Here is a 144,179-nt window from a genome sequence, read left to right as displayed (position 1 = left end):
AATGTGCTGTGCAATTCTTGTTTTTTTCTGCATTTTGCAAAGTTTATTTAAGAACATGAGAAGAGCCTGATGGATCGGATCAATGGCTCATCAAGCCCAACATCCTGTTCTCACAGTGCCAGATCCCATGCAGTATTTATTGGTTTACACTGCTCCTGGAATCTTTTGATCAGAGATTGGGAACCTGTGGCTCTCCAATTGCTGTTTGACTCCCAACTCTCATCAGCATGGCCAATTGACAGAGGTTGTTGGAGTTGTAGCCAGTCAACATCTGAAAGACCCTGGTTCCTATCTCTGCTTTTGATGAAGAGGAGAACTTCTTTAGATAAATAAATAAAATAGAGGTCATGCAGGTGTTTTGCTTCAATACTCACAACTTCCCAATGCAGGACAGACTGACCACGTACAAACACATCAGAGAAAAGAGGCTGTTTCACCACAACACTCTGGCTGTCTATGGAAATGAGTGGAAAATTTGAGCCTCTTATCTTTACCACCAAAGGTTGTGGAGCAGGGAAGTGCTCAGAAATCTGCAAGAGAAGGCAAGGTGTCATGAGCTTCTGGTATGTATGTGTGTGTGTCTGCCACTTCTACAGACCTTCGTTCCCATTAGGACACGACACAATTTCCATGACTATTACCCTAAAGAATGGTCTCATGAGACAATGTGATTTAGAATGCAGACACTGTGTTCAGGTTCTGCTACCAAAAGAGCTTTTAATGCAAATATATATTCAGCAGATTCCAAGCTTAACAAGCATATAAGATTCTAATACTTAGGCAAGCATATCACTGCATCTAGGCAGCTAATTAGTTAGACTTTGTATGCAACAACAGTAATTGCCTGCTGGCTTTATTTATGCAAATTTGTATTAAGCACTTCTTTTTTTAAGCAAACAAACTTTGGGTTGAATGGCTTAGTTATGTCCTGCACTACATAAGCGGGCAATCCTATCAATATCTTCTCAAAAGAAAGCCTCACTGAGTTCAATGGAGCTTTAATGACTCTCAGTATATCTTTAATTGCAAAATGCGCTGGATTATGGAGAAAGCTAGAGAGTTCCAGAAAAACATCTACTTCTGCTTCATTGACTATGCAAAAGCATTTGACTGTGTCGACCACAGCAAACTATGGCAAGTTCTTAAAGAAATGGGAGTGATCAACTTATCTGTCTCCTGAGAAATCTCTATGTGGGACAAGAAGCTACAGTTAGAACTGGATATGGAACAACTGATTGGTTCAAAAATGGGAAAGGAGTACGACAAGGCTGTATATTGTCTCTCTGCTTATTTAACTTATATGCAGAATTCGTCATGCAAAAGGCTGGACTGGATGAATCCCAAACTGGAATTAAGATTGCTAGAAGAAATATCAACAACCTCAGATATGCTGATGACACAACCTTAATGGCAGAAAGTGAGGAGGAATTAAAGAACCTTTTAATGAGGGTGAAAGAGGAAAGCGCAAAATATGGTCTGAAGCTCAACATCAAAAAAACTAAGATCATGGCCACTGGTCCCATCACCTCCTGGCAAATAGAAGGGGAAGAAATGGAGGCAGTGAGAGATTTTACTTTCTTGGGTTCCATGATCACTGCAGATGGTGACAGCAGTCACAAAATTAAAAGACGCCTGCTTCTTGGGAGAAAAGCAATGACAAACCTAGACAGCATCTTAAAAAGCAGAGACATCACCTTGCCGACAAAGGTCCGTATAGTTTAAGCTATGGTTTTCCCAGTAGTGATGTATGGAAGTGAGAGCTGGACCATAAAGAAGGCTGATCGCCGAAGAATTGATGCTTTTGAATTATGGTGCTGGAGGAGACTCTTGAGAGTCCCATGGACTGCAAGAAGATCAAACCTATCCATTCTGAAGGAAATCAGCCCTGAGTGCTCACTGGAAGGACAGATCCTGAAGCTGAGGCTCCAATACTTTGGCCACCTCATCAGATGAGAAGACTCCCTGGAAAAGACCCTGATGTTGGGAAAGATTGAGGGCACTAGGAGAAGGGGACGACAGAGGATGAGATGGTTGGACAGTGTTCTCGAAGCTACTAACATGAATCTGACCAAACTGCGGGAAGATCAAGTGCTTGATTTGAATGGCCTATTGCCAAAGGAGCATAAAAAGAAAACACACTAACCTTTGTAATTGCACTTGCCAAGTCAGTTGTCACAAGTTGTTTCTGCTGATAAAGGGAATAGTAAAGTGAACCAGCTTTGGATATCTCTAATTAATTTCTGAAACACTCTCATTCAGGGCTAGCAGGCCAACAGGAGAAATCAAAAAGGCCACCCACCAAACAGCAGCTTGAGCGCCCTCTTCCCTTCTCCCATGTTAGAACCATTCACTCTGTCTCTCTTCCTCTCTCCTTTCACTCTGCATACAAAAAGGGCTTGCGTACGTAGTTGTAACCAAATAACTCCAATACTGTATGAGCTAACACACCACTTTGGAGGCTGGATGGGAAACAGCGGAAGGGACACTGTGTTGCCTTGCTTTAAAGCAGGGACAAGGAACCCTGACAAGAGAGTTTGGCTTCTGTGTTGTGCTGTGAGAAAAGGACTTCCTTACTTGCAGTGCAGCACAGAAAAGCTCCCCACTCCCACACTTCCGGTCCGTTGCGCCGGCCAGAGGACGCAGGGACCTCGAGCTCCGAAGTCCCTGGCATCGCGGAGGGGGGGGGATTCCGCGGGGCACGTGGATTCCCCGAAAGAACCCCGGGAAGAGCGTCCCGGGGGCTTAGAGTCCAGCGGAGCTCCGTTTCGCGATTCCTCCGCTGCCCAGAGACCCAGTAGAGTCCCTGAGAGACAGCGGAGTGAAGAGTCGCGGGAGCCATTTTGGACAACATCGTTACCTCCGAAGAAGCGAAGCCTCGAGTCTTCTGCCTGTTAACGGTGGATTTTTCCAAAGAACAACTAAGACTGGAAAAAAGTAAGTGAAATCTCTAATTGGAACTTTGAAACAAATTCGGAAAAATAAATTGGAAAAATAGGAAGAGATTCAAAAAAACGGAAGTCGATCTCTTCCTAATGGGGAATCAAGAGGCGCATTAAATATTCCAAAGCCGAAAGGGAAATTGTCTGATTGTGGAACCCGAGAGAAAGAAAGACTTTGCTAACCCTTCTCGGCCCCCGGAGCCGGCACCCCTTGAGGCTCAGCAAGATTATTAAGGGGGAAAGTGCTTTGACAGTATGTATATTATGTTTTGTTTTGTTTATATTAAAATCAATAAAAATTATTATATAAAAAAGAAAAGCTCCCCCCTCCCCTTGGCCTCTCTATTTCTCCTCTCTCACAGCCCCTTGCATTGGTCTGTCTTCCGCCTCTTGGGCCCTGCCCCCTCCTGCCACTTAATATCTCTCTCTCTCCCTCCCTCCCTCTCCCTCTCCCTCTCCCTCTCCTGTCTCCAAGAGCACCCAACCCTTAACCTCTTTCTCCCCCACCTAACCTCTAGCCCTATCTTTTCTTTCCCTGTCCCATTGCTTAAATTATGAGTGTTATCTCTGTGTGTCAAGTGTGCTCTTCCTATTGGGACCTCTGGCTCCCCTTAGCACTAGCTCTACCTGCTGTTAGCTGCCTTGCCCTCTGCTCTGTCCTTTGCCCCACCGGCCTTAGTGGTCATCGGCTGTTGTCTGTGTCCAAGCACATTTTGTTTGGGGTTTTTTGTTTCACCTGATTGTCATGGGTTCTAGGAGTCCATTGTTGAGGAGACTTGCTGGAACAATCAGGATTTTCCTACTTCGTACGTTTTTTTTGATAAGCCTGGCACTAAACTTCATCCACAAAGCATAGGGAGAAGCAACTTGAGAAATGGCATTTGAACAAATAAAATGAGATTTGAATGAACAACGGTTCTTTTGCACTCTCAAAACCATAATGCCCCTCTCTCAAACAAGATGAGCAAAAGAAAAGGTGTGTGCAAAGGCAAGGAGAAGGAGAAGCGTCTGATTATGAAAGATGAGGGCAGGAATAAGGGACATTGCAAGACATATCTTCAAAGTGACCACAGAAACAATATTACTTTCTTAACAAGACAGTCAATTTCAGAGGGAGAAGCCAGGAAGCAGAAAGCTAATTAGGGGCAATCAGTGATAGGACAGGGGATGAGGAGCAAACCATTTCCATTCATCATGCTATTTTTAGAGAAAGTGTGCTTGAAAATGATCTGGTGAAATTACAATAGAAGGAAGGAGATGCACAGCCAATTATGCATCCTCTGGCTTGACGATGACCTTTTATGTTCTATGAGGCTATGCTGTCCTAGAAATAGAAGCAATCCTCAAAACCAGGAAATGTCCAGTCATCCTGCCCTAAATCTACCATGGATAACCTTGGGACAGTCCTCTATAGCAGGGGAGCTGGTGGTCCTTCAGCTGTTATTGCACTCCAGCCCCATCCAGCATGGGCAACCATCAAGGATGATGGGCAATATAGCCCGGCAGCATGTGGAGGACCATAGGTCCCCCACCTCTACTATAATATAGAAGTTGTAGTTACTGTTCCATTGCTTGGGTGGTTGTTTGCTGCAGTTTCATATCTCCCTGAAGTTTTTCTAAGTGTTAGCTGTAAGCTTTGCATGAGGCTTTTAAATGATGGAGGAAGAACATAATCAAAGCAATCGCTGGAAACAAGCTTGTAATGAAAGTATTTCTCTGGTGCAAACTGGGTTCATTAGCAGAAATTAGCAGTAAAATGCTGGTGAATTTTCAGAAAGTTTACACACACACACACACACACACACACACACACACACACACACATACTGCAAATAGCTGCAGAAATGTCATAAACTGAATTTAAGATTGGAAAAATGAGAAATCAAGAGAAGCCAAAAATGACAGATTCAACCATCCCTACCTAGCTCTACACAAGCACAAGTAATGGAGATGGGGTTGCCCGTTTTTCTCTTGGGCAACAAGCTTAATCTACAGAAATTAGCTTTTAATAGTTATCTCTAGGTTGGTAAAAGCTTTGCCTGGTGCTTCTGTACACTAAGCTACTGTTAAAAGCACAGCCACAGAGGCCAGTGAAAAAAAATTATCAGCCCTTGGTGAAGAGCAGATTCTAGAATGGAAAGGGGCGCTTTTCGTGAGAACATCAATGGATCCATCAGAGGGTGGGGGGGGGCATAAGAGAAGTAAAGGGAGAAAGGGAAACAAGAACATAAGAGACTTGCTGGCCGGTCAGAGCAAAGGTCTGTTTAGGCCAGCATCCTCTTTTCTACAGCAGCCAAACAGATGCCCACAAGCAAGATATGAATCCATCTCCCGTTGTTGCTCCCCTTCATGCTCCTAAAATATAGAATCACCTGTGTGGGGAGTGGAGTTGCAAGGGCTCACAGGTGCACATGTATGGCTAAGAGTAGGTGGTTTTTGGCAGCATTCCGTCTACAGCCACAAAATGTATAGCACCAACACTGTGTCATATAGAAGCACAGAAACCCAAATGTTACGGCCACTTTACCCCTGCTCCTTTGGTAAGGTTGGCACTGCAGCCTCCAGTCAGGGCAGCAATCCCAGCGCTGATGAAATCCTTGCTCAGAGTCAAGTGGAAGTTAGTGCCAGACTGTGGAGTCGCTTGGAAAAGTGTGGTGCTGTGTGGGTTTCCCGGCAGAGAAACCTGAAATGTAGCCTGGTGGGAGATCCAAGGGGGAAATGCAGGACATCTTTGTTAATCCTTTAAAGAGAGTACATCAGCCTTAAAGGGCTCCTTCCCAACTATTTGCAGGAACTCTGTTTGCTGGTTTGAGAATCTTGTATTTCAAAAACCCACTTTATCCCCTTATATACCCAATCAACCACTGCGCTCTGCAGAAGAGGGTCTCCTGCAGATAACTTCAGGATTCTGCATGAATCAGGACTTCAGCATGCTGGTTTCCCCTCCTGTTGTGTATTAGACAGACCCCATCTGTTATCATTTGGATCTACTAAAGACCTTCCTCTTTCAGCAAGCCTTTTAAGTGGAGATCTTATCCCCATCTGTATTGGAACTATTTTAAAACTATTTTTACACGTGGAATTGTCTTTAAATGTTTTATGGTCACCACTGTTTCATTCATGTTTTGATTGTATATTTTATTGCTTTATCCCACCCTGGGATCTTGTGGTGAAGGATGAGTCAGGAAAATACAGAGCTACAGAAATAAAACCAACACTCTAACCCTCAGTCAAGCTCTGTGCTCTTTAGTCTTACAGATGTCATTAGACTTAAGGCCATGGACCCAGATGGGGAGTTTTGGCTAAGGCTGGGCTGATTATCCTCTCACCCAACACACACACACATTCTCTTCCTCTCCCTCTCCCTTTTGTCTACCTTTCCCCTCAACCTACTAGTTTTCTTTTGTTAGGAATTTCTGGTGTTGGGTACCATTCACTCCCCCCACATATCCTGAAATGGTACCTTCCCAAGAGAGCTGTGCCATGTGCTTCTTCTTATAAAGGCAGACCTTGAGAAATAAAACAGGAACAGCAGCAGAAAGGCACACAAGAACTACATCTACGCCTGACTTCCATTGCCACAATCACGAGGCAAGAAAAGAGGTTATAGATATGGGGATTAGTCAGAATTTCATAACGCAACCTGTTCTCCAAAGCCAAGAATAATACTTGCCTGATAAGGAATCAGGAAATACCTATCGTTTACTTTAGGGGAACCTATTAGATCATAATGCATGGTCCCAAATGTTCCAACAGGAACTGCAGCTGCAGAGAAATACAGAGAGATTGTTGAATCACGTGCAAGACCCATGAAAGAGCATGTGGCTATTGGGACCTGAGCCACCTCTTTCATGCTGCTCCTTTAAATTGTAAGGTTAAAACAGACTTGAAAAGTACATTCAGTTCAACCATTTGCCTCAAGCCTAAGAAATAGGGTAGGTTATCAGACAAGGGCAATTGTTGCTTATAATGCTCAATGAGTTAATTGGTGTTCCTGAATACAGACCACTTCCATTGATGGATTGACTTAATAAAACGGTGGCGAATCACTGTGAGATAACCATACCTAATTTAAGGCATAGAACACTTGGAGAGTTACCAGCTGATTTCTTATCTTCTGTTTCCAAACAAGGTTATCTGTTAGCTTCTGCTAGGCTGTTCCACAAAGTCTCCCCAGCAGAAGCAAAGGTTGTTGGAAAAAGACGATGTCATCAGCAACTTACAAGCCAGTGTACTCAGAAGTGACACATTAAGGATGTCAGCCACCAATCGGATGCAGTGATGGATCTGTAAAACAGAGTGATGTAGAGCACACAGTAAAGAATCAAACACACAAAGTCAGGAAGAGAATAATTTGGAATGGAAAGGACTGTTACCAAGTCCTCCTGAAACAAGGTGCTGAGAGACTTCTTGAAGAATCATGTAAAATGCATATTTTGGTATAGAACTGCACAATGAATTAGCTATCCTAGGAATTTCTTATGGATTTTCTGAATTTCACTCAGATCAGGGCTGAATACCTGCAGACACTTCTAGGCTGTAGTGATTTTTGGGTGGGATTCAATCACATATTAGCAAATCCAGGTTGCACAATTATAGTTGAACAGGAGGTTTTGCACAACAACCCCACTTCCCCCCAAACATTGGACTTTTTGCAAGAAAGAAAGTGTTGGGGAAATGCAAAGGGAAAATGTGGAATAACACTTGCTTTGACACAGCATTGTCTAGCTTCCCCACAAACAAATCGCAGCAAATGCTCCTTAAATAGTCAAGGTCATCTAATCTCCCTGCAGACAAATCAGGATCCAAATGTCCTATGTGTCTGCAACACAGAAACTTCTGTGTATATCCTGTAATAGTAAACCCAAAGCAAGGGAGATACACTTTTGTCCCCAAATAGAGAAAACGTAGTGCTGGAGAACTTTGTCAACTTTACTCCACTGTGAGTTGCATGCTCTTGATTAGGAAGAAACTCCTGTGGTTCACATGAACCTACATAATTCACATTTCTCAAACCAACATGCAAACTTAAAGACAGTTATCTTTTGAAATTTGCGCCGAATTTCACGATGCAGTTCTCCAATAAAAAAATTGGTACAAAGATGCATTATTTCAGGGAAATTGAGCACAAAAACACATATATTCGTGAAAAGAATAGTTGCCCAGCTTACCACATCAATCAAAATTGTCCAGACCACAGATTGCATGTTGTTCTCATCTGGTCCAGCCACACTGAGCAAAAGGAATTATTGACAACACTGATTATAAGGATCAATAAGCATGTAGAAATTTCAGTATTCCTATTGCTTTGCAATTCTTATCTCACATTCTAAAGCTTAAACCTAGGTTGGTTTCAAAACAGGGATACAGATATAAAGGAAGAACATGAAAAATTTAGAGAACATATGCTGCTGGCAAATGGCTGGGTATATTCCGCAGGTACAAACACTGAAAAATAATTTTAACTTCAACCTTTGAAAGAGGCCTGATAGTCTTCAAGTTACACATGCAGAAACCCACAACTGAAGACAAAATGCCTGTTTGATGGTAAATTAGCAAAGTTGCGGAGTATAATTAGGTTGCAGCCAAAAATGTTGCCACAAAGTTCAATCAGATTTTATCATCATCAAAATTGCTGCAGTTTTTGCCATTATTCTTCACTTTGGGTTAGACTCATGGGCCAATCCAACAGAGGTGCATTTAAAATCTAGACTGAAACTTATCTGCTTAACCTGGAAAAATGGCACTAACAGCAGGAGCCTGAGCCAGCTATTTATTTCTACTCTTTGGTTTTATCTCAGATTTGTATTTGAAATGTATCCTTCTCTGCTCATGACCTTCTTCAGTTACCAGAGTATGAATTATCTTCCCCATTCACCTCTTTTGCTGTTTGACGTGAATATCATTGATAAAGATCCTTGAAGCTTCAATGATGAATATCTGATTCTTGGAAGAATCCCAGAGTAGTTTGGATACAACATCAATCTTGACTTTCACTTCAGAACTGAAGACGCCACTCTTGGTGCTAAACTCCAAGGAAAAGCAAATAAGCAAATTTTCTCTTTTTTTACAAGGGCTCGGGATGTTGGCAGAACAACAACAACTCTTAATGACTGCATCTGCATTCCTATGAAAGCCATCACCATTGAGTTGGGCTGTTAATAATATTTTTGTTCCTTAGAATTTTATTTCAAAGAAATTCCCAATGTACGTAATCAGATTTGAGTTAGAGCCAAGACTATAGACATTAAGGATTAACAGATTATAGTTCTGGTCTCTGTCATTTTATCATGTTTTAACCATAATTCTGTTCTGTTCCATCTCTGCACTTATATGAATTTATTATTATTATTAATTTAAATCATTTCAAAGTATATTGTAATGTGCATTTTCTCTCAAAGTACGTATGCAAAACACTTATTTTATCTAGAAGATTAGCCTGTAAATGTGTATTTTGATGAGAAACTATGTCACATTATTTGGAGAAGTGCAAAATGTGTTGGACAACTATTTTATTTTCTTCAAAAATAGACCTAATTTTCCAAATGCAGCTAACATATCAAAATAAAACAATAAAAACCAAAACAACCCACAAATTTAATCCCAACACATAATCTGAATTTTAACATACAATTTCCAGCAAACATAACATCTCCAACTTAATTTAAAAATTCAGGTAGGTAGCCGTGTTGGTCTGACGCAGTCGAAATATATTTAAAAATATATTTAAAAATGTCCAGTAGCACCTTAGAGCCCAACTAAGTTTGTTCTTGGTATAAACTTTCATGTGCATGCAAGCTTATACCAAGAACAAACTTAGTTGGTCTCCAAGGTGCTACTGGACTTTAAATTTTATATATATATTTCATTTAAAAATACTAGCAACATAAAACTTAGTCTGCTAAGACTTAGAACCAATGCACACATTCATTCAAGATGTAACGATCCCATTCTGCATAGGAATTCACAGAGATTAATCATCCCTATGGACAATTCATTTGCCCTCTAAAACATATTAAACAGTGGTAACCAACCATTTCACAGGGGCAGCCCATTTTTATATCATACCCTGCAACCCTAAGCACATTTGCCAGACAGTAAGTCCCATTCAGCAAAGTGCAATTTACTTTTCAATAAAGGTACTTTGTCTTGTGCGGCTAATGAGCCAATTTACAAACAAACTATTTGGTTGATGCTTGAAAGGCAGGACGAGAACCAATGGCTGGAAATTGCAAGGAAGCAGATTTTGGTTAAGCGTCATGTGTAACGTTCTAATTGTAAGACCTGTTCAGCTGTCAAACTGAATTCCTTGGGAGGTGGTGGGCCCTTCATCTTCACTGCTGCTTTTAAATCAGAGGCTGGGTGGTCATCTGTCAGGGATGCTCTAGTCTAGTAGTTGTGTCATACATTGCATACCCCATATAAAGCGGAGGGTTGGAGTAGATGACCCGTAAGGCCACTTGCAACTCCATAATTCTATTAAACATTTTTGAACGTTTATCTTGGGATGAACATTTGTTCAGGAACTTTAACTGACATCAGGGCACAATAGTACACATTGTGGATGGAAATGAGCTACTGGGCACAGGTGACAACGGGGCTCTTTGACTTCCTATTGCCAAGGTTCAGGCAAGATTTCTCTTGACAGCAGCCACAGTGTAACTTCATGAAAGGGTATCTATGGACTTCTGCCTGTGCCGTTTTGCAGCTCAAGCCAACTGTTAGAAATGCAAAGGTGTGTTTGATGCTCTTCTGGCTGTCAGCCCAATCTCTTTGGACACTTACCTTTCACCTTTTATGGAAATTTCGACTGGAAGGGAAAGGTGGACCTTGTCACCAGAAGAAAACTTCATCAAAGTTGGAAGAATTGTAATTTTTGTAATGGCCAAGCTGAAAAAAAGCAGGGAGAGTATTGAGAAGAGACAGCCAAGCAGGTCTTTTACTGCAATCTCTCCTCCCCCCAAGCAGACTTCTGGTGAGAACTGAATAGTAATGAAAGAATCATTGGATTCCTTACCAGACTGAAAGACAATCAATGACCCATTGTTGCGTCTAGCAACCACCTTCATCTGTAACTAGCTTGCTTGTAAAGACAGGTCTTGGGGGGGGGTGCCTTGGTACCCCTTGTCTAAAGCAAAGACGATGTTGCTTCCAGATAATCTGTTTATTTATCCTAATTTGTTGGTGGGTAGATATGACAACGCTGAGCATCCATTTTGATTGGTTTGCAGGGAGGTTAGATGACATTGCATCAGGCAAATATTATATCCCATGGTGCATTGCTCTAGAGCAGGTATGGAAAACCTGCAGCTCTCCAGATGTTGCCAGACTACAGCTCCTATAATCCCTGACCATTGACCACAATGGCTGGGACTGATGGGAACTGAAATCCAAGAACATCTGGTGGGCCACAGTTTCCCCACCCCTATTGTAGGGGCACCTGAATATATATATATATAGGCTTTGAGGGCAGAGCATAGCCTATAACATCTGTAAAGATACCGCCCTGGTCTGGGCTATGCATGCCAATCATGATGAGAGCTGTCTGAAGGCAGTGATATACTTACTGCGTTATACTTTGTATCACTTTGAGCATCTCTGTTTCGTCTGCCTTGTTTCTCAAGCTTCCAGTCAGTTTTGTGTCTTCTCTGCCTTTTAAGAGCTCACTTACATCTTTGATTGTCTTCGGCAGTGAGTTTGTTATGTCCAGTGGCAGCAGTTGCTGGATCACCTCTGACAGTAAGCCTTGTATATCTGAAAGTAGGAGGTGGTACACTGACTTCCGCACATACCAACTTTAAGGGAGTCGGAGAACACGGAAGGTCACAAAATGCAAGGGCTGGGGTATCACAACGATCCATCATCACAGTTAAATAACCTGACAAATTCCCAGAGAAAAGGCTGACCATGATTTAAGGCATCTATTACTTTATGATAAATAGAGAATCTTTGCAAAGCAAGGAGATAAAGTGGGAAGGGGGGAACTTTTGTACACGGTGTTATCTCTTCTGCCTGTAAATGCTGGATTCAACTACAAACTTTTAAATTGCAAAAGAAGGTCAGCTGTTGTTGTTTTCTCGACCTGAGCAGGGCTCCTAGCACTGGGGGGTTGGTGGGGAATGGCTTGTGGGAAATTGATGCCATGTTTCAGGGATCCAGAATAAACTGTGAAACCACCAGACGTTTAGGAAAATAGCAACAAAGGAAGTCTTATCACCTACATCTTTTGCCATTTGACTGGCCACTGTTTGCAGCAGAATGCTAGATAAAAATGAACACCTGGTCCAATCCAGAAAGACAATTTGCATGTTTTGATCATTGAATAAAGACTCACCTTGTGCAAGAGGGAGTCTTAAATCAGGAATGGTGAATCTTTCTCAGCCTGAGGGCTGCATTATTGAGGTTATTAATATTGTGCATATGGAAGCAAATTGGATAAATAAAAATTTGCTCTTCTTTGAAATAAAAATTCCCCATTCCAAAAATATGGTTCAAAAGCATTACTTACAGAACTTAACTCCATAAAAACTTAAAAACAACAAAGTTACACTCAATAGTTGCATAATATCATATGCTGATCCCAGCACAGGTAAAATATCTTACTTAGAATAAAAAACCTCTTCCACCCAGAGCTAAAAATCAAAGCTCTGCCTCTCCTCCAAACACCCTCCATTAGCCTGAGGCTGTTTTCCTGGAAAGAAATTAGCAATATTCTCCTCAGCAGTTTCAGAACAAAACTTGCTCCACCCAAGATGAAGCCCTACAAATTACCATAGCATACGCATAGACAGTATACTTTTCATGTGGTTGAAGTTAAACACTTTGTGACTGACTCAGCAGAGATACAGCCTCACTTAATGATCAACTGTTAGTCTGTCTACTCAGCTCCAATTTAGCTTCAGTGGAAATTTCCATGCCATGCATGCATACAGACACATCACAAGAGTTATTTCCCATTTTAATGTGCATTAAACAATTACACTTAACATGCATTCCCTTCTGGGCCAGCTTCCAAGGTCCATATACCAGCATCGGGTGAAAACATAGGTAAAGGTGGGCAGAGCAAGGAATGATTTTTTTAAAATATTTGTTACAGGTAGGTAGCCATGTTGGTCTGACGTAGTCGAAACAAAAAATTTAAAACAATTCCTTCCAGTAGCACCTTAGAGACCAACTAAGTTTGTCATCGGTATGAACTTTCACGTGCATGGTATCTGAAGAAGTGTGCATGCACACGAAAGCTCAAACCTATGACGAACTTAGTTGGTCTCTAAGGTGCTACTGGAAGGAATTTTTTTTAATTTAAAATATTTGTGCAGCTAGGGTCATTTATGCACACTAACATACCCCATCTCTATATTCCATCAGAATTTAAGGACACATTCCAGGCTGAACAAATGACCAGTGGGGGGTGGCCTAGGAGGGTTCTAAGGGCCAGACAGAGGGCTGCATTTGGCCTGGAGGACTGAGGTTCCCCATCCCTGCTTGAAATTGTGGTTTAGGTGACAGAGGAAAGAAACCTCAAAGAGAATAACTGCAAAAGCAATGCCATATCCCTGTTTTCATTCAGTATTTCTGATGGAAGAGTTTATTTCTGGCAGTTAGGGGAGTGTATGCAATGGTAATATGCCATGCTGGTTACTTACAGTCATTAAATGCAGTGTCACTGATACCTGCAGTGATAGATGCATAGACCTCTCTGTTTGCAAATGAACCGACTTGACTCCTCGCGGTTCTGATTAGTCTCACCGTTTTACTAGCTGGTAAATAGCTTCCATTTGCAAACAGGTACTCTCCTCCTCCTTCCCCAACAGCTGGATCGACTATACTGGCTCTGGTTTCGCAGGAAAAGAAGATCAGAACCACATTCCAAAGGCTTTGCATCCTTGGCCCTAACGCATGGGGAAAGAACCTTCACAGAAAGGAAAGCAAAAAAAGAAACAGTGATCAAATAATAATATGTTTTCCGTATCTTAGAATCCCAAGAAATATCAGCACAGAGGCAAAAGGTCCTTCTGCACAGTGATACAGGCTATTTGAAAAGAAAGTCATTGCTTTACTTTACCTATTAAGACTGCATATGCACCATACATTTAAAGCACAGTACTTCCCCCAAAGAATCGTGGGAACTGTAGTTTACCCATCACAATGCTGCAGTTCCCAGCAACATTAACATACTACAGTTATATAACCATGAGCATCCCAGTTTGCTTGTGGGATATTTACATGTCTTCCCTTTCTTTGTCCCATGTCATTTTTCAATGCATTTCCCTGTCACGTTGCAAACTGCAAAAAGACAGATTATTTTCAAAAGTGGATTTGTTTTTTTTTTATAAATACTTTTTATTAAATTTTCCAATTAAAAAAAACAATTCAATTATTTCAATTATATCCAATTATACATATACATATCAATTAAGCCAAATATTATGCCAAGTCCTTAAAACAATTTTTTTTCGACTCCCCATGCTCCAAAGTCCTGGGATTTTAAGCAGCTGTTAACATTGCCATCCTAATCCTATTGTCAAAATCTTGCTGTTATCCATCATAGTCCCAATCTTTTCAATGATCCTTCTAGATGTTTTCCTCTCTCTTTTATCTTTCGTCGCAGCTTCTGAGATAAGCATCAAACAAGATTTAACACTGTCCATTTTTCCTGTGTGGGTTTTTTATCCAGTCCAACCTCCCCATAAATCTCTCTTAGTCCAGTATGCCTTTCTTGCCACGTCAACAGTCCGACACAAACCAGCGCCATTTTAGGAATCTCGGATTCTATGCACTCTTCTTCCAAACTTCTTATAGATTTTGCACGAGTCCAGCTTTTGGCGTGGAACAGCTGTTTCACATTATGTGACTTGCAGCCTTCCTCGTCCTTCAGCTGGTCCCCGCACTCCGAGACTCCCGTTTGGCTGCTACTATCCATCAATTTTCACATACGCCACAACTCAGCGCCATCTTGAGTGCCTCGGGATGTACCTTCTTCTTCCAAACTGATTATGAACTTAGCGAGAGAACAGCTTTTTAGCGAGGGGCCGTAATTGATTTATAGCTTTCCTCACCTTTCTGCTGAACCCTGCAGTCCGAGACTCCGATTAAACCACAATTAGCTCTCAGATTCCAAAGACGCCACAGCTCGTAAATCCCACTCGTCAGCAGCATTCAGGCAGTACTGATAAACGTTCCGGGGAGGAGGGGGGGTTTCCAGTTAAAAAAAACATTTTCTAAAATCATACCAAATGATAATCCTCTATTTAAATAAGATCCAATGCCACACAGTTCATTTCCATTTCTCATTTGTCTAAAATAGTCAGGCAGTCCGTCCAGGAATGTTATATGTACGTCTTAAAATATGAAAATAGAAAGTTCACTTCCCTTTTCGTTCCGCCCCAGTCATTCTTTTCTCTTGATAAAATACTCTCTCGGCTCTTCTCACTCAGAAGCTGATAAAGTCCTGGCAGTATCTTCTTCCCTTTCCTTTGAAGCATGTCCATGGTTTTAAATCTAATTATTCTTCTTAATCATGGCGTTCGTGCTCGCATGGGGGGCCTCCAGGAGTTCCGGCTCCCATGAGTGCTTAGCCCAGTCCCCCCCACCCCTTCAGGAATCGGGGTGGGTTAAGGGGCACCCGCGGGCCAGCGGCCCCCCCCGTCACCCCCGGGGGGGTCAGGGGACTGCCTTACTCCCCTGGCAGCCGCCAAAATTCCTCATGGGAGTCGGGAGCGATGGTACGGGTCAGCCATAACTCCCACGAGCACGAGCGGAAGTCTATTTTCAAAAGTGGATTTGTTGTCATAGGATGGGGCAATAGAACCATTTATTCCGCTTTAAATGCAAATTCCAAAGGTACAGTGTGTTTTTGAATCCCTCCAGCGAAATACTGTCAGTCTGGATGCAGAAGAAGAAGAAGAAGAAGAAGAAGAAGAAGAAGAAGAAGAAGAAGAAGAAGAAGAAGAAGAAGAAGAAGAAGAAGAAGAAGAAGAAGGAGGAGGAGGAGGAGGAGGAGGAGGAGGAGGAGGAGGAGGAAGAAGAAGAAGAAGAAGAAGAAGAAGAAGAAGAAGAAGAAGAAGAAGAAGAAGGAGGAGGAGGAGGAGGAGGAGGAGGAGGAGGAGGAGGAGGAGGAGGAGGAGGAGGAGGAGGAGGAGGGTTTGGATTTGATATCCCGCTTTATCACTACCTGGAGTCTCAAAGCGGCTAACAATCTCCTTTCACCCTGTGAGGTGAGTGGGGCTGAGAGACTTCAAAGAAGTGTGACTAGCCCAAGGTCACCCAGCAGCTGCATGTGGAGGAGCGGAGACGCAAACCCGGTTCCCCAGATTACGAGTCTACCACTCTTAACCACTACACCGCACTGAAAGTAAGAAATAATGTTTTACAAGTTCCTGTTATGCTCCAGTCTAGTTTCCCTTGCTGTGCTTTCTTGTGTCAGTAGTCCGTATCACTGCCTGAATTATCTAGGAGCAATGCACAACCTAAACACTCCTAAATGGCTTCCTCATCCCTCTCCATTTCTTTCCTTGCTCTTCACCAGCCTCCAGAGAAACCCTGTATGTCTCTCAGATCTCAGTGTGAATATTATGGCAACCTGCACCCATGTGGATTCTGAGCACAAATTCAGTCTTATTAGTCATACCACTTACGCATATTTTCCACCACTGAATTAAACGCAAAGAAGCAAGAGTGTACAAAAGGAAAACTCATTTGTAGCACACAGTGATAACAACAATAGTAATAACGTTATTTTTATATCCTGCCTATCTGGCTGGGTTTCCCCAGTCACTCTGGGAGGCTTACAACATATCTAAAATAATAATAAAAACATCAGTCCTTAAAAACGTCCCTAAACAGGGCTGCCTTCAGATGTCTTCTAAAAGTCAGATAGTTGTTTATTTCCTTGATATCTGAAAGGAGGCAATTCCATAGGGCAGGCGCCACTACCTCAAACATGTAGTGTTTGTCTTCAACCTTTTCAGATCTGGTACCCACCTTTAGCCCAAACACGCATTTGGAGACCTACTTCATAACTTTTTACCAAATATTTGTGTGGTGGTAGTACTGGTCTTGCAACTTATCTGAGGTTAGGCTGCTGCTGTACCCGAATTAGTAAGTCCTGACTCACCAGTTCAAGACCAATATTTTAAAGGACAGGTGTCAGCTTCCACATTGTTCTCCGTTTTCTGAGTAGAGAAAACACCAACCACAGTATTTACATTTTAAAGAAATTTTCTTCTAAGTGCCCAATCCCCAAAATAGTCTGTTTCTGTTTTGTTCTTACCCAAAGTGGATGATGTGGCAGGTAGCTTTTACCTAGTAAAGAGTTTCCAGCAACGGCTTCTTAAACTGGCTCCATCCTCTGCTCTCGCTGTTATATACTAATTGAATAATAGCTTAATGAAGGGGTTGTGCACTAAGATGATTGTTTGTGGGAAGCAGACCTATGTTCCTGCCAACCTTCCAAGGTAAATAATTGGGTAAAATACAATATTCTGACTGTGATCAGTAGGTGTTATGTTTGGCTACAGACTTTGAGCCAACTTGGTTATTCAGTTCTCTTGGACTCTGGTGTTGATAAGCAATGCAGTGGGCATTAAAAGAGGCAGGAACAGTGGATGCAAACCACCCAACTTTCTTAATATTTGTTCTTTGCAGATGTCACATAGTGAGAATCAAATGGAACTTGGTTGCCTGAAGAGCTAAGACCATCTAAGCGCCGCCCTGCAGCATTCCCCATGAAAACCCGCTCTTTACCACTGTTCTGATTCAGCATTAAAGAGTGGGTTTTCCTGGGGAAAGTAGGGGGGGTGGAGCTCTCAGACATGGACTGGGAAAGTATGGATACCTGTGCCTGGAACACATGGGGCTAAAGGTAAATGTGGATGAGCCCTAAGACTCATCACTGCCATTGCTTGAGACTTGCTAGATTTTGCTAGTATGAACCATATACATTGACTGTGGACTGGATTGATTCTGCAGGAGCCCAAGGTGGTGTACGTGTGGTTCCTAGGAGATCACCTGTCTAGGCACTGACCAGATCCAGACCTGTTTAACTTCAGACTGTGAATAGATACTGGAACAATGATATTATGAACTTCCTGCAACCAATGGCTGCCTATGATCCTGATTCAACACTGCAGCATAGAACCAGGAGTTCAGAGAGGGTCCTGGTGGAACTTTTGCCATTACAGTGAGTACAGAAATCCACTCCTTAGTCCTGTTGGCCTTATTGCTGGATTCACACACAGTTCTCCTTCTCCTCATGGACAAGCTGGGAGCAGACCAGCCTGTAGTACGCCATTTGTCGGCACTGTTGGGATCAGTAGAACGGAAATAGACCCTACCTGAATAGCTTTTTCAGGCGGAGGTCCTAACATGCCCATTTTTCTTCCATCAGCCCCTTAAAAGACAGCAACTCTTTAAAAACATAATAGATCCAGTTGTAGTTCTCAAATCACCAGCAGATATTTCAAGAAAGAGTCAAATAGACTGAACCTATCCTACATCCCTAACTAGATAGTATAATAAAGGTAAAGATAAAGGGACCTCTGACCATTAGGTCCAGTCGTGACCGACTCTGGGGTTGCGGCGCTCATCTCGCGTTATTGGCCGAGGGAGCCGGCGTACAGCTTCCAGGTCATGTGGCCAGCATGACAAAGCCGCTTCTGGCAAACCAGAGCAGCACATGGAAACGCCGTTTACCTTCCCACTGTAGCGGTTCCTATTTATCTACAGTACTTGCATTTTGGCGTGCTTTCGAACTGCTAGGTTGGCAGGAGCTGGGACCAAGCAACGGGAGCTCACCCCGTCACAGGGATTCGAACCGCCGACCTTCTGATCAGCAAGCCCTAGGCTCAGTGGTTTAACCACAGCACCACCTGGGTCCTGGGATAGTATAATAGAGATCCATAATTACGTGATTGCTGGTCTCTAAGTTTTAGCAACAAGCAACCACAGCAAGTGGGCAAGAAGATGTTGCTGAAGGAGTTATGCTTTTCCTTGAGAGCTGCTTTCACGATGAAAATCCCAAAGTTCCACCACTAAAAAAAGCTTGTGGTACCCATAAAGTGAAATTCACGTTGTATTTCTGTTCTCCTGTTCTTGTGCTTCCAGAAGAGCTGTGCTTCACAAAAGCTTTAACCTTGATTTCAAAATGACAAAACTGAGCTTGTTTATCACCTCCTATTCTTTGCTAACTAATTATTGGCTCTTATGAAGGCTGCCATCTTTAACCCCCCTTACTTAAAGGAGGGATGCTATTCATTTAAAGCATCAGACCATGCAAGAAATGGAAAAACATGGGTTGAGAGGGGAGTGTGCTTGCCAGACATCAGGATGGTCCCTCTCAAAGTGAGATTATATATATATAGACACACACACATACCACATTTCATATCTGTCTCCATGTAAGCATATGCAAACACACAAGGTATGGAAGCAGAGCAGCAGGGAAGAAATTGCTTTACGCCTAGGGGAAGATTTTCAAAGGCATCAAGAGTAGAGAGGGGATTAGGCAAAGCAAAATATGTCACAGAGATTTCGCCTCCCATTTTTGGTCTTTGAAAAAGAAATGTCCCCTGGCTTCACTAAAGGGACGATCAGAAACTCGTTTTATCATAACAGGAAGAACCGCAGCAAATAGTTGAAAGAGATCGTGGAAGGTAGATTCAGCATGAGGCCCAGCTGACTCATAAATGGCGTCACACACATATCTCCAAGGCTGTAGGAGATGCAGGGCAGGAAAAGGCATGATGTGCCTGCCTGCCTGCCTATATAGAGCTGCTGGGGTCAGAGCAAGGTGGGGACATTTTCAAGGGTTTTGATATGGCTTTAAATATATAATGAAGATGGGGCCTACGTCTGCAGGTCAGAGGCATCCGCTGCTATTCTGAGGGCACAACGGTGGAATTGTTTGTCCATTATTTCTGAGGAGATACAGGTGCCTTTTAGACATTCTCCTAGCACCGTGGGAGCTATTTGTGAACAAGCAGCTCCTGAGCATGTTTATATTTATAGAGAGAATATGTCAAAGATATTCTGTGTGGGCCTTTCTTACTTGAAGCAGTGGCCAGTTCCATGGCTGGGTCATTTAGAAGTTTGCCTAGACACACAGGTGCTGAATGCTAGTCAAGGGAGATTGCATTTGGAGACCAACACGGTCTGTTGCTACTCTCTCTCTCTCTCTCTGTGTGTGTGTGCAGTGGGAGGTGGGGAGGGGTGACACGAAACCAGGTCACTTCAGCTTGGAAAGTCTGCTTGACTACTCCTATGGCAAAGTTGTTGTAAGAAACAGCAGCTGTGTGCAAGTAAACAGAGCACTAGGAAGGGGCAGTGGGTTGCATTATGATGAGGTGGTTACCATGGTATTTCAAAGTGGCCAATGAGGTGAAACACAATGAGGATCAGAAAGAAGCCACTCACACTTTTGGGCAGCTGGGTTTTTCAAGCATACCCTATGATATTCCACAGCAGTCGATGAAACGTTGTCACGCCACAAGCAAACTCATTCAGCGCCTGTCCTGTGGAATATAAGTGATACTACCTGTGTCAACTTAAGGGGCACAGGTGGGCGAAGAGGTGATTCTACATAGGCCTGGGCTTCTGTGCATACATGGAAGGATTTCCACAAATCCAACTTCTCCCACCAAATTCAGTGCTATCGAAGGAGAAGCTGCGTGTGCCAAATGTTACTTTTCCCTAAGACTATTATTTGTAAATAGTAAAGGTACAGAAGCCCTGCCTTCTGTGGAGTTTTCAGGCAGCCAATAATATAATGCAGTACATACAAACCTCCAGGTCAAAAGTGAGAGGGGCTTCCTTGTTAAAATCTGGACTATTTTATCTCAGAGGGAAATAAGTGATGAGTGTCTTGTCAGAAGACCTATTCCATGGGTTTGATCAAACATACAATTCACCTTTCAAACTTCTTATCATAGAAACATTAACCCTTCCATATCACAACCTACCTGCAAAATATCCCTTGAGAAAACCAACAGTGCTTTGCTAAAGCACATAATACTGAGCCACCATAAAGACAGGCTGAATCATGATTAACTCAAAAATTCATTTTCTTTCCTCACTCCTTTTTAAATCTGCATTTGTAATCTCATGTAGAGCCTTGATTTCTTTTGTGGCCTCCAGGCTCTGCAGAAATTCTAGTAATTAACAGTAATAATGAATATTTAGCAACCAACAAATGAATGAATATTTAGTCATTAGCAAATACCTACCCAAAAGGCGTTGTTGTGCATTGATGAAAGGTGGATAACAGTTTGTTGATCCTCTGCATTTATTACCAACAAGCAAATCTCAGATTGCAACAAGTGCATTTAAAAATGGTAATGTAGACATCAGTGATGATGCCCTGCTTGGTGCTTTAATTAGGCTGACTGCCTTACATGGGAAAAAGGACCTGGTTATTTTTCAAAAACAGAACACTTTAGGTTGGTGGAATATTTTAATTTTGGGAAAATACCAACCTATTGTTTATTGTTGTTTAAAGCCCTTCTTGAGCATCCCATGAACTGCAAGAAGATCAAACCTATCCATTTTGAAGGAAATCAGCCCCGAGGGCTCATTGGAAGGACAGATCCTGAAGCTGAGGCGCCAATACTTTGGCCACCTCATGAGAAGTGAAGACTCCCTGGAAAAGACCCTGATGTTGGGAAAGATGGAGGGCACAAGGAGAAGGGGATGACAGAGGATGAGATGGTTGGACAGTGTTCTCGAAGCTACGAACATGAGTTTGACCAAACTGCGGGGGGCATTGGAAGACAGGAGTGCCTGGCGTGCTATGGTCCATGGGGTCACGAAGAATCGGACACGACTAAACGACTAAACAACAACAACAAGAGCCCTTCTGAATGAGGTAAAAGAAAAATGAGTCCTGTAGTTAGGGAGGTTCTTAGTTATCGTGGTTCAAGTTATTGTGGTTCAAGACTGGGCAAACTGTGCTCAAAGGATGCTGAAAATTCCAAATCTTTCCTCTAGCTAGTTTCTTTATAGTGAAGTTGTATGGCAGTTCTTTGCAGTTTGCTTATCAATAAGCAAGTTGGGCTAGTCTAGAGTCCAGTTTCTAAAACCATGGCTAACCAGACTCTTTCAGGAAGCTTAATCTGAATCATCTACAGATGTACAGCAGTTAAAAACATGCCTGGAAAATATCTGTGTAATTTAGGGGTGGGGCGGAGGGTGGGAAGCTTGTGATTCACAAAGATAGGCCACAGGCGCCACACTGTGGTAGCAGGGGGGCATAGGAGTTTGTTGGGACGAAACTGTTCTTCTGAATTATTCTATATGTTTGTTTTCTTATATTTATATATAGCTTGAGTAATAGCCCTTCTTCGTTGGTTTTTCTCCCAGCTTTTCTTAGAGACAAGCTAAATTCTATCAACCTTATGGCCTATAGCAAAATTATTTATTTGGGCAATTTAAATACAGTGGCACCTCTGGTTACGAACTTAATTTGTTCCGGAGGTCTGTTCTTAACCTGGTACCACTTTAGCTAATGGGGTCTCCTGCTGCCACCGCACTGCTACCGCACGATTTCTGTTCTCATCTTGAGGCAAAGTTCTTAACCCAAGGTACTACTTCTGGGTGAGCAGAGTCTGTAACCCAAAGTGTTTGTAACCCGAGGTGTTTGTAACCCGAGGTACCACTGTATCTCTACACATGGTTTATAACATAGAACAAAGATGTTTAATTTAAAATCCAGAGAATTTCAACACTCTATAAGAAACAACAACTAAAAAGAACACTCTCTTTAGCAAGAGTGTATATATAAGAACAAATAGCAACTGAACTGTCAGACATGCCAATTGCAAGAAGCCTGCAAACCTGCAGAAATGTGTTTTAGAGGTGCTCACTTTCCCTGAGAATGCCAACTTCTAAAAAATAAAATAAAAAATAGTGTTTGCCTGCATTCTGCATAATACTTGACATTCCTCATTGGATAAATCTTCTACAGCTTTAAAGCTCTTGACAATGTGTAGAAACTGTGTATTTCCAAGGAGAAATTTAAATGAAAAAAATGTAGTTTTGTTTTAAACATGGCTCAGACTTTATATCATCAACTGTGTGAAGGGGACAATGGTCTTGTACTCCTTGCCAGAGCAATGCATTGTATTGGGGGCAGGGCCGGCGCAAGACACTTTGGCACCTGGGGAGGACCCCACAATGACTCCCCCCTCCCCACCAAGGAAGAAGGGGTGAGGGAAGATCTAAATCAGGAACAAGGGGGGGAAGAAAGATTGACATTGGGAATTGATGCCCCTGTGGATTCTGCTGCCTGAGGCAGTAGTTTCACTTTGCCTCATGGGTGGGCCAGACCTGACTGGGGTTCAGCAGGCAATCTGCCAAGAGGCAGTTAATCAGCTGCTGATGCTGAAGAAAGTTGCCATGTTTCAGTAATGGTATTACTTTAGCAAAGGTATTTGTGTAGAGACTTTGCAGCAGCAAAAGCATTAAAATAAATGTAACATCATTAAATTTAAGTGTAACATCAATAAAGCAACAGTAATCCCTATAAACAAGGTATTGTTACATAACCAAATTGCAAATAAACATGCTCTTCTATATTTAAATTTTAAAAAATCACATTTGTTTTGACTTTCAAGCCCTAATCCCCCAGTCTGTCATCCCTGTATCTAGCTATGGTAGGTGATAAAATATGCACAGAAATATGATTTTATTTTATTTTTTTATGTAATGCTGATGGCAGGAAGATAAAAGGAAAAACAAAAGCGGGTATTTTTTAATATATAGTGTATGTTGCAGGGATACTGCCTATAATAAAATAGTGGTGGCAATACTAAACAGCAGCAGACCTTCTGTTGCAATATTGGGGGTTAGTAGGCTACTGGGCCAGTAAGCCCCAGATGGACAATCAATATTCTATATATTGATGTGGGAGGGAGGTGAGGCTCTTGAGTAAACTCTGAGACTGCAGAACTCCACAGCAGTGCGCTAAAGCAAAAATTCTCCAAAATCCTGCCTCACACTCAAACATGAGACCAGGGTTTCCCAAACTTGGGTCTACAGCTGTTGTTGGACCACAACTCCCATCAAATATCGAAAGTCAAATTCCCCTGCCCCTGCACGAGACAGGCAGCCCTTATTAGCAGTCTGGCTGCTACTTTCCATGACCTTTGGCCTTTCAAATGTTGGATTCCCAGCATGGCCCGTGCTACTGTTTCTGATGGGTTATGTTCTACTTCCACTGTCAGAATGCTTCTGAATACCAGTAGCTGGAAACCACAGGAGTGAAGAGCACTATTGTGCTCAGGTCCTGCGTGCAATACTGTGAGTACAGGATGCTTGTCTTGATGGGCCACTGGAGTGATCCAGGAAATGAGAGTTAAAGAATCCGGCAACATGGAGGCCCTGCCCTAGATAGGGTTGCCAGACTCAACAGAGGACAGGACTTCTGTGCCTTTAATTGCCCTGCTCTCTTTTGAGTCTGGAAACCTTAAAGAAAAACCTTTGTTTAATTTCCAAGCAAAGGGTCTGCTGGTTTCTCTTTAAGGTTTCCAGACTCAAAAGAGAGCAGGGCAATTAAAGGCACAGAAGTCCTGTCCTCTATTGAGTCTGGCAACCCTAGCCCTAGAGGCTGCTAAATCTCAGGTTTGGCCCCTGACCTATATTGACCTTCTCTGGCAAACCCATAAATTTTGGTAACAGTGGCACTGACTCTAGCTTCCATCCTGAGCTACAAATTGAACCCTAACCTACTTATCGGCTTCAAGGGGTCAGGAAATATGCAGCCACCCTAGACACTGAGAGAAACAAGTTCAATGGAAGCGTGCACCTTGCATCTTCCCCACCAAACTGTAGCCACATTCTCAAAGTAAGTAAATCACTTCCCAAGTTTGGTGAAGAGCCTTTGGACTTCACTTTCTTTGTGTTTCTTGCTTTGGCCACTGAGGCAACGGCACCATCCAAGTAGCCATGGGATGTAGCACTCTGTACCAAAATGTCTTTTTTCAAAAAAATTCTGTGCCAACTCCCAAGAACTTGGCAATAACCCAAATTATGAAAACTGTGTTAAATTATGCAGATATCTTGCTGGTACTTCTTATTCTTCTTGTGCCCAATATAATATTGTAATATATAATTAGTCAGGTCTTGAAAAATAGCCAGGGAAATCTGCAGTAAAAGGTGCATTTTATTGATGTTAAAGTAAAATATGGCACTCGTTAATGTAAACCACTTACAGTATTGGTTTTTTTAATGCCCTAGGGAGCAATTTAAAACTTTTTAATTAGAAGAAAATTATTCTGCTCTCTGCCTACGAACATAGAATAAATAGTATATGTCACTTAAATATAAGCTAATATTCTTTTGCTTAAATCAGGGGGTGGGAACCAGCAGCCCTTGACAGCCTCCTTAATTGACTTGCAGTGTCCTTTCTTTGTCCTGGTCCCTGCAGAAAAAGAGCCTCCTGTTGGAGTCAATATAAGTTATCTGAGCCTAAGTTTGAGGGTTGTCACAGGCAAGGAGGGAAGGCTTAAACACCCCCCAGCTGCTTGACAGTGGAACCGTCTCCCCCAATAGGTTGTGGACTCTCCTTTCTTGGGAGGTTTTTAAAGCAGAGGTTGGATGACCATCTGCCATAGATGCTTTCGCAGAGATTCATGCATTGCAGGGAGTTGGACTAGATGACCCTCAGGGTCCCTTCCAACTCTACAATTCTATGATTTTATCTCTTGCAACCCTAACCCTGCTGGAAAAAATTGCTGGCTGTGACGGTATGCAGCCTCTCCAGCCACATTGTGCAACAAGTTCAACGTGAGCTTTATCCCAGAAGGCTTGAAAACAGACTTCGGGAAAGGTGCCAATGGAAGGCTGTTTTCAAGCCACATGACTAGAACCTTTTTGGAGAGTGCAGCTGGACAGGGAAAGGTTAAGCATCCTCAGCAGCAGTTTCCCTTGTAGATCACCCACCTCAAGCAGTTAGGCATGTAGTAAAGGCGAAATGCTCGTCTTCCAAGTTTCAATACACTGTGCGAGAGACTGTTTATGTCTGTGCTGGCTCTGATTCTGCCCATTCTTGGCATAGAGCCCCAGGAAGGTCAGCTCTCCGGCTGAAAAGGCTTAAGTGCTCTCATTTTGCCTGCTGCTTTACTCTGGGGTCCAACATTTGATGATTGATTTTCTCATGCTTGCATCTCACTCTTCCAACAGGAAGCATAGAGCAACAAACAACCCACAACATTACACATGGAAGTAAAATAGCACTGAAAACAGTTCTATTTTGTTATTTGGGTTATATGGATAAAAATTGGGTTGTTGTTGTTTTTTAAAAAAACCAAAACTTTGTAACATAACCAGGAACGGAGCAGGAAGTGCCCTATCACACCTTCGAAGGTACTTTTTATGTTCTTGGCTTTGAATCGGGCTGTTGTGTTTCACTTTGGGCCCTATGAAATGTGCTAGATCAGCAAGTGGTCTTCAGCCTTTTCAGATGCAGGACCCACTTTAAACCCAAAGAGGTATTTGGGGATCTGTTCCTTAATCTTATAACATGCAGTGGTGGCTGTGCTCCTCTTGCAATCCACCTTAGGTCAGGCTGTGACCCACCAGCTGAAGACCACATGGAGGGTTCACATGTGTCGTGGTGACTCAACTCTTGAAATGGGCATATGGCTTCACTGCCCTAGAATTCCAATCACTTATGGACATTTTGTGCATTCTATAGATTAGCTGTCAGTTTAAGCAGAATCGTATTCGACATACGGTAACAAAGCAAAGTCTGGCGTGGTAAGGTGAATATAGTCTTTTTATTGACTACTGTGAGTAGAACAAACTAAATACATCTGTAACAGTTTGGGTTCCTTTATACAGTACATTAAATAAGTTATGCACATAAAATAGGTAACAAAAACTCCTAGTATAGAATCAAATGGCAAAAATTAGATAGAAAACAGAATCCAAGGAGTCTTCCTGTAGTAGAATTTCACATACATTTTCAAAAATTGTTTTAAAATCATGAATGGTAGCATTCATTTATGTACACTGGAGTTAGTGTGTTTTCCTCTTAATACATAGCAAGCCATTGTAGTTGCATGGAAAGTTATGGAAGACTGCCTATTTACACACAATTTCAGAATGCCGTCTCACTTTCTCTCTCTCACACACACAAATACAGACACCCCCCCCCCACTTACCTCTTTGGAGCAAATTTTCTTTTCATTTCTCTGCAGAAAATAATGTGGCAAGTGGGGGTTTACAAGCCAATAAGTAATTTCAACACCACAGTTTTAATTATTATTTCCATATTTTCTGCAAAACCAATTTATTATTCCTTGCAGTACAAGAAAAGTTTGAGAATAACAGGGCTGCTTCTTTGACTGCCTTTTTTTCTTTTTTGCATGTGGCAGAGAAAGGTCTGCATCCAACAGAAGTGGCCATTTTTGATAACCTTAAAACCTTGATCCTCTTCACTCATCAATAAAACTGAAGACTTCCCTCTTTGGCACTGCAACACTAAGTGATGTGTCACATGTGGAATTTTTTCCTTTTTTTCTTCAGGCAGTCTAGTATCTGGGAATGTGAATGCATGGAGACGTGTTCTAGAACAGGGGTTCCCAACAAAATTTTCTCGAGGACCCCTCATCGAGCCGCTATTGTGACAAGGACCCCCATTAATTCCTAATCCTAAATCTTAATTAATTAATTCCTAATCCTAAATCTTTGTTTTGCAAAGAGGCAGTGCGCGCCAGGGAGGAGGGAGGGGAATGGAGAAGACAGGGTACCTGCGCAGTAGCGCACAAATGAAGCCAACGCGCGCAAAGCATCTTGGGGAGGTGAGCGTTAGTAGAATGCGCGTGCTGCCTCTTTGCAAAACAGTAGTGTTTGTAAAGCGCCACCTAACGGCATACAGCAGAACTACTGCCTCTATCTAATTCTAGTTTTGCGCTAGACTCTGCTCATGCAGGAAGCGGCCAAAACAAAAAATCTGTTATCATACGAAATATATTTAATATATTTTTTTATTCTAATAGCATCTTGCGGACCCCTCTGGCATAGCTCGCGGACCCCTGGGGGTCCCCGGACCACCTGTTGGGAACCACTGTTCTAGAAGATCAAATATTACCTTTTTAAAAATGGCTACCACAGGATAGCCATTAGAAATAATGCTAAATCACATTTGGGCACCAAATGAACATGTGCTCCTTTATCTTCTCCACTCGCAATTTCATCTCCCACAACAACAATAGTAGCAAAATATAACCTTCAAATGAGGCAAAGTATGCTTCTGCTGCTAAACCTCAAGTGAGTTAGGAAATTAGAGCACAGAGTTGCTTCACATGGTATACTTCTGAATTAATCCAATGTCAACCATATCAGAATGATAACCTTTCAAACACAAAAGCCTTACATAGTCACTTTGCTAAGTGAATGCAGCTTTGGGTATATCTACACCCCCCACCCCAATTTTTGGGGGGCTAGGTGTGTTTAAGTCTTTCCCCAATCCAAATCCTTATCCGCTTGCTCCCCAGGGGAAATGAATAAGGCTTTCCGTGTGGCTGCAATTATTTATTAACATTAATTTACTTTTTAATCTAATTCAACCATCAAGTTAACTTCAGTCTAGTTCAATCATATAATTTAATAGTTAATTTGGCATGCTCAAGATTTAGCATCACAACTTAATGGATTTAAGTTCTTAGTGGATTTGAATTCTTTTCAAGTGTCCTCCCAGTGACATGCTTTCAAATGCCCTGAAGTGAACAGGCAGGTTGCTAAAGATGCAACAGGGAGGCCTCACAACTCAGGAACGTAGCCAAATACGTTGGTAAAGTCGCATTCCTTGGTTTTCAGTGCACAGGATCCCTAACTGGAGGCATCAGTTTAAAGATATATACTGCTTAGAGAAGCAAAAATATCCCGTTGGACTTGGATGTCCGTGAAATCTGTTATTTGCAACTTGAACTTTATTTAACTTAGCTCACATGCACTGAGAGACCAGGTGATAGAAAACCTGTTGGAATAAACCATATTTGGTGGGGGGGGATCCTGTTATTTTATTTATTTATCCTGTTATTTTATTTATTTAATGTATATATGACATCAAAGTTTACAAAATTTATGTATCAATGAATCTCAAACATTTAAAGTCAACAACTTCTCTCTCTCTCTCTCTCTCTCTCTCTGTGTGTGTGTGTGTGTGTGTGTGTGTGTGTCTGTAAGAAAACAATACCTTGGTGTTACGAGACAAAGCAATTGGATCTGGGGGAAAGACCACCAATCCCTTTTGTAAAAATCTTTGGACAAAACATTTCAATCTGTTGCAGCCCATAGACAGGTTCTTAAGCAGCTTGTGCATAACTGTAAGGAATTAAAATGGATCAACAAGTGGGGTGGCTGCTGAGTCATTATATGAAGTAGTTTTAAATCCTCCTTTCAGCAAACAAAAACAGCATCCTTGTGCCTCCGCCCCCCCCCTTTTCCATGTGTCCAAATTGAAAGAGAGGTGGGGGAAACGGAAAGGGGGTGGGGGAATCAATAAATATAGACTTAGATAATGGAAGGAGTGGAAATAGCTAGAACTAATAATCAAGCTCACTTACATCTCATTTCACTTGATTCACTTTTGCCTGAGAAAGAAATTTTCAAATAATGGTCAGATTGCATACCAAAGATGAGAGAAGAGGATGCCCACGCAAGCTCTGCTTTGTGGTAAAATGAACAAGTATCTTGTTAGAACCTCAGGCGAGAGTACAATTTTGAGAAAGTTCAGATAAAATGAAACAATGGGCCAAAGTCCTCAGGATCCCAGGAAGACCCTTCTGAGATCCCACTAAGGAAGGCTAACATGGACTCCTAAAAATGACATTACAATGGCATGGAAAATACCCCAAAACAATGTTAGCCTGAGCACCAATGTGCTGGAGTACAAACCTTCTTCAACATTTTGAGGCATCTGTTTTTCAATGTAGAAAACTAATAAACTGTGTTGAGCGCAATCTTCTCTTTTTTTTAGAGTGCATTAGTGTCTATTGCTGTCACGGAGGCTGGGGTGGAGGATCGAGAAGTGGCGGCCGACGTTTTCTCTAGAGCTGGACTTGCTACCGTATCGACTGCTTTGAGGGCAGCGGCTGCGGCTGCGGATCGGCCTGCTGGTGTAGGGGCTGGTTTGACTTGGCTGTGTAAGCCCTGCCCACAGATTCGGTGGTGCCTCTCCCAATCTTTGTGCTGGCAGAAGGAGCCACAGTAGCGGGCAATGTTGCAGCCGCTACAGGTCTCGCTGGCTTTGCGCCCACAGTTCCAGCAGCTCTGGAAAAGCAAAGAACAAGCGTTTCTCTTATGCACAGCTTCGAACGAGGCTGGTATCCGCCCATCCCGACTGAAGCCATCAGAGGAAGGTAACAAGCGGTACCCCACCCCACAAAGTGGTATTGACCAACATTTCTATAACGGAGAGATTCATAGCAATCCATGCAAGTCCTACCACCCGCACCATTAAGAGAACAGCACCACATCGTGAGAAGCCTACAACAAATTAGCTGCACTATAGGTTTAAATGGGTTAATTTGTAAGAAGGAAGGTTTTTCTGAAAGCCCATCCAGCATGTGGAGGATCTTCCCTAGGCATGGGGGTTCCAACCTGGAAGTTGAGCAGGGCCACACAATAACTTTGCCTGCCACAACTAAGCAACATGGCAGAAAAGCAACTGGGAGAAGGGAGTTCTGCCGTGACAAAGCATCTCCTAAATTGGCTTTCATTCACTTGCATTTCACTGACTGCCAACATCCCGCAAATCCAAAAGATGGCCTCTCCAATATAATTGCTGACACTGTCCTCACTGCAACTGTTCCCAAACTATGGGGGCCAGCAAGGTGTGTGTGCGCGGGGGGGGGGGGGGGGCGCAAATCTCAGAGCCTCATGCAGTCACTGAAAATGACAGTGGAGATTCGATGGCAGCACCAATGAATCCGAATTAGTTGCTTGTTGGAGAGAGGTGTCTCAAAACTCTAATTGACTTTAGATTTTTGCTCCAATCAGATTAGTCAGAATGAAAAACAAGGATCAATCCGGAAAGATTGTATGTCATCTTTAAAGTTCTTGCCTTGGGACTTTTTCCATGATTGCCAGAGATATTCCCTTGGCTTCTCACCTCTGTAGACTCCTCCTGCTCATTGACGACTAGGAAAGCGTCTTCTGTAGCCTGGCGTTTTGCATCGGCAATGGTCTGTTCCATGCGGGCTCTCTCAGATGCAATCATTTCAAATGCCTTCTGCTCTGCCTCTGCTACAGCTTTTTGGACTTCCGACATGGCCTGGCGCTTCACTTCATTCACAGCTTCTTCTGAAGGGAAACAAAAGCCTCATCAAACGGCTTCACATTGGAAGGCAAAGTATATAGCATGGAAGTACCCAGTGGTCATAGGAGTTAAGAAAGTGAAGCTTTTGCATAGCACTTGAGCCTAACACGGCAATACTACTGAAATGATGGTCATACTCTGATTTCTTATGCCCTCTACTGCATCACATAGGAGCACCAGCAGACTTTTTGATCACATTTGTATCCAAAGAGTTCAGCATGCTTTGGGTTACCTTGAGCCTCTGAAACTGAGTAAACTACAAATCTAACTACGGTAAATGCATTGAGATAGTTACCCTTTTAACAAAGGTGGCAGTCCATACAGAAAGTTAGGGATGCTATTTGAGTAAACTAAGCAAGGCAGTAGAAACTCTAGCCTTGAAAATTAATGCAGTCTCTTTTCTTGGTGCCATTTCACTCCTTTACTGTCCTTGACCTCGCTTGTTGGCCCATCCAGCAGTTTAATTCTACTAGCTACAGAGACCCTTGTGATTCTGTTTACGAGCACCCATGATACCACATTAAGGGTGGTTTTGCTGCATCAGCATCATCAACAGAGAATTAAATAGCAGTGTCAGCAAATGAAGCAGAAGCCAATGAAAGAAGGGAGGGAGCAGTAAAGGGAAGCATTAAAAAGAACAGTATCAAACAATGCAAACATATTTGCAGGGAACTCAGAAAGTCGCAGAGAACTCAGGAGGTACTTTTCAACATGCACAAAAATTAACACAGAATGAAGCAAATGGTTTTATCCAGCTTCTACTTAAAGCAAACCTTCAAACATTGTTCAGAACCCCAAGATGAACCCAATTTTAGGTAGTGTTACCCTTTAAAAATTGATAATGAAACACAATGGCCAAAGTCCAATGGAGCTAGGTGTGCTTATGCCCATGAATTTACAGTGTGACCTATGTGTAGAACCTGTATTTCCATAGAGTTTTCCTATGGAACTCTATCTTTTTAACTATTAAAAACATACTAACACAGAGACACTTTTCAATGTTTTTCCCCAGAGAAGAGGAAGTGGAAGATTGTCTACCTTAGAACCCAAACGCTACATAAACAGAGGGATGACATGTCTTTTAGCTTCCGTACTTGACCTTGCCAGTTTTAAAACTGTTTGTAATGCTATATTAAAACAGGGCTTTTTTAAAAGAATGTGAAAATACCATCTTTTCATAATTAGCAGACTGCTGTGGAAACTGCATTTAAAAGTATTCTTGAAACTTTTGCTTGCAATTGTGGTATGTAACAGAAACACTCCTATATTTTTTTTAAGGGATATAGAAAGTATTCCCTTAACATAAAAAGAGATTCCTTTCCCTCTGCCTTCTCCTTTGCCCTATTTTGTCTCAAGGAGCAGGGCAAAATTCCCTTCCTTTTGTTCTGCTATGCCCTCTTCCAGCTTCTGCCAGAAAGGCAAACTGAAAAACCAAGTGAACATTGTCATTGCTAACATTTACCCAGACAACCCCCAGATTAAACATGCAAGGAGCAGTGGCACATTTGAGACTCTCTATCAGCTACCTCTAAGGAAAAGAGGCTCAGACACCCCCTCTCCTTCCCCCTCCCCATCTGGGGAAGGTGCCAGCGCTGCCTGGCTGGCTGGCTGAAATGCCTAGGTCGAATGGACAAGCAGTGATGGGTCCAGATGGGTCCATCTGCTGGAGGCCTTGGTTGGCTCTGGCCATTATCACTCTCTAGGCAGTGAGACAGCAGCCTATTTATGAGGCCTTTCCCCAGCCAACCTGTGGTGCGTAAGGCTTTCCATCTTCGCAAGAATCTCTTGTAACATTCCACAGCTTCTCTGTGTGGCACTTCTCTGAAGGGGGCCTCCTTACTTACCAGCCTTTTTCCATATCTCTTCGGTGACATAACTGGCTGCTCCTGACCTGCTGCTGAACTCCCGCTGAGAATCTGTAGAAGGAAGGGTGGTGTCAACAGTATTAGACACAGAAATATTCTCCCACCCAAACTCTAAGAATTGATAGGCTGCATCTGTTCAGCAAGAAGTAGCATGAAGAGAACAGGGTAGGATTAATTGCTAAAAAACCAAGCCAAGAGACTTCTGCAGTTTAACAGTGTTCACCAAAAGGCAAAATGATAAATGGCCACTCTTAATTTAGTGTCCTGCATAATTTATTGGACAGCGAAGCCAATTTCCATCTTTTAATACTCTGTCATCACAGGCTACACACTTATAAATATATCTTGTCAAGCATCTGCTTTGCCCTACTGTAATGAGCATTAATCCTTGCTAATGGCATCTCACATTTTTACAGTGCGCCTTGTAGTCCCAAGGATTTCAGGCCACTGGAGCACACGCTATATTTTAAGGAGTCGTTTGAGAACAGGAACTCACAAGATACACAGTGCTACACAGAAATCAAGGAAGATTAACACTGAAATGTTTTCCTCCCATGCATTACATTCTCACTGTCTTCAGTTGCATAGTTAGATGAGATGTTGCATACTTTCAGATTGAAAGCAATGCATTTCTGACACCCTGATGTAAGTGTAACCTTATGCGCCAGATGGGGGAAACCAGAGGATACAGCATTTCTCAACCCAGAAGTATGTCTCCATTCTCATCTTGCCCCCTCCCCATAAGTATAGCTCACTTACAGACGTACTGCAGTATTCATTACTGAGTGTGCCTTTGTTGAATTACTTTTTTACTCAGAGGAGACTTTGCTGAAATTAATGAACCTAAGTGAGTCATGACAATGTAAAATGAAAAAGTAGAGGGTAACCAGCGTAAATGAACTTAATAATCAGTCTATATAAGCAACAAAATCTAATAGATGTGTTGCCTAACATTTTATTACCAAAAATGGATATTTTGGTATCAATGGTATAACCCTGAACTAAAAAGACATATACAAATACACAAATTTAGAAAACTGAATACCAAATATAAAAGCTATGTGCTACAATAACTAAAAAAGAAAAATCTATAAACAGAACCTATATCTCCAAAACATATAACCATACAAGAAACTCTTTCTACATCACATGGGTTATACTTCTTCAATGTTATTCTTTATCATAGGATGTCCATCAACCAGATTTTCTGGATGACTGAAATATCAATACCAAACATGTTCGGCTTACAAGCCTCCTTCAGTGGTTTATTTTGTTATGCTGCATCCTTTATGCATGAGCTCAGCCAAATTATGTCCAAGTGTCCCTCTTGCTTGAGTCAAGGTTACAAGCCAATATCTCCACTTGCAATCATCTATGTAAAAGTCCAAGGCACACGACGACTAAATTCTTAGCCAGGGCCATTGCTCTAAGTAAAAGTTGGCGGAAGACAACCCATTACTAGTGCTTTATCCCCTTGTGAGGATCATCTATTTTAAAGTTTTTGGGACTCCCCACAGCATTCACCACTCAAGTGCTATTCCATACTTGGAATCTTCTATCTATATCTGAACAACCTACCTCCACTAAGCCAAGTTTTGACGGGTTATGTAAGAGGTTGTTTATTTTGCAAGCACATTTCCTTGTTCCAGTTGCCATTGGAACTTCTCCAGCCCCCAATCCATAATTAAAGCATTTGAGATGGCAGATAAAGTACCCTGGCCCCAACATTCTGTTTAATGCATGGTTTTGCATGCACCCTCTACTACAAAGTAAAATTCATATACTTTGTTTTGAGGAAGAGATATCGAAATGCCTCTCTTTCATATCATCAGGATATGGTGGAATACAAAAATCATTACTAAGATTTTTTTACTGTTCCCTGCCCACAAGTTCACAATCCAAAAAAGACGGGACACTTAAGGAAAAAAGGATTGGGAAGGAGGGAATATGCTTAGGATTGGAGGGTGGCGGGAGAGAATCACAAAACGGCATGCGACTGAGTATGCTGAGTGGTCACAGAATGGGCGGTGGAGTTTCCACACTGCAACTCTTTTGTTGCAGGCCCACAACTTGTTTATCCACAGAATTTTTATTTTTAAAACTTGTAGCAAAAACCATGGCACTTTCATTTCCATCTGGCGTCAGGAATTAAAGCCAACAGTTGCTGCATCAGTAAGCATTTAGAAGCCTTATGTAGCTGGTTTTGCACAAGCTGTAGCATCATGAAAGCAGCTGGTAGGGGAGAGGTAGGCAGAGGCCACAGAGAAAGAACTGCGGGTGGAGGGGTTGCCATCTTTGGAACTCCTTGGGGAAAATCACCAAAATAAATCTGCTGTAACCTGGAACTGGGTGTGTGCAGCCCAGCTAATTGACAGCTGAATGGGACACAGTTGTGAACAGCCTGAGGATGCTCTGTCCACCTTGGTGCCTGCCCATGAAAGCAAGCCTAGAGGTGAGAGACTAGGGTGATGCCAGCTGGTACCAGGAACCTTCTTTCTTGTGAGATTCCAGGGAGGTTTGTGAGTTTGTTTGGGCCTTGAGTGAGAGCCAGGAGACAGAGATATTGAGTGGGGAAGTGTGTCAAGGAGAAAGAATTTACATGGTCTATATTTATTCGTAACTTGTATTAATTGATTTATTAATCCTGTCTCCCTGCAATAGGCTTGTTTTTGACACTATCCTATCCACCCCAGAATTTCAGGAGATAGTTATCAAGGCAAATCCTCTACCTAGATGCACGCCCCAGGTTAAATATTAATGTGTGACAAGCAATTTCTAATAAGGGAAGTCACTAACAGTATAATGGGAGTCTTAATTGGTTATTTCACTGGAATGTAGTGTGTGGGGGGACAGATTCAGTGAGAAAGACTGCATTGCATTTTTACACTTAAAATGCTAGAAGCAGCAGCAAACGGCAAGGATTTCACAAATAAAAGAAATACATGACTTCTATTTATTCCTCTTTTGTTTCCTTTGCATACAACTCTACTTCAACATCCATTCAGGTTCAAACTTCTGAATATCCAAGGCACACAGCGGCAGGGAAGGCACAGCTTGCTCAATTCCAGATAGTTCTATTTTTGTGCAGAAGTTAACTCAGAAGTAAGGTGCATTGTACTGAATGGGATTTAATTAATTTGTGCATAAGTAATTCGTGTGTTGAAGATTACAGCCTAAGCTGCAAAAGCAAAGGAGCCCGTTGAAAAGAATGGGAACAATCTAATACTTTGGTCTTCTGGCACACTAATAATACACAGCCACTTTCTGAAAACGGCTGTTAAATGTTATTCCACTTCAGAACACATATGGAACATGCAGAGTTCCATAGCTTACCACTGTTAATGGAGTCTGAACTCCCTGGGCTATGTTGCCTCGTGATTAAGTCATTCCCTCCTTTCCGTGGCTCTGTGGTTTCACTGCATCGCCTCTTCCAATAGTTGAGCTCTTCTCTATCAGCCTCCTGACAACGGCGGAGAACGGCCATAGAGCGCCTGGTCTTCTCGACCATTTCCATGATGCAATTCAATGCCTTCCAGAGAGAGGAAAGAACACCGTTTGAAGAAGCTGTTAGAAAATGTATTTCCTCCTGCAACTTTAAGAAAAAGAAACTCAGGGGCAAAACTACAGTATCAAAATTAACAGGGCGAAGGTTTTCTTGGTTTTGCTGCAGTAAATGGTTTCAAACTGTGATGCTGCATGTTGTAGTGATCCCCTTAAAAAAAATCAAGCCCAAACTCTTGCATATATATATAAAAATACAAGTATATTATGGGAAAGCAGGTTGGTCTAGTACAGTCATTGACACACTAGTTTTCTACATAACTGAGTTGTTATTTTTAATGGAAACATTTAAATATGCAATTCATCACATGAAATGGTACAAGCTATGTGATGCTGGTCACATAGCTTGGCTTTTAATTAGCTGCAGGATGCTCTTTTGCATGACTCTCAATCTGTACATTTATTTGTAACAAATTCCACTGGAGATGCCAGGAACGGAATCTGGGACTTCCTGTATGTAAAAAGCATGTGCCCAATTACTGCATTATAGCCCATCTAGGCTAAACAAGTGCATTCTCTCTCTCTCTCTCTCTCTCTCTCTCTCTCTCTCTCTCTCTCTCTCTCTCACACACACACACACACACACACACACACACACACACACAAACAAGCACACACTTGCAGCATGCACACATGCTGTTATATTTCCACTGCTCCATGGCAGAGCACACACTTTACATGCAGAAAGGCCCAGGTACAATCCATAGCATCTCTACTTCCAAGGAGCAGGCAGCAGGAAATGAGAAGGATCTCAGCTGGAGACCCTGCTCCAGACACAATACACAATATTGAGCTAGGTGGATAAACAGCCTGCCCTGGTATTAGGTTTTCTGCAGTCCAGGTTTATTTGGTTCCCTCCCCCCTATTCCAGTCTCTCACATGATCAAGATGCTTCCATTCATCAGCCCATTCTCTCTCTGTTAGGCGATGGTCCACGAGTTCATCCTGATAACCTCCGTTTAACCCTGTAATGCATGGCAAGGAAAATGCTACGTCAGAAAAAGAGCCTTGACAGTTTGATGCGATACAAAGATATGGGTGGGGGAGAGAAGAGCTATTACAGTGGACCCTCCAGATACGAACTTAATTCGTCCTGGGGGTCCGTACTTACCCCGAAAAGTCTGTATCCAGAGGTGCGTGGCGAAACCCGGAAGTATAAACTTCTGGGTTTGCTGCCTTTGTAACTCGAAATTATGTTACCTGAAGGTAACATAACCCGAGGTACCAATGTATTCTATAACAGTGGCCCATGGAAAAAATCCCCTGCCTGGGAGTCAAATTTTGTCTGTAAGACTCTTTCCCCCCCCCCCACCCCCAAAATCCACAGCCATCTATCAATCCAGCTCAATCCTGCTTGGTCACTATCTCCCCTCACCATCACCCACCTATCCAAGTGGGCCCACAGGGGTGAGGAAGAGATAAACATAGCCCAGGCTTCTAAAGCCCCAGAGGGCTACCAGATCAACAAAGGAGCTGTATAGGTTTGTGTGCCTTTGATTTTGCTATGCAAGAACCGAATCTATGGAGATTCAAAAAGCACTGAATTTGTAGCTTTAGTAGCTAAGGGAAATGCGTTTGAAAAATAGATGGGACTCCTTACCTATACCATGCCTATCTCGCAATTCTCTGTGCTCCAATGCCTTGCTTGGGTCTCTGTACAAATGGGACGTTGCAATGTCTTCCAGGGTGTAATGCTGGAGTGGGGGTGGAGTAGGATGAAACTGCCCCGCTGGGTTTATGACGGGCAACATCAAAGCCGGGCTGTGGCGAGGTGCTGGACTAATGGTGCACACCCTCTTGGCAGGAGGCTCTGATGGGAGAGGCTCTCTCTCGAAGCTGTTTTCTTCCCTCCTGTAAGCAAGTCAAGAAAGGAAATTTTCCATTAGTACTAAGATACCAAATGCTGAAAAGGAGAGAGAGTAAGTTTGTGTTGTGCTAGCAGTGAAACCAATAATTAATGGGGAAAGAGATATGTAGACGTGAACTCTGCAAAGAGATCAAGTAGAAAACAATTTGCACATACAGATGGTACACAAGAATCATGCTGCTGGGTCAGTCCAATGGCCTATAGTCCAGTATCTTTTTCACACAGGGAGAAACTAGGTGTGATATGGAACTTGAAATACAAAACCAGGTCAGGGTTTTCAAATAGCAGGTATGCTGATCCACAAACTGAAAGCCACGATGAGTCAAACATTCACAGAGCCAACCTAAAAAAGCCACACGTAGGCAAGTCTTGAACTACCAGATGCCTGAAGAGGTCACAACAAAAGGGACTTTGAATAGAAAGCAGCTTATAAGGCGCCAGGTTGTTAGTTTTATTTAAAATGATAAATTTATCTGTTTTGAAAACAGCTCCTGCTACCTGTCTGGACTGTGCCTCTTTCCGTTTCCATTCACTTCCATCAGCAGCTCTGAAGAGTCACCTGGGGACGCAGTGTTTGTGTTCAGCAAGATGTGCTCATGCTGGGCCAGGTATTGGGAAGGGGTCTGTTTGGCTGCCCGAGCACAATGCAGCAGCTCCCTCTGCAGAAGGGGAAGGTTGGCCTGCAAAACAAAAGTTAGGGTTGCCATTTAGATTTAGCTGCTGGGATACCCTCTTGCTGTTGTCCATCTAATGAGCCATAGGAGCAAGCTACTTGTTAAAACAGGGCTCCTTTGTCACAGAGACACCGCACCCCTACCTAGAATCATTGTGAGCCTCCTCAAGAGCAAATTAAACAAAAGTAGAATTTGCTAGCAATGCCTATATTTGTGATAGGCTGGGCTATATCTTGCAGTACATGATGTTTGATCTTTTATCGTGTTTTTAGTATTCTGTTGGGAGCCACCCAGATTAGCTGGGGAAACCCAGCCAGATGGGCGGGGTATAAATAAAAAAATTATTATTATTATTATTATTATTATTATTATTATTATTATTATTATTCCCATGTCCCAGACATAAATGTCTTCTGGCAGGATGAGCACTCATGCAACTCTACTATGAATAAATGGGAGATTCAGTCCCTTCAAACAGAAGGTGGGGAAAGGGCTGATTCTTTCCTATTCTTGCCAGGTCTCACAAAGTTCAGAATTCAGCTTGGCTCCCCCTTCTGCTTCTCTGTGTACAAGTATCCAAAAAAGAGAGAAGTATCTAGCTATGGTCAAACCTAAGGGAGCAGCTGGGTCAATGGTAAAATAAGGGAAGGAGCGCATGGGCCTGGGACATGCTGTAATGACTGGGGCATGCTGTACAGAACACCCTCCAGAGAAAGCAAGTTTGTAAAAAATTAATAATATCAAAATCAGTTGCTTCCATCACATCAGCTGCTGCAACGCTGCAGGCCAGGAGCAGGTACATGACCCACTTAATGGTCAGAGGTTATGCGGTGGTAGAGAAAGGGGGCTTTTGAGCATTCCTTGGCAACAACTTTTAGCTACACATGACCAAGACTTCCTCTCAAATACAGTGGTACCTCGGGTTAAGAACTTAATTCGTTCTGGAGGTCTGTTCTTAACCTGAGGTACCACTTTAGCTAATGGGGCTCCTGCTGCCGCTGCGCCGCCAAAGCACGATTTCTGTTCTCATCCTGAAGCAAAGTTCTTAACCTGAGGTACAATTTCTGGGTTAGCCGAGTCTGTAACCTGAAGCGTCTGTAACCCGAGGTACCACTGTAGTCAGAATCCTCCTCCTCCTATCAAAAATCATCGCTTCGTGAGTCTTTCTCTAGTGTGGCACACAGAATTTTCTCCTTACTGGCTCACCAGCCAATGCACAGTATCAAGCAATCACCTTCAAGAATGGAATCACAAATGGACGAAGAGGAAAATTGGTAGCCTCCTGGAGTTTGCAGTGAAATTCCTCTATTGTCACGGTAGAATTCTGTAAAGAGAAAGGGGATTGACATGGTTATTGATTCTAATTCAACACTATTTCTACAAGACCTTTTCCCTCTGAGAGTCTGGATTTACATGTACCATGGAAAGAACTAATATTTCTTAGTGTCCCATCCTATCTGATCTGCTTCATCTTACATTTGGCTAAGAACATGAGCTACAAATTCTCACAGATGTAGACATAGGAAGCTGGAGGGCTGACATCCATCAACCACACTACATTGTGATTACTTAAGAAGACAGCTACTCTGGTCTCATAAGCTGCTTCTGCACCATTTCAAAGTTTGACCACAGTCATTAGAAGTTATCTAGAATCGTAGAGTGCTAATGCTGGCTAGTCAACCTCCAAAATTATAAAGTAAATAAATAAAAATCCAAAACAGGAAAAATAGGTGAAATGTCACATGTCAGTTCCTAGCACTTAATCATTTTTGTTGACCATGTATAACCAGGGTATAATTTTATGAAAAGCCTTGCAATGTGAAAACAGAATTCTCCGGATGACACTGGGACAGAATTAAATGAAAGTGCACCCCAGTTGTGTGTATGAGCGTGATATATATGTTACACACAAACACAAATATTTCTCCTTTTAAAAACTGGATTGAACTCAAATCAACAGCACCAGAAAATTATTAATTCACCATGCTGCAATTAATTATGACAAAATGGACACCCCAATTTCTGAAAAGTTATGCAGTGAAGGTTTTTTTTTGGGGGGGAGAATCACACTGCTAGACGGGGGAGCAAATATTGTAAGAGGTCTGGCCATTCACAGAAAGCCTACTGACAAAGTCTGAGCAGGATCAGAAGGGTCTGGAAATCAAGCCTCATGAGGAACGGTTGAAGAAGTTGGGTATATTTGACCTGGAAAAGAGGAGATATGACCGCCTACTTCATATATATAAAGGGCTGTCACACTTGTTTTCTCCTACTCCAGAGGGTAGGACCCAAACCAATGGATTTAAGTTACAAGAAAGGAGATTCTGACCCAACATCAGGAAGAACTTTCTGACAGGAAGAGCTGCTCGACAGCGGAATGAACTCCCTCAGAAGGTGGTGGACTCTTCTTCAATGGAAGTTTCTAAGCAGAGGTTGTATGGCCATCTGTCATGCATTGCACGGGGTGGAGCTAGATGCCCCTCATGCTCCCCTTCCTCCAACTCTATGATTCTGTGATTCCATAACGAAATGCAAAAGCGTCTGCTTTTCTTTTCTTTGCTGCATTTGACTTATTAATACTCACCACTAATGCCAGAACAAGGGTGCGGACTTTCTCCCCAATCTCTGGTGAAATGTCGTTGCCAAACTGCTGGAGGGTGGTCAGGAAGCGTTTGAGTTTGCTGAGCTGACGAGCCCCACAGGTAGCTGGAAGCTGCTGGTTGGTCAGTGAAGATGAAGACGATGAGGCAGGGCCATTGCTGAACCTCTGAGGGGGTGACGGTGCTCCATTCAGCGTCGGTGGAGAATGGTTCATTCCATTGGGTACTACAGTGGGGAGGGGGAAGGCAAAAAGCAATGAATATGTTACTGGTAGTTTTATATTTTGATGTTTAGCCCAAAAATGCTTCTTTTTACATAAATTTATATATCACTTAACTATAAATAGTCTCCAAGTGGTGTACAATAAATAAAATACAGAAAAGGCAAAAACCAGTTATGCTATAAAGTAAATTAAAAGCTGGAATTTAAAAAGTTTTCAGTACGTGCCAGAAGTTCAACAGGGAGGGGGCCTGTCTGGTTTCAACTGGAAGGAAGTTACACAAAATAGGAAATAATGAAATGCAGGCACAATTGCTGAGAACACAATTCAGGCGTCGACATATTTACTTTTGATACTGAGTGGTGGTGTTTAAAAATATTTAATATTTTAGGAAATAACATCTAGTGGGGTTGAGTGGTGGAGTATAAGCTTTGCAGGTTGAAGATTCCTTGTTAATTTCCTGACACCTCTGGTTTTTGTTTTTAAAGGGAGGAGGGTTAGGGAGCTGGTGGTGGGAAAGACTTCTATCCACAGCCCTGGAGAGCTGCTGCCAGTCAGAGGGAGCATTCCTGGGCTAGATGCGCATTCCACCTGACCAGCGTAAGGCAGCTTACATTCCTGGGACCAGAGAGCTCTCTTTCTGTTCCTTGCAGAATGTCTGCATTCTGTACCACCCTGTACAGTACACAATAAAATTCAAGAGACCTAAGAAAACCCTAGCACTCCAGAATCTGAGAATAAATAAAAAGTTAACACACCAGATGTGCTGACAACAGAAAACACAGATGCAAAGAAACTTGATGTTCTTGAGAAATTAAACGTTTTTTAAAATCGCTTCCTAAATTAAAACCCAGCTTAAACATAGACATATTTTTTTAAAAAATCTGCATCTCAAGAAGCTTGCCTGCTAATAAAGCCACAAAAGTGACCAAGCTAATTAGGTACTATCCCAGCCATTCACCTCCCCTGGACTGAAACAACAGTCCCTCACTTCTGTAATGTCTGCATTATAAAGAAAGAACTCGTGGTGGGTTTTTGTTTTTCCCAGAAAGCTGAACAAGCCACAGTCTCTTACATGCTGCTGGGGTAAACGAGACAGGCCGGGGTCCACCAGGGTTGACAGGCGGCAATGGCGGCATGCTGGATGGCGAGGATCTTGACTGTATCTTCACTTCCACAGGGGATCCTGGCATTACTGGCAGCCTCTTCTCACTCGCAACTGAAATGGAAAGTAGAAGAAATAATTTTAACAATCCAATGGAACTTAGCAATTACACGGTGCTTCAGTGTTTGAACCGTGTCACAGACATTATCTGAGTAATCCATACAAGGAATATCAGTATTCTCTCCATGGGGGTGACAGTTAGGTTTGGCTTAAAGCCAATTAGCCAATTTAGTGGCAAAGGTGAGATCTGAAGGGCGGAGGGACTTCCTGGCTTATGAGTGGCTCTTGAAATATCATTTCAAGCTCAATCGTTTCAAATATTAACTAGAGTTTGTCAGTCTCTGAAGACATGACAAGCTCTGGTCAAAAGACAGTGGCAGCTTTGCAGCTCCTCCTTGCAGCCATGCCAGGGACGGGGGACTGTGAAAACATGAGGCCTGTCCCACCTTGTTTATGTCACACTATAAACTATGGTATGGCTCTATTCAAGACCATCTGCTAGTTGGCTACATTCAAACATAACACTTAAACATGGTTTAGCATTATGAGAATGAGCTTATCCTTATTCCTCCCCCCACAACCTAGTTTGCATGCTCCCACTCCCCTCTCCTGCCCAGTGAGGGTATGAGGAGGGGATCAGAAGTTTCCTGGCTTGTTCCACCAATTGTAGAATGCCTGGGATTGGATAACATGGCAAGCTGCATATTATTATTATTATTATTTATTATTATTATACCCTGCCCATCTGGCTGGGTTTCCCCAGCCACTCTGGGCGGCTTATAGGATATCTAAAAACATAACAAAAACATCAAGCGTTAAAAACCTCCCGATATAGGACTGCCTTCAGATGTTGTGTAATTCTTTATCCTTGTGGCCCCAGATGTCATGAGGACATCATGGCTAGGACACCAAAGGAGCGCAGGGATGAGTGAACTGGGGACGGGGGCAGGGCAGGATCCTGCATGGCCACAAAGAACACTTTACAAAAATGGTTTTAGTTCAGAAATTACCAGTATGGTTAAGTAGTGATTAAGAAGTCTACTAAGAAGTCTTAAAAAAATTAATGGGTGGAACGATTTGCAATGCTTAACAATGTGGTCTGGAGCGTCCCCAGATCAAGATGGTGAGCTGCAGTATAGGATAAATGGGGAAGGGAAAGAAGCTAGCTTGCAGGTGGAGTGTAAAAATGCTGAATAATTCCCAACTATGATTCTATGATTCCCTCTGCAACAGTGAAGGACAGAGAAGGAAATACTTCTGACGTAGATAATAAAATAAATAAATGACCCAAGAGTCACAAAACCAGAACTGTGCAGATGCCCAATGGGATTTTTAACCACCAGTATAATAGTTTACTAAAAATAAAAAGGAGCTTTAAATAAATTGCTTTCATCTGTGTATAAAACAACCCGCTGTGGTGCAAAACAACCTGTTGCAAGCATATATTTTTTTATAAATGTTGTGGTACAATATATATGCTCTCCATCTCCTTGAACACCATACGGACCACTTATTAGTTCCTAAATAAAGGGGTGCCTGTCTTATTTGATTATTTCACAAGCAATCTGGGACTACACTGTAGCATGTCTCCATAAACATATTGACAGGTTTCCAACACATCCATCTGTGTCCCATCTCCGCTCGCCTCCCAACCTCTCCTTTTGTTAAGGGAGAGACAACTAGGAAGGGAAGGAACTGACAGTTGTCTTTCACGTTTGTATGTTGTGCACAGAGTGTGAAAGCCCAAAGGGAGCCCTCACTTCAGACCACCTGCTTTTTCAGTGATGGGCGCCAAGAGGCCTGGAAGAGATCTTAGCAGTTAGACACGTTGCAACCTTCAGGACTTGGCATAATGCTGGAATTCAGCACAGCTTACCAGCAGGCATGCTGAAATGCCTACTCAAAAGTTTAAACAGAAAACTCTCAGATTCTCCCTCCTGTTGAGAATTAGCAGTTCCTATGCTTCCATAACCACTGAAATAAGCTTCTGTGCAAGGCTTTGGGAGCTAAGAACAATAAGAGACTTTGAGAAGAACCCAGAATTGGACACAGTAGTAGAATAAACTGCAGGTCCCATTAGTACAAAAAAAAAGCTGTTACTTTCTTTAATATTCTCCAACCCAGCACACTTCATGATTGGTAACATTCAGTTTTGTATTCCATGTGCATCATTAATGAGTTTTCATAAAATCCCACAGACCATGTTTGGATGATCATATTATCAGTTTAATAAGCAGAAATATGTGTGTCTTTTGGATATGCACATAGCCCCTTTGGGCCACTGCTTTGCATGAACAAGCAAACCAAGAAGTATTCTGTTAACCAAAAGTTCTTGTTTCATTCAAACTGGGAAACTATGATTCACAGATCCAGAGCAAGCAAGAAGTTCGCTTAATATCCTAGTTTGTTCCAAAGTTATTATCAGAATGGGAACTCAAAGTAGAAGACCTCCTTGTCAGCATGGGTGCTCATGTGAATGGAAGCACAAAGAGGCTGCATGTGCAACGTAAGACTCATTCATAGCTTGGCTTATTAAGCCCCATATGTATTCATTCAAATACAGTGGTCCCTCGACTTACGAATTACTCAACATCTGTAGGTTTCGACAACAGGACAAATGGCCGCACACTTACAAGTTTTTCTACATCCGAACAGAAACCGTTGGCGGATTTAAATGTGGTTTCCTCGACTTACGATTTTTACATGCGGTTTTCTCAACTTACAAATTTTTCCGAATATTTTTTTTCCTATGGGAAACCGCGTTTCGACTTCCAAACTTTTCGACCTACAAATGTGCATTCGGAACGGATTAAGTTCGTAAGTCGAGGGACCACTGTACTCCCATAATTAATGTTAAGACTTCAGTGCTGTAAGATGTGGTAAGTATAAACTACAGTAGCATTCCCCCCCAAAAAAGAGTTAGATAAATTCATGGAGATTATGCTTATCAGTGGCTAAACAAAAAAGCCATGATTATAAAAGACAATGTGTTGGGGATCCAGGGTTAGTCATGTTTGGCATAGACCATCTGAAAATCAGTGGGACTTAAGTTAGCAATGACTAAAGTAAGTCCATTGATATCATTGGGCATACTCTAGGCATTGCTAAATCTGGAACCGACCCAGTGTCTCTAGGATTACTAGATAGAGGGAGGCAAACATGGTTATTCCATCGTATTTGATTAGTTTCACCAAGGCCATTCTTATCTATCAGTGGTTAAAGTGAAGAATTAATGTAGCAAGAAAAAGTTCATTCTGTAATATTTATTAATAAAATGAACAAAGACACACCTGGCTTATTCAGTCTCCAGAAGTGAAGGATCTATACGCTATCTGTGCCGAGTGCTCTTACAGGTATGACTATATAGTCTCATAATACTTTCTTATTCTGAATAATGGAATTTTCGATGCCCAGTTGCCCAGTACCCTAGTACTCTTTTAGGGTTGAACAAACTTGTGGCACCATCCTATGCACGTATACTTGCTAATATCTGGGAAGCGTGCAGCTTCATTCCAGTAATTCAGTTCTAATTGATGGGATTTCATTTCCCTTCTACTCATAATCTTGGGGAGTTTTTCCTTTTTTGTGGACAGATACGTGCCCATTGGTGTTATAAGATGCAGGTACACACCTGTATATTGTTCACAATACGTGCTGAAAGCAATTGCGCTCTCTGGAAAAGCAGGTGCATGGATAGCTGGCCACTGTCTCAATATGCTTGTTTCTGCAATTCTGTGCATCACTGCCAACATATTCAATGAAACAACTCTTCTTTATAAACAAAGCTTCAGAGGGCAAAAATGTCTACAGTAGGACCTCACCTGAGAATCTATGAGCGAGCAACATGAACAAATGGGCAATAGAAGAAGAAGAGGAGTTTGGATTTTATATCCTGCTTTATCACTACCCGAAGGAGTCTCAAAGCAGCTAACATTCTCCTTTCCCTTCCTCCCCCACAACAAACACTCTGTGAGGAGAGTGGGGCTGAGAGACTTCAAAGAAGTGTGACTAGCCCAAGGCCACCCAGCAGCTGCATGTGGAGGAGCGGGGAAGCGAACTCGGTTCACCAGATTACGAGTCCACCGCTCTTAACCACTAAACCACACTGGCTCTCAATGCAGCTAAGAGTGTTGTATCGCTTTATATAAAGGTCAAGGGTAGCATCTACAGCACTCCTGAGATCGTCACACATTACAATCAGAAAAAAAGCTCTGAAGTCTGTTAAGTGAGCAGAACAGAAGGCCCCAAGCCAAATATAAAGGAACTTCAGGTTTTCGCTGAATTACAATGACATGCCCCCCCCCCCCCCCGCAAAAAGCCACTTCTGTTGGCAATCTGTTCACCCAAGGGGGGAGGTGTTAGTGTGTTAAAACATGTGAAAATCTGAACTAGCACAGGAACCCTTCTGTACACAGTGCTGAGCCGAGCTCTGCTGTCCTTCACCTGAAATCCCCCGTGGAAATCTGAAGCACCTGTTTTTTCAGTCACGCACTGTGCCAGAGTTGGCTGACTCCATGGGGGGGACGGGACCAGAATGGATAACAAGGCAAGAAAACTTGTTTTGGGTTCTCTCCAATGACAGTATTTGTGACAACAGTATCTCATTAAGGTTGTGTCACATAACAGATGCCACACACACACATATGGGGGAAACCATTTATTTACAAAAGCACAAAGAAAGGAGGGCATCCCATATCAACAGCACACTGGCTGCATTAATACAGCAAGCAGATCACAAGGTAGTTTACAGAAATCAAAAAATGCGAAACAACAACAAACAGTAAACCCTAAGCAGTTATTTTTTAAAAAAATCCAGCATTTATTCCTTTAATTAATTGCATCTGGCCTTCCTGCAACATGGGTCTTTAAGAAAGTGGCTAGCAAAGTAATGTACTTGCATGAACAAACACTGGAAAGAAAATGCTGAATTTGTAAATCCCTTTGATGCCTTAAGTTACAAATACATAATGATGGCACTCTCAAACCATATAGATAGTTCCCTAACTGAAAGTAGCTGCTTGCTTGCAACTGCAGACTACCCAAGAGAAACACTATTCAAGAAAGCAAACCAGTTAGTTTCTCCATCTCTTCAATACGTTCTGAAAACACTATTACTGGATCTAACAGCATCAGCTGTACCATCAAGGGCTTAGCATGGCATATGGGGTCTGAGCTGCATATTTCTGTACACATTGCAGCATGCAGAACATTTATTTGCCTGCATAACCACTAATTTAATATATGAAATCTGACAGCAACGCTTCCTGGCAGTGGAAATGGAAGCATGAATGATTGAACTACCACTGAGCTACGATTCTTCCCATCCCTCCTGTTCTTTTCACTGGTTTGTGATATTTAAAGGGCAAGGTCTCTGTGTCCCTCTGCAGTCAGATGTGCAAGCTGCCAATGCAGGGGCACATTGCACATTTGACCATGAGAAGAAAGTACATCCTTTCTTGCAATACACAAAGAGCTTAGCAAATAATGCACATAAGCATTATTAAAGAGAACACACACTGCCCCGTGCTTCCCCTTCAAGCCTCTCTCAAGAAGCCCTGTGCCACTCAAAGCTTCAGAGGCCCACAGGGCTCCACTTGCCCCCAGCAGCCCCATCACAGCAGCGCAGGAGACTTGCCATCTAAAACAACCAACAAATGTGTCGTCGTCGTCATCCCCGGAAGCCTCCATTCTCTTTTCTCCTCTATTTTTCTGCCTCACTAATCCTTAAGCAAGTTGGAGCTATGCAAGAGCAGTGCCGCTGTTTCTTTTCTTTTTCCTTAACTTGCTCTGAAATCTAATTTTCTTCATACAAAGATTACCATAATAAAGGACAAAAGTAGAAAGGACCTAACAGAAGCAGAAGACATCAAGAAGAGGTGGCAGGAATACACAGAGGAATTATCCCAGAAAGATATGGAGGTCTCGTACACCCCAGGTAGTGTGGCTGCTGACCTTGAGCCAGACATCTTGGAGAGTGAAGTCAAAGGGGCCTTAGAAAGCACTGCTAAGGGAGGAAGGGTGGGAGGGGGAGGGGGAGGGGCGAAGGGAAGAAAGGCCTTACTCCTTCTTTGGGGCTACCAGGCTGAACTGCTACAGTGAAGCAACAATGGGAAGGATTCCCTTCTCAGGATCTCAGCTCCTCCTGACTCTAATCTAGGCCCTGTGCATACTTTGTCCCAGTAGCACTTTCTCCTTTGTGCCTCTGTTCTTCTACCTCATATCTTCCTCCCACTCCACCCAAAAAGACCAAAGGTTGTAGAGCACTGAAGGGTCTCTTCACAGCCCTCGAACAATTTTCTTTTTCCCTCACAGAGACAGGACTGCGAGAGGGTTTAAACATCAACATCAACTTATCTGATCAGTGACAGAGGCTTCACTGCTACAAACACACCCACCCCTTTTACATAACACTATCAAAGAAAACGTCGAAGAATTGATGCTTTTGAATTATGGTGCTGGAGGAGACTCTTGAGAGTCCCATGGACTGCAAGAAGATCAAACCTATCCATTCTGAAGGAAATCAGCCCTGAGTGCTCCCTGGAAGGACAGATCGTGAAGCTGAGGCTCCAATACTTTGGCCACCTCATGAGAAGAGAAGAATCCTTGGAAAAGACCCTGATGTTGGGAAAGATGGAGGGCACTAGGAGAAGGGGACGACAGAGGACAAGATGGTTGGACAGTGTTCTCAAAGCTACGAACATGAGTTTGACCAAACTGCGGGAGGCAGTGCAAGACAGGAGTGCCTGGCGTGCTATGGTCCATGGGGTCACGAAGAGTCGGACACGACTAAACGACTAAACAACACAATCAAAGAAAACACTGACCTAGCTAAATATGGGTTGTTGCTTTTCAAAGCTGTCCCCTATCGAAAGAAATTCTACTCTTTGTGGAAGGTGCCATTCAACACCCTATCACCTAGTAAGTCTACCATCTGCTTTTTTCCAGGATTTGTTCTTAGGTTATTGTCACTAGATTGCGACCGGAACTGCATTTTTTCCAGTAGAAAGGGAAGCACAGTCAGTTTGCACTGCCACCTTAAATACGGTAACAGACCATTCTGCCATATGTTCTTGCCTCTATAATAGTGTGTGCATTGGTGGTGGGATTGATTCTGCTTTAGTTTGTTCTGCAATGCTTCCCCAATCCCACCTCATTATTGCTCTCCAGAGGGACTATAGTGAAACCAATGGTACAAAAATGAATCAGAACATTTGTGGTATAAAAAAGCTACAGGATTTCAGCAGGATGATGTGGGATATGCACAGAATGGAAATGAAGCAGCGTGACTGCCCCAAAACGTTTGCAAGTGCAAACAATATTGAAAGAAGGAACATGTGTGATCGTCTCAATTCCATCTTGAGAAAAAATCATGAATGCTCAATAAAAAGGATGTCTGGAAGGGCCCTTAAATACAGTATATGAAAATGTCCATGACCTACTTAGATGATTTCATAGAAAAACATTGTAAGCACCACTTGTATTCTGGGCATGTTTATAAAGAGGTTCCACTGGTCCACATTAAGCATGTTCTATGTTCTCACATTCCTTGCTGCATTGCAATACCAGCATCCCAACCTCTAGCAGGAAGAGGCCATGCTTCCATAATGGAACACATGGATGCTACAGTTTCACTTATGCTGGTCGGTGACTCATTTCCATTAGTATGATCCTGTTTCAAGGCAAAGCAAAACTTACATTCCATAGAACACTCAGTTTTTTATTTTAATTTTATTTTTAAACTGCCTCTATTGTAGATATTGTAATTTGAATTTTTAAAACCGATGTTCCTATTCTAACCCACTTTGCTAACAGTACCACACCTTTATTAAGAAGTAGTTACAGGTGGGTAGCCGTGTTGGTCTGACGCAGTCAAAACAAAATAAAAAAATCCTTCCAGTAGCACCTTAGAGACCAACTAAGCTTGTCATAGGTATGAGCTTCCGTGTGCATGCACACTTCTTCAGTGTATCTGAAGAAGTGTGCATGCACAGGAAAGCTCATACCTATGACAAACTTAGTTGGTCTCTAAGGTGCTACTGGAAGGATTTTATTAAGAAGGTGCACCAAGAACAGAAATCTCCTTTGAAAAAACATCCTAATGCCTCCCATCCAAAGCCACTGTTTCCCCCAAAATGGGTTACAAACCAAAAGATAAATTGAAGACACTCTGATCCAAGTACCAGGTGCCATGGTACAAGGGGGAAAGGGCACTCTGGCCTCATCCATAAGCCAAAATAATGGAGCCACCAATTGCTATTCAAGCAAAAACCACCAGCAAAAGAGGGTCAGCCTAGACCAGGGGTAGGCAACCTAAGGCCTGTGGGCTGGATGCAGCCCAGTTGCCTTCTCAATCCAGCCCGCGGATGGTCCGGGAATCAGCGTGATTTTACATTAGAAAGTGTCCTTTTATTTAAAATGCATCTCTGGGTTATTTGGGGGGCATAGAAATTCATTCATTCCCCCCCCCCAAATAGTCTGGTCCACAACATGGTCTGAGGGATGGTGGACCGGCCCACTGGCCTAGACTGAACTAGACATTAATGCCAACATAAAGCTCACTACTTTATTCTGGCCTTGAAAAACTGATGTCCCTTCTCTCCCTTCTTCCACATGCCTTCCCCTTATGTGTCCTGCCTATGTAGTTGGTATTCCTGACTAGTTTCTTGTTTGTATTTAATTGATGTGAGCTGCTTTGGGAGATACTTCTCTTAAAATGAACGATCAAAATAAAATGCAATACATAAATAAGGCAAGATAAATATTTGGGGAGCAGCAAACATCAAGATGGGGGGATTTAACCCTTTAAAGACGCTAAAGCAGACGACAGACTAGATCCATTTTGCCCAAAATTGTAAAGAGTCCTTCCCACATACATTGATCAGCTTGTTTTCCAGGTATCCTGTGAATTAATTATTTCAATACAGCTAAAAGTAGCATCACTGTAAATGGATGAGATATTGTAAACATGGCTTTGTCACCTCCCCAGCCTGAGTAAATGCTTATTTTCAACAACACCCTTATCTACTTCAGCTGCTCGCCATCTGTTTCAGTCTCCACAAAGCTAATATTTTTCACATTGGGAACCAGAAAAGGTGGTGGTGGGGAGATTATCTCTCTTGTTTTATAATTAACAGAACTATTTCAATTTGAGGTCATCCTGCCTGAACCCCTTCTCTGCCTGACAAGTTTGGTGTTGTTGTTTTTAAATGTGCAAACCTATTCGTCTTTGCCCATATGCACTAAGATCCTCAACTGACAGTAGAAATAATACATGCAAGCATTCACAACAGACAAGCCAATGTGGAGAGGGTTCCCCAACAACAGAACCGCCCTAGCCTGGTTAAGAGGAGACTGATATGATAGCCATAGTCAAGGGCTGCCACATGGAGGATGGAACAAGCTTGTTTTCTCCTGCTCTAGAGCAGGGGTCGGCAACGTGCAGCCCATGGGCTGGATGTGGCCCACGAAGACTGTTTTACCGGCCCACGAGCCGCCCTTGAACCAAGCTGCCTGCTCAGTGAGCCCCTCGCGCACCGTGCTAAACTGGCACAGCACAGTGTGGGGACTTGCTAAGTGGCGCTGGAAATTGCATCTGCACACGCATAGATACTGGAAATCGCCTCTGCGCATGTACAGATGCCGAAAAATAGCTTCTGCGCAAGTGCTATTTTCGGTGTCTGGGCATGTGCAGAAGCAATTTCCGGCACCATGGACATACGCAGATGCGATTTCCAGCGTCACGCTGCGCCAGTCTGGCCCACGGACGATCACCGTGGGAGTGATCTGGCCCATGGCCGGGTAAACCTTGCCGACCCCTGCTCTAGAGGGTAGGACCTGAACCAATGGATTCAAGTTACAAGAAAGGAGAGTCTGATTAAACATCAGGAAGGACTTTCTGACAGTAAGAGCTGTTTAACAGTAGAACAGACTCCCACAAGTGGTGGTGGAGACTCTCCTTCCTTGGAGGTTTTTAAGCAGAGGTCGGGAGGTCACCTGTCATGTGTGATCTAGCTGAGATTCCTGCATTGCAGGGGGATGGACTAGATGGCCCTTGGGGTCCCTTCCAACACTACAATTCTATTATTCTTCTTGACTAGTTCTGCCCTTGGGGAACTCCGTTCTTCTACAACTCTGGTGGGTGAAAGAGCAGCACTGGTGTATGCTTTATCAGAAAGTGGAAGCCACTGAAACACATCTGGGTTATTAACATGAAAAGAAATGGGACACTTGTGAAGGATTTTGGAAACAGCTCACTTCTCTGAAACTACCATTCGTGTTGAAACAAAAAGATAATGTCAAAAAGACACACTCCCATTTCCTTGAATGCTTTGCTTGGGCATACAAAACACTCAAGTAAAGATGTAAATGACACCAACATTTAGATAAATGGAAGTTAGAGTACTGATGAAAAATGCATCCTTTGGAGTTTTGATTCTGCAGAATGCAGTGGGAGTGGAAGGGATTTAACACCTCTTCTGTGCTCTCAGCAGCTTGTAGGATTGAACCCCCGAAACATGGGCCAGATACTAGATAATTCAAAAATAAATACATGCTTCTCCCACACACAGCTGTTTCATTTTATCTTCAATTTAGCAGCAAAAATAAGCACAAAGTTTCATATAACAGCGTATTTTACCATTCAAAGCCAGTTTGGGAAAAGCATTTAATGCAGGGGAAATTGAATACAAAGCTTTTTCTTGCTGTAAATGCATAGCTCTTGTTTGAAGGATCCAAGCATAGCACTAAATACACTGAAAATTCACAGTCCGAACATTATGACAAGTTGCCTTCTATCACAATTATGATGCATTTTGTCGGCTTCTGCCTGTTTTTCCTGTGAAGAGCATGGTGCAATGTCTGAATGGCCAGCCCAAGTGGCATTTCAGTATCACAATAATGAGCTTGGCTCAGCAAAGCTTCTCATTAAGCAACTTCTGCAGTTCAAACTGTAGTTCACTGTGAATTCAGTTTGGTGAGTCTCTCTACAAAAGTAGAATGGATCCACATGGCAGGCCTCTTAGCTTCTTTTTGATGGGGTCTCTAACACCAAAAGCCCCACCTGGGTTGGGGTGTTGAGAAGTGGAGGCCTTTGATGCCCCAGTAAGCCAGCAGTTCCTACTTTTAATTTCAGAAAAGGAAGAACCCTTAATCAACAAACAAAGAGGAACAATGTGGGGAGTGTTGAGGAAAACAGGCCCCAATGTAAAAACAAACGAAAAGCTGCCTCCAAAAGCTTGGATGAGGTCCACACTGTTCTATGACTCTGCAGACTGTATTTTGACTGGGTAGGAATTCAATACAACCCCCCCCCCCCAAAAAAAACAACCTCTCCTGGAGCAAATGGGAACTCCCCCCTCAATAGAAACTACAAATGTGGGGGCTTCAGTCTGGATCAGGACCACAACGGGTTCCAAAGGTTAAGGTCCTCTACACCTTATTTTAAGCCAGGCATCCCCAAACTTTGGCCCTCCAGATGTTTTGGACTACAATTCCCATCATCCCTGACCACTGGTCCTGTTAGCTAGGGATCATGGGAGTTGTAGGCCAAAACATCTGGAGGGCCACAGTTTGGGGATGCCTGTTTTAAGCCATAGTTAATGTTAGCTGCAGTTTTAGGACCAAGCAGAATTCTGTGTAGTTTGGTCCTAAAGGCAAAAGTGGAAACTTCCAAACTCTTCCAGAGAAAGGAGAGGAGGGACTGTGCAAGCCTATGCTTCACTGTGGTTCACTCCTGCTCCTGCACAACACACTAAACCACTGTTTAGTGTGAACACAGGCAGTGTTTATAAAGTGCTTTTCCAGTATGTATAAATTCCTTGACATATATCATCTCATTAACTCTTGTAAACAACCCAGTATTATCCACATTAAGGGTAGATGCAAGAGATGAGCAGACGAAACAGTGGCTTGCCTAAAAAGCCAGAATGAACTCAGAGTCAAGGTGAGGTATAACAGGGATTTCTTGCTCACTGCTAAGTTCCAAAGCAGGCCACCTCTCTAGTATAATCAGACTTGATAGTATGACTGGAATATGCCTCTTGGAAAACACACAAAACAAATCCACATCTAGTGCAGGAAAGAGTTTTGCAGCCAATTAAACTGTCCAGCTCCCCAATTCTAATCATGTTTACTCAGAAGCAAGAGCAGGCATACTTGGGACTATAGCTTTAGCTTGTTAACACTACATGCACAAACTTTTCCAGAAGTCTGCTTACTATTTCAAGAGGTCTATTAATCCTTAAGTGAAATTAAAATCGACAAGAACAAAACATGCAGCTGGTAGGTTTCATGCAAAGGGGGAAGCTGGGAAGGTGTGTGTGTTCAAGGGTAGCCTTTTGCTTCAGTACTGTACTCTAAATGTTCCCGTTACAATTTAAACTATTTCACTGCAACAATGAAGCCTAGAACGAAGTTTCCAGATGTGAACATCTGTTTCTCATTTTCTTCAGCCAAGAAAACATGAGGAAGATTAACGACTCCAAGCCCAGCAGTACCCAGACATAACAAGTAAAACCTAAGAATACTCTGGAGCGATAGTTGCTCACAAACCCTCAAAAGGTGATTTTCTGCCAAGTCCCTCGAGCACAGAAGTGGCACACACACACACACACACACACACACACACACACAACCCAGGTACACCCAACATGAAATTCAGTGCAACAGAATGCAAAGATCACAGTTTCTATTATAATAACTATGTTTATGACTGAAGGTGGTTAGTATTGCTGGGACACTACCCTGCCACACAGAAATCTAAAATTTGGTACATCTGTAGCCCAAAACATCATGATTACAAGAAACAAATGAAAGGCAGATGTCTTATCATCTTTCCCCCTAAAACACTGTGCGTGGGAGGGGGACATGAGCAGAGCTCCAAAATAGTAAAGATGCTTTCATACTAGTTAGAAAGCTATGATCTGGTGCACACACAGTCCCACAATCCTAGGAAATGCCTGTGAATCAATTCTTTTACAACCAACAATTAAAGCTAAAGGACATGATGCTTACCTCATAATTTAGCTTACTGCTCCTGCACTGAATAAGCCAAGCCATAAACAGGAACATGTAAGAGTTCACTAGTCCCTTCACACACTTGAATCAGAATTGGGGGGATTTCCAGTAACAATGATAAATACATTTCCAGAATGCAAGCTCGGTTTGTCCATATGCTTTATACCTCATTGTGCAACAGCGAGATTAGGACAAGATTGCTCAGGAGTGCCTGCTCCAACACGGTGAAGCTCGTTGTGCTCATTGGTTTTCCTTGGAGCTATGAGCAATGAAGCAGACTGCATGGCGAGAGAGGAAGTGGAAATGGCTCAAGACCCAATATCAAACCGACCAAACAGCAGTTAGAGTGTTTAACCGTATCATGTCATATGGCGATGAAGGTAGTGAAAAAGCCTCGCATCATGTCTTGCCTAGTAGAGCTCTGTCATGCAGTAAAAAAAAGTTGCTAACACCAGCTGTGATAAGTTTGCTGGGCAATTGGGGGACAAAATTGTTCACCTTCAAAAAAAAAACCAAAGTTTGCTCACCAATGATTCCTCAGGCCTTGGTCACCCTGATGAATGACCCTTTCCAGGGAACATGGAACCCCGTTGTTCCTGCCGAATCTCTCAGTGGCTTTTGACACCATTGGCCATTATCTCCTCCTCAACAATCTCTTGTGAATTGGGGGCTGTAAGTTTGGCTCTATGGTGATTCCATTCCTACATTCACACCAGATTTCAGAGGGTAGCATTTGGGGACTCTGTGTTTATCCCCCAACTTAGGTGCAGATTCATAAGTGTTGTAAGGCACCATTTTAAACCCAGTGCTGTTTAACGTCTATGTGAAGCCTTTGGGAGAAGTCATCAGAAGGTTTGGGGCTCTATTTCACCATTAAGTCTGAGTCAAGAGAGGATATGCACAAGCCAGGGTGGATAAAAATCAATGATTTTTTTTAAAAAATCAAAAAAAATCGGATTTTTTTGATTTAAATCGGATTTTTTTGATTTAAATCGATTTTTTTGATTTAAATTGGATTTTTTTAAATAAAATGCTTTTTGAGGAAAATATATTACCATCCAAAGGTTATTCCATCATGAAATAAAGATTAGTTTTTTAATTATGTAGAATAAGGTTGTATATGTTTAATTTTTGGGGTAAATAAATTCCATTAATCCAATCACAATGTCATGCTCTTCCAGAGGTTTTTGTAAGATTATTGGGCAGTTTCTCTGCCTACAAGTTATTATCACAGATGCTTGGTTTACTTTTGCAGTTCTCAAAGCTGAATTTGACTCAACAGAGATCACATGCCTCTTCTTCACAGCAAAAATGTTATATAACATGAACAGAGTTGAGAAAAAGACCTTAATCCTATTGTTCTACAAAGCTATGAATACAGAAACAACCCCTTCAGTGCTAAGTTTCAAGAAGTTCAGTGAATAGAATAGAAACAATATTTTTCTGATTGTTTGGAGTGGACAGTATTTAGGTTTTTCATGTGTAGGCTGAGCTGACAGTCTAAGTTTCTTAATATATATATATATATATATTGTTTTTGTTTAGCCAAATTAGTTAACAAACATGGATGTTTGTTTAAGCAAATAAGATATGCTGTAATGTTATTGTTTCAGTTGAATAAATCTATTTAAATTGTTATTATTAAGGTAATGATTATTTTTCTCCTTCCTAAGTACAACAGTAAAGTTGTCCAAATATGAATAACCTATTAAACTGGGGATAAAAAACTAATCTGAAAAGTTGTTATTCTAAAAATCTTCATCTACTTGCATATTAAAGTTATACCAGCAAGAATTAGTCTTTATGTAGAAAACTATGATTTAAATCAAGCCTTACTGACTAGTGATTTAAATCGTGATTTAAATCGTGATTTAAATCAGTTTGATTTAAATCAAATCCACCCTGGCACAAGCTGAAACAGGACACACTGGACACACTGGTGGACTTGATGTGGGTCATCAGATTGAAGCTTGCTAAGATAAAGACACGGCGGGTGAATGATCCCCAGGTTCAAGAACTGAGGACTTTGCCTGTTCTCAGTGGGGTTGCAGTCCCTTTGAAGGTACTGTATAGGTATGCAATTTAGGGGAGATTTGGTAACCATCTTTGAACAGTACACGGGCCTTTGTGTAAAAAAGTGCCTGCCTATCACGAGCTTAAGCTGGTGCGACATTTGACTGTGACACTGGTAATTTCATGTTTAGACTACTGCAATGTGCTCTACTTCCCTTGCAGCTAGTATAGAAGCTTCAACTGATGCAGAATGCAGTAGCCAGGGTGGTGAAGGGGGGGGGCTTAGTGGACACCCATCACACCAATGCTAAGGAATCTGCACTGGCTCCCTATTACCCACTAATTAAAAAAACCAAATGTCGTCCTTTTGTACTCCATATATATTTAAAGGCAGTTTCCACATTGGCATTTTAAAGTGTTTCCCCCTCAAATCTCAAAATGTGAGTCTCAAAAAAAAGAAGAAGATCTAGGTGACTGTCAAATTTGATTTTGGATGATGTCCAGTTTTTCCTTCTCAATTTCTTAACTACCGTGGTTTTATAATCAGGCTCCCATCCCCCAGCCAACCCATTAATTTCAGTTTACATTGCAGGTTGTAGGATATAACCAAATGCACAGGGAAACATGAAGTGCCATGGTCAAATCTTGGACCAGACACAACTCCTTATCCTTAACCATGTTTTGAGAGGATAAAACTGGGAGGGGAAGACTGAACTCCTTGGAGGAAGAATGGGACAAACCTTTAATAAAATAGTTCCTAATCAGTGATGTTTGTATATTGCCGCACAGTACCATGACGACATTATTATTTACATTTTACAGATGAGGAAGTGGAAAGAGCTGAGAAACAGTGATCTTCCCAAATTTAATGACTTTGAGGTTGAGCCAAAATTTGAAAAAACAGGCTTTCCTGTCTAGCGACCAAAACACTTGTTTGCTTGCTTCTCTCATCCCAACTCTCGAGTGCCCTTGAGAATTGCCTGCCATCTCCAAGCGGATCTGACCAAGCAGAAGAGAAAGAGCCAGAGAGAAGAGGAGAACTAAAGTGTTTAAATCCAGCTACAAATGAATGTAAGTTGCAGTGTCAGGTTGCAAGATCATGGGAGGGGCCCAGAACTATTTCCCCATCTGTATGCCGAGTTTAATAAAGCTCTTCACTCGCATGTATGTTACAAGCATGCCCAAGAGGCTTAATTAAAACACATTTATAAAGCACTTTATAACATTTTCCCAGATATGTAGGTGGTCCTCCCCTAGGCAAGGTCATGTCTCTAGCCACAGACAGACACCCCAATCCAGAAATCTTTTCCATGTGCGGAAGCGCTGATACTCAGAAAGCTCTCACAACAGCCTCTCTATTTTCTACACACACACACACACACACACACACACACACACACACACACACACACCACCCTCCCCCCCACCCCACCCCAAAGAGCCTGCTAGAGGTTGCACACATGGGTTGGCTCCCTCCACTGAAATAAATATGAAGCCCTAAGATTACAAGAGATCTATCTGAAACAGCATAGATCTCTGGGATTAGACACAGTGTACACTGTCAAAATCTAAAACTCCCAACTTTAGTGCACACTGACCAGGCTGAATGGTGTGTGTGTGTGTGTGTGTGTGTGTGTGTGTGTGTGTGTGTGTGTGTGTGTGTATATATATATATATATATATATATATATATATATATATATAACACCACATCGCTTACGGTAGGCAGCCAGGATCCATTAGGTCTTCACAAGATGACATTAATATCCTGAATTTCAATCACAGCCAACTGGGAACCAGATGTAAAACAAGGATAAGTACTTGTTGAGATCTGGGCAAACAAGGGAAGTGATAATGAACCAAAAGGGTCAAATTTAATTTGCAGATTCTAGTAATACTGAAAACATTGGGTTGTTTCCAATGCTAATCCTACTCAGAGTAGATTCATTGGAGCTAATGGACATTACTAACTTAATTAATTTAGATGGGTCTACTTTGAGTAGGATTAGCATTGGTTACAGCCCATTTAACAAATTTAGGTGATGCTTTATACATGTAGAGGTGGAACAAAGGTGCAATTCTCGCTATTCTCAATTTACAGAACACCACCTTGAATATACTGAATCAAAACTGGCTGAGAAATCCCAAAATGAAAAGGAAGGAATTTGTATTCCCCCCCCCACTCAGCTCCTTATTTCTGAATCTTGCCGATTATTCCAATCATATTTTCAAAGATGTATCTCCAAGCATGACTGTTACCAGATGAACACAGATTCTTTGGTGTTCTATGAAACCCACAAGAATAGATTTTATTTATTAAATGATTATCAGTCTGCTATTCATCAATACCAATTCCAGGGCAGAGTACAACATAAAATTATAAACAACCCAATCAATAAAAATAATCATACCCTTAAAGACATCAGCAAACAGAGGCAACTAACAGCTATTTAACACAGCTGAGAAAGCAAAAAATAGTCATTTATACAAAGATGTAAAATGCACTAAGTAATGCAGATATGCCTTAACCTGGCACTGGAACAACAATGACGTCACTACCAGACATGCATGTAAAAGGAAGGCATTCCATAAAAAGGGTACCAGCCACCACAAAGAAGGCTTTAGCCTCCAAACTTAGCCTAGGCCACTACCTCTCAAGCTTGACAAAACTGTGCTTTCTACAGTATTTAACTCAGTCATCTGTCCATTCTCACCCTAGATAAATTCCTCTTAAAAAAGGATAGTCAGAAGTGGAAATGGAATCTACAGGTAGATCTTTGGGTCATTTGCAGTAGCTTGTCCTGAAGCACCTGTATTCCAAGTTGAGAAACACTACAAAAATTGTTTATTTATGTTCTCAGGCTTCCTCAAGACTACAGAAAGCTAGCAAAATTAGCAGGCAATAAAATAATATTTCATAATGGCTAGCTTGCTGGGGACCGAGGGAGGGTGGGGAACAGCAGAAGACTGGCAACCCACACAAACATTTTAAGACAAGACAGACACAAGATATCGGAAACTTCTGTGAAGCCAGGAGAAAAGATGCTACCATTTAGTGCAATTGCAGTAGTTATGAAATAAAAGCTATTAGAGACCAAATCTGGATGTTATCCAACAGAAAATGACCTCTCCAAGTTCAAAAATGTTAGGGACAAGGTCCCCATTTAGTAGCTAGAAGAGGTATTTACCCAATTAACTATAATAACTAGGAGACTCATGAAAGAAGTCATTGCAGAGGATCTCTCAATATAGCACTGAAGTCCTCAAGTTCAGAAAGCCTGTGTGACTCATATTCAATATGGCAAATCTCATCCCTGTCTCCCCCTCACTTTAGAATGGAAAAAAGAATGAGACGGAAAAAGAACACTATAGATACTGTTCAGAAAATGAGGGTAATGGCGTATAGATCAGGATTTTGCCAAACTTCTGAGTTCTTTGACCCCCTCAATGAGCTTATAACGTTGTCATTGATCCCAACCCAGATTCTTTGGGTTCTAAATGAAAAAAGTCAATAAATATGAATATATAATCAGCATTTATTGATCATCAGTCATCACTACTAGGAATGATAAAATGAAAAAAAAGGAAGTAAAACAATAAAGCAGCATGGTCTGATAATACTATTGTATTGTGGGATCCTTTTATTAAGTACAGAAATTCCTCATTGGCAATGGAGGTATACTCTGAACATGCTCGTGTCCCTTATTCTGAAGCTCATGGTTCCTAATTAAATGCTTTGCACTGTATCTTGTAAACCTCATTTCTACTATCTTTTTTACCCCCTTTCAGCCTCTAGGCAACAGGTTTCCAAACTTTTCATGTTGGTGACACACTTTTTAGATATGCATCCCTTCGCAACACAGTAATTCAGATTTACTAGCAAAATGGAGGTTAAACTAGCCCCCTTCCAACCCCAGGAGGAATACAGGGAACGTTCATGCAACACACCTACACACAGCAGCCGAGACACTAACATGTTGCGACACACAGTTGGGAAAGCTCTGGTCTAGGCCTTTATTCACCCCATGCACAGTCCCATTGCTCAAGGGGGTCAATAACAACCATTTTGGGAAACGCTGGTCTAGGTGATATTTATTCTTTGAAGAGTCAAGCTGGTATGAAAAGCTGAGAAGTAGCACATGCCCACAGAGAACATATTATTTTTAAAAAATGGAGAGAAAAAGCACAACACAGCTTTTAAATGTACATTTAGAAAGTCACGTTTAATTAACCAGAGAACACACAGTCAAGAAAATTACATGCAAAGGTATTGACCTGGGGTGAGAAAAAAGTTGCACTACAAGGTCAACTTTCCTTGACGAGAACCAGCAGAGTCACTAAACATCAAGGAAAAGTTGTGCTCTTTGAAAATCCCAGATGTAAAGCAAAGTGCTGCAAACAAGTCTGCCTCCAAAATGCAGGCTGGTCCACCACGGGAGCTTCTTCACCAAAAGTTATTTTTGGTGGTGGCCTCGTGCAGCAAGCAACAAGCAAAACGATGGGAAATATATAAAAAGGAATATGCTTATGGAGAAGGCTCTAGTGAAATGGGAGGCAAAATGGACCCACAAAGGAACAAGAGGGATGTATCAGCATGCTTGGACAGAGGGGGAAAGAAGGCACTCCCCCACCAAAAAGAAAAAGCCCCAATGGAGGAAAGCGGTGGAGGTTTCTAAGCAGAGGGTGGGTGGCCAGCTTTCGGGGATGCAAAGCTGCAATTCCTGCATTACATGGTGTTGGACTAGATCAGGCATCCCCAAACTGCAGCCCTCCAGATGTTTTGGCCTACAACTCCCATGATCCCTAGCTAAGAGGACCAGTGGTCAGGGATGATGGGAATTGTAGTCCAAAACATCTGGAGGGCCGAAGTTTGGGGATGCCAGGACTAGATGATCCTTGGGGTCACTTCAAATTCGACAATTCTGTGACAGCATTCTCAGTTGCCATGGACAACCAAGTGTCAATTTTTTGGGGGAGGGGGGATTGCTATGTTCAAGAGGAGCATGTTTTGCTGACAGCCATTGCTGACCCCCAGTAGGGGCATTACCATTAGGGGTCTTTTTTTAGTTTGAGGTTTTTATTTTGGAGAAAAGGCAAGTAAGAGGTGACATTACAGAAATATGTAAGATTATGCATGGCATGAAGTGGATAGAACAAGTACAGCTGGTACCTATCTGAAATGTAGATTTGCATTGTGCTAAAGTGGCTACTTAAGTGTCAACAAATACCTTTACCAGACACTACATGAATGTGGAAAAAACTGCCTTGGGTCAGGCAACATTTGGCCAGAGGGCCCTCCTACATTAATTTTATTATCTAATATTACAGATTGCAGTCTAGGCCCCACCCTAGTTGGGATTAGCTGTTGCATGTCCCAATCTGATAGTGTTTTCACCACAAGCCGAAATAGTATGGTTGGTACCTACCTGAAACATAGGTTTCCAATGTGGTGCATCCTACTTAATTGACTGCAATATAAGCTGTTCAGCTTTACCTTCATGGCAATACAGTGGTACGTCGGTTTAAGAACAGTCCTGTATAAGAACAATTCGGTTTACAAACGCCACAAAACTGGAAATAGTGTCCTGGTTTGAGAACTTTCCCTCGGTCTAAGAACGGAATCCGAATGGTGGAAGGGTACTGGCGGCGGGAGGCCTCATTAGGGAAAGTACGCCTCGGTTTAAGAACAGTTTCGATTTAAGAACGGACTTCCGGAATGGATTAAGTTCATAAACAGAGGTACTTAGCATCCCTTCTTCTATAATATTGGGAAGCAGGTTTGTGCTGTTCCTGTTGCTGTATAACCACTTGAAGGTTTCAGTGTTGCTGCTGTCCTTTAAGACATCCCCAGCATTATGACTTGAAATCATAAGCTCAAAGTCACATAGTCTACAATGCCCACTGAGGAAATCAGAGACCCCAGGTGGGAGCTATTTTGAGCACACGTTCCCCTGTTACAAGATCACTAGCAATTGCAGAGGTTGATGGCAGGCAATTTTGGATGCTACAAATAAAGTGCATAACAGAATGAGCAAGTGACTTGCACTTCCTGTGTAATATAAAAGTCAGAAAATTCTCATGTCTCCTATGCAGTAAGATGCAAGAGTTCCAGCTCACTTACAGCTTACATAAGCACCACCAAAACAAAAACAGAAAACTAGAGCGTCTTCTTTCTATGCTTGTTTGTAATGTCCTAATCTACTGTGTGATAACTCCAAAATGAAACAAGTTTTACTCTTCTGCAGCCCACATTAGCTAAATGATTATGTCAGCAGCTGGAAGGAAACAACTTTCCTGATCACTACCAGCTGGGAGGTTTGTCCCATTAATTTGTAAACACAGCAGGAAAAATCAATTCTGCCCCACCCACCCACACATTCAACAACAGAAGCCAGAACATTGAAATTTTTTCTCACCAAGATATGAGTGCAATGAAGCTACTTCTCGTTTTGACAAGGAAGTGACCAGGGGGGGGGGGGACGATGACTCTGAAGTGACTGCAAGTTTAACACCCAGAAGAAACAAAAATTAGAGCTTAAAGGGTCTCAATGTTTTTCTAAAACACGTTACAAAATTGGACAAGCGGAGTCCTGAGGTTTGGGGCCTATATATGCTCTCCAGAGGAGTTTCTCTCCAAGAAAGAGAAAAATCAAAACATCTGCTAGACATTGGTGGAAAACCAAGTACTGTACTGTACAGTATTAATTGTCCACACCCCTGAAAGTTAGTGACAGGAATTAGCAGTATTTCATGGGTTGGCTAAACAGAGGAATTACAGGATTACCGAACGTTACAAGCCCATCTGCAAGAATAGAATGCCTACAATTTAGCTCACAGCCGGATTAACCACCAGGCAAAACTATTATATTAATATAATGTTGCTATGTGTTCAAAACACAAAGCTGCCTAGTTTTTCTAAGTGGCCACTATGCTTTATAATATGCACTTAAGCACAGTACACAGGAAGTAGGTTGCTAAGTGCTACAGTGCGCGATAAAATTAAGGGATCTGTATGTGTGATTTAAGATGCTCATTTTGAAGAATTAGCCTTGAACATAATGGCTCCCATTTACATGAGCCTAATCAGCTTCCTTCTTCCACCTGCTCTGCGTGCAAAATACTCGTGTGTTTAAACCTCTCAGTAATTGATGTCCATTTTCTCCACAGGATCTGAAGGTAGAGTTTGAATGGAAGACAGACAGATGCACCCCTCACACACCCTCTGTCTTCAACGGAGAACCAAACCCCAAACAAAGCAATAGCTAAAGCCAACCTTTCCAAGAACATCCTGTGTTACTACAACACTGAGCAAACTATTTCCCTTTGAAACTCCTAAAATGTATGTGACACAACAAAATTGTTACAGAAATTGTAAGTTCTGTTTTGGCAAAGGGTGCATGTTTTACTTGCTTCGAGAAAAGAATATCCACCTCTTACTAATCCACAAAACTGTTAGCTAGTCATGTGAGGGATAGTGCGCATCATCAGTGATATGAGAAAGAAAGAAAGAAAGAAAGAAACCAGGTATTGCTTCCTGTTTCATCTAACACAGAAACTACAGATCCCCCCCCCTTCCTTTTAAAAACTTGCCTCCTATGGTGTGATTGCACAGTGCTGACACACACACACACACACACACAGAGAGAGAGAGAGAGAGAGAGAGAGAGAGAGAGAGAGAGAGAGAGAGAGAGAGAATTGAAGGGTGGGAAGAAACTTAGATGTCAAGCTGCATAATATCCAGTGGACCAGCTATCCAGAAAAACAAGTTGGCTAGGAACCAAACAAAAAGATTTCATGATCGCTAGCAAATCCTGATACCACATCATTTCCTTGTTCAAATTATAGGCTGCCCTCTAGCTCTTTCTAAACAAAACAAAAATCCTCGTTATCTTTTTGTTTGTTTGTTTAACTGTGCATTTTAGCTAGGCTCAACTTTGCAAAACAGAAACATCTCTAAGGGTTGTGTGGGTGGGGGACACACACAACACTTTTGATTAAATCTTGAGAGGAGCTCAGGCAAACCTACAGGGTTCTCCTTCAAGATCTCAGCTGAAACTCATCAGTCATTTGTTTCAATGGTGCTTGTGCTGGCAAACATCCAAGTAAAATTGTGCCTTTAGATGAAGGTGCAATTTGATACGGGGAAGAATACAGATTTTCTTTCGGGCTCCACAGACTTATTTTTAGCAAACTAACAAGCCGTATGTAAACGTTACCACTTTCCTCTTGAGGCAGCACTTCGCTCATGTCATTTATAGGAGTGGTTCAACTGGACAAAAAAGTTCACTGGCTAAATATTTTCCATTGATGATCATCTTCTAACCGCTGGCAGAGTCCTTCCAGCTAGTGAAAAATCCTCACACATTTGGCTATTTCAGAGCACTCCCTCGCTAGCCAACGCTTATTGCACATTTGGGAAGCGCCGAAGGAATAGGGATGGGGAGGAGAGGGTGTAATTAGCTTCACTTGTAAAATGTTTGCCATAGTTGTAATGCTGACTGATGGGAAGCCTTTGGGGGGAGCCTAATAGATTTCAGGACATTGTCCCTTGCAGATAATAAAGTGTGTGTGTTTCAGGGTGGAGAAATTGGTAAGTGGATACTACTTCCCACCACAAGCCCATATGGATGTAATCAAGCGCAAGGGTGGCAGCTGGGGCCAATAACAGTCACCTGCAGTCGAGGGACACGAGGGGCTTGGGGATCGGTTTTTAATGCTAATTTCCCCCTGCAAAACAATGAGCTAGAAAGAGCAAAGTAACAGACGAGATGGGATGAATAGAGACCCGCTAGAACAATAGCTGCACCTGGTGTTAGGAGCAGAGGAACAGAGCTGGCACGCGTCAACAGCACAGGGCACATCTGTTACCCTCACAAAGTAGCCCATCCCCCCCCCTTCTCCACCAGCCTGCGAAAGCCATATGAGGCCTTTAAATATTCACAGCTTGCCGTACAAGCAACAAGTTTGAGTTCTTTCAAAGGCTCCAGTGGTCCCTTTCTCTGTCTAGCCTACCAGAGTGCGCCAAATGACAGAAGGCGATCACAATTCACCTCACAGAACAGGGCAAAGAGACCAGTTGAAAAAGCAAGGGAAAGTCAGATTAAGTTAAACGGAAAGCCCAAAAGCCTGCGAATCAAGTCGATTCCATGGTGTGCAGGATGCGCAGGGTTTTTCAGGATATCACAGGTTTTGTCTCTCGACCCCACCCCACACAAATCTGTGCCATTACCCAAGCAACAGAGTGAGATAGCAGAACTCTGCCCAATATGTGCCATTTCTAAAAGACTCGCTTCATATTTGGGAAGACAATCACCTACTGCCTGGGGGCCGGATGCGGCCCAATCGCCTTCTAAATCCGGCCCGCGGACGGTCCAGGAATGAGCATGTTTTTACATGAGTAGAATGTGTCCTTTTATTTAAAATGCATCTCTGGGTTATTTGTGGGGCATAGGAATTCGTTCATATTTTCCCCAAAAATATAGTCCGCCCCCCCACAAGGTCTGAGGGACAGTGGACCGGCCCCCTGCTGAAAAAGTTTGCTAACCCCCTGAGTCCTACTGAGTTATCGTTAACTTGCAAAAGGACTTGGCAGCACAACTGGACTGAAAATACATATATATATATATAAACATGTTCAGCAAATATGCCACTCAGAGCAAGAGCCTTTAGTGAGGCAAATGTACAAAGCAAGGGAAAGTCCACAAAAGCACCCTTCAGAAACTTCTTTCCTGGTAGGTCTATGCTACAGTCAGGAGGCTATGAGATCTTGGGAGCATAGCTACTATCGTTAAAAGCAGAAGTGGGAATGTTTCGAGATTCAGCTCAGAAACCCACACCCATAACCTATATTTAAATCCACTTCATCTCAGAATAGCAGAAAACTTATTCTCTGGACAGACCATCAAAGCTTTATCCAATTCCCTTTCATATGGTATGGAGATTCGAGAGGGAGAAGTCACTGCCACATCTAGCCTTTGAGAAACATGAAATATGTTAATATTTAACTTGTGGTAAAGTTAAAATATTTGTAGTGACTGAGAAAAACTAGTTCCTAGCAGTTCCTTTTTTCTTGTTGCCTTTTATTCAACTTCTAGGATGACTGAATCAGTACAGTTGGCGAAGTCATTTTTTCCTATTTAGCCTCAAAGGTAGTTTCTGAATGGATCATACCTTCCATTGCTGAAAGAGTGAAAAATGTAGCTGCCCAGAATGGCCCAGAAAGGTGACCCAGTCAAAAGAAACCACCTTCCTTATCCAAGGACAGCCTTCCCCACCCTGATGCTCTCCATAAGTTTTGAACCACAGCTCACATCTGGGCTGTTGTGGGCCAAACATCTGGAGGGTACCAAATTAGTGAAGGCTACCATATACAATGCAGTTGGCGCTGTGGGTTAAACCTTCTGCTGATCAGAAGGTCAGCGGTTCAAATCCCTGCAACAGGGTGAGCTCTCGTTGCTCGGTCCCAGCTCCTGCCAACCTAGCAGTTTGAAAGCACCTCAAAGTTCAAGTAGATAAATAGGTTCTGCTCCAGCAGGAAGGTAAATAGCGTTTCCGTGTGCTGCTCTGGTTCTCCAGAAGCGGCTTAGTCATGCTGGCCACATGACCTGGAAACTGTACGCCGGCTCCCTCGGCCAATAATGCGAGATGAGCGCTGCAACCCCAGAGTCGGTCACGACTGGACCTAATGGTCAGGGGTCCCTTTACCTTTACCATATACAAATCCAAATTTAGCATGAAGCAATGTATTTCAATAATCATGTCTTAGAAGCTGTCGTTGCCCTCCATCAAAATTACATCTGCATTTTTTTAAACATTAAAATTTCAGATCAAGGGAAGGGAACTCTTTAAGCTTGACTTCAGGTACAGAAGTACCCCAAACTGGTAATATGATTGCACTTGCAAGAAATGAATTAGCATTGGATTCCAATTATTGAGTACTAACATCAACAATTTTAGGCAACCCAGGTAGTATTCAATACTACTCAGAGTAGACCCATTGAAGTTAATGAGCATGACTAACATTCATTATTTTCAATGTGTCTACTCTGCATAGGATTTAGCTGAATACCAACCACCCTAAGTCATCATGAAGTCGGATAACTTTACAATTACTGGGCTGTGTAATTTCAAAAAAATTGTTTGACAGCTTTAACAGTATCAATTCAGAATTCAACCTATTTCTCAATGTTTAACCTCTCATCCCCACCCCCACCCCGCAAGCAGGTGGCAAAATATCTGCAAACCAACAGACATGACACTTCTTGCATTTACAGAAGATTCACACCAATGTAAACTTGAATTAGGCTACAAACAACTTGAAAATGAATAGGAACAAAATTCAACTTTGAGTCTTTTGATATTCACCTGTACAGAGCTAATAGCATACAATAATATGGTGTTTATGATCAGTGGACTTTGGGTTACTAAATGATATTTGTCAAACAATTAGATCTGCAGAGGGAAAGGGGGCATTAGAACAACAAAAGCCACATTAGTAAGTTCTTTACAATGAGAAGTATTCATGCTGCAGCTTTTACAGTAAGAAAAATACTCAGGTCTCTTTGTTGAACTGCATTCTCGCAATTGAGCAACAGTTCTTGGCTTACTTTAATCCAGGGATGGGGAACCCTTTTCAGCTTGAAGAACACATTCCCTTCTGCACAACCTTCTGGGGGCGATATGCCACTGGTCAGCGGGGCCAGAGGCAAAAGTGCACAGAGAAATGAATGTGAATCATACTTTTGTACAGTTATGCTAGTTTTGATACACCCTCATGCATCCAAGCACCCATGAAGTGTTATCAGAGTTCATGGACACATTCCCACCATGCAAAAACATCAAGAAGGGTGAAAGCAGGGCCAATGAGACATGTGGCCTAGAGAGACCAGAAGGACCACATCTCTCTTCTTATGTTATTCAAAACAGAGCTTGAGGTCTTCCTTCTCTGAAGTCTAGCCTTTCAAGTTACCGAAATTCTTCTCAAAGCTACTGAGAAGCTCTCTTTCAATAGCTTGGGTGTCTGGAAATTCTAAAAGCAGCTTTACGCTCTTCACGTAAGAATGAGACCACCAGTCCTATGGTCAAAAACTTGCTGAAGGACCTCAACTCGAGTACTGTATTCATATCGGAAGATATTATCTATGGGTAGACCAACATGTTTCAGTCACATGGCTTTCTACAGGGACTTTCTAGTAAATTACATTCATCCAACCCCCTAACTCTCATTGTATCTCCTCAAGATGACACTCTTATCAAACTCCTGATGCTAGATTAGGAATAGCACACCACACACGGAGACACACACAATAAACTACTGCTGCTTTCTCTATATAGCATCACACTTCCAAGGAGCTCATTAGCAACACTGACCACTGAATGAGCCTCTGAGGAAAGCAAGCTAGACACACATGGAAGATGAGCGCCCACAAGACATACTATGTCATGAAGCAACACCCACTATGTTTTTTGTATGTGCATTACTGATGAGAAAAAGCAACACTGCCTACTTCTGTAAACTATTTCTTAGCAGCACACTAACAGAGATTGAAAAAAAGGACCAAAAATGAGGTGGGAGCAAAGGGTAAACTCACAGGTGCAGTCATTTCTTTCAGCTCTGCATAACCACAACTAAGCAGAAGAGAAAGCTTGCTCAAGTCCCTATGTTTTCAGGTTTAGGAAAGCAAATGTTGTTTGGGATGCGAGCATAGGCATTGTTATAATGCAGTATGTCAGATTGGGGGATTTGACTGTTAGCACTGAACACATGCATAGTACTACCGGTATTTATCACTTTGCTACCGTGTTTCTCATATTATAAGACACGTCTTATATTTATTTTTTCCTCAAAAAAACACACTATGGCTTATTTTCAAGGGATGTCTTATTTTTTTCCTCCTCCTCCTGCCGCGGCCAGCATTGCTGCTGCTCCTATCACTATGTCTTATTTTCGGGGTATGGCTTATATTCCTTGAATGCTTAAAAATCCTGCTATGGCTTATTTTATGGGGATGCCTTAAAATATGAGAAACAGGGTAAAAGGGGAAGCCCCACCATTTCGCATGAACCAAACAAAAGCAAGTGGGAATTAGGGAATAAACCTGCCTTGGTCTAGGTGTCCCGAGGGACGAATGCACATCTTTAAACCTTTCCAGTCTGATTTCTTAAGTAACTGGGTGAAGCATTTAATGGAAGCACAGAAAAATAAAAACGATAGTGAGTCAAAAGAGTTTGAATCCTGTACACAAAAAACAAAACAATAATTTAGGGCAAACAATAATTTGGCACTTCCTGGGTACGCAAAACAGAATCCAAGGTTCTGTAGCGACCCATTACACACAAATATACCTTGACAATGAAGACTTTCATAATGAGTGCACACTGCTGCACCATAAACTGCACCAAAGAGTTAGACACCGGCAGCATTAACTGCTGCTTTTTCCAGGAGAGGGAGTGTGTTAAGTGTACACAAGCCTGACAGGAATGCAAACAGAACAGTATGCATTTTTTTTAAAAAATAACAGCATTAAAAATTATTTGAAATGAAAACTGGAATTCACTGCTTGAGTTTATCCCATTACTGAACGACTGTCATTTTTATGCAAATATTTAAAAAACAGAATTCTTGCAGTGGAAAGTCTACGGCATCATATAAATTTTTTTTTAAAAAAAACAACAACATCCCATTACATTATGAAGCTAGCATCCTTCCTAAGAAATAATGTTTCCTCATGACAAAAGAAAGATACGGCATTTGCACTGCTATTTCTCTCGGCTGTGAAAATCCATGTAGCAAATCTGCTCATCTAATGAAGTTTTGACACAGCAGAGGCACTGCAGTCAAACTGAGGGTTGGTTAGGGAGCGGGGAGGGAGCTGTAGCAAAGTACTGCATCTGTTAACATTTTCTCTTGCATGCACACACACACATAGGCACCAACCTAATGAATAAAATTGTGCTTCTGGTGCAATTTTGGCCACAAAACAGCTTTAAAAAAATCCCAGTAAAACTGACATCAGAACAGCCTTCTTTAAGATGAGTATTATTTAGAGGAGCTCACTTACCGTAGGCACCCAAAGGCCAAACAAGAACAACCAGGCTGCTGTCCAAAAGACGCCCGATTTCTTTAAAATATAAATAAAAACGGGTCTTCTTTTGCAGCTCCTAATCTTCAAGCTGAGTCTGTGACAAACCTTCCTTCTCTTTTCATTAGCTGGACATGTGTCAGCTTCCTCACATCTGCGATTTCTCACTGACTGGAGCCGCCTGTCTGATTCCAGAGAAACACAGATGGATCCCAGATGGGAAGGTCCTGCCAAACAGACCAGCTCTTTACCTTGCCAGAATACCCAGATATGCGCTCTCTCTCTCTCTCTCGCTCTCACACCCGTCTCTCTCTCTCTCTCTAGCTCTCCCTCCGCCTCCCTGTCACTTGCTCTCTGTTACCAGGACTCTCTGCCAGCTGATGTCACTAAGTACACACCTACTAGTGGCTTTCACATTAAGTCTGACATTAATATGTTAAAGACTTGTAATTTGTTTATAGCCAACAGGAGGAAAAACTCAGCGTAGTGCTAAAACTATCCAAGGACAACCCTGGTGAGTAACGGCAACCGCGATGGCACTGCATGTCCAGCGGGACTGACCATGTCAAAAGCCTCACATTTATCCTCCTCCAGCGCTTGCCTTTTATGAAACATGCGCACTGGAGACTAATATACTATGTCATAAGCTTCCTTGGGCCAAATGGAGTGGTCATCTCAATGGGTAGCAAGAGAGCACAAGGTTGTTGTTTTTGCTAAGTGTGGCCCAATGAATGCAAGGGATAGGATTTATGTCACATTACTATGCAGAACACAAACGAATACAAAAAGCCAATCAAGTGAATATGGAACCCCATCACTGCGCTTGCGCTTGTATGACCTGCACCCGGCAGTGGCCACTTGTGATTAATGGCCATGAGATAGTGTAATCAAACATCTAGAGAGGGACAATTCCTTTTAGCAGTGCAACAGCCACTCCCAATCTCTACATTGTGCAAATTCCATTTTTTTAAAAAAAAAGCCTTCCCCCTTAATTTTGCCAAATATGCCCTTTTCTGAATAAATCAGACCTTGCCTCCTCCTTTCATGCCCTAGTTACCGGTAACTCTGCGCTTGATTATCTTAATGCACTCTACATGGGGCTGCTCCATAAAGTATTCTGAAACTTCAACTGGCACAGAATGCTGCCCACAGGTTGCTGCACAGCCTTAGGTGGTCAGAACGTATTAATTTGACCCCTCATCAGGTGTTCCTTAAACTATCTGGACAGCACATTGGCAGCTCCCACCACCCCTGACTTACCGAGTGGGAAGATATGAAGGAAGATTATCAGTGCATTCTGAGAGTCCTTACAGTCCTCCCCACATACCAAGAAATCTGCATTAATCACAATTCCCCCATCATTTAACTGAATGTGTTTAGTATAGGTGGGGTATAAAGGGGGCTTCTAACTTGGGCAATTATTTCAGGAATCTGACAAAATGGGCCCCGTCTGTTGAAAGCTTATGCCATCATCTATTTATCTATGCTAAATCTCTAAAGCTACTACAAGACGTTGTTGTTGTTGTTGTTGTTGTTGTTGTTGTTGTTGTTGTAATAGACCACTCTGGTTGTCCTCCAAACCTCTCACCAGAATACTGAAGTGTTCATTGAAAGCTTCATCTTTTCAGTATTTATTTATTATTTATTAACTGCATTTGGAGAAATTGTTTGATAAAATTAGCACATTAATTTTCTGAAGCTTTCCAACAGCATGTAAAAAACTTCCCTGTAAACTGTCTCTCATATCTTAGCCACAGGGTCTGCAACAATACAAAATGTGGCATGTGTTATCAATTAGAAAGCAGCAAGGGGAGAGAATGATAGGTTTCTGATGTTACAGGAGTGCTAAACTAGATCTCGAATCCCCAACACAGGAAGTGCATGTTTATAAGGCAAGCATTCTCACAAGCTGGAAGGAATGATCAAAGGAGGGGGAAAGCCAGTAAGAAGTCACATGGTTTTAAGTTATGCAAGTGTGCTTCAGATGGCAGCCTCAGAAAAGCCTTCAATTAATTGCCTAGTGGTTCTTGAACTGTTGCAGAAAATGTGTCATGAATGAGAATGATTTGGCCTCCATATTTTTAAAGATGTATGCCAATGCTTTAAAAGTAGGTGTTTAAAATTCCCAGAGTCAAAATCATTTTACTGGGTGCCAAAGAGATTTCCAAAAGCTAAACCAGAGCTCTTAAAAACCCTGTGGAGAAGCAGAAAGTGAAACAAACTCCAACAAGGTAGCAATATCCCCAAGTTCTAGCGATCCCAATATACAGTACGTGGCATGGGGCTGAAATACTGCATTCTGTTATCTGCATTCACACACCAGTATAAACAGGAGACATTAGCACTAGCACTCCGTACCTTGGATGGGAGAAATAGTATTCCCTGATAAAATTCAGTGCTGTTAAGAATACAGTGTGAGAAAAATGATTAAGATAATATTCTAACTCAAAAAGCACACATTAGTTATTGCTGTTGTAAACTGCATGTGAATATTTAATAATCCCATCCTCATTCTCATTTTCTGACACAAGTATTATTATATTCTTACACATATATGAAAAAACTATGAAGTTGCAACAAACTAAGAATCTATATTAGTTGGATTACTCAACCAAACTGGGAAGTATCTTGCTCCTTATTGAATAGCTTAAATAGCTACCCCATCCAACAGTTGCTTCAGCCAGCATAGAGCTGTAATAAAGCATTTGCATCTGTTGAATTTCTGCCTGCCTGGCAGGTGTTGAGGGTTCCTGAGCAATGTCAGAAGAAAACTGTGCCCGTCGAAATGGGATGGGCTCATCTCCTTCATGACAGCGGATTCTTTGGGCTGCTTCACATACTCCTTTTTTCAAACGAACCTATAAATTACTAGACGTTTTAATTTGAGCACACACATGCACACACTGGGAAATACATGCGTCTTGCAGATAGATACACTCATAGCTTAGCTGGTAGTGGCCACAGCCTTCAAAAACAATTATGTGAGTTTACCCTTCCCTTTAAAGATTCACTTACTTGATTACCACAGGCTCTTTTAGTGAATAAATGTTCTGAGTGTATGGCAAGAATGGGGAGCCTGTGGCCCCTTCAGATACTGCCTTGCTTGTTGGGACTGGTGGGGATTGGAGTCCAGCAGTTTTCTGAAATGCTGTTCCCCATCTATGGTGTATGGCAGGCACGTCCAACAGGTAGATCGTGATCTACTGGTAGATCACTGGAAATCTGTGGTAGATCACTGGCTCCCCCCCCCCAAGAAGCTCAACAACTTTGACCTGAACCCAAAAAACTGGGGTAGATCACTGCCAGTTTTTTACTGTGAGTAGATCACAGTCTCTTGGGACAGGTAGGTAGCCGTGTTGGTCTGAGTCGAAGCAAAATAAAAAAATTCATCAACAGCCGTTAACAGCCATCCACAGGTTTACCACTCCCATCAGCCCATCACCCATTCCCACCCACCCCCACCACCCTCTGTATATATATAAGGGTCTGACACTTCTGTTTCCAGTGTATCTATAGAAGTGTGCATGCACACGAAAGCTCATACCAAAATAAAAACTTAGTTGGTCTTTAAGGTGCTACTGAAAGAATTTTTTTAGTCTCTTGGGAGTTGGTCACCCCTGGTGTATGGCATTGCTTAGTTGCACTAGCATCAATGTTCCTCATCTATAAAATAGTAATTATTACTTGGTTGGTTACCTGTGATCACATCTTTATGTTCTCCTGGTGATGTTAAGTGTTCCTGATCTGCAGCAACTCAGAAATGAGTTTGTACTTGTTATAGCAAGGTTTCCCCAATTTATGGATTACAAGGTACAGGAATCCATTGTAATCAGCTCTCCCTCCCTCCTCCAGATGCCGTTTTTTGGAACCGGTTCCAATTGGCTGATCCTAGAGTTCTAGTTTGAAAAACAAAAGGTAGATCCTACAAGCTTGAGGTTGGTCTGATTCAGTCCTAAACGGTTATCCTCATCAGCAAACCTCCCACAGAGGAAACAGATTTAGGGCATTCTGCATGTGAACATCAGGGTCTTTTCCAGGGAGTCTTCTCTTTGGCCACCTCATGAGAAGAGAAGACTCCCTGGAAAAGACCCTGATGTTGGGAAAGATGAAGGGCACAAGGAGAAGGGGACGACAGAGGACAAGATGGTTGGACAGTGTTCTCGAAGATACCAACATGAGTTTGACCAAACTGCGGGAGGCAGTAGAAGACAGGAGTGCCTGGCGTGCTATGGTCCATGGGGTCACGAAGAGTCGGACACGACTAAACGACTAAACAACAACAACAAGCATGTGAACTTTCTAACACAGCAAGCTTTTGACAGGGGAAAAATGAAGCAGGAAACCAACTTGGAGGAGGAGCAGCCAATGCCAGGATTTTGCAACCCAGACAGCAACAGCTCAGTGGAAAGAAATAATACTGCCTGCAATGACCAGGAAAAAGCTTTGAAGCTGTTTTATTTTCTTCATGTAAGAAATTTCCATGCAACAAGCTAGGAAAACCAAAGTTTTGAGCACAGAAGACTATTCATATCTGCATCCTTTATGTGGTTTCTGAGTTTTAGGCCAGAATTTCTGTACCTATCACAGGCCATTTACACAATTTCCACAGAAGTTGAACTTGTGCTGACTTTTGTTGACTGTGATGTTGTCATACAACCCTTCCCCTTTTGTTGCTAGCTTTACCGTGGAAAGAGGTCTCTAACTATTAGCATTTATCAAAATGCTGCCACTGGCATGGAGTTTTTTTAGGAAGGCAATAGCAAACACTCATTGGACCTCTTCCCAGCACTTTGCCTAGCATGGGCTTGTCCTTTGCCCTCCCATGCTATGGACAGGAGTACAGATCCATATCACTTTAATAGGGAAGTGATAGAGACCACCTTCCTGGCTGATGATCTTTAAATACACCTTTATTACCCTCTTTCTTTGGAATGCAAGAATCATTAGTCCTCTTTGGGCAAACACAATGGGGCAAGCATGCAAACTCCATCTCCAGAGACCCTGGCCATTCTAGTTGCACTTCAGACCTTCCTGTGTCGAGAGAGGGGGTGTGAAGGAGGGTTTTAAGAGCACTGGGGTAAACATGTTTAGAAGCCTCATTGTGACAGTGAACCCCCACAAACACGAACCCCCGCAAACACAGGGAGGTCTGAAGTAGAACTGGGTCATGTAAGGGATAGCTTCTCCTCACTTTCTGCCCACAAATAGAAAACATTGCCCACAAATGGTTCGCTGTGAAAGACCAGACGTATTTTCTGCCCTTCGGTGCCTGGGGAAATAACTTCTATTCAGTAGGAATACCTCAGATTAGAAGACCTATACAGGCATAATTACTCAGTATGCATGAGTCAGCATGCTATTAATATGTTAATACCAGAACAGCAGCAGTTAAGAGGGAAAAAGGCTGCAACCCTATGCAATTAAGAGTATATCCTAACTTCAAGTAAGCATGCAATGAAATCCATGCCCCATTGATTTTAACAGACTCAGACAGTGTGCAATGTAGCTGAATACTCTTGACACTTTTACAAGCTGCTGTCAGACTGTTTCTTAAGCAATCTGATTTAGAGATGCAGGGTCAATTTTGCATGGTAAGATAGCTACCAGTACTGCTCTCCTTATAGCATAAGCTCAAGTAGGTCTCTCCTTTATAACTTTTGTGAGTATTTAAACAACATAAATCAAACGACTAAACAACAACAACAAAATCAATGCTGAGGGGGCATTTTCACACTTCTGACCCTGATCCAGCAGCTAAAGAATAATTTGCTACACAAACTGACCTCTTCAAAAAGACTCCTGCTCTGTACAATAGTTGGGACCATCTTGCAGTAAGGGTTCTACATACAAATAAAGCACACGTGTTCAGACAGCAATTTCACCCCTTCTGAACAAAACCCCTGAATCGCCACCCAACACTACATTTCAGTTAAAATTTGGTAGGGCTACCGAAGGCCAAATAAGGTCTAATGAATAAATGCCAACTGACCCTCTCTCGCTGCAACCAGAACTGTGAAATGGGAAAATAATAATAATAATAATAATAATAATAATAATAATAATAATAATAATAGAAAAGAACAAAGTACTCCCCTTGAAAGCAGCAGTTTGGGACCCTATTCTAGAACCTGACTACCTCCAACATGTCTGTCTCACACCTCCAGGCATTGATTCAACATATGAAGAGTTTTAATTTGGAAATGGTCTGTCATACTGCTTAGGATATTAGATACCATCAATTAAACAGTTCACACTTGAAGTTTCAGCAAACAAATTAGATCATGTCAGCTGCAGGATATGGGGGAAGAAAGCAGCCACCTCCTGAACTATTACAGTGGTACCTCTACTTACGAATTTAATGCGGTCCGAACGCACATTTGTAAGTCGAAAAAATTTGTAAGTCAAAGCAACCCTATCTAAAAATTCGTAAGTAGAAAAAATCCTATCTAAACTGCATCCAAGATGGCAGACGGAGCTCCATTCGTAAGTAGAAACATTCGTAAGTAGAGGTACCACTGTACTTGAAAAAGAGAAATATTAAAAATTGCAACCTGAATTAGATATTTATGTTCTACCCTTCTGTCCAATAAGGATCCCCAAGGAAAAAAATATTGTCACCAATTAAAAAATAAGTCAGCCAACAATACAACAGCAGAAAAAGCAAAAACAAAAAAACTGATGACCTGTAAAACTAACCACACATTAAATAATTACAGTATTGGGTTGTATCCAACTAAGTTTTACTCAGAGTAAACCAACTGAAATTGATTAACTTGTCACGCGCATTAATTGCAACAAGTCTACTTCAAATATGACTGAAACTAAATATAAATCACTGGTCCTAAACATCCTCTGAAATAGCAGTAATGTCTAAAACTTAGCACAGAGGGAACCAAACAGCTCCACAAAGGGAGGATTTGCAGAGCCTAGGTGCCACTATCAAAAAGGCCTCAACTTCCAAGGACATTTACTCTATTTCAGATAATCCAAGGGAGATAAAAACAGGGCCTCTTTTGTTGACCTCACAGCAAGTAGGAAAGTTCATTTCATCAGACCTGCATGCATATTATTCATGTAGATATATGAATAACCAATCTTCTACAACCCTTTTCAGTGTACGCTTAAAACACTATTTAGGCAACCTTATATTTTGTTGCCTAACTTTATTTAGACAACATGCAAACATTGACATATTTTGCTCTTTTCTGCTGTTACTTTATAGATCTTTTTAACTACGATGATAGAATCGTAATTTTAAAGTATCTTGTAAACTGTTGAGAGGTTCTGCTACAATGAAGTGGTGTGTAAATTTTGTTAAGCAAACAGAAATAACAGGGAAATGTAATATTAGAGTTTTTATAACTAAGTTCCAAACTTCAGTCCCACCTGTGCCTAAATGGGGTGGGGTGGGGTGATCAGATAAACAGCTTAAGACCTTACTTGAGAGAGGATGTTAGTAGTGAGAAAGATGCTTCTGTGGTTAATTACTCCAATGCAGCAATTTGTTATGCATGACAACAGCGAGTTCATACCTTTGTGGAACCACAAAACAAGGCAACTAAAGGTCTTTGGCTGAATAGCTGCCTGAACAAGACAGGAGAGGAGTGAAGAATCAGATGTTGGTGGCACTACAACCCCTCTGAACCCTCACCACTGGACTCCTAGAATTGGAGTCCAATGACAACTGGAGGGCTTGAAGTAGGTGTTTCGAATGTATGAATGATAAAATTCTAGTTTCAAGCTGCCTTCACTACTAGCGACACAATGACCTTGCTGCGAATCTCCAGAATTTTAGCTTTAAACCTAAATACATTTTTCACACACGTTAAACGCCTAAGGTTCCCTTACATTATTTTTGAGGTGTGTGGATGGTCTTCATGTGAGCTGTAATGCAGAAGAGAAACAGAATGTGCACTGTTACAAATAAGTACATGTGCTTAGTCTTTACTGTTTTGGCTCCAGGAGACCTGCAAATTTATTGCGGCATAAGGTTTTGTGGACTATAATCAACTTCATCGGAGGCATGAAGTGTTATCTGGTGGCAGGAACATGCATGCATGGTTGTGGGGAAGTGGGAATGATAGACAGAAAAAGTCCAGAGAAAATGAAATAAGGAAAGTAAAGATAAAGGTAGCTCTCTCTTCTCCCCCCACCACCAGGAAAAACAACCCAAATTGTGTATTCAGGGTAACGCCTCATGCATGCAGTGCTGTTTAAGAAAGCTTAGATAATGAATTTGCTAATTTCTAAGGTGCCAGCCTACCAACCTAGGAGGAGAATTGGAGTTCCTGCCAACCTAGCAGTTCAAAAGCACGTCAAAATGCAAGTAAATAGGAACCGCTACAGCGGGAAGGTAAACGGCGTTTCCATGTGCTGCTCTGGTTTGCCAGAAGCGGCTTTGTCATGCTGGCCACATGACCTGGAAGCTATACGCCGGCTCCCTCGGCCAATAATGCGAGATGAGCGCGCAACCCCAGAATCGGTCACGACTGGACCTAATGGTCAGGGGTCCCTTTACCTTTACCTTTAAGGTGCCAGAAGACTGCTGTTGAATTACATCTTGATCAGTGCTTTTGTTAAGCAGATCCTGTATTTGTATTTAAACAAAAACCAACTTAGGATGCAACCCTATACTGACTTACCGGGGTAAAACCCCATTGAATTTTAAAGGACTTTAAGTACAGGATTAAACTGTTATGCTATGAGTGTGTTAGTATCGGTTTTAAGGGGCTCTTCCAACCATTTTTGGACGCTGGTGGCGCTGTGGGTTAAACCATAGAGCCCAGGACTTGCCAATCAGAAGGTCAAGGTTCGAAGACGGGGTGAGCTCCCATTGTTCGGTCCCTGCTCCTGCCAACATTTGAAAGCACGAAGTGCAAGTAGATAAATACCGGTAGGAAGGTAAACGGCATTTCTGTGCAGGCGCAAGTAGATAAATAGGTACCGCTACAACGGGAAGGTAAACAGCATTTGCGTGTGCTGCTCTGGTTCGCCAGCAGCGGCTTAGTCATGCTGGCCACATGACCCGGAAGCTGTATGCTGGCTCCCTCGGTCAGTAAAGAGAGATGAGCGCTGCAACCCCAGAGTCATCCGTGACTGGACCTAACTGTCAGGGGTCCCTTTACCTCTTTTCCAACCATTTACATAGTGATCCTCCTTGCACCCAATACTGTATTATTCAGACAAAAAAAATTTACTTGCAGGTTCAATACTGGAATGCTTCCCTCTCATCCTCTAAATATCAGTGCACACACACACACACACACAGAGAGAGAGAGAGAGAGAGAGAGAGAGAGAGAGAGAGAGAGAGAGAGAGAGAGAGAGAGAGAATATGGCCAGGGGAGGAAAAAAGACAGACCTTTTTGTGCCTGGCCTGGCATTCCAAGCTCTCCACTCGTGGCTCCATGAAGTCTGATTCAGCAACAGTGCTGGGAGCTATTAGTTTACGAAAGGACCAGCACGCCCACCCAAGCGCAGACGACTGTGAGGGGCTCCTCTTACACCACCACCATGTGCCTTTCATTCTGCCTTAGAGGAGGCCTGAAAGGTTGTGGTTTTCACTTAAGACAGGAAACCAATCAAAAGCCAGAATGGCCAGGGGAGAAGGGAGCAGAGGTCAAAAGGAGAATTACAGGATCTCTTCCAGACTGCGTGGCTGGCACAGGAGATATTAATTAATGTGCAATTTATTGGGAGGATTTGGCACCATCACCATCCATTAGCTTAGTTCAATGTAAACTAATGTGCATTTCGTCCTTCCTTCTTTGCCCTTATTCCACCTCTCCCTTCTGTTTATAGATCTGGGGAACAGCCACTCTTGTCTGCAGTCTCGCTTTTCCTCTTCAGCTATTCTCTTTCCTTTCCCCATAGGAAGTAGGTGTCAGTAACTGCATGATGACCTTCCTTACACCATCCTGTTCCAATAACTCTTTCAATCTTTATCATATATATCTCATTATATATATAAAACACTGTATATTCCTGCGTATAAGACTACTTTTTAACCCAGGAAAATCTTCTCAAAAGTCGGGGGGTCGTCTTATACGCCGGGTCATCTTATTAATACGGCGAGTATATCCCAAACTCTATATTTTAACTGGGAACGTTGGGGGTCGTCTTATACGCCCAAGTCGTCTTATACGCCGGAGTATACGGTGTGTGTGTATGTATGAATATTATCTGTTGACAGAACACAACAGTTCTGTTGCAGCAGTGATGCAGATACCTGCAAAACAAACTTCTATATTTTTAAACAAACAGCAGTTCTAAATAGATATCAAACAAAGTAGAAACTAGCATTTCTTGCACAAAACAACTTTCAAATGATAAGCCTCTATGGCATGTAAAATGTATAACGACAATATAACCACAACTCAGACTCATGGCAACCTGAAGACCATTTGTGATCCAGGCAACTCTGTGGCAGTATTTCCTAAATAGCCTTTAAAAGGGGGGGGGGGCTCCTGCACCTTCTCTCACCTTTGGTGTTTACAGCAGCATTTCCTCATTCATAAAAGGTAAAAGGTAAAGGGACCCCTGACCATTAGGTCCAGTCGTGACCGACTCTGGGGTTGCGCGCTCATCTCGCATTATTGGCCGAGGGAGCCGGCGTACAGCTTCCGGGTCATGTGGCCAGCATGACAAAGCCGCTTCTGGCGAAACAGAGCAGCACATGAAAACGCCGTTTACCTTCCCGCTGTAGCGGTATCTATATATCTACTTGCACTTTGATGTGCTTTCGAACTGCTAGGTTGGCAGGAGCTGGGACCGAGCAATGGGAGTTCACCCCGTTGCAGGGATTCGAACCGCCGACCTTCTGATCAGCAAGCCCTAGGCTATGTGGTTTAACCCACAGTGCCACCCGCGTCCACATTCATACCAGTCTTTTAATTATATGGGGTAGGCTGCTTTTGAGAGACAGGTTGACTTAATCAATGCTATTTCTATTTACTTCCACAAACTTGTATCCTCCCTATCCTCCCAATGGGAACACAAGCCACCTAACGATGCAAATTACAAAATCAAATCCACTTATATGCAAAGTACTCATAACAAGCAGCAGAATGCCTGGGGAAATTCTGCAGCCCAAAATCATGGCGGAATAAGAAGTGTTTACACTTTACAGCAAGTTTAAAAACAGTTGAAGTGGGGACAACCAAAGGACAAAAATGGGTTAATTCCATATCTGGTGGCCAGTACCAAAAATGCCCTTTTGCATGCCACCACCCAGGTATCTCATAGGCAACCAGTGCAAAAATTGGAGTATCAAGGTAATATGATCGGCACCTTGCTGCCTCTGATAACAACCAGGCAATGGCACTCTGCACGAGCTCCTGAGTGTCCTCTCTGGCATTTTGGAGCCTGAGAAGCTCCTTGGCTGGGTCAAGACGGGAGCACAAGAGGCACAAGTCTCGCTCTGAACACTGGTAAGAACATATAATCATCCCTACCATGTGGCAGTGGAGGCTGTAAAAAAGACTAGTCTTGCAGCTCACATTGGATCCTCTATTAGCTAGCCATCTGATGGTCTGGAGATTACTGACTCCGAGTATGGGGGAAGAAGAAGAAGGGTTTGGATTTGATATCCTGCTTCATCACTACCCGAAGGAGTCTCAAAGCGGCTAACAATCTCCTTTCCCCTCCTACCCCACAACAGACACCCTGTGAGGTGAGTGGGGCTGAGAGACTTCAAAGAAGTGTGACTAGCCCAAGGTCACCCAGCAGCTGCATATGGAGGAGTGGAGACGCGAACCCGGTTCCCCAGATTATGAGTCTACCGCTCTTAACCACTACACCACACTGGGGGAGGGAACCTCTTGAGTATGTGAAGACCCACAGTGACCAACAGGCTTGTGCACTTTTGAGGATAAAGTTGCTTGACTTCTGAGCGATTTTGCACTTGTGGCATACAATTTCACTATTTCAAGTAAGCATTTCCTCAGTCTTTTACAAAAGTGTGCAAGGCCCACACTGCTCTCCGACAGCACAAAACATAGCACAGTCTAGCACTGCGACGCCTCAGATGGCACCAGTAATACAGTTGGAGCGTTCTGCCTCAAGGAGCCCAAGGAGTGCCCAGCTTGAGCAGCCTAATCATCCCTGGTATCACTGCAGAGACTGCCAAGTAGGGGGACCAACTGTGGCAGGGACACCTGTCCGATAGGAAATAGACTAAAACCAGCCATTCATTTCACACAGGCCAGTCAGTAAACAGCTGTCAGATGGTAATAACTTCATCAATGCCAACCTGGGCTGCAGCTGATCCAGTGACCTCCAAGTGAAAGGCTCCATATGCCATTCCTAATCTCCTATAAGCCATTTAGCGTTTGCAAATAATTAGTCAGGCTTTTCCCCCCATTTCTTGTCAAAAATGCAGTTTAAATACAGCTGGGGGGGGGGGAATTAGTCGATCAATTGCAACAACTTATCAATTGATTCATTAATGCATTACAGCGACACAGCACTAATTAAAAAGCATTGTACCCTAAAGGGAGCCAGATCTACAACAGTGCTCTGGTAGAAAGGGAAGCAGGCATTAATGCTGCTGGAATTGCCATTAAAAAAGCTTAATGCATGTCTCTTCTTTTTTCCAAAGTTAAGCAACTGGGATGCTTAACATCTGGGGCAGCAATCACAACTGGCAAGAGGAGACAGGTTTCTATCATCTTTTTAAAAAATCCTGTTTTTACTTTATTTATTTCATTGTATTACTTATCAAGACAGTTGTTTCTGTTCAATGTTAAGGGGGGGTTGGTCATATATATCACCTTCTTTTCAAGAGCATGGGGGAAAGAATCTGAAGAAATTCCTGACTTCGAGAATATAATCGGTCACCATAAAAACTCCAGTTAAGAAGCAACTCTCAAAGATTCACAGGTGTAGAATCATACACCTGGTTGCTCTCCGGCCACACAAGTTGTTTCCCCCCCTCTTCAGCCATGAACATTAAAACCTTTTAATTAATTGAAATTAATTGCAATTTGCTACATTTATCTCTGGAGTAGAACCAAAGGAGAGGACTGCTACGTGTGAATGCTGCTGATCATCAGTTTGCCTGCCTCAGAACACTCAGCTTTTCTGGACAAAGAAATGACTTCTGCATGGCGTTGCTACAAACTTAAAAACTGGCGCATGCTGAGTGTGTCAGCCTGTGTGTCAGAAGAACATGTGGCAGCCCCAGGTGGCCTTCAGCAAAATCCGCCTGCCTACAAAGAAGTTCAACAGCTTGATCTCATCTTCCTCCCTACAGTACCCCACAAAAGATGGTTAGCATCCAGCCACATTAGCATTTAGCTACATTAATGCTAATGTAACAGCACCTCCAGAGGAAACAGGGGAGGGGAGGAACATTTTAATGATTTCATAAGAACACTGGGACTTCCAGATTCAGCAGACTTGAACAAAATACTAATAATCAAGGCTTCATTAGATATAAGTCTTAGGGGCTTATTTTGCCTCAGCAGCTCAACTTAAGATGATTAGAATTCCAACAAAAGGGTTCAAACGCAGTTATCCATTTATTCAGCCTGCCCAAGAATTGAACCCTAAAGGCCTCTTCCAAGTTTCTTAGACTACATTCTGTCACCTTGGCTTCAGCATGTTGTAGACATCACAAAGGTGGGTAATAAAAGTAATACCTTTTTGGCCAGAGGTAAATCTACAATTAATTGGTTTGAAGGTGCATGTTGCTGTTCTATTATTGATGCTATACAGGCCTGGCTCTGAGAGTTGCTAGGATGGAGACCATCCAGGAATCACATAGAAGCTGCTCCAAACAATTTGAAGTGCTACACCACACACAATTCGCAGGACACAATTTCTGACCTACACCTGCTACCGATCCCACTGACTCTGAGTATCAAACTCTGCCCAAAATTCATGACAAACTCTAGCAGTGCTATGATGCAGATGCAACTATAGATTGTCAAATACCCTGCCGCACAGTTCCAAGTCCTAGTTCCTATTCGCCACAGCCACAAGTGCCTTTTTCGTGTGCTTTAAAGAACTCATATAATCCTGAGAACTTTTCAGATCACTGATCTTTAAAAAGTTGTGCCAAGTCAATGGTAAATGGCCATTGACACACAGATGCTATAGAGCTCAGAAGCAAAGATACCGTTTCTGTTTTTCTGGAAGCAGCCTTGTAACATAATGTTGTTAGCTGTTCACCAGTGAAAAACCATGAATTACATTTCAGGCATGATTTAGCACTTTGGAAATATTTCCACAACACAATGTTCAATCCACAGGCAAACGAGAAATAAATATATTTTCAGATGGCTGTGTTTTAATGCTGAAAACTAAGCTAAAAAAAATACATTTTATGTACATAGGGGTTGCATGAATTAGAGCAATTGCAAAATTTTGAACCTTTCTTCCAAAATTCTGTGGCATCAGACACTGAGAATAGATCCAACAGAACAGGACTCATGCTTGCAACCTAACATTAGCACACACCAACACCACAACCAGTCCATCGTAAGTTATGGTGTACAGGATGGCTTGCAAGAACAAAGCAAAAAGTTAGGCAGGAAGCCAGACAGATAAGAGTGCATTCCAATTCGCCCTTCCTCATAACTGAGAGAGAGAGAGAGAGAGAGAGAGAGAGAGAGAGAGAGAGAGAGAGAGAGAGAGAGAATGAGCATGCCCAGCAGGAGTGGGGTGGGAGATCTCTCCACCTGGCTCTGCCATGAGGTGACAGCCTGGAGAATCCTGTTATTTTCAGCATAGATTTATTATTTCCCACAGTGAATTTCTAGCAACTGTTCAGACAAAATCCATGTCGGAATCAGAATTTGCTCCAAAGAACAAGCAACCTATAAATGGTTCAGCAGCATAAATCTTTTCTCTAAGCTAGTTGGATGGAATCACCATCTCTTTGACCTGTTTGAAAAGGGTGTATTTCGAAGGAGCCCAGGGCTCAAGAAGACTGTGACTACTTGCCCGCTTTCTCAGACAAGCCTCGCTGAAGATTGAAAGACTGGGTTTTGTCAGATTCTAAGTGTTATGTAAAACAGGCCTAGGTATTGTCTTTTACATTTCCCTTGTGGCCTGTGCAACAGTCCACTTATAAAAAAGGGGGTCTGTTGAATGAATACATGTACAGTGTACAAAGATCTTTTTTGCTCAGGACAAATTTGCTGTTCAACACATGGCCAAACTCTCACACAATAAATTAACTGTTTGGCAGCCGCTGAGCTATTTGCTGGAGCCAAACCAATTAGGCCTTTAATGTGATCCCAATTTCCTTTTTCTGAGAATAAGAGGAAAGGAGGGGAAGAGGAAAGGAGGGGAGGGTGCTTAAGTAAGTAAATCCCCTCTTGCTTTATAAATCCTTGCCAATCATTCCAGATAAACCTGTCACCCACAGCTCTCAGATCTACATTCACACTCCTAAGCTCACAAAGAGGGCTAGGGGCTGATCACACATGGCGTTCAGCATGTCCAACTACCAACATGTGTTTTCCATAGTTTCAAAATTCAATCATTTAAAAAATATTTACCGAGCTTTATCTTTAATCAAAAAAACATGGCCAGAGATAAAACAAGCTTAGCACAAGTTACTGTTTCGGTTTTCGGAATGCCAGAAAAGCCAGTGATGTCACCAGATCAAGCTCAGTTCTGCACCCTGGAGAGTATTATGGTCTGCTCTAGGATTAAAAGAGGTGAGGCAAGACCCTTTAGGCCTCAAAGCCCAGAGACACACATGGAAATGGCTTAAGAGACAAGAGTGGGGAAGAAATGGGTACAGTTACCTTTCCAAGTGTGAGAGAATAGAAAGGGGGGGAGGGGAGAATAATTATCTCTCACGCTTCCTTTGGCAAACCTAATGCAGCTTTCATGGGGTTTGTGAAAAGTCTGCCAGCCAGGAGCTAGTCCACACCCAATAAAGTGTGGAATTTGCTACCACAATATACAGTGATAGCTGCCAACTTGGACAGTTTTCAAAAGGAATTAGCTTTATCCTCCAAGAATTTGTCTATCAATAGCCACTTGTCATTTGTGGCTATATATTACCTCCAATATCAGGGGTGTTAGGCATTACATCTCAGCATACCAGTTGCTGGGGGGATGAAACTGGAAGAAGATGATTAAGCTCGTGTTCTGATTGTTCCAAAAAGCTTAGTCCAGGGCAGCAGGATCACCAGGGAGGAGCAAAGCGGCCATCACCTCCTCTCTGGGAGCCTATTCATTCAGGTTTGCAGTAAGCCATAGTTTAGCTTAGCATGGCATGTGAACCAAGTCAGTGTTTCCTGTGAAGTGTATCAAGCTCCTGTGATCTGCAGGGCAATGAAGGAGTCCACCTCCTCCTAAGAGACCATAAAGATAATATTATGATGGCAGTAGGTGGAGTGCCAAGATCCACAGGTCAGAGCAACTGTTCATCATCATGGATGCTTTAGCTGAGATTCCTGCATTGCAGGGGGTTGGACTAGATCGGGGTTGGCAAGGTTTATCTTGCCTGGGCTGGATCGGTGCCACGGAGATCACTCCATGGGCTGGAGCGCACGCGATTTCTGGTGTCTGCGCAAATGTGATTTCCGGTGCCGCGAAATCGAGTCCCTGTGCCGCGCTGTGCTGGTTTAGTGTGCAAGTGGGCACCTCAGTTCGGAGGCAGCTAATGGGCCGGTCAAACGACCTCCACGGGCCACTTCCACCCATGGGCCTTAGGTTGGTGGCCCCTAGACTAGATGATTCCCTTGCTCCTTTCTGTACCTCCCTGAATCCACTTTTAGTAGTAAGCCTAGGCAAATCATCTCCCACCATCACCTTGCATCTGCTATTATTTTATACTGCTTGAAATCAATTAAGTATTTTAGAAGTAGAACCCAAACCTGCCCAATGCAGTTTGCAATTTCCAAGGAGAATAACGGCAACCAACTAGGGTTATTGCAACAAGCAAGAAATTGTTACTGGAGACAGGGGTGTATATAAATCTAAATAAAAAGAAATGCTATGTATTTCAAGACCGTTTGCCAGAAGTAGCAGGGGAGAGGCTAATACAAAAGTATTAAGAAACTAAAATAGTGGAAATGTTTTTAATTGCTTACATATGAATAATAAAAAGTGGGTACCCAAAACCTAAAAGATAGCAAAGTTGGTTCTGCACATACTGTACTTAATTCCATGGAGGATGCACCACTACCAAAAAAAAGCCCCCTTTTATGCAAGCCTCATCTCCAGCAGAGATGGTTATTTAGAGAAAGGCTCCACCTGCACCATACATTTAAAGAAGAATCATATCACTTAAAACAGTCATGTCTCCCCCCCCCCAAAGAATCCTGGGAACTGTATTTTATTAAGGGTTTTGAGAGCTGGTAAGCAACTCTTTATTAGCTACAATTCCCAGAGTGGTTTATCAATCAATCCCGTTCTCAGGAAACTCTGGAAACTTTAGTTCTGCGGGGGAAAGAGGAGCCTCTTAACAATTCTCAGCACCGTTAACAAACTGTAGTTCCCATGATTCTTTGGGGGAAGCCAGAGCTCTCTAAATTAGTATGATGCTGCTTTAACTGTATAGTGCAAATGAGGCCGAAGTTATTGGTCAATGACCTTAGCATGCACGCAGGTTGGTACAGAACAAACTGCTCCTTCAAGTACTACGGTCCCAAGCCATTTAGGCCTTTATAGTTACCGTGTTTATATTTATTTTTCTTCAAGAAGACACACCTTGGCTTATTTTCAGGGGATGTCTTATTTTTATTACACGCCCAGCCTTGCCTCTTCCTTGGTGCCCTCCAGAACTGCGCCTATAACTATGTCTTATTTTCGGGGCATGGTTACATTGTGCAAATGCTTAGAAATCCTGCTATGGCTTATTTTATGGGTATGTCTTATTTTCGGGGAAACAGGGTAAGCACCAGGCTTTGAACTGGGACCAGGAACAAATGGGCAGTCAGTGCAATTCTTTGAAAACAGGCAAGATGTGAGCCAAGCATGTAGTGCCAGTCAAAACTTGGGTGGCTGCATTCTGCACTAACCGAAGCATCCAACCCATTTTGAGAGGCTTATATATAACACATTGCAATAACCCAGATGGGATGTTTACAAGAGGATGACTAACTTGTGGCCAGATCTTCTCTGTCCAGGAGTGGTCACAGCTGGGGAACCACAACTAGATCAGGGAGTCCTCCTGTTCCTTCAAGAAGAAGAATATTCCTGGATCTAAAGAATATTAATCTAGTACAGATTGCTGCTCCTTTCTACAGAAGACAAGACCTTTGTACAAAATTGATATTTTGGCTCTTTGAACCTGTAAGCCAGGTTTAATAGTCCTCTTTTTCCCCTTTATCAATACCAACAAAACATTAAAGTCAATAGGTTTATCTCAGAGCAGAACCAATATCAGCAACTCAAGCTGTTGAACTGCATGAACTCAATGTATTGACTCTATTAGATCTTAAAAGTTGAAGTAACATCCCTACTTATTATGTACATTCACTGCATTTCTGGAGTTAGATTTATAACATCGGCTAAACCTTATAGGTGGCGCTGTGGGTTAATCCACAGAGTCTAGGGCTTGCTGATCAGAAGGTCGGCGGTTGGAATCCCTGCAACGGGGTGAGCTCCTGTTGCTTGGTCCCAGCTCCTGCCCACCTAGCAGTTCGAAAGCACATCAAAGTGCAAGTAGATAAATAGGGACCGCTCCGGCGGGAAGGTAAACAGCGTTTCTGTGTGCTGCTCTGGTTCGCCAGAAGCAGCTTTGTCATGCTGGCCACATGACCCGGAAGCTGTCTGCGGACAAACGCCGGCTCCATCGGCCTATAGAGCGAGATGAGCGCCGCAACCCCAGAGTCGGACACGACTGGACCTGATGGTCAGGGGCCCCTTTACCTTAAACCTTATATACACTTAAAAGGAGATTGCACTGACCAAAATGATCACAATTTGGAATAAAGAGACTTCCAGGAAAACCTACGTTTTTTTGGTTTAGAAAAATGGCTACCAAGAGGTAAGCAACATTTAGCCTAAGTGCTCCCTCTTTTGGAAAGCTCTTTGTTACTCATAGGACTTAAACCTTCTGTTATAAAGAGTTGACAGCCTTCACAGTTTTTGGAGTGCAGATTGAAATAACAAGACAGCTGAAAGGTGAAAGAAATCAAATGGCTTTTCTTATAAATAATTCAACAATATGGGTTCTATCCAACTAAGGTTTGCTCAGAGTAGACCCACTGAAATTCAGGGGCTTTTCACAATTAGCATCACAGTTTCCGAACACTGGAGAAGAGTCATCACCCCCTCCCCACTCCATCTCCGCCCAAGAAAGGTACAATCCTGAACTCAGCACGCCACTTAAGGAAATTGCAACACCTTTTTAAAAAGTTATTGTGCTTAAGTAGCCAATCTCCCTCAATAAAGAACAGTTAGATCCTAATGATGGTCCTGCATTTAAACCACAAATTGTTATTCAAGGGATAGAGACTTTCGTTGAGATTCCTGCATTGGAGGGGGTTGAGTCTGACCTAGATGACCCTCAGAGTCCCTTCCAACTCTATAATTAATTCTGTTTCTACAATCAGCACAACCATCACAAAGTGAGACACATTTCAACTTCCTCTTTACTCCCCCTGAATATTTTACAAAGGACAGCATTCTGAGCATTATCTTTTCAAGTGCATGAGGATTCATTGTAATCAAGAAGTAGATCTCCTAAAGTCACTTACTTTGTTCTTCCAAACTTACTCCCACATTCTAAAGGGAGGACAATACTTTTCCATATCTCTTCCAAAATACAATGTAATAAAGTCATCAAAAAAGGCTCATAAATAAGCCAGTCTGATGCAGAGGATAGAATGTTGAGTTTCAATATAGGAAACCGAATTTCCAATTCCCACACTGCTTTGAAGGTCATTAGATAACTTTGGGTAAGTTTACTGTCTCTTAGCTTAACCTACCTCCCAACTTCTGTTCAGTTCAGGGTTCAGTGTGGCGTAATGGTTAGAGTACTGGACTTTGACCTGGGAGACCTTGGGCCAGTCACAGTCTCTTAGCCTAACCTACCTCACAGGGTTGTTGTGAGGATAAAATGGGGAGAAGAATCATGTGTACCACCTTGAGATCCTTGGAAGATAAAGGTGGTATATAAATGTAAATAGATAAATAACACATTGCTTCCTTTTCCTCAGTAGGAAAACACAATACAAAAAAGATGTCCTTTGCTGCATTACAAGATTCACCGTTTTTTCTTCTTCCCATTCCTCAAAGCAGCACAGCCCATTTGAAGAGGAGGAGGAGGAAGGGGCAGGAAGAAAGACATTGCACAGGTACAATGTCAAAGGTGGCTCTGTGGTTTAGGCCACAGCGCCACCCGCATCCCTTGATCAGTAAGGTACTGACATTGTATCTGTACCTTGCCAATTGGAAGGTTGGCAGTTCGAATCCACGCAATGGGGTGAGCTCCCGTTGTTCGGTCCCAGCTCCTGCCCACCTAGCAGTTTGAAAAGCACGTCAAATTACAAGTAGATAAATAGGTACCGCTCCGGCGGGAAGGTAAACAGCGTTTCCGTGTGCTGCTCTGGTTCGCCAGAAGTGGCTCAGTCATGCTGGCCACATGACCTGGAAGGTGTCTGCGGACAAATGCCAGCTCCCTTGGCCTGTAGAGCGAGATGAGCGCTGCAACCCCAGAGTTGTCCGCGACTGGACGTAACCGTCAGGGGTACCTTACTGCTAATGGTTAGCAAAACTGTTATCCCAAAAGATGCTCCTAGCCACAGAGGCCACTTCAACCTCCAGTAATACTGCTCAATCTAGGAGCACTCCCAAACTATGCACCTGCCACTTCAGAGGAAGTGAAACTTCATCTAGAACAGACAGCCTATGTCAGTGGTTTTCAACCAGTGTGCCATGGCACCCTCGGGTGCCTTGAATGATGGTCAGGGGTGACGCAGACAACTTTGGCCTTTGTGCCTCTTTCATTCCTTCCCTCCCTCCTCTGATGCCCTCTCACATCTCTGCCTCCCAAAGGCTTGCATAGCTGTTTGTTGCAGCACCCTTGGCTACAAGCTTCCCAGGCGAATGGTGCCTCAGGGGCTGGCCAGGGGGTGCTTCCCAGGCCCCTGTGGGGCAGTGTCAAGAGGTGGGGGATGCGGCTCAGAGACCAGGGGCGACAGCTGCGGCTGCCAGAGGACTCCCAAGAAGAGGGGAGGAGAGAGGAGGCTGAGGGAAGGGAGGGTGTTCGAAAAAGGGCGAGGAGTGGCCAGCTCTGCAGGCAAGGGGTGACATAACTGGGCTCCCGAGCCCCACAGGGGTGCCGCAGAAAGAATGTAGTTGGTCAAGGGAGCCGTGGACCCAAAAAGGTTGAAAACCTCTGGCCACATTGCAGGAAGCCCTCAACCACAGGATCATTGACTTGTCAGAATCGGTTTCTTGGCCTTCATCTAGCCTATCAGTGTTTCCAAGCACTAATCCAAGATGTGCACAGCCTCACCCAACACAGATGACACAGAGAAACAGAGCTGGATATATCTCCACACTGGCAACAACTCAGGGGGTTGCGGAATTTTTTAAACATTATTATTATCATCACCACCACCACCATCTTTGAACCATTTGCAGATACACTTTTTAATACGTTGGTTAAGAAAGTAAACTAGGCTATGTATGGTCCTTGCAGAAGATATTTCTGGGGTTATCGACGAAGACTTGGAGCCATCTGCTAGTCAACAGGAAGGGCTGGATCAAACCCCCAGTTTAAGTTCACTATCTTGTTTCCAACAGAAACAAAACACCAGAGAATAGCCAGACCTCTAGGCCACAGAGAAATTGGCGCATAATCAGACCTCTGAGAGCCTCAAGCCACTCACTCATGAAAGGGGAGAGAACCATTTTTTAACAAGAAATAAAACTGTTAGAATTCATGTGGAAAGCACGAATATAGAAAATGCAGCTGTGGTACAAAAAGAGTGACAAAGAGGGCTACAGAGTAACAGCAAAGTGCTCATGCACACCTTAAGTGAAATGAATTCACTAGGATGATAATAGGAGCACCCACAAACCTGAAAAGAAAATTTGCTGATAAAAAGAGATGGTTGGATTTCGCTCCTCTCACACTTAGTCTTTTACTACCATTCTCTGAATTCTCTTTGCACACATTTCTCCTGCATAGCACGGGGGCGGACTATTTCAAACCATATGGATCAGAATACTGGAAAAAGAAAAACACTATGGTGAAGCAAGCCACAACAGAAATGGGAATGTTTTTGTGGATGTTGGGACAGAACAGGAAAGGTAGTGAGAAACAGATGTGACTTGACTGAACTGAAAATGCATTGCAGAAAACAGTGCTTAGGAATGTGTCTAAGAACTTCCAGAGGGGTAGCTGTGTTAAGTCTACTGTAGCAAAAACAAAGAGTATAGCAGTTAAAGGCAAACAGTCTTACTGTGGCATAAACTTGCGTGGACTAGAGCTCATTCGTCAGATGTGTGAAGTGTTACCATCAACTGTCAGATAGCATCTGTGCGTAAGGGTTTATGACCATTTTATGCAAGTTTAAATGTATACAAGAGGAGTGCGTGGAGCGCTGGGGTTGATGTACTGGCAAATCTCTGGGCAATTTACAGTAGACTGGCAAGGATTTCTGACTCCAATGGTCTAACAAAAACTTACAAACTAAAACTAAAAAAAAACTATTTAAAAAATTGCTGAAAGCGACAACACTTGGGGAAAACCAGGAGTGAATTCACAGGTTGAGCTTGTGTTGAGAGTCACCCTGTTCCTTCATTCTTAGGAGCATGTTTGCCTGCCCAAACCACTATTTTGCACCTGGTCTACTTGGTGGATCTTACAGTTCCGGTAAAAAAATTTTTTTTTAAAGCCAAAGTAGATCCTGAAAGTCTGGCATTGACCCTAACCCTGACATACAAGATATGCACAGCTACTATTTCCAAGTCATAACAGGTGATCTTCCTAGATTTCTTATGCTTATTAGCACCTGTAGTGGGAGAAATAAAAGCACTCATTTGACTTGAGACCTAAGCAAATAGCTTCATGTTTACTGATAAATTCTAGTCCAGCAATTTCCTACAGGGGGAAAAGATAAAGGATCAAGAGGAAGGCCCAAAACATATTGATGTACAGCCCCCAGTTCTACACATGGGCCTTAAAACATTGAACATGCATGCTCCTTCCCAACCAAGGAGTATTCTTCCTACCTGCCTGTTCTTCACAACTGATCATTCACTGACCTTCTTGGTTCCTCAGTACAGTAGTGCAAACTCACACATACACACTCAATATACACAGAGAGCCACTAAAAACTATTTAATGTAACCAAATACATCAGCAATGGGGAAGCTGTAGCCCAACCCACATCACCTGAAGGGACACAACCATGGGCATAGGGAGGATTTTTATTGGGGGGGAGGACTTTGTTGGGAGGGGGGCAAAACAGCCCTGAATTGGTCAGTTAAGTATTTCTATTGTTTTACTTGATCTAGGGGGCAGCTGCCCCCTGCCATCCCATAGACACAACTCCCACACAGCTCTCATCATCCCTGACCATTTGTCAAGCTGGCTAGGTCTGATGGGACTGGGAGTCCATCAACTTCTGGAGGACCAGAGGTTCCCCATCACCCTGACATTCAAACTTTAAAGATCAGAGCCTTGGCCTAACCGATAACATGAGATAGTGAGGTTCACAGTGTAAATTGCACTTAAGCAGAAGAGATTTCTTGTGTGTGTGTGTCCCACATCCAACATCTGTAACACTTTACTTTTTTTCTAATGACTTCTATTGCAAAGCCATTCTACAGTCTATATCAGGCACCCCCAGACTTCTGCCCTCCATATGTTTTGGACTACAATTCTCATCTTCCCCGACCACTGGTCCTGTTAGCTAGGGATCGTGGGAGTTGTAGGCCAAAACATCTGGAGGGCCGCAGTTTGGGGGTGCCTTGTATATATTAAGACAGGCAGTACAGTGAAGAATATACTTTTTCTTCCCCCAAAACACATATGCAATTTCTGTATACTAAGTATACATGCAGATTCTACCCAATTATGCTACAATCATAACTTTAGTTAACTACTTTGCACCAGTTGGGTCTGCACACATAGTTCCACTGAATTCAGAGTTATGTAGAACACTGCTACAAGCCAGTTTTCTAATTCTGGGATGCACTCATTGTAAAAAAGAAAAATCATCTTTTATCATGTATGCTATTTATCACAACAAAGCAACAATCCTTTAAATCGCAGACGAAGTACTAAGGGGCAGTTTTACTAATCAGGGGGGTGGGGAATGGTTAAGATTTCTCAAAAACAAAACTTTTATTTTAAGACACACCTTACCACCACCCCTATTATGGAAGGAACAGACACCACACACACACAAAGCTGGAGAGAGAGAGAGAGAGAGAGAGAGAGAGAGAGAGAGAGAGAGAGAGAGAGAGAGAGAGAGAGAGAGATGGAAAGAAATTAAAGGTCTCCTTCAGAATGCGCCACTTCTAAATCCCAAAGAAATGATCAGTACTGTACATGAAATTAGGCAGAATAAGCGAAATGCGAATGAGAGAAGCATAAGAGGCCCCAGGTTAAATACAACGGGAGTGGTGGAGAAAAAAGCATCTCGAGAGCTTGCAGGAGATAAGAAGCCCACGGAGTAAGAAATGGGGAGAAGGAGGAACCACAGAGGGGAAGCAAACAGCCTCCTGGAAAAGCGTGATAAGGAACGGGAAGGCGAGGAGGATCTGACTTGGGAACCGGAGAAGGCAGAAGAGTGTGCGAGGGGCAGAGGAAGCGCTTGAAAGAAGGGAGTTTGGGAGCATCAGAAAGGGGAAACGTATAACGGAACTGTAATACGAAAGTGCCCCATCCCTCGAAGTCCGGGGCGCCGAGTCCTCCTCCTCCCCTTCCCTTCCCGCCCGGGGCCCCATGGGCAGCTCTCCGAGGAGGCTCTCCCGGGTGGGACGGCGCTCGCTCGAGTCGGAGGGGCCCGCCAACCCCCGGAATGGGGAAGAAGAGGCGCGCCTTACACTGGGAGGTTCCCGGGATGCCCACCATCGCGCAGCCGGAGCGGCTCCTTCCCTTTGTTCCGTCCTACTCGGGGCGACGAAGGCGGCGCGGCCACGACGAGAGCGCAGCCGGGGAGGCGGCGAGGGCGGCCAGCGCCGCGCTAGGCCCTTCCGCTCCGGCCCCGCCCCCTGAGGTGACGTCACGCGCCTCCTGCGACGCCGCCTCTTTCTCCGTAGGAACCGAAGGGGAGGAGGGCGGCCTTGGAGGAGGGAGGAGCGGGGGGGGGGCGGCCTGAGGCGGCGGCATAGCTGCTAAGTTATCCCTTTTTTTAAGGGATTTTCCCTTATGCTGAATAGGCTTCCTCGCGAGAAAAGGGAAAACTTGGCAGCTATGGGCGGCGGGCCATGTGCGCTCCAGACGTTGCATCGGCACCACCCCTCCTTTCTTTAGGGGAGTTTTCACTGGGGCTTACCCGCAAGTAACAGCCGGAGTTTTACAGCGCGATCCTAGGCATGCTTCCTCGGAAGTAAGCCCCACTTGTTGCACCGCTGGGTAGGCGAAATCGGCTGCTGCTGACTGTTGCTGTTGGCAATCGCTAAGAAAAAACATCCCAAATAAAACCGACCATTTCATCATCTGAGGCCCTTCTTCTTGTGCCCACTCCATAAGAGGTCCAGAGGGTGGCAACTGAAAACGGGGTCTTTTCTGCGGTGGCTCACCGCTTTCTGGAAAATAAGAAAATTCCTTCAGTAGCACCTTAAAGACCAACTAAGTTTATATTTTGGTATGAGCTTTCGTGTGCATGCACACTTCTTCAGACACTTCTTCTTTCTGGAAGACCCTCACCCTGAAGGCTCACCTGGCCCCTTAGTTGCATATATTTAGGCGCTAGGCAAAAGCATTCCTCTTCTCCCAGGCCTTTGGCTAATTAAACAATCCATGGCCTATTAAACTGTAGGGAGAATGTTACTTTGTTTGTTCCTATGGTATGTATTTTTGTGTTTTTACATTGTAAACCACCCTGTGATCCTCTGATGTAAAAAGTATAATTGATAAGATGGTTGTAGACAGTGTTCTCGAAGCTACGAACATGAGTCTGACCAAACTGTGGGAGGCAGTGGAGGACAGGAGTGCCTGGCGTGCTATGATCCATGGGGTCGCGAAGAGTAGGACACGACTAAACAACAACAACAAATAATATTAATGTGTGGTGGGTAGCGGCCCTGTTAGTCCAGGTAAAATTACCAAGAGCCTTGTATGGCACCTTAAAGACCTAACTTTTTCTTATGGCATAAGCCCACTTCATCAAGTGTTATCTGTGGATGTACAGAAGAATGTAAAATGAGCCTCCTGGATCAAGCCAGTGACACATGCAGTCTAGCATCCTGTTATCCCAAGAGGCCAACCAGGTGCTGGTGGGAAACCATCACCTCAAGAAAGACTCGAGCAGAAGAGCACTCTTACCCTCCTGAGTTTTTCAGCAACCTGATATTCAGAAGCACTGCAGCCTCCCAACTGTGGAGGCAGAACATATCATGGCTACCGGTAGTAGCCAAGTTCCATCAATGCACTGCATGAAGAAGTACTTTCTTTTATCTGTCCTGATTCTTCCAGCATTCATGCACACATGCATGCACACAAGGTTGTAAGGAGGGAGATTGTAAGCAACTGGGGTCAGAGGAAAATGAAATGCAGGGAGGACAGTAACAATTCAATTAGAACCAGAATGTATTGAAAATAAGCACAAAAGCAGTGTTAAAATAAAATAAAAATGGCAGTGCCGAGTTAGTTAACATCTTTACAGGGGAAGGAAACCATTTGTTCAGACCGTTATATCTTTATACAAAGAGTTACATGAGACAAAAGGAAAAATGATTGGGAAGGAGGAGGGAGGAAGTGAAACTCGAGCACTATTTCATAGTTACGTGGTGCTTTGTTAAACTATGGAACTTCCTACCACAATATGTAGTGATAGCCACCAGCTTTGACAACTTGAAAGGGGAATTAGAAAGACAAGGCTACCCACACCTACTAGTCATAATGAATATATATTGTCCATTGTCGCCAGTATCAGAGGCCATATGCTGCTGAACACCAGCTGCTGGGGCAGAGGGTAAACTCACGTCCTGCTTGGGGCTTCCCCTAAGCAGCCCATTGGCCACTGCAGTGAAGTCGAGGACAGAATGGTGGTCTACATGGGTATATGGTTTGTTCCAGCAGAACACTTCTTAGGTTCAATGTGATTTACTCTATTTAAATGTGCAGTCAGTCATAACCAGGGCCGGATTTAGGTTTGTTGAGGCCCTAAGCTACTGAAGGTAATGGAGCCCTTTATATGTCCAGCTGTCCTTTGTCAACAACAAATTGTTGCTGTTTTTTGTGTTGAATATATGCTATATGGTAATTTATGGACCTAATAGGTATCTAAAGCCATTTGCACATAACAAAATATGTATTTTATCAAAATATTTGTTGAACTGAAATACAATTAAGAAGAAGTATATTAATAATGAAATACAATTAAGAAGTATTTTGGGGGGGGGCAAGAGAGTGAGGCCCTAAGCTATAGCTTGTTTAGCTTATACAGTGGTACCTCGGATTAAGAACTTAATTCGTTCTGGAGGTCCGTTCTTAACCTGAAACTGTCCTTAACCTGAGGTACCACTTTAGCTAACGGGGCCTCCTGCTGGCGTCCCGACGCCACCACATGATTTCTGTTCTCATCCTGAAGCAAAGTTCTTAACCTGAGGTACTATTTCTGGGTTAGCGGGGTCTGTAACCTGAAGCGTCTGTAACCTGAAGCGTCTGTAACCCAAGGTACCACTGTACGTAAATCCGGCACTTGTCATAACCATTAACTCCTTTTTTGTTATTCCTGTCTCCACAGCTCATTTTCTTTGTAAAAAGTGTGCTCTGGAGAGGTCATTGTTATGGTCACCAGTCATGAGTGATGTATGGAAGTGAGAGCTGGACCATGAAGAAGGCTGATTGCGGAAGAATAGATGCTTTTGGATTATGATGCTGGAGGAGACTCTTGAGAGTCCCATGGACTGCAAGAAGATCAAACCTATCCATTCTGAAGGAAATCAGCCCTGAGTGCTCACTGGAAGGACAGATCCTGAAGCTGAGGCTCCAATACTTTGGCCATCTCATGAGAAGAGAAGACTCCCTGGAAAAGACCCTGATGTTGGGAAAGATTGAGGGCACAAGGAGAAGGGGACGACAGAGGATGAGATGGTTGGACAGTGTTCTCGAAGCTACCAACATGAGTCTGACCAAACTGCGAGAGGCAGTGGAAGACAGGAGTGCCTGGCGTGCTCTGGTCCATGGGGTCACGAAGAGTCGGACATGACTAAAGGACTAAACAACAACAACAACAGTCCAACAACAACCCTATCTTGCTTACCTGGAAGCGATCGTGCATAGGATTACAGTCTTAAAGCACAATCCTTTTCCTGTTTGCTCAGAAATGTTTGCTCTGAAAGGAGCTCCCCAAAACTGAGCGAATTGGTGGTAAAATGGCAAATGCAATTCAGTGTAAACAAATGTAAAGTGATGAATGTTGGTGGGGGGGAATTTCACATATATACTTGTGGGATCTGAACCAGCAGTGACAGACCAGGAACAATGTCGCAACATTGTAGTGGCTTGCTCAGTGAAGATGTCTACCCAGTGTGCAGTAGGTTTTGGGCTTGTTCCACTGCCCTCAGAAGCTTTGGGGTGGGGCCTGACCCAGGAAAGGGCATCCTCTGTGGCAACCTCTAAGTTGCCCTCACCACAGAGTTGTGTCTGGCCTTATTCTTTTCTAAGAATGCTGAAGTCACCTCTTTACCCTGGCTTTTGACACTTGAAATATATATATATATATATATATATATATATATATATATATATATATGCACCCTATTTTTGATTGTAGGTTGTTTTAAACTGTTTTAAGCATTGGGTTTAAATTGTTGTAACATGCCCTGGGATCTTAGAACACAGGGAGGGTAATTAATAATTATTAGAAACAACAACAACAAGATATATTCCCCAGATTCTCCATGACTATTAAAGGAGTAAATAGTGCTTTAAACAGATGGTGTGGCTGTGACCTTCAACAATCCCTATGTTTTTTTCACTATCAGAAAGCTTGGCCACACCTTTCCCCCCCCTCCTTCCCTTTTAACCAGGTGAATGGGGTCAAAGTGTTCTCTCTTTCAACTGTCTTATCTCTTGTAGAGACATATCAATTGAATGTGATGGGCTGTTAACGCTCTTTTGTCAAGTCCTAGATACTTGCCAAGTGTCCTCTCAGGCGAGCTACACCTGATAGCCCTGCTCTCAGAAATATAATAGAACGCTAATATAATTAGTGGTAACAGAACATTATGTATAAACAGCAGAATTTAACATTTGGTGTAACAAACCACAAATGGAAGTTGGGGAAAGTCAACAGGGATGGGCGAAACTAGAAAATGGATGCTAAATGATGATATTGAATAATTGTTATAAGAAAATCAATAAAAATTATTTTTAAAAAAGAAAGAAATATAATAGAACACTAGTTTTCTGCTAGTACAAACACAGAATTATAAATAAATAAATAAAACCACTTAAAAGGATACTCTGTACTTCATAGGAATAAAAGAGTACTATTATGGGGAGGGAGATTTGGCCAATAGCTGGAAGTAAAAGTAACATTATATTCACCATCTGTTTTATTGCATTTTGCAGAAAGAAAGTATCATATCAGTATGAGATTGTAAGCAAGGTATACGTGTTTAAACAAATAAGTAATAATAATAGGACAGAGCGAAACATATTCTGCTGGCTATTAAACTGATATTCATTAGTATTTTGCTGTATTGAAACAACCCCATTAAATTGTGCTGCTTTGCTTGATAATGAAGCCATGTTTGCCTGTTTAAACAAGGAAATGCTGCGGCATGCTGGCCCACAGAAAGGTGAGCTTGAGGGATGTTTTTATTTTCATTACAATATTTTATATAAAAATATAGTTTTATAGCGGTTTAAAAATAAATAAACACATCAAAGGGATAGCGTCAATGAATTGAATTAGGGTCAGTGAAGACCAGCCTGTAATTTGCATGTTTCTTTTGGACAGTATTAGAAACACAGGTGTAATATTCATGCAGGGGGTGGCTTCTAAATGGGACTTACTTTGCTGCAAAATACCCAAAAAGAAACCTTGCATGAGGAGTACCAATCCCACAGTAGATGCCCATCCAGAAGCACCGACCTCTTTATTTACCCCGATCCATAATCAAAATGATATTTAGTTCTGACCAGCTATTCAAGCATAGTCTCTGATTGGGATTTAGAACCAGAGAATTGGAAGGGACCCTGAGGATCACTTAGTCCAACCCACTGCAATGCAGGAATATGCAGCTGTCGCATATGGGCTCTAACCAGCTGAGATCACAGAATCACAGAATTTTAGAGCTGGAAGGGACAACTTGGGTCATCTAGTCCAACCCCCTTATGCCAAGTACTTTAGATTTAACAATATCCTTTCATGGAGGCAGGGGCGTACCCAGGATCAAAACTGGGTGGGGGGGGAGCTATGGTCGTTCAGGGGCGGGGCCAAGGCACGGGAGGGGAGGGGGCACAAAGTGAGAATGTGGGCGGGGCTACAGGGCCAGCGAGCCCGGCGACATCGCGGCGACTGCAGCGGCCACCTTGTTGTTCTGGGGCTGGCAGCGGCAGCGGCTATCTCCCTCCACTCAAAGTTTGTTTGAAATTATCATAACACAGTAACCAATCATCAGTAAATACTGAGCTGTTTTACAGTACAATTCCTGTGTGTGTCTACTCAAAATTAAGTCCCAGCATTATACCCAGCTAAGTGGGTATTGGATCGCAGCCTCGTTTTCTTTAAAGGAGTCATAAGCCTGTTTGTACGTGCAGCTGCTAAAACCATTTATTTCAGTGACTGTAACTCTGCATTAGGGACCCAGGTGGCGCTGTGGGTTAAACCACTGAGCCTAGGACTTGCTGATCAGAAGGTCAGCGGTTTGAATCCCCGTGACGGGGTGATCTCCTGTAGCTTGGTCCCAGCTCCTGCCAACCTAGCAGTTTGAAAGCACATCAAAATACAAGTAGATAAATAGGAACCACTACAGCGGGAAGGTAAACGGCGTTTCCGTGTGCTGCTCTGGTTCGTCAGAAGCGGCTTTGTCATGCTGGCCACATGACCTGGAAGCTGTACGCCGGCTCCCTCGGCCAATAATGCGAGTTGAGCGCACAACCCCAGAGTCGGTCACGACTGGACCTAATGGTCAGGGGTCCCTTTACCTTTAACTCTACATTAAACTGGACAGAAAGTAATGCTCTCCGCTGGGGATGAAACCCAGTAATATATTAATGCAAATCATTTGTCATGGCAGTTGTATGTTTCGGGTAGAGACACAGACTAAAGTGCCATGAGTAAAACAGTTTTTATTAGGCTTGGTTAAAGAGTTGGGCACTGTGGTGTCTAAGAGCTGTGAACCAGGAAATATGTGATTCAAACATCACATGACGAACTTACAGGATGGCCTTGGGCAAGTCGTTATCTCTCAGCTGTCCTCTCCTATCTGCAATATGGAGCTAATAATACTTAGCTATCTCTCGAGATTGTTGTCCTAAAGATTACTGAGATAATCTGCGTGAAAGGCTTCTGAAAATCTCAATTCCAGTAGACAAAAAAAAACCCACATCCAAATATCAGCAGGTCCCAGGGCACCCTGCATTTTGCAGAACTACGACTATTTATACCCCGCCCATCTGGCTGGGTTTCCCCAGCCACTCTGGGCAGCTTCGAACAGAAGTATTAAAATACAATAATTTATTAAACATTAAAAGCTTCCCTAAACAGGGCTGCCTTCAGATGTCCTCTAAAAGTCTGGTAGTTGTTTTTCTCTTTGACATCTGGTGGGAGGGCGTTCCACAGGGCGGGTGCCACTACCGAGAAGGCCCTCTGCCTGGTTCTCTGTAACTTGGCTTCTCGCAGCAAGGGAACCGGCAGAAGGCCCTCGGCACTGGACCTCAATGTCCGGGCAGAACGATGGAGGTGGAGACGCTCCTTCAGGTATACTGGACCAGGGCGTGGAACCATTGGCAGGAGAGGAGACAGACAGACCCCATGCTCAGTGAGCAGTGACAGTACTTGGAATCTCAAATTTCAGCAGCGCCCTGTAGGACACCAAAATTGAGTGCCTTCTCTGCAGGGCCGGCTCTACGGCCAGGTTGGGTGGTGCAGGGCGCCACGGCGCCGGCCCGCCAGTGGGGGGGGCCACACAGCCGCGCCTGCCCGCCCGCTGGCCGCTCCGCCACGCAGCAAGCCCGCCCGTCACGCAGCAGCGCCCTTGGCGACCGCGCTGCGCGCTAAGCCCGGCCAGCCGCCCACCCGACGCGCTGGAAAATGGGGCGGCGGGGGGGCGGAGGAGGGATCCGCCGCACCACGGCGCCAGGGCGCCAAAGGTGCTTAAGACGGCTCTGCTTCTCTGCTTCTCATGCTCCATTCTAAATCATAGTTGTGGCATCCCCTGCAGCGCCCCGAAGGCTTGGTGCTCAGTGTAACCAAATCGATCGTGCTCCCCTAAATCTGCCTCTACGGTGAGCATGGAATGCTGAATCTTGCTGATTGTGTATCCTGCAAGAGAGTTCTGTGAACAGAACCGCTCTACGCTGCAACTTTTTTGTTGCGTGTCTCATTTCAATGCTGTATTTGACTTTCATAGGCAAATTGAGAGCAGGGCATGTCCGAGGACATCCACTTGGATGCGCTCTCTCTGGCTCGTGAGCAGTTGTGCTAGCTATAGGATGAGGGTACTTAAAAAGGAAAGAAAACACCACCACCAAAATAGCAGTAATGGTACGGGTGACTGCTGTTTGCTAAAACAGTAATGGCACATCTGCAAGCCGCAGTACTTCACAACTACAGCCTTGGCTCTGGAAACTGCACACCTGGTTCATTATAGGGCTTGTGAAAATTCATAACTCATAATCTTAACAGGGAAGGTAAGTAGGCTAATCTTGGCAAAGATTGCTCTCCAGGGAGAGAAATGAGGCCAAGCGACCAAAGAGGAGGAGCCGATCTCCGTTGAGACTAATGTCCCTTAAGTATAGGGGTGAAAAGGTTCTGAGGGTTCCTGCCGAGAGTGGGAGACCCACAGTGGGGCTTCCTTTATTTCTGTAAGCGTGCATCTGTTCAGAATTACCCAGGAGGAGGGAAGGTAGATTGAGGATAAAAATAAAACTGAATAGAAACATTTCCAACTCTCTCTCTTAAAAAAACAAACCAAAAAACACACAACCCCTCTCACATGTGCTCTATATTATTAACTTTTTTTTAACACTGACTGCAGCCAGAATATAACATTCAGCTTTTTCACAGCTTGGTTGGATGCATCTTATCCATATTCAGTTGGTCAATAATCTTCATAATCAAAATAACAATGGGAAGCAAAGAGAACAGTCACTGTAGAGTAGACTCCAATATTTTCATGGTATATTTTCTCCAATATTTTCATGGTACAGTATATTACTGTAACTTTCTTGCTCTTGTGGTTGAATGGAAGCATTTTTGACAATTTATTCTAAGCATCCTAAATATGTGTCTCTTTCTGAGTCACTATCTTACAGAGGAAATATGCAGTCTAGATCCTATACATGATCTCTATTCATGTGTTTTCCTGTCTGACCCACTTTCTGAATAACCGAAATGTTCCAAGTTCTGCACAAATGTCACTCAGCCAACATAAAGCATGACTACGAAATGTTACTTATGCACAATATCTTGATTTGCTTGATTTATTTCTGCCAAAGGAGCACTTATAACAAGGCTTCAATTGATGATCTGTGTGAGTGAAGATTAGAATTCCTCCTGAATTCAAGGAGGATGAAGGTGGCTTCCAAGAGACTAGCTTAACAGAAGAAGCCCATATCTGTGATTAGCTTGTGTATGGGAAATGCACCCGGAAGACAAAAATGTATCTAGGAGTTAGTGACCTGACAGGGTTACCCTTCCTGCCTCTGTTCCTTCCCCCTCCCTCACTCTTGTTAAGTTATTTGATGCTGTGAGAACAGTCTTTAATGTCCTGAGAAGTACTTAGCAACTCCGCACATGCACTGTACATAGCGGTTTGCCAGCGCCGCTGTATGGATGGTGCCGGGATCCCTCCGTCGCTGCTACAGCCGCGAACGGAGGATCCTCTACATGCGGCTGTAGCAGCAACGGAGGGATCCCACTGCCATCTGTATGGAGCTCGAGCGGCACTGGCAGCAAACCGCTATGTACAGTGCATGTGTGGCGTCATTACGTACAGCACATGCACACGACACAGCACATGTGTTGTACATAGTTGTTTGCCGCCAGCGCGGGATCCTCTGCTCGCAGCGGCAACCGCGAAGGAGGATCCTCCACATGTGGCTGCGGCGGCACAATGGCTGCTCGCGCCGCCGCGAGCCCCCACAGGGTGCCTTCTTGTCACCCCCCAGACATGGCACCCGGGGCAAACCACCACGCCCCCCCCCCGTTGCGATGCCACTGCTCTGGATAAGCTCCTGCAATCCCTGGAATCTCACACCACTTGGAGATAGGGCGGCATGTATCGATATTCCGAGAGGCAGTACGCTTCTGAATACCAGTTGCTGGAAGCCACAGGAGGGAAGAGCAACATTTTATCCAGCGTCTGGGTGGCCACTGTGAGAACAGGATGCTGGATTCGATGGGCCACTAGCATGATCCAGCTGGCTCTCATTATGTTCTGATGTTCATGAGCAGACACACAGCCTGCCAGGTCTTCCTTACTCTGGTGAGATAATTTATATTTTAAATTATATTAATTATCTCTAAATATGCATCAATATGTATAAATTAGTATAGGCCAATTTTATGCAAGCCGCTCTCCTTTTCTGGTGAGGCACTTCCACTTTTTATTTAACACACATGCCCACCCTAATTGGTGCTAAGGGACTGTTAGAAAGATGACTCCCTTCAGACCAGACGTGATTTTGCTTTGGACACTCTGAGACCAGCCTATTAGGTAGCACAGCCTGATGATTTTTAGTAATTGCCTGTACTTGGAGGTCATCCCTGCACTACAAAGATAACTGCCTTTGGCTTCCATTATACAATCAGCAGCCTTCAGGTACCCATCTTCACATTTCCAAACAGACAGGTTTATCGGTTTTGTTCAAAAGCAGGCTGCACGCACCCCAGCCTCTCATTTTCAGAATGGCAGCAACCTATCTCAGTGCCTAGCCTAGCAGACTGCTTGCCATCTGCCAGCAGCAAAACAACATACAGTTAAATGTTAAATACACAGCAATGCCGTGTGACACCCAGAAAAGAAGGCAATGGCTTAAAGCTATATGGGCTTTGTTACATAAACAGCATCCTGAAATTAGTATTTGCTTTTTGAAAAGTAAATAGACATTCTGAGTGTTCTGCCTAGCAGATGGTAGGAACAACAGTTCTTTCCTGGGGGGAAATTTGCTTGATGACCCGGGGGGAACTGAAGTCCCTCTGCTCTCCAGATTGGGGCCCAGAGACAGTTTGTTTCATTAATCAGCTGATCAGTTTATATCCTCGCCTTCTTTGCCTGCCGGCTGAGACTTCCAAAGGGTGATGGGCAGTGAAGCTAAATAGTCAGCCGGTGAGCAAAGGTTAAAATAGTAGAAAAGCCAGCAAATCAATGAGCAAGGTTATAGCTCCCTCCTGCTAGTCAATAAACCTGATTTACAAGTGTATTCGCTATTTCTGGTGATCACTGGTCATGATATTTTATGTATATTTCTTTATTTCCCAGCAACGTTTTTCCTCGCTTGATGGTGAAAGGGGATAACCCAACCAAAAAATATGGAACTGCTACTACTGGCATTGTGCTATTTAGCTAACACATTGGTAGATAAATGTATCTTCCCCACCCACACTCATTACAAGAGGTGGGTGGTATAATCAATTGCTTGGCACTCCAATCCTAAAGGTCCGCATAGTTGTGATGGTCCTCTAAAAGGAGCCACTATGAGATATTGCATATCGTTGTTAAGTATGCAGTGTCCCAGTCCATTTGGGATGCCCAAAAATGAATGATCCAAGAAAATAGGAATATACTGAGTCAGACAAGTGGTTCATCTAGTTCAGGCATGCCCAAACTTTGGCTCTCCAGATGTTTTGGACTACAATTCCCATCATCCCTGACCACTGGTCCTGTTAGCTAGGGATCATGGGAGTTGTAGGCCAAAACATCTGGAGGGCCACAGTTTGGGGATGCCTGATCTAGTCCTATACTATTAATTGACTAGCAGCAGCTCTCCCTACAGGGGCATCTCCCAGCCCTACATGGAGATATCAGAGATTTAAACAGAGACCTTCTGCATGGCAAACCTGTGTTCCGTCATTGTTCAACTGTCCTTCTCCTGCCCTGGCTCATCTTTCCCCATTTCTGCGCTACTTTATGTTGTGCCCTGTTGAATTCTGGGTACTGAAGGCTATCTTTTATAATGTGGCTATCCCATCCTGATCTGCTACCACTGGCACCAACATCCTCTGTCGACTTGTGGTGGTGGCACAACGTCACATGTCATGATGTTGCGGAGGAACAATAATATTCATATATATCCTATCAGGAATGTTAAAATAATATTCAACTGCTAATCCAGCCAGTTTAGGGGGTGGCATCTTGGGTTTTTAAAGTACTTTTTTACCAATGTTTTTAGGACTGGCTCTGTGTGTAATTATCATTTGTACTTGCTTTGTTCTTACAAGTGGAGTATATTCCATATGTAGGTCAAGATTCTGTTCATCAGCATCAGGATATAAAAAATGAAAGCACCAATATGCTATTGTTGGCTTTATTTTTCCCTTTAAAATCTCTTTATCTTCTAGGAATTGGTGCATGGCCTAAGCCAGTAGTAGCTAAATACTGCAGACCCCCTGTTTTGCAAAGTCATGGACCCCCTACTTTTGAAAATTTTGAAATATCTCTATGGTAGTTTTTGTTATGTGAATGGTGCCGTGGACCCTCTCAGTGGGTTACGCAAACCCCCTGGGGTCTGTGGACCACCAATTGGAAACCACTGGCCTAAACTAAAGTGGTACCTCGCCTTACGAATGACTCGACAACAGAATTTTTCGACTTACGAATGGGGCAAATGGCCGCACGCTTACAAATTACTCGACATCCGAACGGAAACCGCGGCAGTTTTAGATAGGGTTTTTTCGTCTTATGAATTTTTAGATGGGGTTGCTTCGACTTACGAATTTTCCCATTTCCAATGCATTCCTATGGGAAATTGCATTTCCAATGACGCTTTTCGACTTGCGAATTTTTCAACCTACAAAGGTGTCTTCAGAACGGATTAAATTCGTAAGTCGAGGAACCACTGTATTCCAGGTTTTCTAGGCCTGCTCTAATCTGGATTTCACTGTAGTTTATAATCCAAGAAAGTTGGCACCTCTGTCAATGCCTTCATTTTCATTATTGCTCGGCCCAGCAATGGGAAAGGTTAAGGGGAAAAGACTGACAGCCTGAGAGTATCAAGGCTTATTTAGACCTGTGTGGTGCTGTGGGTTAAACCAGAGCCTAGGGCTTGCCAATCAGAAGGTCGGCGGTTCAAATATCCACAACGGGGTGAGCTCCCGTTGCTCGGTCCCAACTCCTGCCAACCTAGCAGTTTGAAAGCACGTCAAAATGCAAGTAGATAAATAGGAACCGCTACAGCGGGAAGGTAAACGGCATTTCCGTGTGCTGCTCTGGTTCATCAGAAGCGGCTTTGTCATGCTGGCCACATGACCTGGAAGCTTTACGCCGGCTCCCTCGGCCAATAACGCGAGATGAGCGCTGCAACCCCAGAGAGGGGACCTAATGTGACTGGACCTAATGGTCAAGGGTCCCTTTACCTTTAAGAGTCAAAAACTGAGCTAGTAACAGAAAACTTCTGTCTGTGCAGTTTTGTAATTTGTTCTGTAGTTATTTGATTCATGACTTCTCTGTGAATCTCATTGATTCTTCTTCTTTGTCTCTTCTCACCCTTGGCTCAATTTTTTTTGACCAATCCGAGCCTTCTGATGCTGGCTTTCGACTATAAGATTTACTTAGGGATTCCAGCATGTAATTGTCAAATTTCAACTCTTCAATGAAATCCCAAACACTTGCTCTTTGAGAGAGAGAGAGCGCAAAGCAAAACCTGGAGCAAAAAGATTCAGTAACAAGTTAATCATCAAACAACTTATTAGGCACAAAAATTAGTTAATGGAACTCGTTGGAAAAACATGCCTCTTAAATAGAATAAACAGACTTGGCATGAATCCAAGGTCTGGTGTCACATGGTGTTTAATCCATCAATAAGGACATAGTGAACTCAAGAGTAACCACCTCCTCCTCCTCCTCCTCCTCCTCCTCCTCCTCCTCCTCCTCCTCCTCCTCCTCTCATAGTCCTGCCTCCCCTCCAATGCCTTGCCCTTGGCTGCTGGGCTGCCACCTGCTCTCTCTATCCCACCCCACAGCTGCTGGTTTAGAATAACAAATTAACACCCACTTGCAGAGACCATTACCTACTAGGCATGACAAAGTAAACCTATTAACCTGGGACAGTGTGTCAGCTGGGAGTCTGAGAGGAAATACAAGCCTTCAAGAAGGGGGCAATTTTGCTAGTCCAGCTGTAATAAAATAAAATAAACACTGGAACCGGAAGCGGTTTATCTAGGCCTACAAAGTAAAGAGACAAACCCATAAGAAAATAGGACTAAACTGCATGTCTCCCTCCTTAACTCAAAAGAGGATGGGTGGAGTTTTGTTTGGAATGAGGGGTGCTAGAAGGATGAGTCATTCAGCCCAGCTGTTTCACTGTTCCTGTTGAAGTGAAGGCACGTCTCTGGGTGGAACTGAGAATACACCCTGTCTGGACCCCTGGAAAGCTCCTGCCAGTCAACATAAACAGCATAGACCCTAGAGCAGGGTAGTCCAACCCCACATGCGGCCCTCAAGACCTGTTTTGGTGACTCTCGCCAACATTTGGCGCCCCCACAAGCCCTCGAGCTGCCTGGCTTTGGGAAGGCAGCATGAGGGCTGGGGGGGGGGCTAGAAATTTTTGTCCTCGCTCTCTACCCCTGGTGCGACAAGGCAGTGTGCAGCCCATGGGTTCCATGTCAAAGTGCTCTTGCAACCCACTTGGTATGCAAAGTTGGACCGCGTTGAACTAGGTGGATCTACTGGCAGTCTTGAAGGTTACACATATTCAGCTCCTTGAAAGAAAAGTGTGATATAAATGTAATAATAAAGAAACAAATCCCTTTCCCAGTAAGACACTAAAAGAAAAGAAAAGCTGGAGGCACCAGTTATTGAAGTTTGTTCAAACTCATTATTCTGTTTTCTCCCCAAGTATGGAGAGGCTGCTGTCAGTAAAGAGCTTTCTCTATGTTCCAGCTCTCGAACTATGAGCAGCCCATATGAATTGAATTGCTGATAACTTCACATGTGGTACAATAGCTATCCTTTGTGCGGCTCCTTGCCTTGAGCACTTTAATGGCGAAAGCCTCGACAAGGCGCTAGGGAAGGCAGTGCTGCAGAATGCATTCTCGCCCAACAAGTTGAATGATGTAAAAGCTGCCTTGGATTCCAGACAAATGAGGGGACTTGTTTCAACTGGAAATGGAAAGGAATTCCCTTGCAATGCACTAAGCTCCTCTGCTCTCTTGTCAGAAGAAGAGGCAGATTGATTGTGCTAAAGATCTGGTCTAAACTTAGCTCTTTGAACTGCAAATTGGTTCCTGTTGCAAAATGGGTAGGCTCTAGCTCAGGCATCCCCAAACTGCGGCCCTCCAGATTTTTGGCCTACAACTCCCATGATCCCTAGCTAACAGGACCAGTGGTCAAATCCTCCTTCCAAAATTTACTAGGTTCCTATCCTGAAAGGTAGGCAGCTAGCACATCTCCTAAAATAGGTTAAGCTTTAAATAGGCCTGCCTGAAAAATGAATAATTTATCAGAATCACTACAACATAAGCAATTAGTTAAGAAGCCAGAGGGAGTAATACTTGCACATCATCTGTCATTCTGACTGTTTTACATAAGACACAATCTTGTACTCAGAATGTTGCTGGACTCTTATCTCCCACCATCCCTGACTATTGCCCATGGTGACCTGGAGTGATGGGAGCTGGAGTCCAGCAACATCTGAAGGGCCACAGATTCCCCATTTCTGGGCGTGGCAGAAGCCCCACTCCACTGGCAGAACTTGAAACATGCCTACACACTGAAAATAAACTGATTCAACTGCATGGATGTGCTGGCACACCACTATGCCAGTATATTTGTAGCACTGATACAACTCTGCTGCAATATGCAGCAACAACCCAAGCAGGATGGAAATGATGGTGATTGCAAATTAATGCACTTCTAGCCCGCCTTTCTCCCAAGTTGGGAGATGGGGAGGAGCAGATTAGGCCAAATCTTATAGACTCCAACCATGTTCCTGTCAGTGGTTGCATCCCCTCTAAAGTCAAAGGTCAGAAAACAAGAATTGCCTGAGATAAATAGTTCAGTACTCTGGACAGATCCTAGAAAAGAGACAATTGGTTCTGATAAGGGTTGGTTGCTGACTGAGTTCTTAAAGGAATCCCTCAACTCTCTCAGTTGGAGGATGTCCTGAACGTGACTTCTTCTCTGGTTTGGAGCCTAGTCCTCCATTGCTTCTTGCCTCATGGGGAGCATATCTCCTACACAAGGCCTTTGAGGGCAAGGGTGCTGGTTTGGGTCCTTGGTTGAGACTGTCCTGAACCCCTGACATACCTGATGGCAAGTCAGTATGTTAAAGTACATGCATCTAAAGTCCCGTGGAGGTCCAGGAGCATCCAGGCCAAAGGTCCACCAACATGGGCCGTTGAGCAGATACAGCACCTCAACTCTGCTTCCCTTTTACACCTTGCTTGCTGATTGCAGCATCTAGACTTGAGGAGTCATGTGACCCTCACCATCAGATTCACTTGCTGCTGATGCTGCCCTTTTCATGCCTTTTTGCAATTTAAATCACTTTATTTATTTTCCGCCACAGTGCAACTACGCGGTCGCACCTTAGTGGGAAGACACCTGTAATGTACTATGCAAATGATGTTCAGGAATCCAAGTGTGAGTTGTTGTATCTCTGTTATGGGATATCACTTGCTTTGTATGTAGAAATTTTTCATTATCAGTCACTGATATCGCCAAATAAAGGATCATAGGGGCTTGAGGAGACCACTGACCCAAGTCCCAGGAGAGCTAATTGTCATCTGAATAGATGATACTGGTGTTAATGCACCAACGGTCTGACCCAGAATGGACATTTTATCCTTATAAGCTTGCTTACTTTTGCTTTCAGCCAGTAGACTGCTGAGCGGAAACTGGGTTGGGATCTCATTATTGATAATCATAGTGGCAACCAGACCTATGTTTTCTTCACCGTGCTGTTTTTAGACAGCTTGCTTCGATAAAATTTGTGTTCCACGGAAGGAACACAGACTATGTTTTCTGCGATGTCTTACAAGACTTGCATATACATTTGCGGGGGCAGCGGCAAAGCATTTATTCTGCTCCATTGGTGTGACTAGGTTATTCTGGTGCAAACAAAATGTAGCAGTGATCTATCTGATCAGGCTGCCCAGTTACTCAGAGGTAACAAAGGCTGGTAGTGGGAAGGTGTGATGTTAAGCATCCAATTTCCTTTGCTGTTGGGTGCTCAAAAGGTGGCATAAATCACACCGAAACCGCAAAGCAGTACGGTACATTAGCTGGTGTCAGAGGCATCAGCACAAATAGATGGTGTAACAAGAAGCAGCCTTGTTAAATCAATACTGTTTTAACAACTTGGGAGCCTCAGAATATTTTCCAGCCCCCTCTTCCTGGGGGCATCATCAGCCCATGTGGAGCTAGTTTCTGATGGTGGGATAATTACATTATTTCTTCCTTTCATCTCTTCAGTTGCTACTTCATAACTCAGATGCCTGAAAAGCTTTTTTTCCATATGAGATTGGATAGAATTAGATAATGTGCATATTTTGACAGCTTTTCTCTAAGCCTTCAGATAGTTTCCCCAGGAAGATTTCAGTACAATATTGTTAGGCTAATCCATCTTTCCTGATTTAGATTTTAAGGGTGCACTCCTGTACTAAAGATCCACCAATTTGAGGGGTCCTGGGATATGGCAGTTGCCCAGCTGTGCGAGCAAAACTTGAAATGATTACTCTCGAGCCAAATATTGTATATTCCAGACTACATTGAGAGCAGGCCTTTGCACCATCTTTGGATATGGTATAATGAATTTCCTTCTCCTTGGTTTCAGTGTGAAGGGGAAATAAAAAATAGTCATTGTCGCTGTCTTCCACCTCACCCACATTGCCATGACATACTATAGGACATGGTGTGATTCGACATCCAATCACAGCACATCACCAACAGTATATAAACCCCATATGTGAAGACCACAAGTCAGATGACAGGGCACATGACACGGGGCAGTATCTTGGTGTCCTCATTGCATACACACTGTGTGCAAGGGGAAACCACAGAGAATGAACACTTTACACAACAGGGAGCACTTTGTAGATATAAAAAAGCCTGGACTCATGACACACATGGAAACCTCAGCACACTGCCCACACTTTTGTTGTGTCTAAAACCCTAACAGTTGCCTCACCTAGGGACTTCAGACAATGTTGTCTTCATAGACTTTCAGGGGGGGGGGGATGAAGGCGACATCCTCAAAAATGGCTGGGCTGGGGGAGCTTCTTGTCAAGGATTCATGGGGCAATAAGGGGGTAAAATCCCTCCTTCCAGCACTTTTCAGGAGGATGCAGTCTTTATTTCTCTACTTTGGGAACTGCTCTGAAGCATGTCTGAAGTTTCTGGACCACTCTACTTCACCTTGCACCATTTATTTGCTTTAAATGATGTCAAAATACCTCCAAATCACCCTTCTTCAGTTCAGTATTCAAGCGTAGTGCAAAGTGGATGCAAATCTCAATTGTTTGGTCACAGGATGGCATTCATTTTAGTTGTACCTGGGTGGTGGAGTAAGCAGTTGGCTGTTGCTGTTCTGTAATTGTTTCTCTGAATAAAGGGGAGGGAGAGATGTGTGGATACTGTCATTATAAGGTTTAGCCACTAGGTGCCACTGGTCAGTTTCCTGTCCCTGTTCAATTCTTGTTGAACAGAGACAATAAAGTTCTTGTTTCACTTCCTGGTGGTGTGTCTTTTAAGCCTTCCACAATGGTGAAGATGTTAGCACACAGCATTAGCCCTTCTGCTGATTAGCAGAGTCCTGCCCTCTGGCAGTTGATGAGACTGTCCAGGTTCCAATGGGCAGAAGGAGCTGCAGATGGCTGGTAAGGATGCCAGCCCCTCTGTCAATCTGCAGAGTCTTTGGATCTTGACCAGTATGCTTCACACTGTAGCATGGCAGTGAAATGTTATACACACATCTACTCAGATGCAAGTGAGTATAGAACTGCAGCCTTAGACAACCAACTCTTTTACATTGCATTTTAAATGGGAAATGTTATAAATGCCAAAAAAAGTATTGATTTCTTTCTTCAAATTCAAAAAATGATGCTATTTTGGAAATGGAAAATCAGCTGGGCTGAAATATATATATATATTTGTATGTATGTATGTGTGTATGTATATATATATATATATATATATATATATATATATATATATCAACACAGCTGATCAGTGACAGATGCATACTTGCATTCCAAATACTTACATTCAGGGTTTCTCAGCACTTTATAATTGCCCAGAAGTTGCACACATTTTCTGCTTTTCTGTGGAGGAATGTTGCCCTGAGACACAGGGCTAAGCACATGGCTTTTGGTCAAGGTAATTCCAAGAAATACAAAACCTTCTGGAAAACGTATCATGCAGAGCTGTAAAATGAACCCATTGTCGCTCCTGCACCCGGCTATCTCTTGACATCATTGCTGTGTACACAGCGCTCATTAGGACCCCCTCTGGCCACTCAGAAAGAAAAGACCAAACAGGGCAAAACAGCTGGTTAGTATTCGTGCAGGGGTGTGGTTCCTGTATGCAAACAGTGCTTCAGGGAGCCACAGATGAGAATAGTGTGTTGGAATTGGTCCAGATTCAATTAAGTTAAAGGGGAAGGGGGCTAACCCTATAGACAAATATCCTGTCCTGTTTCAATGAGGCATGCTACCTATAAAACCTATACCTACTCACTCTAGTAGCAGGCCCCCTCCTTGAAAATACACACTGAGTTGGAATCATACGGCTGTTGTTATGTGCGTTAGTGTGACGACTGCAAGTTCCAAGTGATAAACTGGCTATTTGAAGCTTCCACTGTATGGCAGTTGTCCTGAACTAAACTTCTCCGTAAATGCTGTTGATCACACTAAATTATGTTTTTTACAACTATGTATTCTTATCTGGAATGTTAAATAATAATAATAATAATAATAATATTTGTGAGCAAAGAGATGATCATATTTAAGTATCCTGCCACATTGTAATTGTCGAATTGGCTGGTCCTGTGCTACAAAAGAGATGCGGGTGGCATTGTGTTCCAAACCACTGAGGCTCTTGGGCTTGCTGATCAGAAGGTTGGCGGTTCGAATCCCCATGACGGGGTGAGCTCCCGTTGTTCGGTTCCAGCTCCTGCCAACCTACCAGAATTGAAAGCACGCCAGGGCAAGTAGATAAATAGGTACTGCTGTAGCAGGAAGGTAAACGGCGTTTCCGTGCGTTCTGGTTTCCGTCACAATGTTCCATTGTGCCAAAAGTGGTTTAGTCATGCTGGCCACATGAATGGAAAGCTGTCTGTGGACAAACGCCGGCTCCCTCGGTCTGAAAGTAAGATGAGCGCTGCAACCCCATAGTCGCCTTTGACTGGACTTAACCGTCCAGGGGTCCTTTACCTTTTTTACCCTGGGCTTTAGTTGAATTTTATTCAGTTCTTAGAACTTCCCTGAGGTGAGGGCAATTTAGGCTGGGGAATCTGGCACCGGGAAAAGAGCTACACAAACCACCCCTCCCATAGCCCAGTGCTGATTTGATTTGGGTCTCCTCATGACTGCTTTTCACTTACAGAAAGTGAGGGCCCATCTACACTGGAGTTTAATGTGGGTTTGAATCTGCTTGTTTCTCTATTTATTTGTTTAGCAGAGTCCACACAATAGCCTCCTCAGGTGACAGACAGCCCCTGCACACCACTAAATTCAGATGTCCCCAATCCGTTGAGAATCTCAAAGGAAACAAAAATCCAATATAAAATCATATGTTATCTAACTGTGGATGTACTGATGCGCATTGTGTGAGAGAGTTTTCTTTTTACATGTGTGGTGATGTTTCACTGGGTGTTGTCTGCTACCTTACACTCCTACTTCTGGTCCATTTCAATCCTTCGCAACTCTCTTGAAAACATTCTTAAAATGCAAATCTCTGTTTCTCGTTTAACCCCTAAAATATTATTTCTCATTACAGATGAGGTTTGGAATCATTTATCAGAGATAAGTAAAATTCAAAAATCTTTTTCCTGCTCTTTCACAAGGATTCTGAGGAATACCAACAGGTTAACATATGCCACAAAATGATATTTATTTTCCCCAGCCTTATACTCTGCTACTTCTCCAAAGGCCACCTAGTGAGCTTTATGGCTGCATGAAGACCTTCCAACCCCGTACTCTAACCACTATACCTCAAATTATCCTCTTTTATTGGAAAGGGACAACTACAACCCAAAGAAAGAAAGAAAGAAAGAAAGAAAGAAAGAAAGAAAGAAAGAAATGAATTTTCATTCTAGTTTTTTTAAAAAATAAGTCCTGAAGAGTGTGGTTTTTTTTAACACAGTCTTCATTACCTTGGTGCTCTAACCATTTTCTAAACTGTGTTTCAGGCTGCAGTCAAGCAAATGAGATAAATGACTACTTCACGTACCATCTGGCTTCTGAGAGGCTGACGGCAGAGTTCACTGGCTCTCCTGCTGACAACACCCTCTGCATGGCAGTCTGAATTAGAGCAGTTTGGAAAATGTAGAAGCCAGGACCAAGTGCAATAGAATGCTCCATTTCATGTTTATGGAGAACACTAGGGCAGTCGAGGTATGACAGCAGAACACTTCAGATCATTCGCTACCAATTAAACATTAGGTTTGTATTTGGACGCTGATGTATCTGATAAAATGCTGTCCAACACTCCATGCTCCTTTTGATTCACACCCAAATGAAGAGTGAAAGTCCCAGGTTGAAATCTTCTCTAGCTGGAGAGGACCTCAAGTAGGAAGGTTGAAGAAGGGGGTTACCTGCTACCTTGGAAAGGAGGTGTGAGTCACTTATACTTATCGGCAGCTGGTTTCTGGGGGAGGCAATAAACTGCACCATGTCCCTGCAGATATACGTGTTATGGGCTCTAATCTGAGACCTCGTTCAACTGATTCTAGAGTAAGAACTAGAATCAGCCCAAGTCATTTTCAGCCAGAGGAAGAACAGCAAATGGCACTGCTTGGGAGGGTCAAGAGAACACCCAGAACAGTACACAAGGAAGGGGAGATCATTCTGTCTAGCAAGCAGAAATGCTTGAGCTGACAGACCGATCATCTAAAATAATTAGCAATTTGTTGCCCTTCCATGACACTCCAAATCAGTTGCCTGAAGCAACCATCTCTGTGTGCCAAATAGTAGGGCTGGCCCTGGTAACGGCCCTAAAAGACAACACTGGTATTAACTTTGCAAATTGGCACATAGGCCCTGGCAGGCTGCTCGGAGTCTGTTATTAGTGGGAACCTGAGATGAATAGTTCCGAAATAAGGAACATCCTTTAGGACAGGGGTCAGCAAACCTTTTCAGCAGGGGGCCGGTCCACTGTCCCTCAGACCTTGTGGGGGGCCGGACTATATTTTGGAAAAAAAATATGAACAAATTCCTATGCCCCACAAATAACCCAGAGATGCATTTTAAAGAAAAGGACACATTCTACTCATGTAAAAACATGCTGATTCCTGGACCGTCCATGGGCCGGATTTAGAAGGCGATTGGGCCGCATCCGGCCCCCGGGCCTTAGTTTGGGGACCCTGCTTTAGGACCTGTGGGAATATGACCTGAAATAAGGGCTACTAGTATTTCCTCTAAATATGACTGAGATTATTACAGTGTACTGTGAAGCAGTTTACACATGGACGTAGGAAAGGGGGTATGGTCCGCCCCGGGTGTCATCCTTGAGGGGGGTGACAAAATGGTACACTGTGGGGGGCAGCCCTTACCGCAGGGCCTGGTCTGCAGTGCACCTGAGCCACGCATCTCTCCTGGGAGTGACGCGGTGGCTTGGCCCTGCGCTGCCCAATACGGCAGCATGGGGCTTGCGTCCGCTAGGCGGACTCCATGGGCAGCTTGCCGTGCCACCCTCCTGGGCGGATTGCCGCCCCTGTGCGCGGATCGCTGCGCCACCCCCATGGGTGGATCGCCCCGCCCCCGCTGCTCCGGGTGCCGAAGCAGCTAGCTATGCCCCTGAGTTTACACACATAGAAGTATCATGGAAATGAGAAACAATAATAGCATCAATAAAAGGGTCCCTTAAAATAAGAGGCATTTGGTAGCTTTATGCAGAAGGCACATAGTACTACTTGAGACCATGGGCTAAAGGTGTCATTAGGTGTAAAAGGTGCAGCAGTGTCCATTCGGATAGTAATCTTGTATGATTCACATCTTTATTTGGTCTAAAGTGTTTGCCATGTGCCATGCTTGGATTGCTGTTTTATGATGTTGGTTTTATGTGTTTTACGCAATACTGCTGTGTTGTATTTTGACTACCGGTAATTGCTTGTGTACTGCCCTGGGATCTTCTGGCTGCACAGTGGATTACAAATACTACTACTATTGCTACTACTAGTAGTAAAAATCCTTCACTTTTTAAGAGTTGGCATTTTGAGAGCCTCCAGATTCTCATCAGAAGTGTACAGTTCAGAAAAGCATCTGACATTTACTTGCTATTCTGAGAAATGGTTAAACATCCTTCCTTTAACAAGAAGCTAGAGAGTCTCTGGATACAATAACAACTCAGCCTTTCTCCCCACCAAACCCGCAGATTCCCTGTCCCAAATTGGTTTAATTCCTAATCCTATAAAGCTCATGCATATACCAATCTGGTAATTTGGCTCAAGTCTGCTTTGAGAGTCTCTTGATATTCTTTTATACAAAAATGATCCTTAACAGTTGTTCCACTGTTCAATTTTACCAGATTTACTGAAAACATTTAGCTCTGTTAATTGCAACAAGCTTCCTACTGTATGAAATACAGCAACAGATTGAGGGTGAATAAAGATGAAGAGAGCAGGGGTTTTTTAAAATTATTTTTATTCAGCAACAACCAAGTTAAAAATGATTTCCTGACAAACTGTGCAGCTTATTGTCTATTCTCATATATAAACTCCTCCACACCAGCCATCTGATATCCATTATTACCATTGCAAACAACCACTAACTCCCCAGCTGGTCAGCTCCAGCTCAACACTGCAATAACCATTCAAGGCTGCCATATGGTACGAGAGTTTCCTGAGCTGGGTTGTCACTCAGCTTTATACATTTCTGAATCAATTTCCTTCTGGGGATTTTGTAATATATAATTTGGAAACCCTATTTTCATGCAAGCTGAAAATTTGGTTTGAGCTCTCCCTTGCTCTCTCTCACACACACAACCTGATGGTTAATCTACAGCTGTAGATCAACTAACAATGGCGGAGGGAAGTTTCTAGCTTATTGTGAGGCTGCAACTACAGCTGAAGAGGCTTCTTGACTTGGAGAGTTTAGGTATGTCCAGTTCTAAAATGGATGATAAAATAAGTTCTTCCTATGCTGCTGAAAGATCTGTTGTAAAATAAAAAAATTCCTTCAGTAGCACCTTAAAGACCAACTAAGTTTTTATTTTGGTATGAGCTTTCGTGTGCATGCACACTTCTTCAGATACGGTGCTTTTCAAAATCAGGGCTAAGAAGAAAGCCCCCCCCCCATGATCTAATGATAAAGGTTCTGGGGTAGAGGAAAGGTGAACTACTGATGCCATTTAAGTGCAATAGATGTTCCTTCCCAATTCTGCTGGTTCCTATGAACTAGCAGTGATAAAAATGGAGAACATCTGCTTCTGCCCCCCCTTTTTAATTACAGTGGTACCTCTACTTACGAATAACTCTACTTACGAATGTTTCTACTTACGAATGGAGCTCCGTCCGCCATCTTGGATGCAGTTTAGATAGGATTTTTTCTACTTACGAATTTTTAGATAGGGTTGCTTCAACTTACGAATTTTTTCTCCCAATGCATTCCTATGGGATTCGACTTACAATATTTTTTTTTGACTTACGAATGTGCGTTTGGAACACATTAATTAATTACCACTGTAAATGGATAACCTGCTTTTGTTTAAAAAAATTTTTTTTTACTCCAGATAAAATAATGAACACTTTATATACCACTGTATTCTGCTCTGGTCAGACCTCACCTGGAGTACTGTGTCCAGTTCTGGGCACCACAGTTCAAGAAGGATACTGACAAGCTGGAACGTGTCCAGAAGAGGGCAACCAAAATGGTCAAAGGCCTGGAAATGATGCCTTATGAGGAACGGCTTAGGGAGCTGGGTATGTTTAGCCTGGAGAAGAGAAGGTTAAGGGGTGATATGATAGCCATGTTCAAATATATAAAAGGATGTCATATAGAGAAGGGTGAAAGGTTGTTTTCTGCTGCTCCAGAGAAGCAGACACGGAGCAATGGATTCAAGCTACAAGAAAGAAGATTCCACCTAAACATTAGTTCTTTAAGGGTTGGACTGGATTGCCCTTGTGGTCTCTTCCAACTCTATGATTCTATGATTTATTTCTATCCGGTGTATTAGCACCAAGGAAGCTAAAAGGAACACTAAAACTACAATAACATTATTTTAAAATAAGTTAATAGGTACATTGGCAGGAGAACCACCGCAACCTCCCCAATGCTTTGCCTTCTCCCTTCCAGTAAGCAGCAGTGACACCCCTCCAGGGAAGTGAGCTTGGTGGCTCTGCCCCACCGGGCAAGACACTTCTGCATGGGTAGGATTGCTGTGGACAACATTACGATGTTGAAAACATTTCAGCTCCAGGTACTGTGTTTTTTGATGATGCAGATGATCCATGTTGCTCCAAGAAGCTCTCTTGTGTTCTGGTCTCAGGAAATCTACAGTTGCAGAGGGTGCTTGCTGATGTGTCCACATATGGGGCAATGTCACTTCAGCTCATGTCACTTTCCTGTGAGGGAGGGAGGGAGCTCGAAGTTCAGCGCATCCTGTTTACCCCAGTCCTTAGCTTTGCTTCATGTGGGATGCAGCTGCCAGATGTCTCAGCAGCACATCTTTTCTCTCTCTTTTCCTTGAGATGCACAGCTGGTATCCCTGTGGTGGAATGCAGTACATATGAAGCTGGAAGGGCTTTAGATAAAGTCTGGTCGTCTGTCCTGCCATCTGGACCCAATGCCCATCTTGATGACTGAAGGCAGTTAAATCATCAATCACCGCTCTCACCTAAGTAGCACAACAGCAACAGGACTCCATCTTCTAAGCTCCCTTCCTGGGAATTGCAGCAACTACAAAACACAGCCACTAGGCTATGGGACATGGGTGGCACTGTGGTCTAAACCACTGAGCCTAGGGCTTGCCGATCAGAAGGTTGGCGATTCGAATCCCTGCAATGGGGTGAGCTCCCGTTGCTCGGTCCCTGCTCCTGCCAACCTAGCAGTTCGAAAGCATGTCAAAGTGCAAGTAGATAAATAGCGGGATAAATAGCTATGGCGGGAAGGTAAACGGCATTTCCGTGTGCTGCTCTGGTTCACCAGAAGCGGCTTTGTCATGCTGGCCACATGACCTGGAAGCTGTACGCTGGCTCCCTCAGCCAATAACGCGAGATGAGTGCCGCAACCCCAGAGTCGGTCATGACTAGACCTAATGATCAGGGGTCCCTTTACCTTTACCTAGGGCTAAGTTGGTCACTTACACATCACCAATAAAATAAAATAAAAAATGAGGAAGTGTATCTCTTTAATAAAAAATAAAAAAGAGGATGATTGAGGATACCAGTTCACATAAAATGTGAAGATGGGAATTTATATGTAAATATGCCAATTTAGAAATAATTGCTAGAATTTAAACAGAAAAACAGTGCACCTCACCCTAGTGAGAAAAACTGGGGCCAGGCAACCAGCAGCTCAGTCTCCTATTGTCTGATGAGCAGCATCAATGCATCACCTAGTTGTAAAACAATGCTGTAAGGTAAGCCATTATTATTATCCCTCATATTGCACACGGGGACTGAAAGAGAGAGAGAAAATGGACTTCCATAAGGTGGAATTCCCTCATACGGAAACTTGGGGGGGGGGCTGCATTCCAGTGGCTAGAGGCTTCACGCATGTGTTTGTATGTGAACACACATTTCCTTCCTCATTTCAAGAACGCAAGAGGCATTGTCACAGTTCAAGAACACCCCCGCCAGACAAAAGTGTTGCAGGAGGACCTGGGCACAGCTGATGGGGGTGTCTCCTGGGAGGTTGTGTGACTTGGAGAGTGTCCTGGTGGCTGCATAGAGAGGCCTGGATGCCTGCAATAGGAATCAACTTGTAGGATCCAAGGTCCCTTCAGCTTCCCCAATAAAATATTTGAGGAGGCCGCCCCCCAAGTTGATGGGCACTGCCCTTCAAATGGTGTGCATGTGCCACATCTTGTTATGCAGGGCAGGGCTTATCTTGGGTCCCCCAATATTTTATTCAAATAAAAGGACTCTAGGACCCTCTAGGAGGACTCTAGGACCCTGCCAGAGCCCCACACCTTCGTCCCAAAACCCAGTACTTCATTTACCAGTCTCTGAGGAGGCACTCCCCTCAAATCAGTTCCCAGTGTATGAGCACTGCTCACACAGCTTTAAATCTGCCCCTGCCAAGGCTACCTGGTGGCATAGGTGAGATATGCACAGGGGACATCCTGAATCATCGCTTTAGCTCAGGCATCCCCCAAACTTCGGCCCTCCAGATATTTTGGACTACATTTCCCATCTTCCCTGACCACTGGTCCTGTTAGCTAGGGATCATGGGAGTTGTAGGCCAAAACATCTGGAGGGTCACAGTTTGGGCATGCCTGCTTTAGCCAGTACACCTTTCATTACTTAAGATGTGAAACATGCATAGGATCGTGGGGAGCTGCCTGCAAGGTCAACCTATTTGTTCATCTAGCCTAGCATGGTCCACACAGGTGGGCAGCAGCTCCCCAGAGACTCGGGCAACAACCTTTCCCATCACTGGCTACTGGATCCCTACTTTGTCTGGGGATGCCAGCAGCTTACCCTGGGACGTTCTGCAGCAAAACAGAAGCTCTGTCCCCTGTTTGCATAATCTTGCTTGTGACCTTAGACCTGAACCAATCTCTTTAAAGTGCCCATTTGCCCTGGTTGCAAAACTGCTGTGACAAGCAGAATCAGCACAACCAATGGCCTGGGGCTGAGCTGGATGGAGAAAAGTGGGGCTGGGTCAGGTGTGTGTAGGAGGCAAAATGTTTGAAGCTTGAGGGAGGGAGGCTAAGGTTCCTGTTCAGAGCCTAAGAAATCCCAGAGTCCAGGCTATCAGCAGCCAGAATTCTGGAACTGTGCTTGGAACTGAGTCTTCATGCCCAGCCCTGTGAGAATTATGAATGTAAGCGGGGAAGCCAGCTAGATAATGAAAGCACTCACAAGTGAACAGGTGCTAATGAGCCCAGGCCTGCTAAAGATCAAAAGGTGAGCCAGGTGCACAGGTTTCAGAATGAGATGTTGAAGAAATACCAGCTGCAGGCACAGCAGGGTTTGGAAGATGCCTTCAAGCTGAATTTATTTATTCGCAGAGTGTTCTTCCGATAAGAAGTTGTTCCTTACCACTCTGGAAAACTATGGCCGCAATGTACAGGTACATTTGTACAGGTAGAGGCTTTGTTATTTTCTCCAAAGATTGTTACAATTCCTGTGAGGATTTTGGACAAATATTATTTAAAGTGTTTGAAGTATCTAGAGCTTTGGCCAGTCCTGCTAGCAAATGCCTGTGCTATGACTTCCACTAGCACAATAAAGCTCCTCTCCTCTTTTCTCCCCATGCACCCACAAATTGCCTCAGGAAGGTGGGTGGGATAACTGCCCCCCCCAAAAAAAAACATGCAGGAGGAGGAGAAGGGAGATTGTTCTATCAGACAAGCTGAAAGAAATCCCACCCCCCGCCACTGCGTGTAGAGTCAGTGGCCATTTTCAGACAATTATATACTGATTTGTCGAGCTATGACAAGAACAAGCTTTTTGCCTTTGCTGTGAGTTGCAATTAAACCTGGAAGTCTGTAATTAGTTTCCTGTTGCATCTCAACTGGGAAATTATGGTTACCTGCTTCAGACATGGGTAAACCATCGTGTGAAGTTTGGTAGATATTATGGCTTGTTCCAGAGCTGGTAACCATGACTTCCAGGCTCAGATGGAATGGGAAACCATGGTTAATTAGAAGGGACCAAATCAGGATCAAAGGGCTTGTGCAAAGCTCAGCTTAATAAGTGGATATATGATCACTCACTTGGGATCACTCTATTTGCAAAGTTGGGTTCTATAAAAGATATATGAGCAAATGGTTCACAAAACGTTTTTTCCTAGAGCTGTGTTCTGCTGGGTGTGTGCACCCTTACAGATGATATTAATATGGCTTTGGATTGTATGGTTTAAGAAGTCTGGGTATTTTCATGGACAGCTGGCTATTACCATGTACAAACATAAAAAAAGAGATTGCTTTGTACAGTTCATTACCATATCTGGCCATACATGAGAAGAAGAGTAGTGTCTGTGCCACTATTGATTTTTTTCTAAACTGGGTTTAAATTATCTCATGGTTTGTGTGTGTTCATTCATCAGGTTTTGCATATGCATGCAGGGGACATGGGTCATGCTTATTTTGTTAGCCGAAAAGCAAGATTACGATTACTATGAACAAGGCTTTCAAACATTCACTTCTCCTAATTGTATGGTACATGACAAAGTGCAGCCACGGAGCAAGTTTGAAAAACACTGTATATCAAACTCAGGTTGTTTCCTTATTGGGCTTGTTCTACATTCTTGGTTTCTGCATTCATCCTATACAAGAACATTTGTAACAGCAGCAGTCTTGCCCCTACAACAGCATATCCATTTCTCCAAAACAAACTAAAGAAAACCCCCACAACACTAAACAGGTTCACACGGTCCATGCTTAAAGCATGGAAGGAAACAGTAAGCCCCTGGCTTATCACCCACTGTTCCAACATGCAGCACAAAACCTCCAAATAAAAACCTGGCAAGCCAAAGGCCTACACCAGGCATAGGCAAACTCGGCCCTCCAGATGTTTTGGGACTACAACTCCCACCATCCTTGACCACTGGTCCTGTTAGCTAGGGATGGTGGGAGTTGTAGTCCCAAAACATCTGGAGGGCCGAGTTTGCCTATGTCTGGCCTAAACCATCTAAAAGATTTCTACAAAAACAACAAACCCATACCAACACAAGAAATACAAGACAAACTAGGGGACACCCAAATACCCTGGCTAACACACCACCAACTATACGCAATCTTTAAACAAACCAGCAGTAAAATCAGCAGCCACTAGGCCCTTGACCACCTTCAAAAATCTTCTCCTGACAGCAGAGGGACACAGCAATATACAAAATACTGCTCCAGAATCCCACAGACCCCCTTGACACAGTCAAAAAGGAATGGGAAGACGGCATAGACTATGAAATCAACCCTTCCCATTGGAACAATTAGGGGGAAAATATGGCTAAGGAGGACCATGACAGATTTATAAAATTATAAAGGTGTAGCGGGAAGAGTTGTATCCAACTACCGTGTTTCTCATATTATAAGACATGTCTTATATTTATTTTTTCCTCAAAAAAACACACTATGGCTTATTTTCAAGGGATGTCTTATTTTTTCCTCCTCCTCCTGCCGCGGCCGGCATTGCTGCTGTGCCTATCACTATGTCTTATTTTCGGGGTATGGCTTATATTCCTTGAATGCTTAAAAATCCTGCTATGGCTTATTTTATGGGTATGTCTTAAAATATGAGAAACAGGGGTAAGTCCCCTCCCTTTCCCCCTTCTCCCAAATCGGCTGTGGGGTTTTCCCGACCCTTCAGAGCAGATTTCGAGAGGAAGGGGGTTGAACCAGGTAGAGGAATTTCTGTTGTAGGATCACAAGCCATTCCTCTCATTACAGCAACTTAGAGATTCCAAAAAGAGTGAGCCTGACACATCTCTCCAGGAAGGTCATTCTAGTAACACAGAGACTCCACTCCTTGCCTACTTTAAAGCGGACAAGCCGTTGCATGCATGGAGAGTTGAATTGCTTCCCCAGGCAAGCAATTATGATGTCTTTGCGGCAAGGTGGGAGCCTCATCTGGCTATAATGCATCTTGTAGATACTTATATTGCAAGACGCTAAAGTGGACAGAAGCAAAAGGAGGGCAAGGGCTCCTCTTGTATGCACCAGAACTGCACAGAAAATGGCATTGCAGCAAGTGCAGCTGTGCTTGCTCATGTGTAGCCACATGTGGGTGTTATTCTCAGCACATGCCCTGATTGGTGCGCCGCAGTAGAATTTTTATGGATATTGAAGCCCTGGGTATCATTTTTATGCCATTTCTGCATTTTCTGTGTTGTGTTTTTCCCTCCTGAGGAGTACACACATTGGCTACAGCAGCCACTCTCTCAGCAAAGCCCTCTACAGTGTAATGGGAGTACGTATAGGATTGCTCTGCATTTGGAGAGCATTTGGAGCCCTGTGACAGATGGAAGATGGAGGTTGGGAACAGATTGGTCCAGCTGACCCTGCTGTCACTTAAATCTGCCACTAGCCCAGATTGTTTTCTCCTTAAAAAACCTGCGTGCAGGGTGAAATTCACAAAGCAGACAAATTCTTCCGGAGAGATGTGCCTATAACAACGTTGTCTTCTGCTGTTATTCCCGAACCAGGGTTGCATGATAAAAATATCAAAAATGAAGGCAACTTTCGATCTAGAGAGTCTGCGTCCAAATGAAGTTCAGTGGCGTTCATTAGCCCTGGGGGGCGGGAGAACAGGTGAAAAGAAAAAAAAGAACATCTATCCATTATTAGCTGTGGAACTGAATTGCTATGAAATAATGTCCAAAGTATTCAGCACTCAGAGGCAAACAGTGAACTATTAGGGTAGTAGGGATAACAAATCTATGAAAATAAATTATATAATCAATCAGTGGTGGGTGGTGCCCTTGGGACTGGTAGGGCAGAATTCATGGAGACCAACAGTAGGGGGAGCTAAAGCCAGTGAAATACGGAGTTAGCTCATTCTAGTTTCACCCTCAACCTTCTCCCTGCTTAAGTTCTACTATCAAGGGGCAACACAGAGACTAAGGAGGAGGAAGGGGTGCCAGGCAGAGCCACGCCTTGGACTCGTTGTGAGAGACAGGCAGTTGGGGCCTGGCTAAGAGCAGAAGGACGTTGGTTGGGCAATGCCCCATTGACCTAAATAAACCAGCTTCCATTTTCATGAACCTTTACATCATTGTAATGTACACAATTCAATTAGGTTACAGGTATTATCTCTTGAAATAGAATTCACAGAGGCATGGACTCCAGTTGTTGTCATACATCTGTCTCGGGAGACAATGGAGGAATGTGCCTTTCGGGGTGACATCAAACCGCTAGAGAGTTACAGCAACTGCTGTGGCTGTAGAGGCTGATACGGGAGACATGTTTTGTTGCAGCTTGGACAGATGAAGGTGTCTGGTTGTGCTGCTGCAGATGTACCATGGCATTTCTTCTCTCTGTGCTCCTTCCAGTGGTCATTCCTCTGCTGGACACTGCTGCGGATACATGATACACTGTGATTGTCTTCAAGGGATTTCCACATGGTGCAGTTGATTTCCAGGGATGATCCCTATTCCCTGGTCCATGTCTTTGGTAGATGATCAGTGACCCTATTTTGCCCCTATTGCTGTCTTTGTGGGTGCCTTGTTTACATTTTGTTAATGTGAATTTACTAGAATTGTCATTATTCAGTGTTCATGTCTAGAAGTTCAATTTCTGACCTTCCTAATGTTGTTGGATTCAGCCAAAGATGATGGAGGTTGTACGGTAGTCAAGTTGTTATCAACTTCTTCTTCTGCGATCACTCATAATCGAGTAAGATTGTTTTTTATGAACATGGTCTTAACAGTGAGTCCATAAGTGACTGTGGAGGCCAATTCTGAATCCACACATCCTCCCACAGTAGGGATATAGGTTTCCTAGCGGGAGTTGATCAAGGTGAGGGTTTGCCAAGCATGCCTACCTCTTAGCATGTTTCTCCCTTTAGTCCTGAGTTCGAGAGTCTTCAAAGTCCATGGCACCTTTGATAAAGGCTGTTCTCTAATTGGAGCACTTGCAGGCCAGTGTTTCCCAATTGTCGGTGTTCATACTATTGGAGCTAAGGCTCCAATACTTTGGCCACCTCATGAGAAGAGAAGACTCCCTGGAAAAGACCCTAATGTTGGGAAAGATTGAGGGCACAAGGAGAAGGGGACGACAGGCTGAGATGGTTGGACAGTGTTCTTGAAGCCACCAACATGAGTCTGACCAAACTGTGGGAGGCAGTGGAAAACAGGAGTGCCTGGCGTGCTCTGGTCCATGGGGTCACGAAGAGTCGGACATGACTAAATGACTAAACAACAACATACTGCATTTTTAAAGATTTGCCTTGAGAGAGTCTTTCAACCTCTTTTGTTGACCACCAGTATTACACTTTCCATTTTTAAGTTAGGAACAGAGTAGTTGTTTTGGAAGACGGTAATCAGGCATCCAAACTACATGACCAAATGGTGTTTCCATGTGCTCTGGCACTTGTCATGGTGTTCTGTTGCAGCAGAAGTGGTTTAGTCATGCTGGCCACATGACCCAGAAAGCTGTTTGTGGACAAACGCCTGCTCCCTCGGCCTGAAGCGAGATGAGCATCACACCTCATAGTCACCTTTGACTTAACAGTCCAGGGGTCATTTGCCTTACCTTTAGTCAAGTAATATCTGGTAGGCCGACAGATTGCCCAACTCTGGAGTAGATGAATAGATGTACCTTCCTCTAGTGCACATGTAAGGAAATAGATGCACATGAATACTACAGCACCATGCAGCACACAGACTACCGATAACTTATTGCAGGACAATTATGGGTCTTAGGGAACCATCAGCAAAAACACTTCTTGAGTTGACACATGGCTACTATAGCATACAGCATACAGTGGTTGTTGTTGTTGTTTAGTCTTTTAGTCGTGTTCGACTCTTCATGACCCCATGGACCATAGCACGCCAGGCACTCCTGTCTTCCACTGCCTCCCGCAGTTTGGTCAAACTCATGTTCGTAGCTTCGAGAACACTGTCCAACCATCTCATCCTCTGTTGTCCCCTTCTCCTTGTGCCCTCCATCTTTCCCAACAGGGTCTTTTCCAGGGAGTCTTCTCTTCTCATGAGGTGGCCAAAGTATTGGAGCCTCAGCTTCAGGATCTGTCCTTCCAGTGAGCACTCAGGGCTGATTTCCTTAAGAATGGATAGGTTTGATCTTCTTGCAGTCCATGGGACTCTCAAGAGTCTCCTCCAGCACCATAATTCAAAAGCATCAATTCTTCGGCGATCAGCCTTCTTTATGGTCCAGCTCTCGCTACTATAGCATACAGCATACAGTGGTACCTCTGGTTAAGAACTTAATTCGTTCCAGAGGTCCATTCTTAACCTGAAACTGTTCTTAACCTGAGGTACCACTTTAGCTAACGGGGCCTCCTGCTGGCGTCCCGACGCCACCACATGATTTCTGTTCTCATCCTGAAGCAAAGTTCTTAACCTGAGGTACTATTTCTGGGTTAGCGGGGTCTGTAACCTGAAGCGTCTGTAACCCAAGGTGCCACTGTATAGCAATGTGGAATAGTGGAAGGGATGAAGCTTGCAAAGTAACCCTTGGCGTGTGTGTGTGTTGAGTGGAGCGGAGCGGAGCGGAGGGCAGGGAGTTAACAAACATGTCCCTGTTTAGGATCATAGTGAGGAAGCTCTTCTCATTCTTAAGTTTCCAAATCACAAAGAAGAAATACGTTACCAGTTTCGGGATCCCATTACCAAGGAAGGATTAGCTGTTGTGAGCAGCTCTCTTCCGTGATGGCTGTTTAAGAATGGTTGTAAAACAAGAGAGATTTAAAGCACATTCAAAGCACATTCCCCCCCCCCTCAAATAATTCTAGGCACTGCTGGGAATTATAACTCTGTGAGGAGCAAACTGCAGTGCCTGGAATTATTTGAGGGGGGAAATGTGTGCTGGAAAGGTGTGTGTGTAGCTTAGGTGTCAAGATACTCTCCTTGTCTTTCACACTAGATCAGCTTAAATCAGTTAGGTTCTCCAGCTTTTAAAAACTTTCCTCATGAACTTGGATTACAGTCCTAAACACTCTTATGACGGAGTTAACCCCAATGAGGATCAGTCTTCGGTCTGATCCTTAGTTTCCCCTTCCCCTCAGTATTCAGGATGTTGTCTTTACAGGTGCTGCCCCTGCTGGAAATGTTTCCAGTCTCTGCAGGCTCCCTTTTAAGTGCCTGGCTAGGAAGAGCAGATCTGCTGGTATGGCAGCTGCTGCCACCTCCATCCATCGCCACTTCACTTCAAGCTCTCACTGTGAGCTCACCCCACTGCAGCTTCCCGTCCTTCTGCTTCCTGAGCCATTGCACGAGGTCTAAACAAAGCAGGCCTCAGTGACAGGCTCCCTTCTGCAGACTGACAATGGGACACGCACACTTCTCCCATGTGACTGCCTTGGCAGCTTGGAGACGGATGATTCCGGAAGACAGTGGGGGGGGGTCACTTTGGCTTTGCTTTCATGAATAACAAATGTCCCAGATCACTGCAGTGTACTAGTAGCAGAAGTAATAATAATAATAATAATAATTTTTACAACTATAACAATAACTATAGCATTTTACAAAAAATGAGAAACTTACAGTCTACAGTAGACTAAGGTTAGGAAGAGATATGGAGTTGGGGTAAACAATGGAAGAAAACAGTACAACTTTAGCTATTCATACTTATAGGCTAAGAATGCAATCCTAATCTGAGGATCAAGTGGGCCATGGTGTGGCCTGGTGTGGCCATGAAAACTTCCTCAGACATAGAACTACTGCCAGTGGAGTATTTCACCATGAAACAGAACATTCCATGGATGACCTTGTATCTATGGCACCCGGAGCCCGTTTGTTCCTTCAGGAAATGTCCAGACATTTTGAAGCTATGGTGCTTTTGTGGAGGGTTGGAAAAATTGTGTGTGTGCGCGCGCAATACTAATTTTTTTTATTTGTTGCATATTGACAGTCACTCAGGTAATTTACAAACGTAAGATGTATTATGTATAACTTTGTATACCATGGAAATGTCTGGTATATTTAAAGTACAGTTTATTCCTAGAATAATTACAAATTGAATTTGTAACAAAAAAAATAAAAGAGCTGAGAAAAAGAGGCGAGGGGAACAATACTCAATGAACACTACACGAAATTAAATTAGTCTCTTTTCTATCAGTTTATTTCTTCACATTGGTCATCGTATTTTTTGTGGACTTCTAAAAGCTGAAGGTTTGCCTTAATTGAAACAAGCTCCTACCCTTTCACATGCCAGTTTATTTGTTGATTTGGTGTCATATTTCCAAACACCTGAAGATAATATGTATGGGTCAGTGACATCTCCTGTTAATGCCTTTCTCAGCTTTCCCCAACAACTCCCAACAGGGCCAGGTGCAGGGCCAATGGTCAGGCACATTGGGAATTGTCACCCAAAGCATCTAGTGGGCACCAGGTTGGGGACAGCTGGCTTTAGCAGTTCACCAACACAGTATCACAATTATTTAGGGGGAAAGTATCAGTTTTTCTATTCTGAAGGAAATCAGCCCTGAGTGCTCCCTGGAAGGACAGATCGTGAAGCTGAGGCTCCAATACTTTGGCCACCTCATGAGAAGGGAAGACTCCCTGGAAAAGACCCTGATGTTGGGAAAGATGGAGGGCACTAGGAGAAGGGGACGACAGAGGACAAGATGGTTGGACAGTGTTCTTGAAGCTACGAACATGAGTTTGACCAAACTGTGGGAGGCAGTGGAAGACAGGAGTGTCTGGCGTGCTATGGTCCATGGGGTCACAAATAGTCAGACACGACTAAACGACTAAACAACAACAACAAATCAGTTTTACATGTGTACAGATACTTGTTAAAACAAATTACATTGTTACATCAATATCCCGGCCACTGGTGGAGGAATGGGGGGTGGGGGAGGGGGAGCGCACTGCCCCCCTGCACCATTGGGGGGGTACCATCACAGCTGCCCCCTGGATGTGAGCCATGCCCCCCAACTGCGCCAGGTGCCATGCCCCTGCGGGCAGTGTGCCGCGCCCTCGGGACAAACGCCAGTCAAGTTCCTGCCTACTATCCACTCCTGGAGCATGTAGCTCCGCCACTGATCTTGGCTTTCTTCCAAGCAGCAATACCTGCCCTCAGTAACAACACCACCCATCTTATTCTCACAACAATCCTGCGAAGTTGGCCTGAGAGACAGGGGCTGGTCCAAAGCCACCAAGCAAACTTCATGGCTGAGCAGGGATTTGAACCTGGGTCTCCCCTGACTTAAGTCAGGTACTCCAGACACATAGAACAAAACCGATGAAACCAGTTGCAAGGCAACATGAATAACGCAGAGGGTAACCATGCAGATAGTCAAGCTAAGGGAATGCAAGGCTTTCAAGACGACCTAATGAGACCATGTCAAGTGGCAATGATAAATCTCTCTCATTGCCTAGTGCTAGACAGGGTGAGGTTAGCCATGAACTTTGGCAGAGTCAGTATCTGAATGGCGGCTGTTTGGGTCTCCTGCTCCCGAAAGTCGTCTTCAATAGCAAGGCAGATTGAAGGAGGGGTGGGAGGTTGCATTATACTGCTGGGGGTTAATATCATTTTCATAGAGGGCACAGGGTCTCAAACAAACAAGGGACCATTGACCAGATGGGGAGATGTGTCTGTTTAATCATGTGATTCAGGCCCCTATTAATCACAACAAAGGAGGGTGCCTTCCTAGCAGCTGGCCCCGAGAAAGAGGTTAAAGAGACATGTGTTGGGGCAAAGCACAGAGGAAGCAGGGTGGCAGAGTGACCAGACCCTTTGTCTCCAGGGTCATTAGCCATCTGACTAGAGGAGCAGGTGGGGAGAAACCCATTCCAAGCATGATCCTCTTCAACTCCAGAAGATACCTAGAAGCTGCTGGAGCTTGGGCAGGGATTTGGGAAATACAGGATTCAATCAAGGGCTCTGGAAGTAAAGGGGTGGGGAGCAGACAGCCTCTGGGGAGGTGGGGACGTCTGGACAATCATGTTCGGCGAATGTGCTGCCTTTGTTGCCCAGGCGGATAATGAATAAATTTGAGTTAAGGAGCTGGATCCTCCCAATTATGCACACACAATGTCCTCTTCCTGATCCAGCTCGCAATGCCATGAGCGCTCTTATCAACCCAGGGCCCCTGGCAGAGGGTGGAAAAGCAGCGCACACAATTGCAATCAATAACCACCAGATGAATCTTTTCCTGTGAAGAATGGAGCTCTCACTTGGCTGCCCGTAAAGAGAGAGGAGAAGGAGGACACTCTTTATTCCGATTAGGCGCCAGTGCTCTTCTTCAAGCTGATAATAAATAAAAGATGTCAGCCAATGCCAGATAAAGCTCAAATAAAAAGGGTGGTTGCTTTTTGGGTTTTTTTTTTAAAGGAAACAAGACTGTCCTCTGGAGATGTTACAGTGACAGCTAGTTTATAACTTTGCAAGAAAGCACGTGGAAACATTGCCAGTGTTTAGGATCTCATTTACATGTCAGCATTTTACTATGGATGTTTTTAAGCCACAAAAATAATACGATGCATGATAATAATACCTATGTATATCTGTCTACACTCACTCACCACACTGTAATTCTATTTCCCTTTCATCTTGGAAAATAACTATTAATTATCCATGTAGCATTAAATTCAGAAAGTCTAAAATATCTGTCTTGGGTGCCCATAGTCTGAGCCACAGGAAAAAAAAAACTCTGATTAACTGGGGCTCTACCCTATAGCTATTTTATTCTGTGGTTAACTCAGTGCGAGAAGCTTTACGTTAATAGCAATCACATCACCCAAATGCAAGGGACCAAAGAGGCTATTTGCAGGATGTAGTGGGGTGTCAGGCCTTGGGTGTTGAGAACTTATAGCAAGGGTGTGGAACCTGTGACTTTCCATAGCCTGTGAACATTAGTTATACTGGCTGAGGCTGGTGGGAGCTGCATACCAAAAAGTCTGGAGGTTTAAAAATTCCCTGCCCTTGCCCTATAGGCTTGAGAATGTTTGGGCAACTGAATCCTGCACCTCTCTTCCTCAAATGACAAAAAGATCCTGAATCCAGTAAATGAAGCATGCTCCTTGACACTCTTAACATGCAAGTGTCACTTGTACAAGTAAATTGTCATGGCTAGGGAAGGAGAGGATCACGTGTGTAAGATTGGAAGTAGGCACCTTCTTGCTGCCATCCATTGATCTCTGCGCTACTATGGGCACTCAAACCCAGACAGCTCTTGAACCGAGAAGGCTTCAAGCTGTGCAAAATACAGCTATTGCCCTAAGTCATGGATGGAGAACCTGTAGGCCTCTAAACGTTGTTGGATTCAATCAGCCCCAGCCAGCATGGCCAAGGGTCAATGATGGAGTTGTCATCTATGGTGTGTTAGGGGAGGGGTGGTACCTCTGGTGGGGAACACGTCATGCTCCTTCTGGGGTGGTTGGTCCATCTTATGGTAACTTGAAGCAATGGGCAATCAAGCCCTACACCATCCTTTGGTCCCCACCCTGCCCTACACCTAGTCTGGAGATATCCAAAACTGAGCATCCTTGGGTACCTTCTGTTTGTGCCTTTTCTGGAAGAATCTCCTAGATTAAGCTGGCTGTGAACTGAGTGAAGAAGAAAAGGGAAATATCAGTGATTCTCCTCCTCTCTCTTTGTCCCTGCCTGGACAGTTTCTCACAAGCCTTCATTTATATCCTTTGAGTTCTCTTAGACTTCTTAAATTCCAGCCTAGGGCAATACTCTGTTGCTTCAGTATTATAGTAACCTTGGAATGGGAAGGTCTTTTCAGCTCAAGGAGTGCATTCCCTTCTGGGCAACCTTCCAGGGACCACATCCACAATCAAATAGAGGGTGGGGCCAGACGCAAACTGGGCGCAGCAACAAATGTAAATCTTACCTTCGTAAAGCTGGCTACACAGGTTCACACAACCCTCTCTATTCTCAATTGAAGGCTTAATCAAAGTTCAAGGACACCCCACAACCAGGCAAAAACACTCATGGAGAAAGCAAAGTGATAATTGCTAAGTGTGGCCTGGGGAGGAGACCCAGAAAGAGAGGTCACATTTGGACTCTAGGCTAGAAGCTCCTCATCTTCATGCAATTGGTTTACCTTAAACCTCCCACCCCATTTTGGGTCTGTTTGTGTAAACAGACCTATGCCTAGGATGGGGAAACTTTGGCCCTCCATATGTTGTTGGACTAGAACTCCCACCAGCCTTGACTATTGGTGATGCTGGTTGGGGCTGATGGGAAATATAGTTTAGCAACATCTGGAGGGCCAGAAGATGTTTAGATGGTAAATCACTTGTTAGAAAATGGGATGGGGTGGGTTACAGCAATGGGGATTATAGCACTGTTCTGTTTCTGTTCTGTTCTGCTTGTTTAATACACGGACATTAAAGTTTAAAAATTCTCAAATGTTAGCTGATTGTGCATACTGCAGCTTTTATTCTTTTATACCCCCTGCTACTAAACCAAGCCTGGAAAACTATTATCGTTGAAAACTCAAAAGGCCTTTTGAATTTTCCTTGAACAAAAGTAAACATATTTTATTTTCATATATATCATTATTTAAGCCAGCCTTGTTATTTTGAGAATTGTGGCTCGAACTGTGCTAATCCCACATGTCCATCCCTTTGCTTTCCCTAAAGAAGAAAGCATTTAAAAAAATAATTCCCCCTCGAGAAGCAGGAGACACATCACCTTCCAAGTCCCAGGCAGAACCTTTCCAAGCCCTTGCTGTGTGAAAAGGAGTCGACTGCAGGCTTGAAGACAGGCAGCCCCTCATTATCTGGACTAAGCCTTGATTTTCTGCGCCTGCAAATCTCTCCTTAGCAAAGACAGCAGTGGGCTAATTTCAATTAGCTGCTCTGTGCCATATGAATTCTATTAATATCGAAGTAATGAGGTAATTACTGTGATTTGAAGAAATTACTAGGGAATGGCTCTGGATGAAATCTAGTGAGCAGCAAATGAAAACATCTGTTTTCAAAGGAACAAAAGAATATTTTAAGAGGGACTTTTCGCTCCCCACCCCACCCAAATTCCATTCTTCCTTTTAAAAAGGAATAACACCTTCAACTTCTCTGATGTTATCTCTGTGGAGAGTGGCACATGCTGAAGAAGGGGGAATGGTGCTGAACCTTTTGTATTCCCGTACCTGACTGGAACTGACTGTCATGAACTCAGAGTTCAGCAGTGACCTGGACAGTGAGGCTGAGTGGTGTTAATGCAGAAGTCACCCCCCCCCCCAAGCCCCAAAAGACAGACACCACCCCAAACAGAGGTGTCAGAGACACCTTTGAGAGGGAGTTCTGGAGCACAGGTACTGTACAGGATCCAACACAGTGCATGCAGCATAACCTTATAAGGTAGCTGTTCCCAACCTGGGCCTCTTCAGGCGTTTCAGCCTACAACTCCCATCCCATCCACTCCTGCCAGCATAGCCAATGGTGAGGCATGATGGGAGTTGTAGTCCCAATATATATATATATACACTGTATTTATATATAATGTCCATGTTTGTGTGTCTCCACTTTTCTCCAAAACCAACCGCTTGACCGATTGCGTTGAAATTCAGACACAATGTCACATGCGAATACGCAAGTGTTTGTATATACTTTGCGTACACAGATGTCACACCTGTGGCAGGTAAAACTCTGTTTTTCAGAAACAAAACTCAACACAGCGCCATCTATTGGGCGCTGAAGTAACAGACGCTATACTACGGTACATGCATCAGACAGCGGAGGCTGCTGGGAGCGACTACCTGGCAGCTCCTTCTCCGAGGGCAGGGGCCGGATCCTGACGTCAGCGAACACAGCATGCTGTAACAGCCACTACGGCGACTCCTGCTCCAAGGGCGATGGCCAGATCCTGCCCCTTGGCCCACCGGGACCATGAGGTATGTGAGGGGACATGAGCTATACGAGGGGGGGAGAGGGAACACCGGTGGATAGTGGAGGAATCCTGTTCCGAGGCCGATGACCGGATCCTGCCCCTTTCCCTTCCTGCCCCGCAGGGAACATGAGGTATGCAAGGGGGGGGGGAGGGAACGCCAACGGAAAGTGCAGGAGAGCCATGGTTTTCAGGGACCCTCAATGGGTCAGGATGGGGTGGGAGGATTTACAAGAACACCCTTGGGGGACTGCGAAATGGGGCCCCAGGGAGACCTTCTCTGCTTTCACTACAACCCTCCTATATGTGTCTTAACTACAAACGAAATGCACGGGGTGGGGGGGTGTCGTCACGTGGGGGGAATATGATGTCACGTGCCGGCAACAACAGAGGGAGGGGGGTCGTTACGGGATACGTCTGTCCCTGCTAAACAGGAGCCACAGCAATGCGTAGCCGGGTACAGCTTGTGTGTGTGTGTGTGTGTGAGAGAGAGAGAGAGAGAGAGAGAATCATAGTTTTGGAAGAGACCACAAGGGCCATCCAGTCCAACCCCCTGCCAAGCAGGAAACACCATCAAAGCATTCCTGGCATATGGCCATCAAGCCTCCGCTTAAAGACCTCCAAAGAAGGAGACTCCACCACATTCCTTGGCAGCAAATTCCACTTCATATATATATATATGCCAGAGTAGGAGAGACTGTGACAGAGTAATGACAGAGTGCTAGGCCAGAGGCCTAGACCTTTCATGCCTTCCACTTTTCAAGGCATGAGAGGGGCATTTGGATGTCAAGGCATAAAAGACTCCAGCCAGATCCCAGATGTTTGGGCAGCAAGTTGCTCATTAGGAGATCTCCTTGGAGGTGTGACAACTGCACTGCCTTGTTGCATAGGCTCCTCTGCAGGAACAGGACATGACAAGGACAATGCAGGGATGCGTCAGACAGGGCTTGGAGGACACACCAGTTAGGAAGCTAGAGAACTATTTAAAGCGCTGTGATGCCTCTCTTACAGTCCTAGATTCCCCCAAAGAATTCTCGGAACTATAGTTTGTTAAGGGTTGTTGTTAGGAAACCTCTGTTCCCCTCACAGAGATGCAGTTTCAGAGTAGTTTAACAACCAACCCTCTTATGTACTAAAATGCTGCCGTGTAAATGAGATCCTCAAGATTGTTGGTGTTTCCTTTGTCTATAGAAACTGGAATTGTTGGGTGTTATCTTGGAAGTGGACGTTTTGAATAATGTTCTACACAGGCGGTCACCATTTTGCATGAGGTTTCTGTCCCCGGCCCCCAAGCGTGTCGGCAGGCCAGGTATAAGCAGGCCTCGCCCCATTACACCCCACCCCATTACGCCCCCTGTTCTGCCCCCCTTCTGCCCCCTTCCAGGTCCAAAAGGACCTGCGTGTCAGCAATCGTGCATCATTTGGATGCGCCAAAATGGTTACTGTGTGTATATAGTTGACAGGTGAAGAATTGGGAATTCTTTTTTTCTTTTTTAATCCCCTTCTGTCTTTCTTTTTCCTATTTGTTTTTCTTTTCATCCTTTCAGCTTGTGTTTTTATTTAGATTAGTCGGGCATTTGATATTAACCTTTGTATAATTTCTTTCAAACCTTAATAAAATTTATTGGGGGGGGGGAGGAAAGGACTGGTGGAGTTTCCATGTGATTTGCGGGAACTGCCATTCCTAGGATTCTTTGGGGCCCCCATGGCTGTTAAAGTGGTTTAATGCTTTAAGTGTAAAGTGTGCATGTGGCCTAATTACTATCTCCTTCTAATGAGAACTGAACGACAACAGTAAACATCGGACTCCAATATAATTAAGTCTAGTGCAGCCTAATAACTAAGCTATATAATGAAAACACACACCCCAACTCACATTTGCTTAAAACGGCTAAATAAATCAGCACTGTTGAAACATCTGTAGCTCAGGTAATCAGTCACTCATCTCTAAATCTCAAGGGCTTCCAAATAACTTAATTGGAACAAATGCCAATCTGAGTGGTCTAACTTTGTTGTCAGTCTTACGAGCTGTGAGATTCATGCACAATCTCAGAAGAGTAACTTGGGTTTTCAGCACAGTATCTGTGAACCTGGTTATGTACTAAGCCGTAATGCTTGGTGAACTACAGGTGAAACTCGGAAAATTAGAATGTCGTCGAAAAGTGCATTTATTTCAGTAATGCAACTTAAAAGGTGAAACCAATATATGAGATAGATGCATGACATGCAAAGCAAGGTATGTCAAGCCTTTATTTGTTGTAATTGTAATTATTTGTCATTAGGCGGGTCAATTATAAATGGAATGTAATTAATGAAATGTAATAGAGATGTTTATTTTTGTTTATTTTTATATTATTGTAACTATTTGTTTTATTACTGTGGAATTTCCAAAAGAAAGCATTTGTACAAATAAAAATAAAAATAAAAAAATAATAAGTTGTATTACTGAAATAAATGCACTTTTCGACGATATTCCAATTTTTTCGAGTTTCACCTGTATTCTCCCACAGTTATTGTTCTCCATTTATATAACTATATAACAAAATCCACTACACACATGGGTTTTCATCTACTAGGTGTCTTCACATTTGGTAATAGCACTTTTCAAGAACCCCGAGAAGTTGTAATCAATTAACGTTCAGTAATTAACATTCAGTCCCAGGTGTTTCAGCATCTGAAGCCTGCTGAGCCTTTTCTCTATCATTTTGATATAAATTCTCTCCCCCAGCAATAAATGTAGTATTTGTCTGTCAGGGCCTGGTCCCACGACAGCAGGCTGGAGTGGATCAAGAGCTGGAACCAAAGAGGGCAAACCAGCAAAATAAGCCAAGCATACGAACTGAAGAGCAATCAGGATCAGAGCAAGGCTATATACACCTAGAGCGCAGGTAGAGATTGTTGCTTTAGCAAAGCACCTGAGCCAAGAAACCTCTTGTACTGCTTCCAGCCCAGGAGGAGCCAATGGCCAGTCTGGGTGGAGTCAGTCCTGGAGAGTTCTTTCCTGAGAAGCTGCAGGGCATTGCACGGGACAGCTATTGTCCTCAGAGTGGTTAAACGAGGGTGGGGGGGTCTTTTGTCCTCCAGGTGTTAAACTGCATCTCCCACCTGCAGTCAAGGGGGCTGAGGCGGGAGGGGGTGTAGTCCAGCAACAACATCTGGAAGGCTAATGTTCCCCATCACTGCTAAAAAAAAAGCCTCTGCATTATTTGGAGGTCTGTTCTAAATCTGTACTCTCTTTTCAGGAGTTGTGCACTCAGAGAACTCTTCAGTGCCCAGCAATGACAAACATCACTATTCCCATTCTCCAATCTAGCACATAGGCTTTTCCCTCTTGACTCACAGAATAGCTCTTGGCCGACCTCTGCTGGCAGCCTTAAATGGTGCGCTCAATCTCTCTGTTCCTCCCTCCCTCCCTCTTGCTGCACCAATGCATTTTGGCAAGCTTGTTACATACCGTAGGTCGGTTCCACGGTACGATCCCACTCTACTGCACCCAACCATACCTATGCACCACCCATAGGTTTTAGATCATTGTCCCTCTTGTCTCATTAACCTCAATACCAACCCATGTGTTTCAACGAGGACCCTGTGATCGTTCCTGCACTGCAGGGCGTTGGACTAGATGACCCTCAGGATCCCTTCCAGCTCTGCAATCCTATGATTCTTTGATCATCATCTGAGGCCCTTCTTTGTGTGTCTTCTCCTGGGGTGTGGCAACAGAGGACGGGCCTTTTCTGCGGTGGCTCCCTGCTTGTGGAATGCTCTCCCCAGGGATGCTCAGCTGGTACCTTCATTCCATGTTGTTAGGTGCCAGGCGAAAACATTCCTCTTCTCCCAGACCTTTGGCTAATTGAACATCTATGGCCTTTTAAACTGGGGCAGGGAGCGGTATTGTTTTCATTTGTCCCTACGCGGCACGTTTTCCTGTTTTTAATATTGCAAACAGCCCTGTGATCCTCAAATGCAGGGCAGTAAAGAAAATTACTAAACAAACAAACGAGGGAAGAGAAGATGCAGCAGAATTCAGTTCTCTTACTCTGCCATCGCTAGCAAGGCCCAAGGGATTTCCTGGGAGAACCATCCAAATAGCAAGCTCTTTCTCCAGGATCTTAACACAGCAAAGGGGCAGGCTGCAGACAACCTCTTACACCGCTTCATGTTCTCCAAGTACCTGGTAGTACCACTGCCGCCACTCTAGGGAGCATTTACCGGTACAGCCCAAGATACCAAGAGTCCTACAATCTCAGTTGTTACTGGAGACGAAATTAAATTTCACACACAAATTCAAAATCTGGCAACATTCCAGCATTGTAATTCGTTTGTTTGAATTCTAGAGCAATCCCACTTTGCTTCAAAGTTCTGCTTTCAAGGCAACACACACACACACACTATGCATCTATGTCTTAAGTCTTGCCGATAAATTCGAAAGCATTAATGTAGGGTTGGTGAGAGCACCCTTTAATTCTCTAGCTTGCTGCTGTGTGTTAGGTTTTTCCTTTAAGACAGATGTGGTCAATGGTGCTACACAGAGATGTGTGTTTGTAACCTTGTTCTGAATGCGTATTTTGCCCAACACTGTGAGCCCTGGGATTCTGACTGACTCAGGGCAGGGGTGGCAGTTGCTCTCATATGAGAAAGAGGAGGAGGAAAGTGTGAAGTACTGTACATAGGTGGGGAGCAGCCCAAGAGAGGGGACAGCACTTCCTCCCCTTACCTTTAGAGACCCACAGAGTAGACAGATTTCCTAGCCATGGGGGGGGGCATCAACCGGGGGGGGGCATCAACCAGCTGGGAGGGGAGGCTGAGCAGCTGGAGGAGAAGGACCCTGAGGAGCTGACTCCTGTTTTGTCACCAATAACTGGGTCTGCCTCTGCTCTTGGCTGTGGACTCATACCCTCCACAGAAGTGCATGCCACCAAAAACACCAGTCATAGTGTACCTATCTTGTCTTTAAAAGCTGGCAGGAGGAGCGTGACCAGTTGTTGAGAAATCTTTACAACTTTCATTCAATCTTAGACCCCTGGTGTCCTTTTCGTATACAGTGGTACCTTGGTTTACAAACAAAATTGGTTCCAGAAGTCTGTACTTAACCTGAAGACAGAAGCGTACTTAACCTGAAGCGAACTTTCCCATTGAAAATGATGGAAAGTGGATTAATCCGTTCCAGACAGGTCCGCGGAGTACTTAAACTGAAAGTACTCAAACCGAGGCGTACTTAAACTGAGGTATGACTGTACTGTCCCCGCATGCTTTATATCAGGCACCCCCAAACTCGGCCCTCCAGATGTTTTTGGCCTACAACTCCCATGATCCCTAGCTAACAGGACCCAGTGGTCAGGGATGATGGGAATTGTAGTCCCAAAACATCTGGAGGGCCGAGTTTGAGGATGCCTGCTTTATATCAATAAAATATAAAACAATACAATCGGTGCTATTTTCTAGAAAAAGAGGTGCTGGAACTTGTCATGAACACCTCCCTCGTTCTCTTAGAATGGCAATAGTGCCCATTTGAGAGGAGCTGGATCCGTGAGTTCCCCCTGAAAAAAAGCCCTGATTACAATAGAATAAAAATCAAATGTAATACAACATGCAGG

The 144,179-nt window shown here is 43.5% G+C and overlaps 2 protein-coding genes across 10 annotated transcripts in view; both read right to left on the bottom strand.

Moving 5' to 3' along the window:
- The window catches only part of LOC148685120 (uncharacterized), a 17,413-nt gene extending 2,551 nt beyond the window's left edge, over positions 1–14,862 (bottom strand). Inside the window, exons 1-4 of the mRNA XM_088674577.1 lie at positions 14,686–14,862; positions 5,467–5,634; positions 2,144–2,188; positions 375–530 (exon numbers count right to left, since the gene is read on the bottom strand). Coding sequence (XP_088530703.1) covers positions 375–530; positions 2,144–2,188; positions 5,467–5,634; positions 14,686–14,862 — 546 coding nt within the window. The remainder of the gene's footprint in view (positions 1–374; positions 531–2,143; positions 2,189–5,466; positions 5,635–14,685) is intronic.
- Positions 14,863–26,688: 11,826 nt separating this feature from the next.
- CBFA2T2 (CBFA2/RUNX1 partner transcriptional co-repressor 2) lies at positions 26,689–97,448 on the bottom strand. 9 transcript variants are annotated; one of them, XM_035121545.3, is made up of 11 exons: positions 97,313–97,448; positions 43,118–43,261; positions 41,806–42,047; positions 40,456–40,545; positions 39,046–39,227; positions 38,281–38,531; positions 37,560–37,645; positions 36,453–36,648; positions 33,099–33,170; positions 31,000–31,238; positions 26,689–30,206 (listed from the first exon to the last, which is right to left on the bottom strand). In XM_035121545.3, exons 2-11 carry the CDS (start codon positions 43,233–43,235, stop codon positions 29,910–29,912), a joined length of 1,773 nt encoding a protein of 590 aa, XP_034977436.3. In that variant the 5' UTR covers positions 43,236–43,261; positions 97,313–97,448; the 3' UTR covers positions 26,689–29,909. The 9 variants fall into 9 exon arrangements, with proteins under 9 accessions (XP_034977436.3, XP_088530643.1, XP_088530642.1 ...); XM_088674517.1 differs by having other exon boundaries at positions 31,048–31,238; XM_088674516.1 differs by having other exon boundaries at positions 31,000–31,235.
- Between the last annotated feature and the right edge of the window lie 46,731 nt (positions 97,449–144,179).

Source organism: Zootoca vivipara, chromosome 7, assembly GCF_965207765.1.
Source record: "Zootoca vivipara chromosome 7, rZooViv2.hap1.1, whole genome shotgun sequence".
In the NCBI taxonomy this organism is placed as follows: Eukaryota; Metazoa; Chordata; class Lepidosauria; order Squamata; family Lacertidae; genus Zootoca; species Zootoca vivipara.
This window is presented reverse-complemented; position numbering and strand designations above follow the sequence as displayed.

Excerpts from the sequence above, each read along its gene's own strand:
- CBFA2T2 (XM_035121541.3), bottom strand. The coding sequence starts at position 97,315 with ATGGTGGGCATCCCGGGAACCTCCCAGT. Across the intron at positions 36,649-37,559 it reads AATGGAAGCATCTTGATCAT|GCATTGAATTGCATCATGGA; the intron begins GTGAGAGACTGG and ends TCTCTCTGGAAG. Across the intron at positions 31,239-33,098 it reads AGAGATATGGAAAAAGGCTG|AAGAAGCTGTGAATGAAGTG; the intron begins GTAAGTAAGGAG and ends GTTTCCCTTCAG.